We start from the raw sequence: 141315 nt of genomic DNA on the forward strand, positions 1-141315 counted from the left end.
ATCATCGAAAAAATTTCATATATCACGTAAAGATATGTTAAATAGGTTTTTTTTTTTTTTTTTTGCTTTTAGCACAGATCTTTTTTTGGAACATCCATGAAAAGTATTACTTTTTATGCTAAGAGTATTATTTTTTTTATTGTGAATATCGTTAAGATTGACCTTTCTCACAGATAAAGATTCATGATACCGTCTCACAAGAGACCTACTCATTATTTTAAGATGAAACCCACGATCATTATCATTAGAAAATTTACAAATCATGATAGATAGTTAGGTAAATTGTACACAAATCATGTGCCATGATATATTGATACCAAGAGATCAAAATTACAACTAGCAGTGCTCTATCGAACCATGGTTCAGAGTAATGGATTGGTATTATGCTTTAAAGGGGAAAAAAATTATTTTGAGTCGAATTTTGTTTCGACTGTGGTGGTATTAAAGTGGATGTGGTGAGGGCCAGGAAAGCAAATGGAATGCTTTGATTAAATTGGAAAGGGAGAATCTCCTAATGATTGACTCCCAAATCAACTGCAGCCGTTTGTTTATCAAAATGGCGATTTTGATTCATGCACCCAAATTTATGGTCCATCTTCAATAGAACAAATTTAGAAGTATTCCATGAGTATTACGAGAATTTTAGTAAAAAAAAACATTGCTCGTGTTGTGTTGTGGTATTATGAAACAATCCGATACCCCACATCGAGATTTTTCAATGTTATCCAAAATTAAATATGTTCCGACACTAAAAAGAAGATAATTACAAGCACAAATCTATTCGACTTTGATTACTTAAGTGGGGTTCCCGCCACATGTGTACCCAAATTGTACACGGATTCAACTGAAGTTTGTATCATTTATTAATGATGATTATCAGTCATTGGGTCCCTTACTCTTAAGTTAGATAATGTCGTGCAGATTTCGACTGGCCAGGAAAATGAATGTGAGCCGACCCCCATTTTTATTCTGTTTAGCATTTATATTCTGGGCAATAATTGGATATGGGATTAATGTGCTGAAATCGTGGAAACTGGAGAGCCATATGTGCTCTATAATGGAAGTTTTCTCGGAAGGGGGAATCGAATGTGAAACGACAAGTTTTTGAGTTGAGAGAAATTGGCTTCGATCTTTTCAAGCAATATAGTAAAACGATTAAATATTCTTGATTAATATTTTTGATGACCAAATGAATGGCACGTTTTCGAGCTAGGGCAGTGTATCACCTTTTTGTATTTCATTTCAATAATGAGTCAAAGAGAATTTTGCGTATTTCATATCATTGTTTGGCCCACAACCCATGATTAGATCGGCCGCTTTTTAATTATTCTAATGTTTGATTTGGAAATTTGAGCACATCATGTGCGCATGTAATTTCTGTAGGTTTGTGGACAAGTGACGTCGTGTCCATGATTTTGACATAGGCTTGTCGGCTCTTCTGTGTGGCAATAACTAATTTTTCTGAAATGATATATATTTCATCTACAACAGTAGCACTCATAACCAGCAACTCAACCCAGAAACTGAATTCGTTCCGGCTTTCACTTTCGGAACCGAGTTGAATTGGGATCTCGACCACGTCTAAATATAAATCGAAATGTTCATGACAAATCAAATTTGAACTTAATTCAAGGTTGTGTTACAAGGCATTTTCTTGCTTAAAGTAGGTCTACATAACTTTGTAACATTTCATATTAGTGTAATAATAATCTAATCTTTTTATGCACATTGGTTAGATATCCGTACGAATTTCTCAATTTCAATTAGACATATCAATAATATCCAACACTACATCGTCAAGTGCCAAGATCATAAGAACGAGATTTTATTATAAACTTTTTTCTTTTAAAAAAAAAAATAATTATTTGAACAATTATGCGGTAATTTATTTCGTAAAGTTAAAAAATAATTGGACATAGAAAATTATTTTAAATTATTACTAATATTAAAATAACGAGTGCCAGTGAGAAGGGGAACAACTTTTGGAGTGCCCTTAATTTCTCGTCGAGCAAAGCACATGATGGCTTTAAATTATCGTCCTCCACATAATTTGTTTTTCTGAATTAAATTGACGAGGACTCGAGATTAGGCATGTGATGGGGACTCTACATTTCAATTCTTTTTTTTTCTTCTTCTTCTTCTTCTTCTTTCTTTAACATATATAAAGTAAATAAATAAATAAATATATATATATATATATATATATATATATATATATATATATATATATATATATTGGGGAATGCCGACATGTAATAGTTAGCAATAGAGTGTGTGCCGTTAATACAGTTGGGTCCGAGAGTATTTAATAACGTGCACTGTTCCTAGATTCATTGGAGAGATGGTAAAAGCATAGACTTGGAAGAAGGACAGCCAAATGAAATGAGAGCTCAAGATTTGGTCATTTTACACCAATTCGTCCAAAAGGTTAATTGAATCCCCAACCTCAATCCAGACACCCCAAGTCAGATGAGAGAAGGTAAATTACGGTACTGAGCAATGCACTAAATCATAGGGACTTTGCATTCTACATTATTTGAACTCTGGTCATTGATTCAATTTCAACCATCATCACTAATAATTGTTCAACCTTATTGAAGATTTTGTTGAAATATAACAATAATCTGATCGGATAATTCCATTAATTATTTGAATTACGATATAAATTTCTAAATAATTGAATTTGTTGGAACCATCCTGAAGGATAACTAATTCCGATCCTCACACATTTTATATTTTTATTATATATTATGACATATTTGTGGGAAACTTTTCACCTAAAGGCAAACATTAATTTCCAGCACCAACCAAAAGCTCATTCTGTCACCTCTGTATTTTCGTATATATTAAAAAATCGTTACAAATCAATACATGCTAAATTTTTTATTTTATAAAAAAATAGACCTTGATGGATTAAGGCTCTCGGTGACAATTAATTAATAAATATTAAAATTCGTACATACATCGGACAGTCTATTATCTATATCAAAGCATCCAACATAATACAAATAGGTATATACGCTTCAGTTCTAACGTATGGTCTAACCTTAATCTACAGAAATTAGTTCTTTTCATAATTACAGTGTCTACGAAAACTTCATTCAATTTTCATGTTATTGTAAAATTAGTTCATAACAGTTATTATATAAATGGATGCCTTAATCATATTAATTAAATTTCATGACATTAAATTCAACCATTTGGATTCAATCAACCTGTTTGGTTAGCTATGTTACAATCGTCAAACGTTTTGATGTAAGGGGTTAATTAGCGGCCGTGAGATCATATATAATTTGTGGTCAATTTTATATGTCTAATCTACGAGAGAACACCTCAAATCATCTGATTGATCTATTAGAACTTATGGGGACCTCGTGTCACAATTGTGTTTTAATAACGTAGGTAAATCATCATATTAAGATAGTAATCTGCAAATCATGCTAGTCAGGTAAATTGTACTTGACAAGTCTTGTGCAACAGACTCGTCCGAAAAAGTGTTGGTAGAAAGAATCGAACACATAATCGTTAGTTAAACGTTCATTTACTCCATCAACTCAGACATTCTCTCAAGAGTATCGTGTCACACGATTTCTTACATACAAGTTAGATGGTGTATGGACTAATACATAGAAAATAAAAAATCTATATCCGGTAGCCACAAGATCTACTCCAACGAGATGGCTCTAGTCTCGTTTCATGGAATCTATGTTTGTTCTAACCACGTGAACGGCTTGACTATTGCACCAAGCTTTATGTCTATATCATTGAAATTGCTTGTCATCGTCTGAGTGTTTTGAACGTCTCTCGTATGTACCCGAACAACGACAACTCAGTGACATAATAATTAATTTCTCGAAGTTTAAAGAATTTGACTTAATTATCGTATTGAGCACTGAAATTTCCGAAACTTTGCAACAATATGTCTTTTACCTAAAGACTTTATGTCGGTTAATGCCTTATCATTATTATTACTATAACATGTGAACATGTAACCGCAAAATGTATCCAGCTTAAAACAATTATTTGCAAATCACGTTAGTTATATAAATCTCTTTGAGCAAGCTCTATGCGACATATTCTCGAGAGAATATTTTTGTTGAAGAAATCAAATTTCTAATCATTGGCCAAAAACTTACATATTTCATCAATTCCAACCTCACTTTAGGGAATGATCAATTAATCATGAAAAATAATATGATTTCCAGTGCTATTTGTTGTGTTATGTTCTGGTTTGTATTAGACATGCATATCTTCTGAATGGCTAATATATATGTACCTTCGTTATTTGTTATGATCAATCGTCCCTATTTGTTGAGTATTCACAAAATATTCACCACTTACTCTCCTTCTTCAGATAAGAATGAAGCGCTGCTAGACGATGAAGAACAAGTTATATTTTGAGACTTGTGGAGATGAGAAATTGGAACTTACTTGATTATTCTATTTATGGCTATTTCATTTTTATTAAGTTGTAAAACGTTTCCGCAATGTTATTTTCAGTTTTGAGATTTTTCGTGGTGAAGACAAGTTATTTATGATATTGTCTAGTTTAATTTATACTATATTACGAGACTCGTCGTTTTTTGAATTTGTATTGTCAATCAATTTCGTTGTCGATACGTTTCGGGCCCAGCACATACCAATATATACACTCGGTTATTGATTTAATTTGCATAATTTTGACTCGAATTACATTCGTAATCTCTTTCTTTGGTTGAATTTAATTAAATGTTGGAGAATCCAATGAATTAATTGATTCGATTTTGGTCGAATTTTTTCCAATATTAATTCCATGTCATACCCCAGTCCCTATGTAAAGATCAACTCTAATCCTCCACTTGAACAAACACCATCTGTGCAATTATCTTTCTATTTTCAGGACAAGCAGGGAATCAAATTTTTATTCGTTAAAAGGTAAAACACATTGTCGGATTAGTGATTAGTGGTGATATTACAAGCTGCGTGTTCCTCTCTTTTAACATAGATTCTCAATCCTACAGTACCATATCTCTAAAAAAAAATTCAATTCAAAATTATTGCATATGGCCCCCATTTCTCTTATAAGTATCTATCTATCCCACTCCAATCTTTTAGGACAACTAATCGACCCTCTCTCTCTCTCTCTCTCTCTCTCTCTCTCTCTCTCTCTCTCCGAAACTCCCCTCCCCAGCCCAAAAAGCCATTCTTTGTACTATTCCCCCCATCTCGATCTTCTTCCAAATTACCCAAGTTTCTTTGTTGTTAAATATCTCGGCAGAGCGAGAGTGATCGGTGGCGGAGATAGATATATAGTCGGCAGCACGTACGCGTCAAGTTTATGTTAGTTATAAGTATTACATTTAAAGTACTTGCAAAATGGGCATTAGCATGTAACTACAGTTCTGGTAGACTGAAATTTAGTCGACTGGATGAAGTAGTACTACACTAAATATGGCACCACGTGAACATTTAAACGTTCTTGGTGAACACAGTTATGTACATGTCGTGTGTGTGTGTGTGTGTGTGTGTACATGGTCGCCATGCAAATATTTAATCACATCCTCGTATGGGTTTTGCTGCAAAATGACAGAGACCGTGCATTGGTTCTTTTCTAATTAGTTGCCATTATTGACTTTATGATTGATATTTGCATGATCAAAGTGCATTTCTGAAGAAGTGGGGAAACCAATCGACATGGTGTTGTCTTTGAACCGATCGAAATATCTCAACAAAGTAAGTACGTCTATCGTTTGCTTTTTCTTTTTAGAAGTTTCCCAAGAACCTTTTTTTAGAATAAAAAACTTAGATCAAAAGATAAGCGAAGAAAGTTTGTATTAATTTCTGAGTTAATTTGGCGCGTATTAAAGGGGAAATGGGTCCTGCTATAAAGGTGAACATTGTCAATTTATTTAGCATCAGTTTGATGTTTGTCACATATATATGAATTAGTTATATATCCATGCGATGCCACCCACCCACCCACGCTTGTTAAATGACAGATTTGACCCTGTCTTCAAATTCATCAAAGGCGTGCAAATGGAGAGACACAATGCAACTTAACGTTTTCATCGAGGACAAAACAAGAAACATAGTCAAAATATGATTTTTATTGTCTTTCCCTTGTCTTGTAGAACCATCCACCACATGACCTCAACTTTCTATGGAACAATGCTCTCGCCCGAGGCTCGCTTTGTTTCTACTCCAATTCTATACCCGATCGTAATACTCGAACCTTGCACTCAAAACTAATTGAACCGAGTAGCGCCTATACGTACAAATCCTTATTTTCTAGTTCTCTGATGTTTCTCTAAATCCTGCTCATCAGGTTATCTATTACAGCACACACACACACAGATATATATTATATATATGTTGCTGATCATTATTGGGTGTTTCAGCTTGTGAGAATGGAAGAATCTCCTGATCCACCTTTTGAGCAAACTTACAGGAATCTCTTCAATAGCATCTTGAATGAGAAAAATATTCCTACCGATCCTCCAGTCATGGAAGAATGCCAGCTGCCGTTAATCGACCTCAACCGCTTAAACCTTGGAGATTTTGAGAAGCAGGCATGCAAGAAGGACATATCTCGAGCGTCGAAAGAGTGGGGTTTCTTTCAAGTAATAAACCACGGAATTTCTGCAGAGATACTCGAAAGAATGAGACATGAACAAATCAAGCTTTTCAAGAAGCCATTCCATGAGAAAACAAACAGCCAAGATTTGAATTTCTCGACCGGAAGTTATCGATGGGGGACGCCTTCCGCTACCTGCTTGAAGCAGCTATCTTGGTCCGAGGCTTTTCATGTGTTATTGAGTGATATATTGGGCTCAGGTGGCTACAACAATCTCAGGTAAAATATACTGAACCAGTCCCCTCTCATTTACAATATGATATTTCGTTGAAAAAGTCTAATATACTCCATACGTACATGTCGTTTTGGGCACGCCATTTAATTTATATTTATGTATATATATATATATATAATTTATCTTATTTTTTAATCAAAATTTTTGGCGTATATTCCAAATGAAAAAAAAACTACGACTCCCTGATCCGGCTATCTACCAATTTTATATCTTCATTCTTTTCTTTCCATCTAGATGCAAATCCTTGTGGCCTCACAAATTAAATTTACAAGTGAGATATATGTGTATGATTCTTTCGACGTGGCAATACAATACAGTACTCATTCATGTGTGGACAGTTGTTTATGTACATTGTATTTCGAAATTGTCTCAAAGAATGAGACATGGCGGAAAGGGCATTGTCTTCTCCATGTGCCTAATCCTCAGACACAGACCGAAGCAGTACTAAATACTGCTGCCACTGCGTACCTTCCCCTGCATGCATGTTACCCACCCCCATTCAATTAGTTAAGCCACCATTAAGCAAATCAAGTTTCATTATTAACTAATTGAACTGTATATACTTATTTTACTTTCTGGGATGAAATCTTTAGCTCAACAATGGAGCAATTCGCGGCAATGGTGTCTGAACTAGCACAAAAGTTGGTAGACTTACTAGCCGAGGAATTGGGCTGCAAATCTGATTATTTCAAAGAAACTTGTCTTCCCAGCACTTGCTACCTTCGATTGAACCGGTACCCGAGGTGCCCGAGTTACTCTGATATGTTCGGAATAATGCCACACACGGACAGCGATTTCCTCACCGTGCTGCACCAAGATCACATCGGAGGTCTTCAGTTAGTAAAAGACGGAAAATGGATCGCTGTTAGACCCAATCCCGAGGCCCTAATTATTAACATCGGTGATTTGTTCCAAGTAAATAGTTGGCAATTATATTTTATCCGCTGTGCCGATTGACGAAAAAGATGGATCTTATAATACTGAGTAATAATTTGCAGGCTTGGAGCAACAATGTATACAAAAGCGTCGAGCACAGAGTGGTGACGAATGCGGAGAAGGAGAGGTTTTCGACTGCCTACTTCTTCTGTCCGTCCTACTACACCATCATAGAAAGTAACATGGAGCCTCGTGTTTACAGAAGTTTTAGTTTCGGGGAATATAGAGAACAGGTGCAAGAAGATGTTAAGCGTTTCGGGTATAAAGTCGGACTTCCTAATTTTCTATTAAACTCAAGTTTAGACGGTAGTTAATTTGTAGGCACATATATATACATCGATCACGAGGTACATTATTTTATAGATATTATATATAAAGAGCATGATACAGGTTTCACCCCCCACAAATACTAGGAGTAAGTAAGCATCATGTTTCTTTTATTTTTTGGGATGTGGAAAATGTGTAATGTAACTTTTATTTAATTTGGTTTGTGACTTTGTTGGTCAAAATCTTTGTTCTTGGCTCGTAGAAATATATTATGAACATTTATAATTATTTTAGTACATTTAATCGAGCCAACACAAATAAATGTTGTTAGATATCAGAAAATATATATGAGTAGGTCTTTTGTGAGACGGTCTAATGAATTTTTATCTGTGAGACGGGTCAAATCTACCGATATTTACAATAAAAAGTAATACTTTTTCATAAATGACCCAAATAAAATATGCGTCTCGCTAAAAAATATTGGGCCATCCATGGAAAGACATAAAGTGTGAATCTACCGGAATTCCATATTTTACCATGGTTTCGTGAGTTGATTTAATAGTATAATCCAATATCTTCGTAACATTCCCTCAATTATTTGGATTCTTATATATCCTGTTAGTTGTTCTATATCGGTTGAGTAAAATCACGGAAAATTATATATACTAAGCTATCAAGGCCATAAAAAACATAAATGTACAATGTTAAACTTCAATGTCAACTCCCTCGGTCTTAACTCTAACGTGTTGGGCTCGAAAATGTGATGCTAACTGGTAAAGTAAACTCGAGGATTCAGATTATGTTTGAAAGAATGAGCTTATATGTTGGACTTGATGCCGATAACTGGTAAGCTGACCAAAGTCGAGAATTCGTATTAAATATATCGATTTCAATTTTGTGATTTTCTTGAACGAATGAATTTTTCAAATGCAATTCATCAATCCAAGCTTAATCTGAGTTGATCCTAAGGCAACTAAAATCATATATTGATGAATTGTTTTTGGAGTCTTGGTAATTTAATTTATTATTAGAGATATCAAATATAAATATATTATTTGAGTTATTGAAATATCTTATTTTAATGTTTTTGGAGTTAGTTGAACCGCTGGTCCAGGGCCCAGGGCAAATTGGACCGTCTCGTCCTATTCAGCAATTATCAGCTGACGTTAGGAATTCTGAATTCTGATAATTCGGCTTTGGGTTATAGATGACAATATTGATGGAACTGAATTCCAAACATCTCCTCCTCGTAAGGAATGCGGGAGTAGTGGAAGGTTTGTCATGGATGTGGCGGCTGGAGGGAACCCGATTTATATGGTATCTGATGGGACTGGACGGACGGCGGAGCACTTAGTTCACTCGGCGTTGGGGCAGTTCGATTATTGCTTGGTGGACCGGGTTTGCCCAGTTAATACCCACTTATTCTCCGGGGTACGTTGGTTATTTCTCGTTCAAGTTCGTTCATTTACTAAATTCACAATAGATATATTTTTTCATCTTTTGCCGGTCGGAGTATTCGTTTGAATTAATCATAGTCATGTGCGATGCATTTTAGAGGCAGGTATTTCAGCAATCTCCGTCTGAACCGACTGTGTTTATTATAATTTACGTACATGTCCCGATTAATGTAGAAAATATTTGTTTCAGATTTTGTGCTGTTTGCCCTCCCTGAGGATATTATATTAATATATGGTTGAACTTATTCTTTGAATTTATATATGTGATTTTTTGAGATTAATGATGTGGAACCCTTGGTTGAAATCATCAAGCAAGCATCCAAGGATGTAGCGATGCTTGTATACACTCTATCTGAAACAACTAGTTAGGCATGTGAACTTTGGGGTGTAACGTGTAACGGAGACAATCTCATCCCATCTTTATGTCTCGCCTTCGGCTCCAGCACGCAAGAACCCACTCAGTGAAGAGATTTTCGAAACGTTACGAACTCTGTGTTCTTAAACAAGAGTGGGTATGATCCTCATTTGGATAAAAAAAAAATCAGTCTTTCACGTGCCAAGATTTCCTAATCTTACATATTCAATATTATATCCCCGCCATTATGCAATGAACATTTTAATTTTTATTTATTATCAGTACATAATAATGGAGCATTAAGACAAAATTATTGGAGGAACTAGTACTTGAGAAAAGGTTGGGGTATTTTACTTGAGAAACTATGACTCCTCTGGTGCAGTAGCTGGGCGGAGAGAAAACATTGATTTTTTTACCTCTGTTTGAAAAAGGGTGTGTTAGTGGCAGACATCAGCGACTCGAACCGTATTTAGTGGCAGACATCAGAATGACAAGTCCCAGCCACACAGAATGACAAGTTTCCTTCAGTTTTTTTTTTAAAAAAAGTCAGTTTCGGAGTTTCCTTTGTTGTGTTGCAGAAGGAGCAAACTTATATGAATTAAAGGGTATAAACTGAAAAGTGGCAAAATGACACCCACTTTCTCTCCCCATTGCACTTTATACAAAGAGTGGCTAGAGAAATATTAAAGTAGTGTTACGTAGAAGATGAGAAACACTTAAAATAAACTCTTGCAAACACTACTAAAAACGGTATCCACCTCATGTTTGTTTTTCTCTGCTTCTTTTTGTATTGCATCTTGTCCCGTCCCTCTTAGCAGATAAAGCCAGCTTTCTGGGACAAAAGAATCCGGAACATAGCTAATTTGAGTATGAAATCCTAAAATACACTCGGTTCAGCTGTGCCTAATTTGGAAATAATTGTTATTAATTAACAACATTGTCATCCCCGTTGATCTTTGTCATGGATAAGGTGAAATAGATCAATATTATAGTCCCGATGCTCGACCTGTAACAGATATAAGATAGCTACATAATGTGCCCAAAAATCTTATGCATACACTCGATCAAAAATAATGTTGATACGTTTACACTTACAGAGTTGCGAAGAGGAAAAGTATCCTCCGGGGATCAATGGTTAAGGAAGGTGGAGAACGTCGGAAACTAAACCTTTTGTTGCCACATTTACTTTCCTCAGGGCCGTTGTTCATGCTGCCATTGATGGTAATCTGATGATGAGGTTGGTGGGTGGTGGCGTGGTCGGTGGCCCCCAACGCCACTACCACAGTTGGCTTTTCAGGCTTGCTGCTTCCGTGTAAAGTTGCTGCATAGAAAAGTTATGCTCTGCTAAATTGTAGAATGTAGTACTAATGTTGGGTTGCTGATTGGTATACTTAAAATTATATGCAGGGACCGAATGGAATGGAAGGGTGCAAAGAATAGGCACGGAGAAAGAATGACAGTGTAGCATCGATGCGTTCGATTTCAGAATAAAAACTTACTCAAAAGGTGTCTCGTTCTTTCAAAAGTGTAGCTTGAACTTGAAACTCGTGATCTAACGTCGTGTTATTAAATTGTATACTAGTTTAAGAAAATTCAATTATGTAGAATTAACCATTGGATCGATTACGTCCAATGATTCTGACTACACTAGGAGTTTCACTCCCCAAGTTGTATTGAATTTTTGGCTTTTGAAATGGACTATCTAAGCCCTGCATAAGTTAGGTTCATACTACTTCTTCTCAATATAACATGTACAACCAAATAATTTATTATAAGGTATTCAAATAATTAATTATAAGTAACCCGAATATTTATATTAGCTAGCACTAGCACGATGGGAGTATTATTAAATATATATGACTTCAATCCATATAAAAATCGCACCAACTTTCTTTTAAATCAATGCATATTAGTTGATATATGAAATCTTCGCATGTGAAAAAAGGTTGACCAGAAGACAAGTTTTGAAATGGCGTCTAGCTGTGACCAAACGTGAGTTAAGAATAATGGCATTTGGCCTCTAGCAATTCATTATACCCTCTCGAAACAAAAGGCGTGCATGCGTACAAAATGAACTCAAAGACAACCGGAGCAAATGCAGAAAAAATGCTGCCCCTTTTCGAGTCTTTTTCTCTATTAAATTCATTTGCTATTTACTTAAAAGAATTATCTTATGGTGGTACGTACGTTTATTACCAATTTTCGGTTACCACCTTCGCCTTGTTGTTGACCAAACTTGAAGCGTAATTTAAAAAAAATATAGGAAAACCCATATCATTCTTCCGTATTTTGGTCGAAAATTACGCGAGAGAGAGAAAAAAATTTCAAACTTGAAAGGTAAAAAAAATGATAGATTTTCTTTTCTTAAAAAAAGAAGTTTGCGGGGATAACTAATCATACCTCTAGGTGAAGTTGACAGCATGCAAGCGTCACTCTCGTTAGGTCCAAGAATCGAACTAATTTTCTTCTCTCCACATTTTCCGGATCCTTTTCTTGAAAGGTTTCTCTGCAACTTTAATTGCATCCACCAAGGATATATATAAATGACACAAATTATATAATTATGGCATGTATATATATAAAAGCTAGAAGATCATCCTTTCTTTTAAAACAAGAAGATAAAGTAAAGTAATTAATTAAACTTTTTACCCTATTAATCCATATTATTAATTAAGAGCTTTTGAAAAGCTGGAACAATTATTGATAATTATTTAATCCAGATGTAGAACGCTTTCTTGAGATCGGAGCAGATAATAATAATAAATATAAAACTGAAGAACTTACTGTAATTCTTGAATATCCACTGATGTCTTTCTCGACGGGAAGGGAGAACCTGTCCATCTCCACCACAAAGCTATCGGACTTGATATTGCTGGAGTTACCAGAGACACAAGATTTTCGACCTCCATCAATTCCTAATTCCAATTCTCCATGCCTAACTGAGCTCTGGTTTTCTGAGCCCATCTCCACCTGAAAAAAAATAACGTACGAGGAGCGATGAATTTTATGCAGCTTTTACGTATATTTAATTTAATCTGTACTGAAAAGAAAAACTAAACAAAAATGACATTTACGGTAAGAACAATGAAAACAGTAATGTATGTAATCAATACTTAAACCAAACAGGAATAAATAAATAAATAAATAAAGCTAACCAGCATCAGGTTTTCTTGGTTTCTTCAAGATTAAGAAAATTAAATCAGCAAATTAAATAATTCGACTGATCTAATTATAACATTGAACCTCAGAAACAAACGCCAAATTAATCTTGCCGGGTCAACTTTGGTTTGCCCAAATATGTGAAAGGAAATCACGAGTTTAGTTTATCGTATGTAGTAAGTCTCTCGTGAATGATAATTAAGGTAGACAGAAGCTTACAAATTTATTTGCACAAGAAAACCAACTGCTACCAAATTTAATTACAAAGAAATATCTAATCTAAATCGACAAAAAACCCAGTAAGAATCACTTCATCTTCTCAGACATTTACAACAAGAAAAACTCAAATCCTGTAAATTAATAACCGGCCAGAGAAGAGAGAGTTGGCAGAGAGTGAATTTCAAGGATGATTGGGAATGATATATATATATATATATATATATATATATATATATATATATCTCATAGATAATCATTATTATATATTTATATATCCATCAATATCATTATTATAAAGCTTAATGATTAACAAAACTCGGCTACTAATTATTGGGACATCTTGAATTTTCTTTATCGAATGACATGTCGTGATATATATTGAGTGTAGCTAAGGATATATCTAGCGTGTTGAATTGAAAATGTTACCTATTCCAGTTCATGTTGCCATTTCTAACCTATATTATATATTCATTACATTTTCATATTAATATAATTTTATATGAAGTAAATGTTTTATGTGGAGAACATTTATACAAATTAAATTAATTTTCCATGCAAAATTTTATATATTTGAGTTTTTATTTTTCTTTTGTTTTATTATAACAAATGTTTTTGCTTGTACGTATTTTGGATACTTTAGCAAGACCGTGATATATCCAACCGTCTCAAGTCAATTTTCTAGCTCTAAAAAACAAATTAAGAACTAGAAATCAAAGGAAGAATATATTTACTATTTAAGATTTCTCTGACCAAAACTTATTGATATGTAATATTAATTCTAATTTTTTCTTCGTCTGACAATAACATATTTTTTCCACAAGTTTAAGGTGATATTTAGCAAAAAAAAAAAAAAAAAAAAAAAAAAGTAACATCACTCGTCAAATAATTATTACTTATGACAATAATAACTATGTATGCTTTCTTGAAATTAAACACCTTTCTAATCAACCAACAAGTAAAAATACAGAATTTATATAAAAAACTCACGAAAAATAGATTAGGATTATGTATATTTTTTTAAAAAAAAATCATATTATTTTTAAATTATTATTATTAGTTTTTGATGTGGGGGCACCGGACAGCCACGATCCACCCCTGAACTGTAGTTGGCCGTAGCCCGTAGGGCAAACGAAAAAAACAAGCAAAAACAGTTCTAGAAAGGAAGGAACGACCAAATTATAAATTTCTTCTTTATAATAGTTTTTTTCTGGCAGAAAAACAACCTAGGAAAAATGGAATGATATGTGGTGTTGAGTTGTAATAATCGATCGAAGAATTTGTATATAAGAAAACTTGGCAATGGGGAAAGATATGAAGGAGTTAATTTCCTTGGCATATGCCACGTTTTTTATTTCTTTAGGGAAATAATAATGTTAAGAGTAAATTTGGTTTAAATTTCTATACGCAAACTTAAGTTTGTATTTAGTTTCTTTCAGAAAAATTATATATTTATACTCTCTAATTTATAAAAAAATATTTTTGAACGATCTGAATCCACATATTTTTTCTCGGTCGAAAATCGATACAAAACAGTAAAAATGTGATACTAATATCTGATATTTGAATATCAGTTTTTTTAGATCTGATACTAATATATGATTTTTGAGTATTCAAACATACATATCAAATACAGATATTAATGACATATTTGACTTTTCGAATGAAAATAAGTATAAAATATTGAAAATAAGATACTAATATATGTTATTTGATTGTTAAACTATTTCAGATCTGATACTAATATATGATTTTTGAATACTCAAAAATATGTAACAAATGTTGATATTAATAAAGTTGTTCTAATATTATACTCAAATTCTTATATTTTGTATTAAATCTAAAACAATTGATACTAAAATATTATATATTTGTACTATACTTTCAATGTTATATCCATTTTAATCATTGAAAAAATATGTGGGGTTCAACATTTCTTTGTGGATCAAGAATTACAAACACATATTTTTTCTGAACTAATTGCAAAATTAAGTTTGATTTTGGGGATTTAAATAAAGCAAATCCATCCATAATGTGAAAAAATACAAAATTTGAGCATGTCTCGGATATGGACTACGGGTCCGGATCACTTCTCTTCACGCCTACGGTAGCCCGGGTATCTTGCTGAATCGCCACAGAATAATTATATTTACTATATATGTAGTTTCTTTATTTATTTTTGCTTTATTCTTATAATTTAACTTATTCTACTGTTAAATGATTTCGCTTTCAAGTCACAGAAATTTATAAATACAATAAAACTTACCTCAGATTTTTATTTGTTTCTACTCATTTTTTCAATATTTAATCAAAATTATAAAAATACTTCATATTCATTTATTTAATAAAAAATCATAAACACCAATTTTAATAGGTATTTATTTATCCATAATTATCATATCTTAATAAAATATACATTTATCTTTATCAATACTTTTAAATTTAAAAATTATCATATAATCTCTAACATAAAAAAAATTTAAAAGTTTTTATTTGGATATGTAAGTTTAACAAAAACAATATTTAATTTCAAATTTTTTTAGGCAAAAACTTGTGTGAGACGGTCTCACGGGTCATATTGTGAGACAGATCTCTTATTTGGGTCACCCATGAAAAAGTATTACTTTTTATGCTAAGAGTATTACTTTTTATTTTGAATATGAGTAGAGTTGACTCGTCTCACGGATTATGATTCGTGAGACGGTCTCACATGAGACTCACTCATTTTTTTAATACACAAGCAATCATCGAGTGCCAGTGGATGATAGTAATACATAAGAACTAGATGCATATAATAAATATTTTGTGCCATGTAAATTTTGATAAACAAGAACTACTCGATAAGATTCCAAAAATATTTCATCTTCTTTTAATTTAAAAATATTAAAAAAAACTATTTTTGTAAATTTGTAGTTTATCTGTGTAACTAATATATATAACAAAATATTTACTTATATGTACGTACTTTTGAGCTTTTAAATTATCTTATCAACCTAACATAAAATCATAGTCATAACACATTCATGTGAGTAACGAGATGGGCTATATGAATATTAGTTCTTCAAGCCAAGCGACCTTCTCATATGAAATATCTTAAATCAATATCTAAGATAACCTCGTTAACCACTTTTATTCAAGTTTTGAACGACATATCAATCCTTTTACGCATTTCATTAACCTGACAATATAAGATATGTCATATTAGAGCAGTATTTGGTTTTATCTTCACATATACTGAGGTATCTCATCCTGAATATATTCAGTCAGCTCATCCATAACAAAGCAAAGATCAGGTAAGGGCATAAAGCGGATCCTTGATGAAGTGCTACTGCCAATGAGGTGATCTTAACCTATTAGACATGATGAAGCATATCAAAATTGTATATCAAATAGGTAAGTATCACTTCATTGGTGGGCAGTAGAAGTTGACACACATAGGTGAGTGAACATTATAAAAAATATGTGTATATATGTGTCTGTGTTTTTTTTTTTTGCTTCCCCATGGAAATGCTTTTCTAGGAGAACAAATTACCGTAAGAAGAGAAGCTGATCAAAAATCCTCGGCTTTTGCGAAAGGCAAAAAATTGTGTGAGGCGGTCTCACGGATCATATTTGTGAGACGGATCTCTTATTTGGGTTATCCATGAAAAAGTATAATTTTTTATGCTAAGAGTACTACTTTTTATTGTAAATATGGGTATAGTTGACCCGTCTCACAGATTAAGATCCGTGAGACGGTCTCACATGAGACTCACTCTTTGCGAAATCTACATCATAAATATTCAGAATTTTCAGAAGGCATATGTGACTATATGTCTTCCTAACTTCTTTCTGCGTGCCTCTTCAAATTCACACGTATTTCCCTAGCCTTATCTCTCAATCAAATTCCCTCATATTTCGTTCCATCAGAAAATTTATGGACACTATTGTATGTAACAATAATTTAATGTTTCATTTTTGTGAAAAAATGAAGAAGAAATAAATAATATAGACTTGGGTTTCAATTTATAAATCTACGCGACTGGCTGCATCCCGCTCAAAGATACAAGCGTAGACCTATTATTAATGAAGAGCAATTTTTTCCCAGGAGGCGCCGATGCTTTATATTTGACGCTTGCAGATTTAATACTGTAGAATATCACGTGTTCTGCTTTTACTATAAAAAGCAATATATCATCTGTGATTGCACGAATGTAAAGATCCTCCCCCGGATACGGAAAATCTTTCAAGAAAGTTAATGGTATATCAATTTTGTTCCTACCCCATCTCTTCTTCCTGTAGTCTTCCAATATCCAGACATGAAGTCTTTGTTTCACGATGTTAACAAACGATAACGTCGCGCTGTTCCAACACAGAGGCCAGATAGTGTCCCTATCCGAGAACAAGTTGCTTGGGATGCTGACTAGCACAATTTGTTCCTTCTCCATTTCTATGCAAATTAACTTGGAGTCACCGTTTTCGGAACCCTTAATTATGTAGAAGACATCATTGATGAGTATGTAGTCTTTCAGTTTGTCAAAATTTGGGTCATACGATATCTCAGGGATGTCAATGGATCGCCATGAAGTATCGATCCCAATCATTAGGACTTCGCAGCCTAACCGGTCATGGGCGAGTTCATCAAGATACAGATACACCAACTTGTATTCGTGGCTGGTTGATATGAAACACATTGTCATGATCAAGACAAAAATTTTCGTACAAGGCAGAGTAAGAACCTGTTTCGTTGATGGGTTCTTTATTCTGTATGTGTGAGTTGAGTTGCATTTCTCCAACTCTAATCCATGGAGGAAACATAAAATGGTGACTGATTCTGCAGTAGCATCCGTATCTGGATTAGGAGTTTTACCACTGTCACCATTACACGCGATTGCAAGGCTAGCCTGCATCTTCATGTGTTTCTCTACAAATCCTTGATCTTGAATTGTGTCGCGCCACAATCTGCACACCGTTTTGAATCTCAGCAACGATAAAACAGGTAAATAACTCAATATTTCGTAGATTAATTCATATGGTAGGCATAGTTTTTCCATGTCTTCAGCTGAGTTGGCCGTTCTTTGCCTTTTCGATTTCGCTGAGTTCGGCGCCTTTCTTTGCCTCTTCGATTTCATTCCTCTGCAAAAATTATCAAGCATAAAACGAGAGAACCAGCTAAAATAAAGTAGAAGTTGCATTATAACATAACCCAGTCCAAATACACTAGATAATATGAAATAAAAAGCATCTATTCAAAAAAATATAACTTTTTAGCTAGAACGAAAAAATAAACAATTCATGATTTATATATGCTATGACTATCTTTCTTCTTATTTTTTCAATAATTTATGGGCAAAAAATTGTTTGAGACGGTCTCACAGGTCATATTTGATGAGACAGATCTCTTATTTGGGTCATCCTACGAAAAAATATTACTTTTTATTCTAAGAGTATTTGTAACGCCCCAGATTTGACGACTGTCCTCACTGTACCAAGATGAGTCTTTCCAGCGTGCATTATGTCCCCACTCACATGCACCCTGGGAAATTTCCCAGGAAGTCACTCATCCCAAAATTGCTCCAAGTCAAGCACGCTTAACTTTAGAGTTCTTATGTGATGAGCTACTGAAAAAAAGATGCAACTTCGTGATATGAGTAGTACCAATCAAATGTTTTAAGCTCTCGTCAACTGTACAGTCCATTACATTGAACAGTCTTGGAATCTCTCTCATTCTCGTGTGGGTCGGTTCATTCATGTTCTCTTCACCTAGAAGACTGCCAGGAGCCGCTCATTGTCCGTGCAACTGATGGCACCGGCGATCACCCCCGCCTTCTTCGGCCCCGGGCCTCACAGTATTACTTTTATTGTGAATATCGATAGGGTTGACATGTTTCCCAGATAAAGATTCGTGAGACCATATCAGAATAGAACTACTCTAATTCATGATATGATAATATTTTTCCTCGTCTTCACTGTATAATTTAGCAAAGAGTATCATAGAATAAAAAACAAAAGCGTCACTCTCCAGAGTACCCTTATTTTTATCAGAATAAAAATATAATGAAACTCAAACTCAAAAACTCAACTTGGTTGATCAATACTAATGCGGTATAAATATATAATGATACTAGCTCAGAAAAACTTAGTATATTTAAACATATACTTTCTATCAAATTTGATATATATATATACACGCACCAAGTGGTAAAAGATAAACATAATTAAATTAGTTATAACCATCATCAAGAAGATACAAATCAAACACTAATATCGGAATTCCGAACCGTCGTCTCTGGCTCGCGTCTGCATATAGATGTGTTTTATGCATGGTTCGCGGTCGCGGTCGCGGAGATCGGAACGGATGCTACCGTTCCAATTACAATGAAATTTCGCAGAACGGTCGCGGAACGTGTATTTTAAAAAAAAATTATAAATTATAAAAATTAAAATTTTGGAAAATATTTATAATATGAAAATTAAAATAAATATCATTTAAATAGATTTTTGATGTAAATAAGAAATTAAAATATTTTTAAAATTTTATTAACAATTTATTGAATACAATTTATATCGTCATTATATTTAAAATATTTTCAATCATATCAAAAATTAAATATATTATTTTTGTTCTTGTTGCAGCTGTACAAATCCCTTCCGTTCCGTTCCGTGCCGTTCTGCGTGTCCTGTTCCGTTCCGCCGTTAAATCCTCATTTTCGGTGTATGAAACGCCGATACAAGCCATCAACCTACACACCCCGGAACCTCGTCAAGGTTGCTTGCGTTCCGGCCGTTCTGTTCCCGTTTCGTCCCACCATGACTTCAATCATCTTCTTCTCCATCGACAAAAACAAAATTCATGTCCATGTGAAAGTTGAAAATTCGGATTTCACGTTCCGCAAGACCGTTCCGTTCCGCATCGCCGTTAAATCGCCACTAACGACCGTTCCAGCCGCGTCGCGGCCGTTCCGGCGAACCATATGTATACAATTTCAAGAAAATTTAACGACAGTTCAAACCTGTTAAAACTTCGAGATGATGGATGAATACGATCGGAGTTGCTTGAAAGCAGGGTCAATAATCCTCTTCACCGCCACCCGATTTGGACGTCTCCTTATTCTTATATAGAGTGCTGTACTGTACGTTATTTCAGAGGAACATATTATTAGATTAATATAGTATCTGATAAATAAAGAAAAAATCTTACAGATAAAACTTCTCCGAGAAAACGTGAGATTATCAATTACAATAAATATGATCATATATTATAAATTTTTTGGAATTTTTCGTATATAAATAAATCCACAGTCAATTCTTAATTGTTCTCATAAATACATATGTTCTCCCTCGTATACAAATTTCTACCTTTTAAAAGTCGTATCGGTCACGCTGGGAACTTTCTATCGCCCCCCTAATTAATGAGTTTAATTGTAAAAAAACTAGATTTATGTATATACGTAAGTAGATATTTTGAGAGACGATTTTGTTTATCTTTATTCATAGGTGAACCAAATAAAAAATATGTCTCACAAAATTGATATATGACACCGTCGCACAATAGTTTTTGTGTTAAAGTAAAGAATTTTGTTCTATTATTAAAAAATTATTACTCTAAAATATTTTGCATGTAAAAAATGCTAAGTCTATAACTTGAAAACTAAAAGGTACATATATTTATAATATATTTTGTTAAATTAATTTACAAAACATATTCAATTCCTTTTATTTATAACAATGTCTCACAACATATTTAGGAATTTCTGTTCCATGGGTTTTTCATCTCGCCTTCTTCCACTACAAGCTATTAAGGAAATTTGTAAAATAGTCCTTTAATTTTCTTGTTTTGTTTTAGTCCCTTAAATAACAAATTTTTTTGTTTTAGTCAAATAAGTTGGGCAGATGAGATTATATTTTAACATATTTATTTGGATTGAATGTTTATTGGGATTAGGATAATTTTAACTGTTTAAATTGATTTTATAGTTCATAATCATGATCTTTGAGCGCATTTAGATGAATGTGATGAAATCGAGTCACGGATTTCATATCAGCGTCACACCGAAAAGAAGAAAGAAGATAATTCAATTAAATTGGAGGAGAATTAAGGAAACTTTGAAGAAAGATTTTCAGCCGATTTTTTTATATAACTTTAGAGGATTTTCGAAGATTCAAGAATGAATGAAATGCTGAAAATCAAGGAAATAATTGGGAAGAGGATTTTAAATTTTTAACTAACTTGGACGTGATTTTGGTGACTTGAGAGACTAGACTTTTTGCATTATATATATCTCGCTAGATGGCTAAGTTTTTATTCTAATTGTTCACTTTGATATTTTTTCCTTTACATTTAAGGTCTTACGTTACCAAACTTTTAATCGTTGGTTGAAGCAGACAAAACTTTGGAATTATATTGATATGAGGTAGAGTAGGTCTTTTGTGAGACGGAGTCACGAATCTTTATTGAGACATGTCAATCCTACCGATATTCACAATAAAAAGTAATACTTTAGCATCAAAAATAATATTTTTTCATTGATGACTCAAATAAAAAATCAGTCTCACAAAATACGACCCATTAAACGTATCACACAAGTTTTTTCCTTTGAGGCGTGCTTGTATTTTTGTTGATTTATATTTGAGTACTATTTTTTTATTTATTATTGATTATCGTTTAATTGCTAGACTGATGAATAATTTTTATTTCTATATTACATTGTTGAATTAGATATCAAATCCGTAACTATTTGATTATTCTAATTTATGAAGCAATTTAGATTAATATTTTTTTTAATTTATTATATAGAAAATAATTTACTAAATTAAAATGCGGCTGCTCGCTAGCTGGTTTTTAATGCCATTATTAAATTAAATTTTATTGTTTGCAGAAATTGTTTAATTTATAATACGACAATATATTAATTAAATTTCAATAGTGAATATTTAAATACAAGAATAATTTCAATTTTCAATCATTTTGTCTCAAAATATTCATAAATAAGTAACATCTCATACCACCATCCAAGTACTCAATGTCAGTTCATCGTTCCGCTGCAAATGGATTAATTTTTTTTTAAAAAAAAATATGTGTTAATTGGGCTAATATCAGACTCTGATTATAAATTTATATAACTAAAATTACAAAACAAGAATCATTGTATTATTAGATAATACAACGTTTCACAACATATTTCAAATTTTGTTACTAACTTAATTTTTATTATAATTATAAAGCTTGATATAAATATAACATGTGAAGCTGGCACAAGCTCTAGCCGAGTACAGAAGAAAGATTTGATGTATATATTACCAATTATGAGACGTCACGCTTGGGTAGATTGTTGATTTGGTCTGTTTGCTTGGCCTCCGTGTTGATGCAGTTCCCTTTCTTCTCTCATGACAGCTGCAGCAGAAACGTAATAGGCAACCGCAAATAGTCCATGTATGAAACACAGAACCCCTCCGATGGACAATACCCGATGGTGCACTATTCCACAATCTTTTCTTGATTTTGAGTTTGCTGATGTTCCGGAGATGAGGAGTATGAATGCAATGCCTAACATAATCCTGGAACACCGGTACAATTGTTGTTACATGTCACCAATGATGTGAAAATTCAAAGAATAATTAAACCATAAGTACCATGCTAGAACGTGGGAAGCAAAGGCGAGTTGCTTGTTAGGAGAAGCTCCTTCCATTTCTTCTTTGGATCTGATGAGGACGCAACCTGCCAGCAAATTGGTTATAATCTGAGCAAGGGACAAGAGCACAATTGCAGCCAAACCAAGTTTGAAAGCCTGATAACTGGGGTCTCGGCATTCAAATATCCACACTCTCGAATGTTTAACCTGCAGTGCGAGAAACACACGCACAAAAATAAATATTCGATTTCGGAAAAAAGAACATGAAAGTCTCCAAGTCTTTTTTTTCAAAGAAAAAAATCGTGTTCTATCATAATCAGATAAACCTTGCTCTGGGCAATCTCAGCCTGGATTCCAAGAATTCCTGCTGCTATATCCATAACCATGATAAGAATACAAACGAGAAAGTCCATGTTTCTTGCCATGATTTTAACAGATGCAGATGGCTGTTCACTCTACGAATAGAACGGGAGTCTTCCAATCCTTGTTGCTCCTCTTCTTATTCACAGGTACGTTAATTACCAATTACCAAGCAATCAATCCTTCAAGCTGCGCTATCGAGAATCTGAATAAAGTGGATTAAACCCATATGGACGGGCTAGCTTCGGGAAAAAAGGTTCTTTTATCTCCAGATATCTCTTTGCCCTGCATTTTTAGGTGTACACACAACCAGATTCGTTTCATGGGCGACAAGAAAAGGCAGCGTGGTGTTCATTCATATATTCACCTGCATGCCATGTTACTGCATTTTTGAGATCCACCTCGAATTTCAGATAAGGGGAGAACGCATCGCATGTTTAGAATTTAATTTCCAAAGTTGAAAATCAATGAAATTAAAGTATATGAACACATTTTGATGAGAAGGTTTTACGTGATCGGTTGATCACTTTGTTGTGTTGTCGATCTGTGTTGAAGACACTCGAAAGACAACACTCGTCAGAGCCGTAACTGTAATTTACAGGGCCTGAGACTATATGTTAAAAAAAATCTTATTGTGATAAATAACTGTAAAGCTCAGTTTGTAAATTAAAAATAACAAAACAATATATATAAGGAAAATATAATTTACGAGTTATATATTTATCTCTTTGCGATTTTTTTCTTCGTGCGCCACAACATCAACATAGCTCTAACGTAATACAGTGTCATATGAACAATTATATTGGAAAAGGATTGAAATGAGCAAAAATTGTAAGATATGTTGCTAAAATTGAAATTTATTAATATAAACTATCAAAATAATAAAATGATAAATATCAATATTGAAAATATATGATTTTTTCTAAAAAATAACTATAATTTTTTATTCAAGAAAATAGAAAATAAAGATATGTAAAATAGGTAAGAATCACAATTTTTTGTGTTTATTTTTTGAAATGGGTTCAACTACATAAATTTAAGAAAAGATGCCACATAATCGACAAGTAAAATATAACAGTTTAACACATGAATTGACACAAGATAAAATAATAAATATATTAGACAAATATTACTATTTTGTGCATACAAATTTTTAAAAAATTAATTAATGAGCCATGTAGCTTAATTGTTTGGGCTCTACATAATTTTATTCAATCCCAATGAGCACAATCATCATATTAATCATGTTTTCAATAGGTCAATGTCTCAATTTTTTTTTTAAATGCCAATGTACATATTATTTAGGTGTAGGCCTCAACAACATGCACGAAACCAATGATTTTTTTTGAGCCCTTGTGAGTGCTAGGCCCTGAGGCGATGGCCTCTCTCGCCTCACAGGAGGTACGGCCCTGACACTCGTGTGGAGTGTTTCTTGAAGAGTTCTCGACGGTTTTTGTTTTATGCAACATAATATTTGCATTTATGATTTTATTGGTTGATTTTAGATGAAATTTATTTCTTTGGGTTGTCAAGGTTTTATAGTTTTTATGCTTGTCACTAGTATTGATTTTGGTAAACAATTTACAAGTTTTATAATGATAACTTTTGTCATGAGGAATTTTACAAATATTTATACTTGTACATAATTTAATCAGTCTTATCTTAGTTATTAAAAGTTTATCTGTGTGATAAACAATACGTTCCGCTACATGTTGTGAACAATATTAACAATGCCAACACACAACACTATAATCTAATATACACAATTTATTGTTTATGCACTCTTATTAAACAATCCCCTTTCAGTAATTGTATCTCTATCTCATCTGCTTAAATGTTTGAATTCGGTTAATGTAGGACCAACGATAACTCCAATTATTCTACCCAAAACTATGGCCCTTGAACTGAGTTAGAACTAAGGATGGTAACTTTTAGTATAAAAATAGACATACATTCTGGTTCAGTCCAAGTCTGCCAGCCTAAACTTTAAAGCTGTTTCCTTCCAAAACAGCATGTGGTGTTGTTTAACCTAATATCAGCTTATGATTCTGCCACCCATCTTATCCACATTTTTGTCATATTCTCTGCTTTAATGCAAAAGGAATGTTCAATTTTTCTTCAAATTTCAAGATTCTCTGGTGGTCAAAAGATATTTTTTTTTTTTACATTTTCATTTGTGCTAGAAGTTGGTATTTAACAGGTAATTTGAGAGGGTGAATGGACCCTTCAACCTCAACAAACATTTTTTAAAGTTGAGATACTTATTTGAATGATTTCTTATATTTAAAGAAAAAAAGATAAAATTAGTTATCATAAATGGATAGAGTCAGTCACGCGTATTTTTAAGTAAACTGATGAATTTTATCGAAATAAATTAACTTCTTCAATTTTAGTGTACGACTCATATATCGTTTACATTACTAAAATTAGGCATGATAGCTCTTTGCTAATATAAATTATAGTTTTAAATTGGACTTCCTTGAAAATTTTCCCAACGCCAACAACTCGTATTCAAGATTGACTTCGACCAACGACTCCACATCGTTTGAAAATCATAGTTCATCGATCCCCGTTACAGAAAAGCTGAAAATCATAAGAGAAAAACACAACAAAATATAAGAACAAATTCTTTGTTCTTCCCGAATTTTGTAGTTAGTCTCCTACAAGCTTCTACATTAGATTAAGAGAATGAAACAACATTAAATAAATGAGCCATGTCGCATTAGAAATTAAGAAAACAGGATTTTCATTTCTGCACTTGAAACCCGAAGTCCTTCCTCGGAATCATCTCCATTAACTCACCTGCATTTCCAAAAAAAATAATAAATCAAGTTCAGAATTCTTGGCCCTATCATTAACAGAAAAAATTCTGACATACCTTGAGGATCGCAGACTGGAGGATCTTCAAATAGAGAAAGAGACATCTGTTTATGTGCAACTCCGATGTCGAACAAAATAATCCCAGATGAAGGATCATAAACAATGATATCCTTCACGGGCAACCACAGAAACAGCTCTTCTTGAGAGAGACCCTCCACCCCGATGAGCCCGCCGTAGCTGAGATTAGCTCTGACAACACTTCCGAAGGAAACCCTGGTCTCAAACTTGGCGACGCACGGGCTGTCAAAATACACTTGCAGAAGCCCGTCTTCACCGAGGTCGTAAGATTTCACGCCGTTCTTGGGGAAAAGCCCGGCGGGCAAGCCTTTGCTTTTGAGCAAGTCGTGGATTGTGCTGGAAGCTGACGCTATAAAAGAAAACAGCAAGAAATGAACGAGAATAGCACTGCAGGAGACAGCCATTGATAGTCGTGCTTGCTTGGGTTGAGGAAGAAGAATGGATTAAAAAGGAGGGTGGTACTGGAGAAAATTGTTGGGGCCCTACGTCTTTATTATTTTATGCGAATTCACCTCATTTGCTTAGTAAATAAAATAAAATCCTTGAAGGTCATTAGTTGGCTGACATCTTGCCAAATGCCAGAAGGGATCTATTTACTTAAGATTCATTCAGTATTTTTTTAAAAAAAATAATAAATATTTATTAATTAATTAATGTCACCTAAAATTTGAATAGTACCATCCATAAATAAATAATATTTGTATCATTTTTTACTCTAGTGTCATCATCCAATCATCATATAATGAATCATTACAGCATATTTATAAATCATGATGGAATGAATGATTATGATTTATTCATTCATCACACGTATCATATGTTGAGTGGACGAGTGCATTACCCACGTGGATAGTATATATGAACAATTTTTTCCTCTTATAATATCTGTGAGACCGATTGGTCGATCTATAATTAAAGTGAAAAATAATAATTTTGACATAAAACTAAAAAAATCTTATGAATCGGATAGGATAATATAGATCCGTTTAACAAAATTTACTCGTAAGACCAAAGTTTTTTGTGTTTCTCCAAAGCTATTTTGCATCCATTTCTTCGTACCCAAATCAACTTATTGCATATATATATGTACCATGTACAGAAAAACGAAATAAAAATTATAATTTCTTAGATAAACATCATCAATAAGTAAAGGGTAATAATGTTGGTAAGATATTTTAAGTGAACTAAACGACAGACAATTGGCTTAAGGCTACAAGGTTTGGTTAAAAAGAATCATTAATGTGAACAAACTTCACCTCTTTCCATCCAATACGACGACGGAAAAATACGAGGCCAACCATACATAAGTCCATACAAAACTTAATTTAAAATTATAATTTGTCGCTTCTCTAAAAAAATAAATATTCTAATGATAGTGAAATAAAATAAACTCATTTGTTTATGTTTAAATAATTTCATAAAATAGCAAAGTAATTGCTTGTTAGTCAGGATGCGGTATACATAAAAAATCATATATCAGAGACTTCTTGGAGCTATGCACGAGATTTTTAATGTCAAATATTTCATATCAACATTTCAGACAGAGTGGCATACGTTAGTTGTAAATTGTAAGCGTCCTGACAAAATATGCATGCGAGTGGCTTTACGTTAATGATTTTTTAACAGCTTTACATAATAATTAATAACATATGGCAATCAATCATGTATATTAATTTCCAAACTACGTGTTTTTCCTTAAACTTGGTTTATTCAATAAATTTCAGTACCATGCTAAGTAGTGAGGAAAGTAAGTAGCGCTGATTCTTGTTCCTCGTATACAACAGCAGACCAGGCCACACTAATAACTCAAAACATTTTCCATCTCTAGACCTTGCTTGAGATATACAAACAACAATTTCTAACCTGATATGCCTTCTGACTTGAAAATTGTCACAAGTCAATCCATAAGGTACGTCAATAATATCGCAACCTGGACGAACAAAGTGTGCAACAAAATCAGATGACAGCTTGTGATAAAATAGGAGAGTGTAGAACAATTTAACATCTAGCAGTCGTTTTTGAAAAGCTGAATTCAGGAGTTGGATTCCTGTCTTGGTTTTCTTCGTTCCGTTGGAGGGCCATCTCTCTGTCTTACATATGCTTTGCTCTTGTACTTTGATGTTCTAGATTGCTTCGGTTGATAAGTCGGATACTGACATGGAATTATTTCTCCGTTGATATACTTATCTCCTACAAAAAAAAAAATTGAGAGAGAAGAAATGAATTTTACAACTGAAATCCACTTTCCAATACAAGATCACAACTTATTTTATGATCAACCACCTCCGTAATCCTTGTTCTTAACATCTATGTATGAATCTGGCAGGACCCACAAAACGCCCGGGAGACCTGCAAGCAAGAGGAAAAAAATTATCAAGCCTTGATACACGGCAAGTAATCCAGGGAACCATATGAAATATACCAGTGACTGGTAAAAGAATGGTTTAAGCTTTTGAGGGAGAGCACATACCCTTAAATTTTTCTGAAGTTTCTTCTGATACGGTGCACTGAAACCCAGTGTACGTAGTGGTACTAAATGCATACATGTTCTTCTTTGCTTCTTCCATGCTGGTCCATATATTTGAGAGCAAATGAGATGTAAGATATCGAACTCTTATATAACGCCCTTTCAAAATAAGTTCACTATACTGTACACAGATATCAAGCATTACTAGAACTCGACTTTCCAAGAATATTATTCTATTTAATTCCCATAATGTTGCTACAATAATAAGCACATAGACAACATTCACCAGCATCATGATTGCAGCCACCAATCTACATGAGCGTCTTATGAGACTCTTTTCGCTTATGCATGTCTATGTTTTTTTCCCAAAGCTCATCGCTTCTATAAAACACAGTAATCAGCACTTAACGCACAAACTATATTTTGAATTAAAAAAGGAACAATTACCAGCAAATATGCATTAACATACAGGTCGCTTAGAAACCATTACGGTATATTCGTATGCAGTCAGTGCTTGAAAAAAAAAATGATCTTGTAATCTATTCGTAATGCATGTAAGAAAATAAAAATGAACTACTATGCATTGCAACAGAGGAAAGATAAACTGAAGCAGCATATATAATCTAGCAAGATTTCAATTTTCAGCCCCAGTGAAAATTTAAAGCCAGCGGCCAAACAGAGGATACACAGAAAAAATGAAAGACAAAAACCTAATAATCTTAAAATAAACAAAACAAAGTTACAAAGAAGCGGAAAAACCTGCCAAGGACGGTGGCAAGAGTGTCGAGATACGTGTCAATCATCTGCTCTCTGGTGGGGGCGGGGTCTTTTGGGAACTCCATGACAATAAGCCAGTGATTGTAGTCACAGCCCGGTAACATTATCGGCTCCCTTTCCTCGTCGCTACTGCTTCTTCTAGTAGAGTATTCCCCATCCTTCAAGCCTCTCACCGCCGGAAAAGCGGCACTTCTCGATTGAATCGGGGCCGAGTGTGGGGAATAGCGCGGAATAAAAGACAGGTTGGAAGTAGAGGGACTAGAAAGACAAGGGACACGGGTTCTCGAATTTGGAACTAGGGTTCTGGGAGGGAGGCAAAGGTTTAGACTCGCCATTTCTGAGGTGACTGGTGAATTTAGTTTGCAGTGAAGCTGATAAAGCGGAAAAATCTGCCTACAAATCGGATTGGATAAACTTGTTGGGCTTACTGATAAGGGGCATGAGTTGGCCCAGTTTAATTTGAGATTAAAGGCCCATCACTTCGGTTTGAAAAGAGCCAAAGTTTAAGACCATTCTTTTAGATTTCTATAAAATTGTCTATTACCATCATATTTTTCAAAAAATGTGTTCATTCTAAGATGATGCAATTATTTGTTGGGAGATTTTTACAAAAAAAACAATTGTTCTTGCAGATTAATGATGGAAACAATAAAAAAAATTACGAATATTTAGTTATGGATTGCTATAATAATTCATGAGAATTTAACAATTAGAACAAAGACTCCTATAAAACCGTCTCACAGGCCAATTTTATAGACGAATTTTGTATCCGACCCAATACATAAAAACTATTATTTTGATGCCAAAAATATTAAATTTCATTTCAAGTATAGACCGCATTAATTCGTTTTGTGAATAAATATCTATAAAACCATCGTATAACAAAATATCAATTACTTAACAATATAGATCGGTTTTCTTTTATAGAATTTTTAGCTCCAATCTTTCCAAAATAAACAAAGCTCGTATATTACATACGTCGTAGGCATTGACAGATCTCATTTAATAATTAAAAAAACTTGAGGCCTTTTTAATTAACTAACTAAAAAATTTGAGGCTTAATCACGATATTAGGTGAAAATAAAAACATTTGAGATATTATTATTATTATTATTATTATTATTATTATTATTATTATTATTATTATTATTATTATTTGACTTGCACCAACCGCGTAAACTACTCTTCCTAAAAGTCATGCATAATTTTCCTTTATTCATATGTCAACTTGGATAGAAGATCAGTAGTTCAACTGAACTTTTTCTATATAAAATAATGGTTAACCCAAAAAAAAAGTGCCAATTCTACGTACGGGTTTCATAAATACACTTAAAATATTGATTAATACAAGAATTTTCCTTGTAAGAAAACAAAAGAAAAATATCAAAGGGCGTGTATCGTATCTTTCGTTAGAGAATAAATTAAATCATGATATTATGCTAGGAAAAAGGCAGAAAAATGAGTAAAGTGTCTTGTATTGAGTAGGATGTTTTTTTTTCTTCAAATTTTAATAATAAAATGTGATTAATATATAGTAAATTTCAAAAGTAAATGTAGGGAATATAATAAATTTGATCGGAGAAATTGTGAGTGAAGACAATATTTCCGTTAACAAAAAAGAGTAGGTCCAACTCATCTCTCAACTCCATCGTGAGTCCACACAATGTATATTTTTATATGTAAAATTTTAATCATTTTTAGACAAATATTGAATGAGAAAAAGATACATGAATCGATTCAGGTCGTTGATTCGTATTAATAAATATCTTAATAGGTATTTTGTGAGATGGTCTCACGAATCTTTATTTGTGAGATGAGTCAACCCTACCGATATTCACAATAAAAAGTAATACTCTAAGTATAAAAAATAATATTTTTTCATGGATGATCCAAATAAAAGATCCGTCTGACAAATAAGACCCGTGAAATCGTCTCACACAGGTTTTTGCCTAAATAATTTATATTTCTTTTAAAAATTCAATTTTCGATGAATCATAAATAGTTGATTATCGATGGAATGGGAGATAGATAAATAGAGAATCACTTTTTTATTTAATTTGTCAACAACCCGACCAGGGTTTGACTGTGGGGGCCCAATCCTGCTTATGCACTTGTGTGGGGCCAGCCGCCCTTTGACCCTTCCGAACGGACCCCCCACCAACTTCGATACGCCGTCGTTCATGAAGTAAAGTGATACAAAGAAATTCTTTCTAGTAGTGTCTTGAGTTAATTAGTGTACTCTTTCATTTCATTTGTCTAATCTCCTCCAAATGTTAGCAATTTGTTGCGGTCTCCGTACCCGAATCATGTACGCCACCAGTATAAATAAAACCTCTGCCAAATGAATCCATCTCACCAGATGTCAGATTACTAGCTAAATTCATTGAGAAATTAAGTAGACACAAGTTTTCTAGAGATATGGCAGAAGAATTTGATCACGGCGGAGTTTGTGGAGGATCAAACTGGTGGAGTTCGCCTAGAAATCTCTTCAGTTCCTCTCCTTGTTCATCCGCAACCAACGGAACAGGAAGCTTCGGCTGGCGGAGCAGCCATGAACTGAATATGGACATGAAAACAACAAGGTCAAGCGACAACTCGGCCGGTTCAGTTTCTGCTTGCAGTCCTACGATACTTCGTGCTGTACAAAAATTTCAGCAGCGGCCCACTGCTGATGGTAATTGGAATCAGGATTTGCTGTAAGTTTCTTGTAATACGATATCTGTGTATTCAGTTCTTTGAGAATTTCTTTATTTTTTTTGGTTGAGATCAACCGGCTCGAGTTCCTTGTGATTATTGAACTTCTTTTGTCCCATTGACCAGCCTACTTCTTGTCCAAAACCAAAGTAATACATACCCCAAAAAAAGCTGAGTTTTTTTAGTCTTGTTTTCGTTTTAATAATACGAAAAGGTATGTCAATTATCTAATTAAGATGCTTGTTTTTTATTTTTTTTGTCATCTTGCAGCCATGGTGCTGGAAGATCGGATGAAAATTATTCTCAAATCGAACAAGCATCTGGAGCCCTGAATTCAAGCATGAATTATCGGCACCAAACAAGGGGGGTCGACGACTGCAATGAAATCGACAAATGGAATTCCCAGATTAATTTTTGTGGAGACTTTTCTGCCAACGCATTCAAACGAGAGAGTCAGATCGGTTTTTCTTTACAGCCGCAGCCATTAGCTTCCATTACCGAATGCACTGAAACTTGTCAAGGGCTATCGACCAATTTTCCACTAAATTCAACTTCATATGGCTACACTTCAACCTTGTTGCGAACTTTGTTTCACTCCGATTCTTATCATTCCCGACAAACTATGTTTGCTAATCAAGAAATGAATTATTTATCGGCTACAAATTTTTCCGATGAATTCATGTCTGGTTTTCCTAAAGCTTCTTCCTTGCAAATTAAGCACTATGTAGCAAAGCAACAGTCTGCTAATCGTTTGCATTTCAGCAATAACACACCCTTTTGGAAAGCCGCCACAGCTCCGCCAGATTTTATCCCATCAACACCCTCCAAGTACCTTACATCAGGTCTTGATAATTCCCCCAGTACAAGTCATGATGATCAGAAGGTAATATAAAGATTCATACTTCATGTTTGCTTATTATGCATGTAGGTAATTTCTTGAGATTTTTCTTAACTTAGAGAAAATTTTGAAAAATTTCAGCTGGGTAAGGAAGAATCCAAGAACTTGGCCTCAGTGGCGAAGAAATCAAGCAGAAACGAACCAGCATTCAAGCATCCCAGATTAGAAACTCCATTACCATTACCAACCTTTAAGGTACAATAAATAGAGTATTTGATTTTAACTGAATTCAGCTTTTTGACAAAGTTTTAAAGTGAACATTGGCCCGTTCTCTTTTGGAAGTAAAGATCATGTTTTTTCAAGTAAGTGGAATCTTATAGCTTTCACTTCCTATTTTTTTCCCCAGGTCCGAAAAGAGAAACTGGGGGACCGAATAACTGCACTCCAACAGTTGGTTTCACCTTTCGGAAAGGTAATAATTTGGATCTTTGATCGGTTTTTAGGAAATCAGTACTCTTAATCTGTATTGACTGAGAATTTTATTGTTCTTTCAGACTGATACTGCATCTGTTCTGCATGAAGCAATTGAATATATCAAGTTACTCCACGATCAAGTCAATGTATGTCCTTAATTAATTGCAATATTATATATAATATGATTGCAACTGACGATTCTTGTAACGATTCATTATGTGTTTTTTTTTTTTTGTATCAGGTATTCAGCACTCCATATTTGAAAAATGGGTCTCCGCCATTGCAACACCAACAGGTAGATGTTTCCTCCTATGGCTATATCCACTCAGCTTCTCAGCATCATGTACAAAAATAAAAATATGTTCGAAATCGTGCACTTCTCCGACTTGTGAATATCCACCCTCCTTTAAAGTCTTAAAATTAGTCGATACGTTTAAAAAATATCACACGAAAGTTCCGTATGCAATGAGGAGGAACATGGAGTTGTGCCCACTGCCCAGTGGTGAGACTACCTTTTTTCATTGTAGGAGGTTTTAACTTAGTATCAGGGCTGGAGATCACTCAAACGTTCGAGGTTCCATAGTTAAATGCAAAACCCCAAATTTTTCAGGAAGTTTGTAAGGAAAACCTTTAATTTGATTCCTAATATATTATACATATATATACCCAAAGAATTTAAATTTTGCAACATAAATGAATCTTGGATACTGATTCAATGCTAAATATTTAATTTATAACGTCATTGATATATCTCATAACTTGTAGTTATAATATTTTATGAAGGACCAAGAAGGCCTAAAACAAGATTTAAGCAGCAGAGGTCTTTGTCTCGTGCCGATTTCAAGCACCTTTCCTGTTGCTGCTGAGAATACTTCAGTTTTCTGGACCCCTACTTTTGGAAGAAGCTCAGGTAGCTAATTACAATTAGGCTTAAGAATTAATAAAAAACACAACTGACTACCACTAGCTAAATTTTATCTATCCGAAAGAAAGCTGGATAAAGATAAGATAATGCGAAAATGGAAGCCAAGTTGTTGGGTATGCAAAAATTCAGGAAAGGTAGACAGAGAAAAAGAAAAGGGAACTAAAGAGGCCACCCTTCAAGAAAGACAGCCAATCCTGGCCCATATAACAAATTATCAAGTATAACAGATTATAAAACCAATGATTCTCATAAATCTGTTGCAAACTATGATTTAAATTGATGGAGGGAAAAGGAACAAGTGCTAAATTCAGCTTTAGTTTGATTACTACTCTTGATGATGCGGTGTGCATTATCAGTTTGGTCTGAATTTAGCAGATCATATAGATTTCAGAATTGTTCCTGTTTCTATATTTAATGTAATGGATTGTAGTTTGCAACTTAGAAATCGTTTCTTTAATGCATGCTTAGTTTTAGGGTTTCTTATTCTTGAGATAGGTACGTACAAGTTGTGTATGTGCATGCGTCCATTTACCCCCATTAACAAGACACACACACACACACACACACACACACACACACACACACACACACACATATATATATATATATATATATATATATATATATTCGTCTAAACTACTTATAGGACAAAATAAAATTCCATCCAATTGGCAAATATTTTTTATAATATTGACAATACCAAACATGTAAATATTATAGAAAACAAAAAATTCCTAATGCAAAATTGTGTAAATCAAATATAGGGATGTTTCAGTACATACAAGAATATAGCTAGCTAGCAAATAAAATGATAGGAAATTAGTATATATTATTATTATTATTATTATTTAATGTTCACTTTTTTTAGCATTAATTCCCCAGCCTCTGGATGAATCTTATCCAGTTATCCCTAAAGAACATTTCGTATTCTACTCATCTGTCGTTTTATTTACTTTTTGATTCTATTTTCATGAAAATAAATCCGTTACGGACTCTGAGATTATTCTAATAACTTCATTTAAAAAAAAAGTAGAGTTTGGGCAACGAATTAATTGTATGATATAATAGATTAATATTCTCATATGCAATTTAATTATAATTAGAAAGCTTAAATTGGCAGACACAAATGCAAACGAACACGATCCTGAATTCTTTTGTAAAGTAACTGGCGAAGCCTGAGAATCATAATATTAAAATATTTGACAGAAGTCGCTACTTTTAATTGCACTTCTCGTCAATTGATGTAATCATATATAGCAACAATTTTCCAATATTAAATGTTTCAAATTTATGAACTCCAAATTATTTATAATTTTCTCTATCAAGAAGTTGTTTCGTAGTTGCAGACAGCTTTTTGGTTTTGAATTTGACTTGACGTTTACGTGCTCATCGGAAGTGTGGGTTGTTTGAGCTCATGAGTTGGGCGCATGTAAATCCATAGATCTCAACCCATGGATTTCTATAAACGTAATCTCTTTAACAAAAATAAAGCATTTAAAATTCTTAATTAATAGTAAAAAAAATTAGAATTTATTATTTAAATCAATTCCTCAAAGTACCAAAAAACCTAAATGATTTTTGTTGAAGCTTGAACGCGATCGAGGAATTGTTGGGACAATTCATTCGATGAAAAGAAAGGAGCAGTACTTTTGACTATTTTTCCAACTTTGTAGCTGATGGCATCTCCAGCCATATTCTCATTTCTAATGAGTGAAGCTTATTTTATAATCATTAGGATGCTAAATTTTAATTTGTACTTCCTAAGGAGGAAAGAAAACAAGAGCAATATTTATTGCAAATAATTCCTGTTATTATTCGAAAGGTCCATTCAGACAGGCCATCTCTTTGGGTTCGATGGGTTCACCATATCTATGTATCTCGGGTGGATTTGTGATCTTGGACAGTGATAAATGCGATGTTAGCACATTGAACTCAAATTTACGTTAGTTCTCAGCGTTGTGTCTAGTCCAGAATTTGGGCAATAATTAGCGATGTCAAAATCAGACACGATCTACAACCCGACAAAACTCAGCATAAAAAAAATCAGGTTAGATTTTGAAGTTTCGGGTTCGGATCAGATGGGGTTTGATCCAATAGTTGACCCAAAAAAACGATCGGCTTTGGGTCAACCAGTTTTAAATTTTTTAAAAAATATATAATTAATAAATATTCCCTATATTTTTATATATTGTATTTTTGAAAAAAATATTTGTTATATATTTATATCATAAATTTTCATATTTTAATATTTATTTTTTGCATTTTTTTTATTTTTTAAACATTTTTTTATTTAATTTAGTAAGTATATTTTATTTTTTTACAGTTACACTTTTAAATTTAAATTATGTATATAAAAGAGATTTTGTTATTTTGTTTTTAAATTGAAATATTATTATTATTTTTTTGAATTTTTATTTAATTTTTTTTAAAAAAAATCAGGTTAGTCGGATTGATCCGGTTCGTGTTCGAGTTGGGAGTTTTTGGGTTGGATCAAATTCGAGTTGAGCAATTTTTAAATAGAACTATGCACCAACTTGATTCGACCCACCCGAATTGATAACTCTAGTGATATAAATTTTTGTGTGTAAAAACACTTGGAATGAGATAAAGACGAAAAAAACATAAAAGAAGAGTGAAAAAAGGAAATTTCAAAAGAGATATAGTGCACCTGTGCTATCCATACCACCGATGTTACTTTTAACTGTTTTTGTAACGTCCAAATTTGACGATTGTCTCCGCTATGTCAATATAATATTTCAAGCGTGTTTGTATGATTTTCGGGAGTTCATCATATAAGAACTTTGAAGTTAAGCGTACTTAACTTAAGGCAATTATGAGATAGGTGACCCCCTGAAAAGTTTCATAAGGTGTGTATGAGTGTGGACATAAGCATGTTGGAAAGACTAATCTTCATACATTGGAGATAATCGTCGAAGGACATTATAGCCTTGATTTATGATGATATTTTTTAGTATGTCTGTGTTTTAAATTCTTCTAACATAAACTTAATGATTGTTTCTAGAGACTGATGTAGCTTGATTTGAATACCATGTTTTGGACATTATTTTGTCTATTATATTTGTTCTTACAATTTATTTGTATATTAATGTTTTATTTGCATTTCAATTTACTGATAATAAATTGGATGTTAAATTTATTCGAAAACGAAGGAAAGAAATTTTTGAATAGGTTAATAGAGAGACATAAATTAAGATTTTTGTGGAGTTTGTGGAAATATTTCATTTGAGGTTGTTGAAAAAGATCAGTAGAAGTTTAGTAAATTATTTTGATGTTTTATTTATCTTGAACCTTACTAACGAATGTGAAGATCACTAAAGCTAAGAGACATCCCTTGACGACCCTTCACAGTGCTCTCAAAGGCAAAACTTTGTGTAAAACGGTTTCACGGGTCGTATTTTGTGAGACGGATCTCTTATTTGGGTCATCCATGAAAAAATATTATTTTTTATGCTAAGAGTATTATTTTTTATTGTGAATATCGATATGGTTGATCCGTCTCACAGATAAAGATTCGTTAAATCGTCTCGCAAGACAACTATTCGTTGTCAAATGGTTCAAGAAAAATTATCGAGTTGGAATATCACTAAAGCTAAGACTCTGTCTTTCTCTGCTACCATCTATCACATTTGACCTGCCAAGAATGTGAAGATGTTCTTATTGTGATTTTTTTTAATATTATTATCATTATTTGTATCGTTGACAAAAGTTGTGAAAAAGTAAAAGGCCTTTTGCCTTTAAAGAGCACAGTATAATCCATTCAAGGGTTTAAGCTTTTAACGTAGGCTTTCTCTGTAAAATCTCTCGCCTTCTCTAGCAACACTGAAAGGTTATTTAACATCGTCCAGTCCCATGCGGTCAAGACATGAACCTTGTTTAGACCCAGAATCAATTTTTGGGTCCCAAAAAATCCAACCAGGTCCAATTCATTCGGCGGATACTTAAATGTAAAACCATATAAATTAGACCTCAAATTCTCGTTCTTTAAAACACAAATTCTAACAATTACTCGCGTTAATCATGTACAAAGCATTTGAAAGAACAAAAAGTCGTTACTCCCATTAGGAGTACATAATATAGTCAAACAAACCACCAATTAAATAAATAACAAACTTTATTCAGGTTATTTCCACGAAGCTACCCGATGGGTAAATTTTCCACACACGAAAAAGACCATAATCTTTGATGGGTATTAGTCTGGAGAGGGGTTTATTTTTATCAAATGGGTTATTAGTGCTCTAGAGATTGGATTGGCTCATTACTTAGTGAATAGGCCCAATAGTGAGCCCGAGATAGTTAGAGCCCATGGCCCATCAAGGAAGCTTATAAATAGGAGTTATCTCTCCATTTTGAGGGGGATTCATTTTGTTATCTCATTATATGCTCCAAAAGGCTTTTAGCTTTTGAGAGTACATATCTTGGGGTGTTTGCTAACTCGAGTGCTGGAGGATCTTTTACTGGGAATCTCGCGATACCTCTAGTCTCATTTCGTGACACCGGTGGCGACCCTGATATTTACCGCTGCGGACACTGGAGTGGGGGTTATTCTCTTATAACAACGTGTCCACCCGGATAGACTGATCACTTGAATTTTGTACCGCATCAGTTTGGCGCCGTCTGTGGGAACTGCCACCTGATCACTGAGAATGCAAACACGATCGCGTACGACCCATGATGCTCAGGAAGAGCATGGACGCCCTCCTCCAGCTCGACCGCAGCAGGAGGAGTTCCTGATCACGTCCGAGGTTCTGAAGGCATTGATGGAGGAAGCAGCTTCTAAGGCTGCCGCCGAAGCCGTGGAGCGGTACCTCGCAGCTCGGCAGCAGCACAGCGAGAACAGGGGAGCACACGGCGAAGGAGCCCGTTCACATCATTCAGAAAGAGTCTTACCAGAGAGAGAGGTAGTCGGGACCAACAACGTGCCACCGACAAACCTGAAGAAGGGGACTGCACTACAAGATGACGAGGCTCATAGCCAGGCACCTCCATCCTGTCAGAAACTCCACGCCAAGAGAGGAGAAGAGGGTGCAATGGCATTTTCACCTGCGCGACGCAGCCCTTTCACCACAACTGTACTAGCGGAAATGCTGCCGCTTGGACTAAAGATAGCAAACCTACCTGAGTATAAAGGAGAAGCGGATCCACAAGATCATCTCGACAAATTTTATGCAAAGGCAGACCTTTATGACATCAGCGACGCTGCTTACTGTAAAATCTTTCGAACTACCCTATCAGGACAGGCCCTTACTTGGTTCAACAAGCTACCCCCGGGAACAATAGGCAGCCTGGATGAACTCATCAGACGTTTTCTTCAACAATTCTCCATTAATAGGAAGTATCCCAAGACAGCGTCTTATTTGTTCACCATAGTCCAAAGGGAGGGAGAAAGCCTGAGAGAGTTCGTACAACGATTCACTCAGGCTGTTCATGAGGTCCCGTACGTCAATCACGATTTACTGGCAGGAATCATGCAGCAAAACCTTCGTCACCGGAGATTCAAAGAATCAATAGCGGGAAAACCCCCTAGCACTTTGGAAGAATTACTTGAAAGAGCAGAAAAGTACATACGCATCGAAGAAGCAGTAGAACCTCGTTATCTTGTAAAAAGAAAGAGAGAAGATGAGAAATTCGGGGTCAAGAAGGAAGAAAGGCAGGTAACTCAGAGCCCTCATCTCCAGCACATCCCGCTGAACTCACGCTTGACAGACATACTAGTTGTAGCCGAAAAGCAAGGTCTTTTGCAGCCCCCTCGCCCTATGAAAGAGAACTCGAAAAGACAACAATCTGACAAGTATTGTCGTTTTCACAAAGACAAAGGTCATACCACAGAAGATTGTTTTGTCCTGCGAGCAGAAATAGAGAAACTCATCAAGCGAGGATACTTGGGCGGTTTCGTGGATAAGTCACGAAATCAGCAGGACAGTAAGCGCCCGGAATTCCAGCGCAAGCCCAGCCCTCTGAGAGGGAACAATGACCAAGGGAAACGGCCCGAGAGGATAGAGGAGAACCTCCCTACTGGAGGAATCATCGCAGTAATTTCTGGAGGCCCAGCATGTGGGGATTCGAATAGGGCGAGAAAAACTTTGATTCGCGCAGCATTGCAAGAACTTCCATCTACAACTAGTAACAAATCACACACCGTACTCGAGATAGTCCAGTCGAAGGGAGGTATGGTGTTCGGTGACAGCGACCTGGAGTTCCCTCGTGGGGAACACAATGACGCCCTAGTCATCTCCGCCACCATCTCCAATTTCTGGGTGAAAAAGATACTAGTAGATTCAGGAAGTTCTGCAGATATCATTTTTTATAGCGCTTTTGTGAAACTAGGAATCGACAATGCCCTAATAGCCCCAGTAAACACGCCTCTGGTTGGATTTGCGGGGGAGGTGGTTGAGGCATTAGGGGAGGTTGTGCTTCCCATTTCCTTGGGATCTTACCCGCTAAGGACCACTAAGATGGTGAAATTTCTCGTAGTGAAGTCTCCGTCAGCATACAACATTATTTTGGGGCGTCCTAGCTTAAATTTGTTTCAGGCGATAGGCTCTACGTACCACATGAAACTTAAGTTCCCCACACCCGAAGGAATAGGGGAGGCCACCGGTGATAGTCGATTGGCAAGAGAATGTCATGCCATCACCTTGCAGGGGACAGCAAGTCATCGAAAGAGGCAAGCTGCCCCAAAGGACTCATCACCCAGAAGTAAGCAGAAGTTGGAGCATCATCCAGGGAACAACGAGATTCATATTGTAGAAAATGAATCAGGAAGAGACGAGAGACTTAGAGCCGCAGAAGTACTGAAAAGTATAGAAGTAATACCAGGAAAGTCCGAGAGCAAAGTCAAGGTTGGCACAGGTTTACCAACTAATTTGGAAGAAGCCCTGACAGCCTTTCTGAGAAATAATGCAGACGTATTTGCCTGGAAGGATGAAGCATTGCCAGGAATACCCCAGGAGTATGCGCTCCACAATCTCAGAGCAGATCCAAAGATAAAACCAATCAAGCAAAAGAAAAGGACGTTCGGTCTCGAGAAGAGCAGACGTATCAGTGAAGAAGTAGAGAAGCTATTAACAGCCAAGTACATCCACCCCGTCATGTACCCAGAGTGGTTGTCAAATGTCGTACTCGTACCGAAGCCGGGCAACAAGTGGCGGTTGTGCATAGATTTCACTGATCTGAATAAAGCATGCCCTAAGGATCCTTTCCCGCTGCCAAGGATTGATTCATTGGTAGACTCCACCGCCGGGTGCGAAATGCTTAGCTTCTTGGATGCATATCAAGGCTACAATCAAATTCGGCTAGCACCTGAAGATCAGGAAAAGACAAGCTTTGTAACTGATCGAGGAATTTACTGTTTCGAGGTGATGCCGTTTGGATTAAAGAACGCCGGGGCAACTTACCAGCGTTTGGTAAACAAGATGTTTGAAAAAACAATCGGGCGCAACATGGAAGTGTATATAGACGACATGCTTGTCAAGAGCATGCTGGCTTCAACACACGCTGAAGATCTCAGAGAATGCTTTGACATTCTGAGAAAGTATAAAATGAAGTTAAACCCTGAAAAGTGCACATTCGGGGTCGGAGGAGGGAAATTCCTAGGTTATATGGTCTCAGTGAGAGGGATAGAAGCTAATCCTGAGAAGATCAGTGCTGTTTTGAACATGTCTCCTCCGAAGACATTAAAGGGAATACAAGAGTTGACAGGACGAATCGCCGCCCTTAACAGATTCATCTCTCGGTCGGCAGATAAAGGCCTGCCATTCTTTAAAGTGCTTAGACAAGGAAGTAGATTCAAATGGACGGACGAGTGTCAACAAGCCTTCAGCAGCTTGAAGAAATACTTGACCACATCACCCTTACTTGTGAAACCGTGCGAAGGAGATACGTTGTTCCTTTATCTAGCAGTCTCGGCCGAAGCAATCAGCGCAGTGCTAACCTTAGAGGAGGGGCGCGAGCATAAGCCAGTATATTACGTGAGCAAAACATTGCAGGGTGCAGAATTTCGATACACCAATATCGAAAAACTAGCCCTGGCGCTGGTCACTGCTGGAAGGAAACTACGTCCTTACCTCCAGTCACATCAGGTGGTAGTATTGACCAACCATCCCTTGAAAAAGGTACTCTCCAGCCCCGAGGCATCTGGTCGGATGGTCAAATGGGCGGTGGAGTTGAGCGAGTACGGCTTGGAGTATCAACCGCGCCCAGCGGTCAAAGCCCAGGTTCTGGCAGATTTCATAGTAGAGATGGAGATAGTGGAGGCAGAATGTTCCAGCCCCACTTGGACACTGTTTGTTGATGGATCTTCCACTGCATCAGGAAGTGGAGCCGGGATATTGTTAGAAAATCCTCAAGGAGACAAGTTTCAGTATTCCATAAGGCTTCAGTTTTCGGCATCAAATAACGAAGCAGAGTACGAGGCTATTATATTAGGATTAAAGCTAGCCTTAGCCGCAGGATCAAAGAGGTTGGTGGCGCACAGTGACTCCCAGCTTGTGGTTAACCAACTTCAAGGGACTTATGAGGCTAAGGAGGAGAAGATGGCCAGGTATGTGCTCCGGGTTAATGAGCTGCTCTCGCGTCTAGAGAACTATGAGATAAAGCGTATACCCAGGGCTCAGAATGAACTAGCAGATAGGTTAGCCAAGATGGCAAGTTCAATGACAAATATTGACAGTAGAAGGGTCACTTTTCTAGCCGTTACTAAGGAAGAAGCGGAGGGATCAACTCTTGACATTCTGTGCGCGGGAGAGGGTGAACCAAGCTGGAAAGATGAAATCATCAATTTCCTGGTACAAGGAAACCTACCACAAGATCCGTCCACAGCCCGAAAGCTTCGGATTAGAGCCGCCCGATTTACAATGATAGATAATGAGTTGTACAAAAGGGGCTACTCCTTACCGTACTTAAAGTGTCTTGCTCCCAGTAATGCTAACTACGTACTTCGAGAGATTCACGAAGGAATTTGTGGGAATCATTTAGGAGGAAGGGCATTGGCCTGTAAAGTTCTGCGACAAGGGTATTTTTGGCCCACAATGAGGCGCGACGCAGAAAAGTTGGTAAGATACTGTCGTGCATGCCAAGAGCACGCGAATATCAATCATCAGCCAGCTACGCTCTTGCAACCCTTAGAAAGCCCTTTGCCTTTTGCACAATGGGGAATGGATATCGTGGGACCATTTCCCATAGCTTCAGGGCAGAGAAAGTTCCTTCTTGTGGCCGTCGATTACTTCACGAAGTGGGTAGAAGCTGAGCCTTTAGCTAAGATAGCTGAGAAAGACATAATAAACTTTGTGTGGAAGAATATAGTATGTAGATTTGGAATACCACGAGCCTTCGTCTCAGATAACGGAGCACAGTTCTCAGGTTCCAAATTAAGAAAGTGGTGTGAGGGGTTTTCCATCAAGCAATTCTTCACTTCCGTAGGAAACCCCCAGGCAAATGGACAGACAGAAGTTACAAATCGTACTATCTTGCAGCACCTCAAGACCCGATTAGGAGCAGCCAAAGGCAAATGGGTGGATGAACTGCCGAGTGCCCTCTGGGCTTATCGGACTACGTCACGCACCTCTACCGGAGAATCACCCTTCAACTTGGTTTATGGGGCAGAAGCAGTGGCTCCCGCAGAAATAGGAGAACCTTCCATGAGGGTCCAGAAGTATACTCTAGCGGATAATGAGAAAGCGATGATGTTATCTTTGGACCTCATAGACGAACTTAGGGAAGAGGCATCACTCCGTGCAGAAAGGTACAGAGCGCAAATGGCCAGAGCATACAATAACAAGGTTAAGCATAGATCATTTCAAGTAGGGGACTTAGTCTTGAGGAGGGCAGAAATCTTGCGGCAGGTAGGTAAACTCGATCCAAAATGGGAAGGCCCGTACAAAGTAATCGAGATAATCAAAGGAGGAACATATCGTCTTCAGCAACCAGATGGGAAGACCTTACCAAGAACATGGAACATTGCGAACTTAAAGAAATTTTACGTATAGACTACGTGTTTCTGTTTGTTTTTACTTAAAGAGCAGTCTGTGGCAAAATGTTATTACCTGAGTTACGTTTATCAATAAATTTAAAAGTTTTTCTTGCATTTATCGTCTTTTCAGTTTACTTAATTGAAAAAAAAAAAAAAAAAGAAAAAAAAAAGTGTAACGCACACAGAAGACATCACGAGACCCAAAGTGTCACAGAGAGCCACCCAAGCATAAGAGGCTTGGCCAGCCCAGCGGGAAAGTGCTCTGACACTGTAAGAGGTCACCAAAATAGAGTCCCGGGATACCTACGTTAGGGTAATAATGTCCCGTCGAGACCACAGAGGCTTAAAAGGGCCCAAATTCATATTTAATTAAGCAGCAAGCATGAAGTATTACTGAAAGAAAACGAAAATTAATGTCCAGATGACATAGCAATCAAAATAAACTTCGACTAAGCAAAATAGTTGTGCAAAAGTACGATCTTAGAATAAAGCTCCGGCAGGTCTAGTGGCAAAGACAAAAATCACCCATCCTCGATAGCTTCGTCAGCAGGGAGCAAGTGCAGCGCGCCGATGACCTCGCAGTCAACATCCCCCGCTGGAGGAAACTCTGGCAGAGGGTCAACCTGAGCGGTCTCATCCAACTCTGCCACATGAGGTGAAATCCTCATAATCACTTCCTCAGGAACCAAGCCTGTCAAGCGAAGCTGGAGACGACAGTCTCGCACCACCTCATCACGGAGACCAAAAGCGTGACTGTAAACCTCATCAGCATAGGCCGGAGAAGCACGAAAGGCTGCTAGTGCCTTCTCCTCAACACCCGTCACAAAGGACTGCCCCGTCTTAGAAGCCAAGAACATCCCGCCAGTCTTCACCTCGGTATGATGTTTGTCATAAAGGGAACCAAGCTCTTTACGCAATTCCTCATCATCTCTGGTCTTCTCTTCACACTTCTTTGTCAAGCAAGAAAGATCGTCTTGGAACTTCATGTTCTCCGATCGAAGGCGTTCATTTTCTTCCTTTAGTTGGGAAAGCTCTCGGCGAACTCGAGCCTCCTCAGATCGACCTCTCTCCTCTCGCGCCTGGTAAGCACAGGCCAGAGACACAGCCTGCAAAACAAGAAACAATTGGTTACATCACGTAAGCACCCCTGCAGAAAAGGCACTGAGGGGCGAGGAAAGCACCTGGCAACCTATCAAAGCCAAGCAGTGGGATAGAGCAGCAGGAGGTTGAGGAACCAAATGGGCCATGTCATGATCACTTATCATCTCCCTCCCCTTTCTCCATCCCATATCAGGGTCGTCGGTATCCCAAAATGACCCCACTCTCTCCTTAGCATTAACTCCCTCCAAGAATAGAGAGTTCTTCCGAGGGCCTCGAGAAGACGAAATCAAATCTCCGCGACCTTTCTTAAAGTTCGGCGGGGTGGCCGCTTCGCCCTTCCTCTTGCCATCGTCGGGTCCTCTAGTACATTGGTTCTTTCTTTTATCCACAGCAGCTCCAGGAGCAAGGCTGTCAGTGAACGTAGGATGAGGCCCCTGACGACCCTGAGAACTAGACCCTCCTCCGCGACCAGAGTGGGGTTGCGAACCCGTAGTAGGGATAGAAGATCGAGGAGCGGGAGGGTAGCGCCGGTCATCAGTTCTTTTCTTCTCTCCGGTAGAGAGAGACCTCCCCATAGTATCTTCGCGAGCTTGAAGGGTGGCCAAGTTCACGCGCAACCCTACAAAAAAAATTATTAATAATAAAAATAAATAAATAAATAAAAAATGAATAATAGCGACAATGAAGCATCAAAGTTCCATAAATCAAACGTTACAGCTAGAAAATAAGGACATCAACGATGTGCAAAGAAACCATTAGAGAAAAAAAAAAGGGATACCGCTGGGCAACAAACTCTTAGGATCGAATAAATCGTCAAAGAACCCCAGGGATTGACACTGAACTTGCAAGTGTCGATGAATCATTCTCATTTTCACAACACTACAACTAGAACTCCAAGTCGAAGGTACGCCCCACCCACTATCCTTTACAAAAAGAAAATGGGACCGCCAGTCCCCTCGAGTCGAGCGTAGTCTGACCATAAACTTACAACCAGCACGAGGTTGAAAGTAGACAGAGTAGTCAGGCTTAAGGCATCGTACTGAGAAAAGAGAATGGAACAGAGAAGTAGTAGCCGGAATTTGAAACTCGTTTGCTCGGTGACAGAATCCCAGGAAATAAGTAAGTGAGTTTGGCGACAGTTGACTGAAGCTTACACCTAAGGTACGAATCACCTCGACTAGTAAGGAGTGAGGAGGAATGGAAAACCCGCTATTAAAATGGGCCAGGGTCACGGTAAAATACCCTGCAGGTGGGTTGTGATAAGAATCCCCCAAGCCAGGAGCCTTAAACTCATAGTCAGAGGAGATTTCCAGTTTACCACCCAAGCACTTCACATCCTGAGGAGTCAGAAGGCTCCGATCTAGATCCCCGGGAATAACTTCTTGGTCAGGATTATCACCAAACGAGAAACCACGAAGGTAAGGTAATGGCACTTGAGGGATGGGAGGGGAAGAACTCTCGAGATCATCCATTAAAACATCATCACCCAAAGAGCCCAGGTCACCAAGGAGGGTCAAGTCACCCAGAGAACCCAAATCGCTCAAAAGGGACGGAGTGTCAGAGTGATGCGAGTAAGTATCTGAAGCTTCACCCCTACTAGAATCACTCGAAAGGGGAGATTTGTTCATACGACTAGCCATTAGTAAAGAGTACTCCTTACCGCGTGGCGCGCACCCTGCAAGAAGTGTCAAAATTTATCAGCTACCCCAAAAGAAAAAAAAATAAAAAAAAATAAAAAATAACGTCAAATCCAACCCAAATCCATCCCCAAATAATACTAGCCCAATCCCTAGCCCAAAACGCCCCAACCCAAACCCACCCCACAAATAAAACCAACCCAATCCCTAGCCCAACCCAGTCCCATAGCCCAAATCACCCCAACCCAAATCCACCCCACGATTAATACCAGCCCAATCCCTAGCCCAAAACGCCCCAACCCAAATCCACCCCACAAATAAAACCAACCCAATCCCTAGCCCAACCCAATCCCTAGCCCAAATCACCACAATCCATCCCACAATTTATCCTAACCCAAATCCAACTCGCAAGTCAACCCAATCCATAGCCCAATTTAATCCCAACCATGGAATCACGCGGCGATCGGTAATCTGGTGTCTCATTTATTCTTTCGGCTATGGACTCGTATGCTTTGAAGAGGGGCGGGCACCTATAAGTTTCTCGTTACAATTTGAAGCTGTAAATTTTGTGCCAGCCTCGCATTTTCCTTTCCGACGAGCGGGCATAGGTGTCGTGCCGAGCCACTAACACTGACATGTTCAAGCCACAATTCCCGAATCAACCACACCGATTATCGCATCAGAAGCGAGATTTTGCTCACTACAGAGGCCTTTGCCCTCTCGTAGACCAAAGAACCGTGGCAAATAAGTTATATAAAGGTCGTGTAATTCATCTTTAGTCATTGAGAGAAAGCCATCGATCTTTCTTGAAGACTCGAGATGATGCTGTGAAAGCTTGGCAGAAAAACCAGAAACGGCAGTCTGGTAGAGGAGTCGAGGAAGTGGCACCATCGCCGGGCTTTGCTGATCTTCATCATTCGGAGGCTTTTCAACTTTGATGGAGCCGGTAACCCCATACGCGCCGGAGATCCCAGCCCCGGCGACCATTTTCGGCGAAAATGTGGACTGTCGGCGAAACCCAGAAATCTTTACTTCTGTAATCATCAGTTTTCACGCATACCCAGCCCTCAGAAGTTTACTCTTTCTCCCATGGCTGTTGGATCGAATGTTAGTGAAGATACCGATGGTATGTTTGATGACTTGCTCAAAAAGTATGGCAAGATGGTCTCCCAAAGCAATGACCAAAAACCTCCGCAACCTCTCTCCGAAGAGCTTAGAGGCGCCGATGGTATATATATGTATATATTAGAGGAGGAGCATTTGATATATATTATATAGTAATATAGTACAAGAGCAACAGTGATAATTCGTAGAGGAAAAGAAGAGAACAGATGGCGTACCTGACATGACGGCGGAAGGATGGGAGAAAGGTGAGGCATGTGGGCCCTTTTTATAAAGGGGTGGGGTTTAAACCTACTTGCAGGATTTAAAAAATAAAAAATAAAAATAATAATAATAAATAGGTTGAGTAAGTTTTGTGTTCGAATGTTGTATTTTATTTTATTAAGGGCCTAGGAGAACTTCTTTTTTTTTTCTGGTAGATTGTTACTCTCGATCACCTTCAATAGAATGTAGGTGTTCGAGAGTGGGGGGCTTATGATGGGTATTAGTCTGGAGAGGGGTTTATTTTTATCAAATGGGTTATTAGTGCTCTAGAGATTGGATTGGCTCATTACTTAGTGAATAGGCCCAATAGTGAGCCCGAGATAGTTAGAGCCCATGGCCCATCAAGGAAGCTTATAAATAGGAGTTATCTCTCCATTTTGAGGGGGATTCATTTTGTTATCTCATTATATGCTCCAAAAGGCTTTTAGCTTTTGAGAGTACATATCTTGGGGTGTTTGCTAACTCGAGTGCTGGAGGATCTTTTACTGGGAATCTCGCGATACCTCTAGTCTCATTTCGTGACACCGGTGGCGACCCTGATATTTACCGCTGCGGACACTGGAGTGGGGGTTATTCTCTTATAACAACGTGTCCACCCGGATAGACTGATCACTTGAATTTTGTACCGCATCAATCTTAATTAATGAAACTACAAGTCGAGTATCTATATATATATATATATATATAAAAGTAGAGTTTTTGCCAAAATAGGAAAGTTCCCATCAAAATTACTTACTAAAAAAGGAAATAAAACATTTAATACGTCTATTGTAATAAATAACCACTTCAATTATTGTTTACATTGATTATATCAATTCATTTAATTCAATTTTGAATTTAATTAATTTTTATATTAATTCAAATATAATTTATATATTATATGTTTTTTTTATTTTTTTTACTCAAATTGAAACTAAACTCTGTTTAAAGCGTAAACTATTTTGAAATTTTTGCATTGATTATATCAATCAATTTAATTAGAAATTGTATAATTAAATTTAAAATACAAATTATTGTAATATTCAGTATCACTCAATAAGTAAATCATTCAAAAATATTATATATATATATATATATATATATATATATATATATATATATATATATATATAGACACACACACATATAAAAACAGAGTTGTTGCTAAATTTAGTAAGTTCCCGCCTAAATGACATTCTAAAAAAGGAAATAAACGAAAAATATGGTAATATATATTATAATAAATGTCTAAATATATTTAATTAATTATTAAAACTGCATATTAATGTCTGTGTATAACTTGCTTGAAAATTGAATGTCTCATATGAATTACAAACCAAATTAAATTACATTTCAAGTTTCAAATCCAGAAATTAAATTTCCTTCTGGGAATTATAAACTAAATTCAAATTGTTATTCAAAATTTAAATATGAATTCTGAAAATTTGAAACATGTTTCAAAAATTGTGATCCATTGAAATCATTTTATTAATTTAAAATTAATTACACACACACACACATATATATATATGTAAGGTTATTATAACTAAAAAAATTCATTTATATTTTAGATGAACTAATTTGATTTTATTTTTGAGATCTATTTAATGATAGTGTAAAATCATTTTTCTTTTCAATATATTAACTGTAATCTTAAACCAACAATTCTCGAATTATTATAGATGATTAAAAAATAATCGTATCAATTTAATATAAACAGTCATTTTTATTATATATATTTTTATTCATGCAAAATAATATAAACAAGAAAAAAATTTTAATTAACATATTTAGAATTAAAATATATGTGTGAAATTTGACATATATACTCAACACATAAATTTTGTTTGGTAAATTACTTCAAGGCCAAAATTGATTATGGAGTTGTATAGTAGGCTATTGTTAATATCACTGTTAAATAAATTTATATTAAATACCAATTTTTTTAATACTTGAATACATTTATCTTGTGAGTTATCATTATAAATGTTTCTTTTAGAATTAATTTCATTTATTTTAATTATTTTTGTTGTAAATATTTAAACAAAAAATATTGATTGAGAGCCAAAGTATCTCAACAATTTAGTTTTCATGGTTCAGTCAAGATGCTGATTGCAACATCAATATACACGTTAAGTGATATTACAAATATAATGATTTCTTTTAATTAAATAAAATAATTTTTTTCCAACATAGATCAATCTCTTAGATTATGCAATGACACTAGATTGATCGTGACAATGCTCGAAAACCATGTTTTGGAAGGAAAAATTCTTACTGGAAGTAATGTAGGTCATAAAGTGCTTATTTCAAGAATGTCATTGACGCCTTCTGATCTAAGACTTCCTTTTAAATTTCAACGAAGACAGTTCAGTATTTTTTGATTGTATCATATGCAATGAAAATTAACAAAAGTCATGGGCAATCATTGTCATATGTAGGACTTTTATTTAAGAACCCTGTTTTTAGTCATGATCAATTGTACGTTGCTGTATCTAGAGTTACGAATCATAAGAGTGTAAAAATTTTGATATGTCATAATGATAACAACCCAAAAAATTTAACGACAAATGTTGTATTTAAAGAAGTTTTTCAAAATTTGTAATTTGTTTTTGTTTTCGAATTGTATGATCTATAATCCATTTAGTTTATTTATATTTTAATTTAAATTATTTATTGAAATTAAAACCACATTAAAAGTTTGTATCATGTTTATCATTTTATTTTGTTACAAGTATTGTTTTCTACATCGTACATAAATTTATATGTGAAAACAATATAATTGATAGACACATTATGTCATTCATTATTTAATACAAGCGTGATATTAATTTTCAGCCGAAATACAAAAATGACTCTTTTATTCAGTGGTTCATTGTTAAGATCTATATACATATAAAAATAATAAACATTTCACTTTGATAAAAAGTCACGTTAAAGAGAAAATAAACAAATTATCATACATATTAATTTTAATAATCAATTAAATAAAATAATTGTCCGTGCGATCGCACGGGTGAAAAACTAGTTTGATAAATAACAAAGTATCACAAGTCGTCCTTGAAAGGCACACCAGAATCAAACAGCCGGCAACTTAATGAAATTTAAAAGACAGCACAGGAATCAAAACCGGGGGAAATATTCCTTTGTTTCCCAAACATATATATCAACTCACCTTGCATTCTTCATCATCACCTACTCTCGAAAACGCTCCAATATTTGCTACAATCATAACAAGAACCAGTCACTCCATTAAATTGTGTGGCGGGCTAACTAAGTATTACGTAATTGGGCGCCCCCGGAGATGAACTTAGATGAGAGAAAACATACTACAGTTTTTTCAATGTGATATGAGCCTCGTATCGATATCACAAGAAATTGTGTGACCGATGCAGTGGGATGTGCAACCTTAAAAAGAAGAAAAAACAAAGAACAAAACATTACTGGTGCTGGTTCTGTATAATAGAATGGTTTCTTAACTTTCCAAGACTTAAATTCTAAGATCAACAATACGTCATGATAAGTAGTAAGCGCTCTCTTTATTAATTAAAACGATTTTTTGGTAAAGGATTTTGAATTCCACCATTCGTAGAGATCTCAGTTAGTGTACATGGCCAGGCGGGGATTATTTAAAATGCTCAAGATTAGCAATGGCAAGCATATAAATAATATTCATAAACTCAACAAACGTACAGAGACCACAAATATCTCATCAATTCTATTCAGTTATATGTACAACCCAAGTATCAAAAAAATTTATGCAGCTTCATATGTCCATTGAACAACAATATTTGCTTTCTATTTCGATATCATTCACTCCAATGGCATATCTAAGTTCTCAGCGCTTAACATTATGAGAAATATCAACCCAATCAAGAACACTGATAAACAAGGCTTTTCTGTCATCACAGATTCAATTACCAAGAACCTTACTCTAATCATTCCATGTAGAACAACAAGGGGAAGCAATTTGTGAGAATCTAAGGCGTAAATAAAATGGACTCCACTTGTAGAATAGAAACAGACAGCGATTTAGGAGTTAGATAAAGAGTTACAGGACAAATAACATCTCCACAGGGGGAGACAATGCATATAGGGAATAGGAAAGGAACTCGTATGTACAGAATGAATGTATGTACAATGAAAGAAATAAGAATTCAAGAATGTTTACATTATTTTGTACAAAAAAGATATGTAACAACATAAATTACAAAAACTACGATTTTTTGTCAAATAAACTTACACACCTCAAAAACAGACAGAATTTTCTTCAAAGCTCTAATATCTCTTTCGAGCTCCATCAAAATCAGCTTTGATCATGGACAAAATCAAACATTTTTCCTCTTCCCTTGCAAAACCTGCATTAAAGTCTTTGCGTTTCGTCTCACTTTTTCATTGTCATCCTCCAATAATCCAACACAAATATCGGGAAGCCCTTCTTTCGAAGCCTCCAAACCCATCTTCTCACTATAAGAACACAGACAACTAAGAGTTAAGAGTGCATACTGCACGCCTCTTGAGCTCCCGTTTTTCAACACTGCAATCAAAATATACAACAACTCAGTACACCTCATCATTTCATCCCGGGCGACCCTGCATTTTGCCAGAAGGCCCAAAACCTCAATGGCCCGTTCCAGGCCTGAATTAGCATTTTGGATTAGTATGGGAACAGCCCCATTTTGGATTATCCGCACCCGGTTATCGGGGAAAGAACAGAGGGTGAATAAAGCGGTGGCTGCTTCTTTCCTCTCCCTCGAATTCCCAAACTGAAGCAGGTCGACCATACCCGGAATTGCATCCGGGTAAGACCCGATCGTGACCTTGTTGACTTCAAGCATGGCGAGGCTGGTCAACACCGTCGCCGCAACCGCGCGCGAGTCCCCAGCTCCATCGCGAAGCGCATGCACGACCTTACCCACAATCCCCTCCGCTACCAGGCCCACCTTACTGTCGTCATCCAAACTTAAGTTCAGCAACACATGAAGAGCCTTCCCCTGGAGCCTCGACTCCCCGGAATCGACGCAGCTTAAGACCGCCGACACCAAACCCGACTCGGCAAATCTTCGGCGAATCAACGACTCAGTTTTGGAAACCCGGCTAAGCTGTTCGAGGGAATCGAGCTTATCCTCCCACGTTGACGAAGGAGAAAGCAAAACCTGAGAAAGAGTTTTCGGATTCGGAGGGTGGGATTGTAGTTTAGGAAAGGTGACGCTGGAATAGCTGGAAATGAGGCTGCGGAGAGCGTGGTTGGGGATAAGGGAAGGCGGTTCAGGCAACGGCAGCTTGGAAATGGGACAGGTTCGGTGGCCGGCGTCCAACCACTGTTGAATAGAAGCACGATCGAATGTGTGACCGGACGAGAGTATAACCGGGTCGGACATAATCTCTAGAGAAATAGGACACTTGAAATCGTCAGGAAAATGGGTGGCCATAATTTCTATGATTAACTTACACCTGGGTTAGCAGAAGTAGTTTCAGGGTAATGGAGTTTCGAGTGTGGTTTACTCGTGAGGAAGACGATGATATGATTAATGTGTGCGGTGGAAGAACATCTGCTCACGATGAAATGACAATCTTATACCTTTATTCATTTCTATTCAAAGCTGTGTGTATATATGTTTATTTATTATATTTACATATTTTTTTAAAGGAATTATATTTACATAATTATTAGTTATGACAAAGTTATTATTATTATAAAAATGCATGTACGTACAATAATAATGCAATAAATATGTACAACGTATTTTTTTAAGCGGACAAACGGGTTGTATTTTCTGAATTAATTAATGGGACGGGAATTGTAAATTCTAATAAATGACCATTAATAATCGAATCGAAAATTCCATGGATTATGTTAAAGGACAAATTATCAATAATTCTCTAGACTCAAAATTACTTTATCATTATTCTATCTTTTACAAATTTGTTTGAGCTCTATAATTATTTAAAATTTTCAAAAATATCTTTGAGTTTTTGGTACGTGACATTGTTATATCTATCAAACATATTCTTTAAAATAGAGCTTAAAAATATATATCTATATAAGATTTCCAGCATATATACTATTTTTTATCAGCCTATCGTGCTTCCATAAAAAAAATTTAAATATTTTATCTTTTTTGACGGGAACATCGTCGTGAATCATTTTACAGACTGCTTCTCATAGCCTAATCACACAGCTGCAACAGACGGTTCCTCATGTTGATCTCTTCAACGATACGTAGCATGATCATGTATCGTTTCACACCTCATGATGCATAGTAATAAGTTTAATTTTGAAAATAATACATAAGATAAGCAATAATCCTTAGTTTTTTTTATTCAAACATACAACATGCTAGTACGTAGTAGAGAAACTTGTTTAACTTCTTGTCGTAACTATTTATTTTGAAAGAAAATAAAAAATTTGAATAATATCTTCATCTTTCTTATGTCGTATTATATATAAAAGCCACATTCAGATTTGAAACTCAAACGTCATTCTTGTGAAGTTCTTTGTCAGTTGTGGCTGACAACATCTTTTGGTTAGTGCACCACTAATTAGTGGCATGCTATGTTATGGTGGTGAGTGATCGATCTTCCACTAATAGATGGTTGAATCATACGTTTTCTTTAGTTTTGTTAAGAAACTTTTGTTTTTGTATGGACTCCTAGGAAAATGTAACTTGAGTAGATCTTCCTCAATTGAATTATTTCCCCATTATGTTTCTGCCAGATCTACGCCGAAACTTTTTTGTCAAATTCTAGCTCTATCTGCTTCGGAATTCTGGGTAAATTCCTTATGACCATCTTCCCACATGATGAGTCATGTTGCAGAATTTTCCACGAGTTTTTATACTCATTGACAGCTTGCTATTCCACAAAAAAAAAAAGTATTTTCTTTTCATATATTTCTTATATAAGATATTTCAGAATTCAGATATTCCAAAAAGATGATTGATAAATGATGAACGATGAATGATGAACGATGATTAATGATGAACTGTTTTGACACGTCACGATTTCATATGACACGTTTACATTAAGATTTTAAAGTTTATGAAGATATGTTGAGTATGATATTTTTCACTGCGATGCCATGTATATGTACTTGTTATTCATGGTACATGTGTGTTGAGTCTTTAAACTCACTAGGCATGCGTGATACATGTGAGCTTAATTATGACGAGGCTGGAGGTGTCGAACTTTGAGTAGGCAGACCTGGTTCGGTGACATGACCCGTGGACCGCATATTTTCCGCATTATAATTTATGAGATTGAGTGGTGATGAATATTTTCCTACGTTGATGATTTTTAAAATTTTGATTGGTTCATGTTTACGTATTATTTTGGGATGAGTTTGGTTATTTTAAATTGTACTATTTTACTGTCAAATATTTAAGATCATTTTTAAATGTTATATTTTTCTATACAGCGTGTTAGGACTAATGGAATCCGGATATCTCCACACTGGTATAATATTGTCAACTTTGGGTTTTAACCCTCATGGTTTTGCTTTTGAACCACCCAAAAGGCCTCATACCAATGGAGATATCATTCCATCTTTATAAACACATGATCTTTCTCTAGATCTTCTAATGTGGGACTTTGGTTGCATTCCAACAATCCTCCCCTCAAACAAAGTTCCACTGTTATTCTCACAGTCCGAGCCTCCCCTCAAGCCTTATTCGTCCTCCAATCGAGGATACTCCACTTCATTGCGTTGGAGCGCACGCCTTACATGAATACCGGGAGCATTAACCACCCCGAGAGTTTAATCAAGGATTTTTACCGGGAGCCCTCACCTCCTTCGTTTAGGTATCGAGGATTCCACCCACACGGCTCGATCTAGACCATGACTCTGATACCACTTGTTAGGACCAATGGAATCCGGATATCTCCACACCGGTATAATATTGTCAACTTTGGGTTTTAACCCTCATGGTTTTGCTTTTGGAACCACCCAAAAGGCCTCATACCAATGGAGATATCATTCCATCTTTATAAACACATGATCTTTCTCTAGATCTTCTAATGTGGGACTTTGGTTGCATCCCAACAATCCTCCCCTCAAACAAAGTTCCACTGTTATTCTCACAGTTCGAGCCTCCCCTCAAGCCTTATTCGTCCTCCAATCGAGGTTACTCCACTTCATTGCGTTGGAGCGCACGCCTTACATGAATACCGGGAGCATTAACCACCCCGAGAGTTTAATCAAGGATTTTTACCGGGAGCCCTCACCTCCTTCGTTTAGGTATCGAGGATTCCACACACACGGCTCGATCTAGACCATGACTCTGATACCACTTGTTAGGACCAATAGAATCCGGATATCTCCACACTGGTATGATATTGTCCACTTTGGGTTTTAACCCTCATGGTTTTGCTTTTGGAACCACCCAAAAGGCCTCATACCAATGGAGATATCATTCCATCTTTATAAACCCACGATCTTTCTCTAGATCTTCCAATGTGGGACTTTGGTTGCATCCCAACAATCCTCCCCTCAAACGAAGTTCCACTGTTATTCTCACAGTCCGAGCCTCCCCTCAAGCCTTATTCGTCCTCCAATCGAGGTTACTCCACTTCACTGCGTTGGAGCGCATGCCTTACATGAATACTGGGAGCATTAACCACCCCGAGAATTTAATCAGGGATTTTTACCGGGATCCCTCACCTCCTTCGTTTAGGTATCGAGGATTCTACCCACACGGCTCGATCTAGACCATGGCTCTGATACCACTTGTTATGACCAATGGAATACGGATATCTCCACACTGCTATGATATTGTCCACTTTGGGTTTTAACCTTCATGGTTTTGCTTTTGGAACCACCCAAAAGGCCTCATATCAATGGAGATATCATTCCATCTTTATAAACCCATGATCTTTCTCTAGATCTTCCAATGTGGGACATTGGTTGGATCCCAACACAGCACATATATACGAAACGTTTGAATGTTATTTAAAAAATATGAGCTTTAAAAAAAAATTCTGCATTTTTAAAACGGTCCATGTTACAAAAATAAATATCATGCCAATTTTAAAATTGATAAATAAATATGATTTGATTTATAAAAAAATTAAATGCATAGTGTTTGGGGTGTTACCGTCTGGAGTAATAATCTCGAGTCAGACAAACAGATTATTTTTATCGATTTAAAAGCAGTGTTGCACGGATGTGCGTGCATGTTTCGAAGAGACACATTTCACGTACTCCAAATTTTATGAACCTCAACAAATACAAAAACAAACCTACGCTAATTTTAATTCAATCCTAGGTAACATCGATAAAAATTTCAGAATTTGAGACGCATGATAACACTTGCGTTGCTTTCTTCACCTTCCGATCTTTTCCTCTCTCCACCATTTTCCCCGCCGCTGTCGGCCTTCCAGCTGCCGCTCTCGGACTTTCCATCCTCTATGCTCTCGGATTGGTCTCCGGCGCCACCTTGGACCTCTGAATCTGGGGAGTTGTTTCCTGGAGGCTTGTTGTAGACGTGTAACTGGTGGTGGTGGATGTGGTGGTTAGGCGGCTGAGAGGGTGCTGCTATCGCAGGGTAGATTTCATGCGCTACTTGTGGTGGGGCGGAACAGAAAACAGGAGACACGTGATGAGCAGTGTTCGTGTGTGCCCCATACAGGGCGCTAGCTTGTGCGCCGCCGTGTGCTGCCGCGGCTGCAGCATATTCAGGTGGGACCCATATGCCGCCTAGGACAACCACTTGTGGTGTCGCCTGGGTGGTTTGCGAGTTTGGACTTGGTCTTCTTGTGTGGAGTCTATATTTCTGATTTCAAACATATCAATAAAAGGTTAAATATATTATGTTACTTTCCATGGCATGATTAAGTGACATCGTGACACTGTGCTAGGGTGATTCAGAAATTCTTAATTGAGTTTGTGCATGTTTTTGTGTGCGTGAGATAGAGAGAAAGGAGACAAAGATTTGCCTGCAAATGGCTTTTAACTTCATCATTGGTCAAACCATCAACCTTCATCAGCTCTCTTATTTGTTTAGGAGTAGCCACTGCTAACAAAAGAGAAGATACAATATTAGAAAGGTGAATAATGACAATATAAGAGATTTAAAGCTGATGTACATGAGGTGTACTGATTGCTGTATAATATTTGACCGTGAAATTTTGCTCGACGTATTTCAAGACACGCATTCATTTTCGTTGCTATTCATCTGAAATTTTGAGCAAGCTAGTTTCATTTGAAGTAGATGAAAGCGTGGAAAATAATTGAACAGTACATTGTGAACCACCCAACATCTGAAGAGCATTAACAAAACGCCTGTGCAAGTCTGGTGACCAGCATCTCCTAGCCTTTCTCTGAGCTTGGCTCGTTGTATTTGCTGCCCCATGAACTTGATCTTTCTCCGCACCTGAATTATTTACGTTTTCTCTCCTGGAATTCGATTCTGATGAATTCTTTGCAGCATCTAACTCCATCTCTTCTTTCTGTGATACGGAAGAAGCAAGGGCTAATTCTGGAAATGTCATGAAGTTTCTATCTTTCGATGAAAATGGAACAAAAGCTCCTCCATTAATTACCCTTTGCTTCCCATTCAAAGCTATTTTCATATGATCGTTATTTTCTTTGGGAGACGGAGTCCTGGTTTCACTTTCTTGATTCCAAAGCTGTGCAGATGTCATCCAGTTTGCCTTATCCGATGAACTATTATTCTGATCAGTTGTAATTTCCGAACTTGTATTCTTCAGTGGAATGAATTCTTCCAACACTGGTCTTCCCCCTTCGTTCATCGATCTTTGCGACTGTAACTGTTGCCTTGACGTCTCCATAGCTAAATCATATACAAATTCATTTTACACAAAAAAAAAACAAATAAATTCAAAATACACAACTTGAATTATATATAAAAACCACAGATTCTTAATTTAAAAAAAAAACATTTATATACCATTATTGAGTAACTGCATGCAAAGAGGAAGCTCTCGCTTAAAAGCGTCGATCTTGAGTCTTTCTTCTTCAAGACGAGCCAAAAACTCCTCAAGTTTTTGAGTTGGCTGCATGAATGATTTGTAGTCAAAGCTTAGTTCTGAAGATGGTATCATCATTTCTGGTGCTGCATGTAACATGCAAATCTTTGGATTGTGAAAAAAATTCAACAGAAACGGATATGGGATAGAAAGGAAGTGATATTGAAGGAGAAGGATATTAGAGCAAATGGGAATGGTGCTTTTAAAACTACATGGTTTGAGTTGGAGGGAGAATAAAGCAGAGTTTTGGAAACAACAGATTGAAATTAGAAAAAAAAAAAAAGGAAAAAAACATAAAAGAGAAAACACTACAAGAAAAACGACTTTCCGCAGCACGTCATCAACAGCGTACATTAAAAGCACGCTGCGAATACTACTTTTCACGGCGTGCACCCACCTGTGCGCCGTTAATAGTGTTGCACTTGATACTATTAACGGCGTGCATTAAAAGCACGCTGCGGATAGTACTATCGACGGCGTACATATAAAGCACGCTGCGGATAGTAACTTGATACTATTAACAGCGTGCATTAAAAGCACGCTGCAGATATTACTATGGACAGCGTGCATTAAACGCACGCTGCGGATAGTAATATTTGCAGCATGCATTTTTGTCCGCTGTTAATAAATTATATAAACAACAGCGCACAATAAACGCACGCCGTTAATAGTATTATTAACGACGTGCAAGTTTATGCGTGCTGCTAAAAATAAATCTTTTTTGAAAAAAAAAATCGTTTTCAGACATTAACAGCGTACATTAATCGCACGTCGTTAATAGTATTATTCACGACATGCATATTATTAGCACGCTGCGGAAAATAAGTTCGAATTTCGATTTCAGGCCACATTTAGCGACGGTTTATCTAAAACCGTCGCCGATGTAAGTCGAAAGGCATAAACATTTAGCGACGGTGTGTTAAAAACCGTCGCCGATGTAAATCGGCGACGGTTAATAAAAAACCGTCGCTAAAAGATATACATCGGCGACGGTTTAGTAACAAACCGTCGCAAAGAAGCGCAAATTATCTATTTAAATCCTATCTCCGTTCCACAGTCCTTCACACTATTTAACAACACTTAAAATTTTTCTCTACTGATATGATTTTAGTTTCGATTTAGATACTTGTTTTGTTTTAATTTTTTGTTAATTTTTTAATTGTATTTTTTATTAAAATTTATTAAATTATAAAAGTTAATTTTTTTTTATATTTAATCAAAATTTAGCGACGGCTTTTAGAACTGTCGCAAACTTATAAACCGTCGCTCTAATTAAAGACCGTCGCTATATTAGCGACAGAATTTCAATTCTGAACCGTCGTTGATATGCGACGGTTTTATATAAAACCGTCGCTAATATTTTTTTTTTTTAATGACTTTTAATGGCGTACGCATGCACGCTGTGGAAAGTTGTATTAACAGCGTACATAAGCACGCTGTTGATAGTAGTATGAACAGCGTGCAATGCACGCCGCGGATAATCTTGAACTTTTAACCGCTTGCAACTTTGCAGCGTGCAATGCGCGCTGCGGAAAGCCCATATGCGCGCTGCGGAAAGCCATTTTTGTTGTAGTGAAACCTGTTGCAAAGAGCAAAGGCAAAAGACTAAGGGAATCTCAGGGGTCCGGAAAAACCTTAACTCTCTTGTTCTTTGCCCCTCAATTTTAACACTACACCTCATTATTCTTCTCCTTAGACTACTTTTTTTTCCTTCCTTCTTCTTCTTCTTCTTCTTCTTCATTTTTTTGACTCTTTACATTTCACTGCTACTTTATTGATTAAGCCTTTTGATATGGTGGTTTTTGTGAATTTTTTTTTGTACGTAAAGAAATATATATTATGTAAGAAAAATAATAATATCATTCAGGAATACTGAACTTTTCCAAAAGAAGTTATTTAGGATTACTGAAATTTATTAGTTAGGAGTTCATCTGTATATGTATGGTGCGTGCATTCTTTAATTAATTGATTAGAAATGAAAAAAAAGTAAGTATATAATTCATTATTATATATAATTTTCATCGGAGAAAAATAAATAGGTGTAATGCCATAATTGAGCAAGGAGTTATTCAAAGATGGAGTTAAGCATCAATCCAAACCTTCTTTTTAAATTGTGCAACTTTAAAAAGTTGCATAATTCCTCTACACTAAAGTGGATTAAGAGAGAAAAAGGGAATATTTGTTCAAGTGCGAAAGAATAAAATATATAAAAGGGAATATCTTATCGCAAATTCCACGATTCTAATTAAATTAATAGCGCACAAATCCAAGAATGACGAACCTAGTTTAAAGGACCAAAACATGTTCTCGTAAAAAAAATACCAAATTAAAGGAGAGCGGATCAAGTTATGGGAATCTTCTTTTCCTACCAGCTTTACTCAAGTGGGCAGGAAGGAACCGAAGATTAATTAGTACGTACAGCCACAAGGGCTGAACCGTTGTGTAGCCAACCAGCTAACTAGCTGGTGATCGACTCCGTCGATCATAGCTCGACGCCGATACGGGTTAGTATCTATATTGCAAACGAAATTATGTACTGGGAGATCTGTCAGCAGCTATTTCCTATATATTCAAAATTTGATTAATACGAATTGCTCCTAACATCTATCACATGCATGCTTGAGCTTCAAATAATTTAATTGGGTATAACTTGTTTTTACACTTTATATATCTTAAAAGACAATTCAAACATTTTTTTTTAGAGTTCCAGTGGTGAAATATTCCATAACCTCTTATGATCAGTCGAGATTTCCGATGTTCATCAGTCTGTGAAAAGTATCCAACACCAAACTTTTTTTTGTCTGTAATATATATTTTACCCCAAAAAAAATTATAAGTCAAAATATATTGCATGAGATACTAAACTTGCATGATTTGAAAACTTTCCATGAAAGTGAGACAACTATATCGGGCACGCCTCTGTAAATTAAATCAATTTAGTTCGAGCAAATGAAGGGCCGGTTCTAAACCCGGTCGGATGGAGCGAGAAGAAAAGGGGTTTAATTTACATGAAAAGTTAAAGGAATCGAATTCTTAGGGTGTGTGATAATGAAAGATAGAAGGTTGGTCGTTTTCTAAATTAAGCCTTCTCGTACAAGACTCCAATCCACACCTTTTCTTCATATTCTCTCTTTAATTATCTTTTTCTTCTTCTCCTTCATCCCTTTTTTTTTAAAAAAATATTAAATTAATTAATTACTTGATTGATTCCCCCCTATCTCTCTCTCTTTTTCTTTCTTTGAGCATAATTTTTATAATTTCTTTTTCTTTCCAATGGATGCCAAAGATACCCTTTTAAATTTGACACGTATATTAAACAAAAATCACAAAAATACATGTAAAACAGTCTTACAAATCAATTTTTTTAGACATGTATTCTATTTGAATCATATATGAAAAAGTATTACATTTTATGTCGAAAATATTACTTTTTATTGTAAATATGAACATAGTTGACTCGTGTCACAAATAAAGATCGTGTATGAACAGCTATCTCTCGATCACAGGTTCGGCCTCAATGAGAAAATAAAATGGAGCACCTAACAACACATCTTCACAGACCAAGAACTACGAGATCACCTCTTTCATTCTGGGGTGACGGAGGGATCGTCCATCTCCCATCTCTATCATATATATATATATATATATATATATATATATATATATATATAAAAGATATCAATTATCTATATACTCTGGCCCATCTGAAAGGAGGCCCAACTTCCATTCAGATCCTAACTTTAGAGTAGACTTAAATCATGACTAGTCTACTGTATTCGCCTTAACAATACAACGAACTCGTGAGTCATGCCTAAAAAAGTCTATATCAAAAGGCCCACAAACTCATGCAAAGAACCAGAATTGAATATCATCACCACCTTTCACCTTTGTTTCATCCGTGCTCTCCAAATTAAAGCCTTAATTCTAATATTCATACGGATCACGAATCAAGAAAAAAATCTTGGCCATTTAATTTGCACCAATGTTTCTCTATCATTAAAATATTCAATCCCTGGTCTGAAGATCAGGAATCGAAAACACCCCTATAAAACATTGACGGGAACATGTATTTACTATTTATCAATAATAAAACAAACAGGACAATGAAGAAATGTGAGTTATGCGAGTCTGCCGCGAGAGTGTATTGCGGTTCCGATCAAGCTAGCTTGTGTTGGGACTGTGATTCCATGGTTCACTCTGCAAATTTTATCGTATCCAAACACACAAGAACTCTCCTTTGTCATTCCTGCCAGTCTCCAACTCCATGGACTGGCTCCGGCTCCAAGCTGGACCCAACTGTTTCTGTCTGCGAGTCATGTTTTACACACGATCTTGCAAATACGAGTACCAGTGATGATAGTGATGGAAGCCATGTACACCATGATGATGATGATCATACAGAAAATGATCAAGTTGTGCCGCTGTCTCTGTCTCCATCTTTGGCCTGCAGTTCTTCAAACAGTGCCGATACTTTCAGTGACAGAGACGGCTACTGTACAACAAACGAAAAATTCAGGTCGCCTAAGAATGTATGTACATTGAAACTCAGTTTCGTTGTTCATTCATTCTGCAAAAAATCCCAGTACTGCCTGCATGAATTCAGTTATATTATTAAGTCTAGCTAATAATGTGTTACAAAGATTAAGATTCTCAAGTCTCTTATTCCAAATTCAATAAAATTCAAGTTCCCTTTAGTAATTATTCATGTGGTTTTCTCAATTTCTTAGGACATGGACAATAAGAACGTTCAAAAGATCAGACCATGGACATGGCGATAGTAAGAATTCGTTGAAGGGCATGTGCACGAGCCAAGGAGGTCGAATCATTTCTTTGTCAGTAAAATTTTCTTGTTTTCATCTAAATGATCAGCGCAATCATCATCATTTTTATTGCATGTCAAGTTATACATCCAGGACATGAATCAGTACTGTTCTTGATACAATATCTTTTTCTTCATGTTTTGTTCAATATTGCTTTTACAAGACCGTAAATGCAAGTCACCTACTAATTTTGGGATAATCAAGAATTTGATACATTATTATAGTTGATGAAAAGAAATGAAGGGTTGACTTATGGATCGAATATAATATGTTAAACTCGTTAAATTGGAGATTAATTAATTTTAATTATTCTGATGGGGCCAATAATAATAAGCTTAATCACGCGGCCCTATGAAAAAGATTAATTATATATTGTCATTGACCTTATTAAATTAATTATTAGAAAATTATCACACACTTTGATCTTCCTTTAGTCATCAACTTGGGGAGGCTTTACTCTAGCTATTTGAATATATATACATATACGTATATAGCAGTCTGTAAAATACGGTGGATATAACCCGGTGGTACTCCGGTCAAAGAGGTATAAGATTTAATTTATTTTACGGAAGCATGATGGACCATTATTTTAAAAAGAAAAATCAATTATTTAAATTAAAGCATAAAGGGTAGTTTTGGAAGTTGGGTACTAGAACCAAAATTGAAAGATTTTGGGTACTGAAACCTAAGTTACCCAAAATGCGCCATGGACTTATAAGCGATCATTATACTTCATTCGAACATATTTAAAATGTTTTCCAAACAAAAAATAAATAAATTATCACATTTTTTGGGTTTGTTAATTTGTCCATATAGTCTACAAATTAATTAAAATCCAGATTACATACATACATATATATATATAAAATATGTATAGTATAAAATAAAATTTTGAAAATAATACATGAGAGGGGCTAAGAGCAAAGATCTCTTTTATTCAAACACAATCATTTATTAATACATAGTAACCTCCTGTAGAGGAGGAGAAACTTGTTTAGCTACTCACAGTAGCTGAACTTACTACACACATGAACTTTAAAGAAATATTACAAATGAGTTGAAGAAAAATGAAGAGGTTGATCGATGCCTTCATCTTCCTTCTGCTTCTTTATTTATAGAAGGCTTTTTTCGGATTTGAAACTCGAACTTCAAATCTTGATAAGCCTTTACAGCTTGCATATGGACCATATAGTGGTTGAGTGGTCCTTTTAAGATGGTCCCTCCATCTTTCTTGATTTGTCTCCTTCTAGATTATTAATCTAGAAACAGTCATTTCTTGCAATTTTATCTGTCTGCATAAATAGTTTATATGCACCTGGATCAGATTAGCTTGTATTTCTTTTCCTGTTTCTTCGAGCTTCTTTTGAAATTCTTTGAAATTTTTCAGCTCTTTTCTTGTTCCCTTAATCCTTTTCCTGGAAACTCTGAGATATGCAAAATACATTTTGTTTCCAAGTTTGGTTTAAGTCTGGTGTGAGTTACTGGTTCCCATTTGGTCTTATTTATAGATTTATTTGGGTCCAGTTTTTCGTCTTTCTTTATTGGATTCCTTTTTTAAATAAAGTATCCAATGTTTTTTTTCGTCTTTTACCACTCATTAGTGGTTTTCTGTGTCATCTACCACCTATTATTGGTGGTCCTTGTTCTTCCACTCACATGATTTTTCACATGGTGGTCTTTTTTTTGGTGGGATGCTCACATGTTCCTTTTAACTTTGTCGAGGAATCTTTGGCTTTCGGTTTCCTCGAGGAAAACGTGAATGTGGTCCATCCCCACTTGTACTTGTATCGGTAAAGTGTTTCCGATCAGATCTCGGTTTGAATCCTTTACCGAATTCCGGTTCCTTCTGATTTTGGTATTCTGGACAGATGTTTTCAGACCATCTTCCCACATGTGCCATGTTACAGAATTTCCGACGAGTTTCTTTACTGGCCGGCAGCTTGCTGTTCCACAAAAGATTTCTCTTTTTCTCGAATAGGTCTTCTGCAAAACTTGTTGTTTTTCCTGTCATGGTATTTAACAAGAATGATCCGTTCACTGAATGATTATAAAATTTGAACGAAAACTTGACTTTGTCCATCTCAGTGAGACAGACCCAAAAACCCCAAGCTCTTCTGGTAGAAATATCATCTTCGGTAATTGAAGCGACCAGGGGTGTTTCCTCTGTTGGAGGATCCTTGATAAATTTTTGGATATTTGTATCCGGCCTCCTTAGCTTGATGAAATGAAAGGCTTCATGAGAACCCTTTCCTGCTGGTTCTGGTGCTGCACTGAAAAAGTATAGCTCCAAAGCATCTCCTCTGGACAAATAATCATTATTCGCCCAAGTTTCGTGAACAGCTTCCTGGATCCATTTTGGTAGACCTGAGATTTCCGGAAAGCTGGGTGACGTAGTATAAGCTGAGGCAAGAGCCCCGAATTCATACCATGCTTTAACCTCCTTTGGATATGAATTTTGTTTCATCCATACCCTTGGATATTTTCCTGAAACATCAACCCTATTGGTAGCTGGGTTAATGCCAATTCTTGTTTTTAATTTCTCTCAATTCTGCTGATAGCCCTGAAATGGAGAAATTGTTGATTCGTTAATACCAACCTTAGATTTGCCTTTGTCAATACGAGGCCTAAGGTTGATCTCTCCCTCTTCAATCCCCGAGGTGAAGGGTTGACTAGATGACTCAAGATAAGGATCATGAGTCTCAATTTTTGTTTCATCCGACTCATCTGGTGATGATCCCGACTTAACACTTGTGCAAGAGGTATTTGAATCCCCCGCTACAGGTATAGAGTCCTGTACTCGAAAACTCTCCATTTGGGAAACCAATGGCTTCTCAATGCCCTGGAGGATAGGCCTTTGTGTTACAGACCATAACTGAGTATATGCCTGTAAGCATCCTGTAATGCGATCAGAGACAACTCTCTTATCTGCTTGTTGTAGTCTTCCCGCAACTTCTGCGTTTAAGACTAACCTGTTGAACTCGTTTTGAAGCATTTCAAGGTGTTCCCTCAAATGCCTCTGCATCTTGATAATAGCATCAATGTCAATGATGTCCATCTCTTGTTAAAAAATCTGCAAGAATATTTTCATGAGATTTAATTATCACAATATCAAAAATATAATTCTGACATAGTGCTTGCCATCGTAATAACCTAGCCTTCTCAGGTTTAGACTCAATTTTATTCCTTAAAAAAGCTTTAACTTGAGTGTTATCAACTTTCAAAGTGAATTTCTTTGCAAGTAGAAATAATGACCATTTTTCAAAAGCCCTCTTTACTGCATAAAATTCCTTTTCGTTGATATGCCATCATATGGCTTCTGCATCTGAGAATAACCCACTACAATATCTGCAAGGTTCTTCTCCATCTGAGGTGAGCTTAGTAAGAACTGCTGCCCTACTAATGATCACTGGCATCAGTATATAATACCAGATCATCTTCATCTTGAGGAATATCCATTTTCGGAAGATTCTTGCAAACTTCCTTTAAATGGATAAGTCCTTTTGTGTGTTCGTCTGTCTATATAAATCTAGCATCTTTTTTCAACAATGGACTGAACACCTTCCTGTGTTTTGCTAGGTTTTTGATAAACATCCCAGCAAAATTAACAACTCCTAAGAAACTTTGAAGTTGTTTCTTGTCTTTGAGACTTTCTGGAAAATTCTGCACCTTTTCTACTATGTGGTCTTGCAGAATTATTCCTGACTCATCGATTTCAATTCCAAGGAATTCAATCTTCCTTGTAGCAATGACTGCTTTCTTTTCAGATAAAACCAGTCCTTCTTTCCTGCAAATATTAGAGAAAATCTCCAAATGTTTAACATGTTCATTCATATCTCTAGATGCTATCAAAACATCATCAATGTAAACAAACATAAACTTAAAATAATCTTTAAAAAGATTATCCATTTTTCTTTGAAATATCTGCGGTGAATTAGCCAATCCCATTGGTAATACCTCCCAGATATAATGTCCTTGCGGTGTGGAGAAAGCTGTGAATCTCTTGCTTTCTTCCTGCATCCGAATCTGATAGAATCCAGACTTGCAATCAAATTTAGAGAATATCTTGGCATTGCGTATGCAACTAATTAGATGTTCTCTGCTTGGTATAAAATACCCATCAAACTCCAGAATCTTATTAATTTCTTGATAATTAATAACCAATCTGGGTTTACCTCGTTTTATTTCACCATGATTTCTTACCAAAAAACCTGGACTGCTATATGGTGACATACCTGCTTTGATCAAACCAAGGTCCAAATGTTCCTTGATTATTATCTGCATATCTCTTTGATCAATGATGTTCATTAGGATGGGTTTGCAACGGACAAATTCATACTCTTTGCCTTCCTTGATCTTAAGGCAAGCTCTGAGTTGATTTCTGTCCCACCATGCCAAGGAATCTTCATTATAATTTTCTTTGATCCTTTTCTTGACATCTTCCAATGATACCTTAGCTTCAAACTCTACTTCATTTGTCTGTAGAGTTATCTTAAGGCATTCTATATCATCTGGTTGGAGTTCTTTATCTGCTCTCAACTGGAGCATTGTTTCTCCAAACCGTCTTGAATCCTTCATTTTTGGGTTCAGAAGTTTTCCTGAATCACCACGCTTGCTGCGAAACTGGATCGACAATTTTCTGTAAAATGACTCTCGTAGTCTCTGGACTATGATTTTGTGAGCATATAGTGTTGTGAACACTAATCTTCTAGTCTCATTTTCTTGTGTATATGACTTAAACATTTGTAGGAAATTATTTCCTAACAATATGTCAGCTCCTGTATCATGAAAATAAATTGGTGGTGTCTTTACCTTGTACCAAGGTGTTTGTCCAGCGCCGCCAATCATAATTTCAGTCATCTTAATCCCTTTACATAAGATTAAGATTCTTCTGGAAAAATCTCTTCCAGCAATCTTTGGTAATTCTTCCTCCAAATTATTTGGAAAAACTCCTCGTTTTGCTGTGCAGATTCCAGCCCCTGAATCAATATAAGCAGCAAAATATTCTGCCTTATATTGTTCATATAACATTCCTACTGGAATGTATATAGAGAATGGACTTGTGGTCATTGGACTTTCCACATCTTATCCTTTGCCATAAACTCCATTCCATACTCTAGACGTTTCCAAGGTTTGTGTTCCTCGAAAAACTCTAGTCCAAGAATCAGTCGATCTGATTCTTTACCTGGAATCCCTTGGATATGGACTTCAATTCTCCGATATTAATCAGTCATTGGTAAGTTCCTATCATAGGTTGTTCCAAATAGTATATTGAATTACAAGGAAATTGATTCCTTTGTTTTGTAATATCAAATAATATTTCTACTTCCTTCCAACCTTCTGGGCATCTAAGTTTCTCCTATTGTAGAAAAAATTTTTGGCTCTTGTTGGGTTTCTATGACAGGCTTTTTTCCCCACCTGTAACTTGTTATTCTATCTCTCTGAAAAAATAGTCTTCTTGATTCCAATCTAAGACTTTGATTCCTTTGTAGAATCGGTTTATCTTGTATTTGGATATCTGTTTCCTGTATTAAAGGAAACTCTATCCGTTCTGGATAAACTGCCTGAGCAACTTTTCCGAATATTTCAGGGATTTCAATAAACTCATTTCTAATAAACAGTTCAGAATGATGTGTATTAGATAGAGCATATGAAATTTGATAGGTAATAGAATATGGACCTATTACCTTCTTTCATCAGCCTTTTTTCCTTGAAGTTCTGATGCAATGTCAAGACTCGGCTGAAATCTCGATCTGCCAGGTTGTAGGCTATCCTTGGATAGATTACTCCTACAATTTTTCCTGCACAGAGGTTTCCTGAGATTGTTCCCAGTACTGAATCTTGTAGACTCCCCATTCTTTTATCGCATATAGCAATATCAATTGGTGAATCTATCCTTTCTTTGAAAGTAGCCTTTATCATAATCTGGATTGCTCCGATATGAATCCAGGACATAGTCCTTGCTACTTTTATCTTGAGTTTTTGTAATTCCTCCTTAATTTCTTCGGAAAGAATTAACTGCATCTCCATTCTATTTCCTGTAAGTTCCATCGGGATCGCCATTTCCCTTCTAGAAACTTTATAGATTAGATGATGCTTTCTGTTTCTTAGGCCAAGACTTCCTAAGAATTTTTCTACTTGTCCTGCAGAGAAACCTTGATATCTCTGTAGACTCGGATTTTCTCTCATGATTCTTTGAACCATGTTATGAGATATTGTAGTCTGACTGAAAAATCCAGACAGATCTTCGTGTGTTTCGTGTCGAAACACCTCGTCTTCAGTCAGATTCCGATTCTGTTCCATCAGATTCTTCCTGACTTAAAACTTCTTCTTTTTCATATATACTTTCATCTGAGGCAATATCCTCAAATCGGTATACTTGAATAAGATCTTGGTAATAAACTGCTTCTTCAATATCCGGGGTAGGATCAAAGCGTTTAATACCTCTTTTTTCATTTTCTGGACAGTTGGTCGAGATATGTCCTCTTGCTCCACATGTCCAGCAATTGCAATCCTTGAAACTTTCATTGGCTCGAGTATGAGCTCTTCTGAAAGTATTCTTCGTAGGTGTTCTTCCTGTGCTTCGAGATGTACTCGATGCTTGGGATGATATCCTACTTCTTGATGGTCCGCTTCTTTGTCCAGATTTATAAGATCTGGCTTTCTGTCTAGACCATACAGTTCTTGGTTTCCAAGAACTCCTTCCACTTCGTGCATAAGGATGAGTTCTAAAACTTTTCCTTTTATGCTTCTGTGGTTTACTTCCAATAATAGTTGGAAGATCATTTTCTTTACAACACAAAGGAGTTCTTTTGTTGATACCCCTTAGGCGTTTGTAATTCTTTTGTAATGCTGCCATATGGCACCATTCTGCCAATTTTCCTTTAAGGAAAGAGGCTCTTCTTGCCAACGTATCTTGATTACCAGGTACGTATTCCCTTATGAGCATTTCTCTCTAAGGGCTTGGCATTTTTGCGAAGAAAAGCTGCATGACTATATCTTCTTCGACTCCTGAATTCCATCTATATTTGGTGAATAACATAATGTATTCATCTACCAAACATATATCATGTAATTCAAGACTATACAGAGCTTGAGTATATTTCTTCTTCTTCTCTGTATCTTGACTGTTAAAATAGTATACCCCTATAAAATGTGCTTTAAATAGGGTAGCCATTTTTCCAGCGATCTCACTAAGAGATTCACCAACTAGGACTGACTCTTTCATTTCTGAGGAAGTCATGTCCCAAGCAATTTTCACTGATCCCATAAGACTCGTTTCCAAAAGTTTAATGAATTCTTCTTTGTTGAGATCTAGTGTTCCTGCTGCAATTCTCATAGCAGATGTCCAATCATCTATGAGATCTTCCCTGTTTTTGAAGTCTAATACATCTAGGTTAAGCATAACCCCGTAAGGATATATAGGATCCAAAACAGTTTTCCCATAGGGTGTTTGGTGCAAGGGAATTTGAGTTCTCCTTGCCCTTGTCCCTGCTGGATGTGATCCTTCACCAGTCTGGAAATCAGATTGAGCTTCTCTCATGTTCACATTCTGAGATCCCACACTTTCCCTGGGTGGTTCTTGAGAAGATGACCAGGTTATAGCAGGTGGTGTTTCACCTACTGCTGTGTTCATCTTTAGATCTACTACTTTGAGATTTGCGAAAGATTCCGCAAGCTCTTGTAGATCCTCTAAACCAATCCTTTCTAAAGTTGTCATCAGATAAATTTCTTTTCTGAGACAGACTTGATTAGATTGATCATTTTTTCTTCTTCAGTCAAAGGTTTTGACACCACTCTGGCTTTTCCTTGTTGATGTAACAAAGGTTCAGTACCAAAAGATGGTGGTAACCAACCTCCTGAAGTTCTTCTACTAGAACTTGGTTGTTGTTCTAGTTTCTGAATTCTTGTTTGTATATCCTTTAATATTCCAATAATTTCTTCTTGGGTTTCAAGGATTTTCTCAACTCGTTGGGGTATAAAATATAGCATATTGCCATAATTTTGGACTGTCTTCTGAATTTCTCTAAGATCTAAAGAGAGCTTAGAGGAATCTGGAACTATCTCCAGAAACTTATTATTTTGAATCATAAGTTTACCTGGGATTTTACCTGAGGGTGCAGTAGCTTCCCTTTCTGTTTCTGATATCTAACAATAGTTAGATGTACTTGTTTATATTCCAAAATATTGGAATATTCCTTGTAAATTATTTTCCTTGAACCGAAGTTCAGATCCATAATTTTTTCGATATTCTCCTTCTCATACAATTAGTTACTAGTAATAATAAAATTTGTGTTTGAAATAAATTAACCTTAAGCTCTGATACCAATTTCGGGAGCGCGGGATCAATTAAAATCAATTAAAAACTAAGGGTATTTTTGGCATTTTTAAAGAAGTTTTCTCTCTCCATGTACTAAAACCAAAACTCTTTTTCAAAATGTACTGATACAAAATTTAGCCGCACATTTTTTAAGATTATGTCGGTGATGTGCCTAACACTTGCATGATCCATCGACAATTAATTATGTTATGATATTAGCAAGTTTATTTATATACGTTAATAAGTTAATTAATTTAAATTACAATTATGATTGATGGGATCGAGTGGTTTATGGAATATGGAAGCACGCCAATAATAATTGTTCCTAAAATAGATAGATATAATATGGTAGTGGGCGACGGTGGACCATGAATCAAGCGGAAGGAGGGTGGGAGCTGGAACTGATTTTTCATATGTGGCTAATAATTTTGTCTTGTTAGATTAATTAATATTTTACACATGTGATACACTTAATTTTATTTATGTAATTATTTATTAAAATTTGTGATTATTAAGTGTTTGAATAATTTTTAAAATCATTGCTATAGTATAATGAATATGTCTAAATTTTAAAATATTATTATAAATTGATATCATTTGATATAACAATATAGTTATATTATTTTTTATTGTGGCCGAGTGGAACTATTGTTAATTAAAAAAATATCTAAAAATTATATATTATTTTGTTTATCAAAATTTTAAACAATAAATAAATATTTTTAAAAAATTTAATTTTTTGTCATTTAGTACGTAGATGATAAATTTTTAATAAAATTTTTAATGACTTCTAAAAAATCTACAAAAATATTTATATTGAAGTTCTGATTAAGATACAATGATTAGTAATAATAATTTACGCACAATCAATATAGTTGAAAAATGTAATATTATATATATATATATATATATATATATATACTAAATAATATTTTGTTAATATGGTAGAATAAAAAAACTCAAAATCACGATCAAAATTGAATTAAATAATATAATCATTGTAGACAACTATATATAGTTTATATTTATATTTTCAAGAGGCAATAAATTCAAATTTGATTCAATACAGGTATCCTATCCGACCGACCTACGCTAATGTATTAATTTTTATATTAAAAATATTATTATTTTTTAATCGATTTGATTGGTATCACAATAGACTTTCTCTTAAATTTTTAATTTTCAGTCCTCTTATTTAGAAATCTTGACTACCCCGTTGCGTAAGTACGACCTAAATATATATCATATACATACATATAAACTGTAATAGGATCGAGTGAATCAATAGATGTGATTGTGATGGCAAGGAGCCTGGTTCAAATTGGCATCCGACCCGTTTTTGTGGGTGTGAATGCGAGCAAAATTTAAATATCTAACATTTATCCCTTTCTCATGCTTGAGTTTAATTATGTTGAACTACTTTGATTCAATTTGTAGCGTAAAATTTGAAAGTTAAAAAATGTCAAAAAAATCAAAATTGTTTGACGTGTTTAACCAGTATAGTACATTAATTTTGGAGATGAATGGTCAATCGATCCCCCACTCATTATCATCTCTGATTGTAATTATCTTGGACAATGGATACAAATTTTCAATATGGTATTCCTTTTTCTGTGGTTTTTTTTTTCTCTCTTTTAATTTTATTATTATTATTATTTTAAAGCCAAAGTTACAAAATACCACAACAGTAATACATGTAAGTAGTAGTTTTTCAGTCATATATCAAGAAATCAAGATCCTTGAGCGGCTCGACCTGGCATGACATCTTTTCCGGGTCCCTGCATTTCTCCTCCACCGGGAACAACCATACCCGGAACGATTCCAGGGTTTCTCGCCGCATAATACATTGTTTGAGTTGAACTATCGGATATAATTCTGACCGGCATTTCATAATGTGTCATGCCAGCACCGTATACAGGAAACCCGGAAGGTACTTGATTTGAAGCTACTTGAAAGGGCTGTAAGAACTGACCTGGAATCGGAACGGGTTGAACTGGGATGTTCCCGGTTGAAATATGACTACCGGGCACGTAATACACAGCGGGTACAGGCTGCACTACTGGACTTGGATAATGCCATATAGGTGTGCCCGAATACTCTGTAAGCTGAGGATCCGTTTTCTCATTCATGACCATCTCTTGGATAACTTGAGTTTCCTTGGTGGGTTCCACTACTCGAACCGGGTTAACGGGTTTGGTTCTGACATGAGGAAGATCGGGAATCACTTGGGCGCTGGATGGGGCTTCGGCCGGTGGTGGTGACGTGGAGCTGAACGGCGAGGAAACTACCGGGGCGGGTGAACCAGGGTCGGATATAGGTATACTTCCTTTGAAAAGAATTTTATTTTTCATCTTGTTAACGTCTTTCATGGCATCGTCGGAATTATCCAATCCGAATAAGTAATTAGGTACCTCGGACACAACAGAAGACACCTCCGACCGGCCGCCATCAAGGACTACAGGCCCACCATTAAGAGTGTCAATGAACCAGCTCTCCCGCCTAGCCGAGCCGTCAAGAATGGAGTTGATGCTGGTGGCGATATCAATCGGGAAAAGAAATAATCTGAGCCTAGCCAATTTATGGCTATGGGTGAGCCGATTATACTCTTCCATCATGTTTTCGACGTCTTCATCAGACGTGACCGTGATTAGCGCGTCTAGGTCTTCGTTGGGGAGCTGGTACTTTATGCTCATGTTTATTGTGCCTGATAGCTTGGAGAGTTTGGAGAGGAGGGAGGAGAAATTCGTGTGGCGGTGAACACAAACGATGCGGGTGTCTCCGCCGACGTAACGGAGCAGGTTGTCGTGGGGGCGGGGCACGATTTTCCCGCCGAAGCTGCACATGAAACGGATTCTTGGCTGCTGGGCGGTGGCGCAGTCATTGTGGTGGTGGTCGGAGCGTGGCGTAGACGCTCCGGAGCCTGATTCTAGCTCGTTCACTGGGTGGTGCAACGCCATTAAATTCTGCAACTCTTATCTGGCAATAAAGAAATTAGAAGCATTTAATCTAGATTCATATATTGGACATGGACAAAGTCAGAAAGATCACGCAGAATATGAGTAGTGGAGCATAAACTGTTGGCGGAATGTCTTGTGTGGTGTGGATTTCCGAGTTTTAAGCGGATTGGCGGTGATGAAGTATTTTATGATAAATCGCGAACTTGATCCTTCTACAGTGGATTTTATTTTACTTTTACTTTATTCTTTTTCTTGTCCGTTGACAAAAAAGGTAAGAACTTTGTATTTTTCTGCAACTGATACTTTTGGGACCAATATTAGAACCAATAGCTTATAGCTCCATCTCGCCGTGATTCGATCAATCAACATGTTAATCATTATCATTTCATGGTGGTGATGTGGCACTTAATCGTTTGACGTTGACTGTATGTAGATGTAACACCAGCAACTATTGGGTCGCTCCAAGAAATTGATGGCAGCTTCATGAAGATTATTTCCTTTCGAAAGGTTGGGAACGATGCCATAGTAAGGCCTTGGTCGGTGGCATATATGTCCAAATTTGGGCTGGCTTGTCCCCCATGTTACTAACCCCCTCAAGATAATGAAAAAAATAATAACAAAGTTCAGAATGATTACAGTTTATGTGAAAAGAGAACACCATGCATCACAATTTGTACTGGAACCAATTTTAATCCAGGAGCATCATATCTTCCTTGCTACATCAAATAGGAACACAAATTGATACACTATGGACGTATATTATGTTCTGTTATCTGTATTTATTTATATACTGCAGGTTCTATAAACAAAGCGATGGAACAAAAAACGAAGATATTGAAGAGAGCTGACATACCAAGTACCGATTAAGCGGACAAAAATTTGGTCTAATTATTCTCCACATGACCAAGTTTAGGGTGTCAATGTGCTTCTTTTTCTCTTCAAAATGTCGTAGGTCATCCAATATTCTTGCCATTGCTCGAAGCGAGAGAGTCAATATGAGGTTCACGTATATATGCAGCATATCCCCACAGGCCACACCACACAAATTAGGGTCTCCAAATCTCCTGCACGGAATGATATCCCGCTAAAGAGACAGATTACTGCTATAATAACTACACAAAATAAAAAAAGAAAAAGATTTATAGGATGGATGATAATTTAAATAATTTTTCGTAAAAAAAAAAAAACTATTGTATCCCCGAAGAAATTACGAGTATATATATGGTGCTGTCAATCGAGAGGACATAGTAAATTTATCCATTATAAAGCAAGTCACCCATTATTAAATCGCCATTAAATAAAATAAATGGATTAAATGATAATCCCGTTACTTATGCAGTGTATGCAATATAAAAAATAAACAAATCCAAATTAAACAACCCACGTATCAGAAGCCAAGAAACTAAAAACTGTCTCAATTTCCATTTTATTATTTTTAAGAAAACTAGTAACCAACAGGGTTCGTGGTGCCAAAGCAAGAAGACGGTTATTGACAGTTAAAAAAAACAAAGGTAAAAAACTGCTGTAAAATCAAGCCCACTTACACCCTTGCATCCATCATCATCCTTTTGTAATAATTTCCTTAGAAAGAAAACAAGGAATCCGAGTATCAAGTCTTACCTTGTATCCATGAAATTCTCATGCTACCTTGCTTATCCTGTACTCCAGTTCCTGCACAAATTGCTTGAAAGCATTGCGTGTTTTCTTACAAAATCTAGTTTTAATATTTCAAACTTAACACCCTCCTTTCTTTGTCACATTTTGTACACGTTATCTTTGAAATGGTGCTAATGATTTCAAGATTGTTTAGCTGTAAGACAGCAATTTATAGGCCGTTTCATGTTTTATCCAGGAAACTGCACGAGGAAGCCAAAAGTGTAAGATGGCAAAAGCCAGAAATAGGCTGGACAAAACTAAATTTCGATGGATCATGCAGATACAAGACAGGGGAAGCCAGCATTGGAGGGATATTTAGAAACCATAATGCTGAATTTCTGCTTGGGTATGCAGAATTCATTGGACAATCCAACAGCACAATTGCCGAATTGGTTGCCATGCGGAGAGGCCTTGATCATGTGCTTCAAAATCGCTGGGATTATGTACTGATAGAAGGAGATTCCAAGGGTATAATTGATGTAATATCTCGAAAGAGAGAAGCTAAATGCAAAGAAATGCAGATGCATGTCTGTTATATCCGATTGATGCTACGAGAAATCAAGAATTATGGTCTCGCTCATGTTTTCAGAGAGGGAAACAAGGCCGCTGACAGATTTGCGCAAATGGGACATCGATTATTGAAGCCTCAGATTTGGCTCAAAACTCCAAACGACGCTCTAGACGTTGTTAAGGATGATGCCGATGGAAAAATATATTATAGACAAAAATAAACCTATTAACATATAGCTTTCATGTATTTTGTACAAATTTTCCAATCTTTTGGAACTTGTAGTTAGTTAATGTTGTGATACGATGTACTAAATGTTCTGATAACATAAGAACAAGAATCAGAACATTTGTGTAGAACCTGCTATGTTGTTTCTAATGATATAGTTCACATTTTCTCTCTGCCAAAATAAACAGGACAGGAGACCATAAAACATAGAAAAAACCTTCTAGTTCTACGAACCAGGCTTTGATGAAATTTTACATGATGTAGAAGCAGAACATACTATTAAATGAGTTATTTTACATTAACCAAAAAAAATGATAGGCAGTTGTTCAAAGCCATTCAAGGGGCCATGAGTCCTTCAATTGTGTAAGAAAGTGATTTCGCCCAGTCGGATTTAAGAAGCAGTGTTTGTAATGTATGCATCATATCATAATCTGGATCGAGCTTCCGCTGCCAGCCCTGTAAATAAAAATGATAGTTACCAATTATGATAGAACAAACTGACCAAAAGAAACCAAGAATTCTCGATGAAATTAATAAACATCAAAGGTTGCATCTTCCTGGAGACTGAATAATTTTCCTTCGTTTAACTCTAATTATGAAAAATAAAAATTAGCAAGAGTACCTCAAGGACCAGAATAGTGACCATCACAGCGCAAACATTGCCATCAACGTTGACTTTATGACGCCGGACTTGCTCAAGAACTTGTAGCATGCATTCAGCAGGATGAACCAGATCTCCTTCTCGGGTACCCCAAAAATCAAACGATTCCTTCACTTCCTGTCATGTAACGTAATTGAAGAGCTTTACAAGATGAGAAAAATTAATTAAAATAGAGAAGATGCTCTTTTATGTGGCTTGTTAGCAAGGTAAAACTGCCCCAGAAGGATCACATCTTCCACATTTTCTCACCCAATTGTGAATTGTAATTACTCTAATGACCAAGCATTATTTCTTTAGCTCCTTTTGTCCAGTGTCTACCAAGCTGGAACTAGCGTACCAAAAAGGCAAGGCACAGAATTGCAAGGGTGGTGCCCAAAATGTAAAGGCCGTGTCTAAGTTTCCGCATCTAACATCATTCAGTGTTCAAGATTTACCTGAATGAAGGCCTCAGGGTTTGGGCAGTTCTGTTTCTTTGATAATCTCAGAGTGCACTGTGCTGCAGTTCTGCCATCTCTACGAGCTACAGCTTTAAAGAACTCAAGTAAATTTGAGCGATCATAATTAGAAAGTTCCGCAGTCATTCCCACGTCAATGAATATGACATGAGGCTTGGTTTTGAACAGCTTTTTCCGGGAAGATTTCTTTCTAGCTACACGAACTAGGATGTTTCCAGGATGCATGTCGGCATGAACAAAGTTGTCTACCTGACAAGCAAAGGGAAAAAAATATCATAAAGTAGAAGTATACGTAGCTAACCATAAATTGCGAACAATAAGAACATAATTAGTTTTCAAAGCCAAGGGAGGAGAGTTGGAAACAAAAGGAATAGTTGTTCAATTTGAATTACCAATATACAGTGCATGAGGACGATATTGGAAAGAAGGAAAAGGCGACATATTTTTACCAGAAGCATCTTAAGCAGAGCATGTGTTCCAATATGGGCAAGAGAACTTTTTAGTCGCTCATTCCCTTCAAGCTCATCGACAAAGTAAGAAACACTTTCTCCATCCTCAAAAGTTTCCACCAAAACAGCTGGATGTACTAAAGGATATACAGGTTTTGGGAAGGAAACATCCTTCCATCTACGAAAATTATAAATGAAGCGGCTCAAGTGAGAAGCTTCTCGAGAAAGATCAACCTGAGACATCATAAAAACTGCGAACTGCTGTATGCTTTCATCCAATCTCAACCAAGTCAGAGCAGGAATGAAGTTTGAGATTTTTGCCACTATATTCATTATTTCAAAATCCCGTTTTATAGATTCGCCGACTCCTGGATGTCTCACCTTTACTGCAACTAGCAATGGTTTCATCTGACGACCAGGATATCGAGACCGCAGAGAAGCTCTATGTACTTGAGCGATACTTCCAGAGGCCACAGGTTCTACCTCAAAATCATCGAAAATTTCAGAAATCTTACGGCCAAAAGCTTTCTCAATAGCCTTCTTTGTGTAGGAAAAACTATGTTCCGGGGCTTTTGTGTGAAGCTTTGACAATTCGCTGCACAAGTCTCTAGGAAAGAGATCTGGTCGTGTGGCAGCCCACTGGCCCCATTTTATGAATGCAGGTCCAGCCCTTTCTAGAGTTTGATGAACAACCTGAAGCCACAATTTCCTGAATTGAGGTCCAAAACTATCCGCAAATGGAGCCATGGCAATGCTTGGTGTAAACAGAACAACCAAAAATATAGCTCTTAATAACAACAAAAAGGCATGGAATATGGATAGGATCAATGTAGTCAAGAAGAGACGGCTGTCTTCTGTACGTATGTATAAAGTATTTCTTGGCCGAAAGACATTTTTGTCTTGAAGCGCTTGTGCCCATGCCACCTGTGTTCCACAGACTAGAGCAAATATACCAGGAACAGCCATGTAAGAATTGCTCAAGGCCAAGCTGACAGCCTGAGCCATCCTGTGTAAGGGGAGAAAATTCCAGCCACTAAGCGCACACACTTGTGCCAACCGCTTCCAAGCAACTCCGGCATGATGAGCTATAGTGTTACTCAATGGAAGAACTGAATGATGCCGTATATAACCATTACAGAAACCTTTTCCAATATCAAATGCCGCGTTCCAAGCATGTCTTCTGCTGGGAAAAGAATACTGCAGGTAGAGTCTATATTGGAGAGAACAGTTGAAACCGGCTCTGTCAAAGGAACCATGTTTTGATTTTTCCCAATAGATGCTAACTCGGTTTATTGGTGAAGTTTGTGACACTCTCCAGATGTTTCTACCAGTCAAGAATCTGCAACAGCTTTGAAGGTCAAAACCACACCGCTACTAAGACTGTTTGATTAAAAAAAAAAAAAAACCAACATTTGTACAAACAAAACTGCCTGACTTTCATGTATTCAAAAAGTATCAACTCGTTACACATACTCAAAGCGACCAAATCCCATGTATTTTTTGCACTCAATAAAAGAATGCAAGAGCTAGATCATGCCATGCGTTGGTTAATTGAATAAAATACCTCAACATTAATTGCCTCAAACACATGATTTCCATCCAATTCTAAATACAAAAGAGAAAAAAAATGAAAATGAAAAAGGCAAACCCTTTTTTAATTAGGTAAACCTCAGGAATATGAAGGAAAACAGAGAAAGCAGACCTTGACATGATGAAACTGGGCGTGAGACAACAGGGCAGAGTCTAACGTGGGTAGATTGAGTACTATGTCGCCGACAAACATTTTGTAAAGAATAAAGAAGATTCAACCATAAGCACCTATCACTTTTCACAGATTCAACATAATGAAATAACACCGTCTAAACTCAACTTCTTCTGCAGCAAGAGATGAGGAGAAACACGGAGAAGGGAGGGTTCGGATCCAAAATGCGAATAGCTGATTCAATTTCATTTTGGGCTTTTCATCTTTAATTGCACTTGTTTACCCTTTTCGTCTTTGATAATCAAGAATCTTGCCTCAAAAGAAACTATCTTGTATTATATGCAAAAACTTGTGTAAGATAGTTTTATGAGTCGTATTTGTGAGACAGGTGTCTTATTCGGTCACTTATGAAAAATATTATTTTTATGTTAAAAGTATTATTTTTTATTGTGAATATGGTAGAGTTGACCCGTCTCACGGATTATGACCCGTAAGACGATCTCACAGGAGATTCACTCTCTGTTATATTTCAAATCACAATTTATACATATTACAAATAAGTTTAAATTAAAAGTAAATCAAATAATAATTATTATACTGCTCAAATTATATAATATATAAATTTTGATATTATCATGTTCTACTACCAATAACAATTATCTCATACTCTAACCAAGTTCTTTTAAAAAGGAGTAGGTCTCATATGAGACCGTCTCACGGATCTTAATATGTGAGACAGGTTAATCCTATCCATATTCACAATAAAAAGTAATATTCTTAGCATAAAAAGTAATATTTTTTCATGGATGACCCAAATAAGATATCCGTCTCACAAATACGACCCGTGAGACTGTCTCATACAAGTTTTTGCCTTTAAAAAAATGACATATACACAACCAATGTCGTTCCAACCAATGTCGGAACGACATGTATGTCCACATGGGCTTTAGTTCGGTCGAGTTCTTCCATCTTTAATTTTTTTACATTGAAATTTTAGTTCAACTTGTACTGAGCTCACATAACGCAAGTAAAGAAAAAAAGACGAAACCTAGAAAAATTAAATCTTTTGTATATTTATCAGATAACCCAAGTATTAAAAAAAAGAAAAAAGAAAGAAAGGCGAAGACTTTTATAAATAAATATATAAATAATTAAATGCATTTTTCATATGCGTAATATACCCTCTATTTCTAACTTCAGGTTCTTTTTTTATAAACTAAATATGTTCTTTTGTTTTGAACTAGTCACTTTGTGCAAAAATATACTAAATATCAAAATTAATATATGGATGTTTTGTTTTTATGATGAAGATTTTTAATTTTTTAAAAACACGTCAGCAATTAATTAGTATTTAATATGAATTAAGTAAGATAAGTGTTCTAAAAAGCGGGAGGTTTTTTTTTCCCACCGTATTAAACAATTTATAACGTCACTTCAGTACTATGGTGAGAAATGATTAAAAATGACAAGAATATTTATCATTTTATCGGACTAATATTGCCACTTGAGAAAATATATGATTAGACATGGAATATGATCAAGTTATAGCATCAAAATTGTAATTTTCCATACGTGCGTGCTGGTTAGCTAGCTAGACTTCTTGTTACTTTCCATCCATGATGTCACATCTTCTGTGGGCAATCCCTCTTGAAATTACCCTCGTTGTGACAAATGAAACATCTCAATTTTCCTTTAATTCTTGGCCGTGTTCTGCTCCTATTGTTTTTGAACTCCCTTTTCATTGTTCTTCCTCTGGACATCGGTCCTTCACCATTTGTTTCTTCCTTAACCTCATGTACATTTGTTCTTTGTAATTCTTTGGAAATAATGTTGACTTTGCCTCAGATATTGTGAGAGTTTCTTTTCAATACAGTGTTGTATCAAGAAAATGTTCATACGATCTCGGCATAGAGCTTAGTAATAGACTGTCATAGACTCATAATCCTCATCTTGGATCTTTATATCGATGTTCTTCAGATCAAGAATGATCTTGTCAACTCATCCACATGTTTCCTGATATCTTTTCTCTCTTCCTCGTGATTTGTATACAAGGATTTCTTCGGATACAATAATCTGTTAGCCAATGATTTCTTGAGATATAAATTCTCATTTTTCTTCCATAAGCCGACTGTCGATCCTTCCTATGTCACTTCCCGAAGAACTTCATCGCCAAGGCTAAACATGATTGCACTCTGATCCTGATCAAAATCCTTCTTCTTGTCTGTATTTGGGGCTTCTGCCTCGGCGTCAATTGCAACTGCGAGTCCATGTTGTACCAAGAGTGCTTTCATCTTTATCCTCCACAAGTTGAAATCATTGGCACCTGTGAATTTATCAAGATCGAATTTTCCATTTTCCATTGTGTACAAAATGGAGCTCTAATACCACTTGTTGTGAAATTCAATCTGTATCAATTGGATGATGGATCCACCTTCAAGAATTGATATCAACCCACAGTCTGTCAACCTTGTTTCTTTGTGGACTTTGATTGGATTAATGTATTCCAATTACAGAGCCAAACAAGAATCATATGCATGCACAACAATCAAGCAAGAACATATTAAAACAAGGGATTTACGTTGTTCGATATTTCAACCTACATCCACGGCAGCCAACAGGAGCAATAATTCCACTATGCAATGAATTTAAGAGTTTAACCACCAATAAGCTGTAGCCAGTCAAGTTGGGAAGTCTTCAATTTAAATTTTCATTCTGCCACTTCTCCTCTTCTACCTCATAACATGCATCTATCAGAAAAATATAACACGTTACATATACCAAATAGCAACAATACTCATCTTGATCTGGTGGGCCACTGACATCGGCTCTGTAATCAATTGTGGAGCTTGCTGGCTGATTTCGCGATAACTTCTCACGTCTTATTGTTCTCTGCTTGTTCGTTTAGTTTGTAACATGGACTTGGATGTGTCCAGCAGAGGACTTGGATGTGTCCAGCAGAGTATCAAGCTAGTTAAAATATTTGTTTATATATGGTTCTCACTGTATATAGATCTTGAGGTGTGTAACCTACATAGCACAGATTCTAATAAAAAAAATCGTAAAAGTTCTTTGAAAAATCTTAGTTGAGAGAAACTCCTAATTCAAAATCTTATGCAGCCCCCCATCCATATAATGTAGTGTAAATTAAATCACAATGAAAATTTAAATCACTTTCCAATGCAGCCAATCTTTGACAAGTTGGTTCACTTGGATCTGGAGCATCAGTATCAACCATGACTTAAAAAAAACAAAACACGTGATATTAATTCAAAAATCGTTTCAAATTGATTTGTGTGATCATCACTAACAAATGAGTAGTAATTGGAGGATCCCAGCCTGATGATATGAACTGTAGGCCTTTCAGCCGCCATGGATGGCTTGATTTTGCACTCATTGCTTATCTGTGTTGTGTCATGTTGTACCACCAGTTCTGCCGGTGGGACGAACATGTCTACGGATAAGTGAAAATCGTGCACTTAAATTATGCTATAAATGGACAAGAATTATGTTATTGTTGGGCAGAATTACACGATTTTGGGTTTTTTTTTTTTTTGTGTCACTGCAGAATCTAGGTAATACATGCATATTTGAGTGGAGCAATATTTACACCGGAGCAATATGCTGAAATTCTGAAGCTTTTGAACAAGATGGTGCACAAAGTTCGAACACTGTTTCGGTTGTCAACAAGGCAGGTTATCGATTATCTCCCTCTCAAAATTTGAGTCCAAATTGAATTATTGACAATGGAGCAAATGATCATATGGTTGGCAAACACATGATTATGCATAATTGTGGTTCTATTGCTACTTCCCCTAATGGTTTAGTGAAATTTCCAAATGGTAATACCACTCATACCACAAAATAAGGATATGTTAGATTAACCAATACATTCAATCTTCATATCGCACTTCATGTTCCAACCTTTGATTCTAATATACTCTTTGTGTCTAAATTCGCCAGAGATCACATTTGTTTAGTTGCCTTCTACCCTCATTTTTGTTTTTTTCAGGACCTGTGGAGTGGGCAGATAATGGGGATTTGTGAGGAGATAAATGGCTTGTTCTGCTTAGATCCTACAAAATTTTGTTTTCAATTCTCATTACTCAAACAGGTTGTTGAAAGCTTGTAATTCATCATCTTGTAAGTCTTTACTTCTGATATAAATAAGGAAAGACAGAATAATACAAAGGCCTTGATTTGGTATAAAAGGATTGGTCATCCTTCACTGTCTCGAATGCACATGTTACCTTTTAATTTCTAAAACATTTGAAATGCATCATAGCACAATATACTCATAGTCCAAACAAACAAACAAGGCTTTATTTTCCTTCAAAAACTACTTCTGCTTCTAATTTACCTTCCCAAATAGTGCACATGGACATATGGGGTTCGTTTAGTGTTGCAACTCGAAATGGTGATAAATATTTCTTAACCATTGTTAATGACTATACTAGAACTACTTGGGTCTACCTAATGCATTTTAAATTGGATGTGCTTCAAATGATCAGAAACTTTGTTGAACTGATCCACAATTAATTTTCTTCCAGCATAAAATAGTGCACACAGACAACGCAACTGACTTTTTAAATTCGGAATGCACATATTTCTTTCATTTTTTGGGCGATATCCTTTGAAGCTCTTGTCCATACAATCCCCAACAAAATGTGACTGTGGAACGCAAACATAGACACATTCTTAATGTTGTCAGGTCCTTAATGTTTCAGGCTAGTGTTCTTAAAAAATATTGGGGTGTTGTGTTCTTACAGCTTGTTATTTGATCAATAGGATCCCCAAACCCTTGTTACGCTCCAAAACTTCTTATGAAATGTTACTCGAGAAATCTCCAGATTATTCCATCTCAGATTTGGATGTCTTTGTTATGCATTTGTATTACCTAGAGAAAATAAGTTTTCCCCAAGGACGAATTCTTGTGTGCTTCTTGGCTATTCCAACACCCAAAAAGGATACAAGCTACTCAATCTTACTACAAATAAACGAATCATTTCTCGAGATGTTCTATTGTTTGAATATATAGTTCTTTTTCGTGAATACGTTGTCCATACTACCTGTTTTTTTTTCAATAGCCCACTATATCTCATGATACATCGCCCCCTCATATGTCAGCAATCCTTCTTGACTTCCACCTCTTCCTTATAAGAACCTATGACATACCATGAGGCAATTACTAATCCTAATTGAAACACAAAAATGGATCAGGAATGGTAGCCCTTGAAGCCAACAAGACATGTGAGATTGTGCATTTACCTCCAAGAAAGTAGATGATATGAAATAAATGGGTTAATAAAACTAAATATCATGCTTATGGTAATGTTGAGAGATTCAAGGTGAGGTTGGTGGCCAAGGGTTACACACAACAATATGGTGTTGATTTCTATCACGCTTTTTCACCAGTTGCAAATATAGTCATGGTGAGATTTTTTTAAAAGTATTGCAGCTAAACAAAATTGGTCGTTATATCAAATGGATGTCACCAATGTATTCTTGCAAGGTGATTTGGAATAGGAGATTTATATGGTGGTTCATCAAGGTTATGAGATTCAGGGGGAGTATAAGGTGTGCATACTGCTCAAGCTTTTGTATGGGTTGCGAAAAGCATCAAGACGATGGAATCACAAGTTTGCTTCTATCATGATAAAGGGAGGTTTTCAACAAGCAAAACATGATTACTCCATGTTTGAGAAGAAGGATGACACCTATATAACAATTTTAGTTGTATATGTGGATGATATTGTTATCACATGCAATCATGTTGCATCCATTACAGCTCTTAAAGATCATTTGCATGATGAGATTCATATTAAGGACCTCGGTTCCTTGAGATATTTTTTGGGGATTGAAGTGGCATGGTCCAAGAAGGGAATTTGCTTGAACCAAAGAAAATATGCACTTGAATTAATAGCAGAAACTGGGTTGTCATGGTCTAATGCTTACGATACAGCAATGGCACTGAATTGGAGACTTGCGACGAATGAATACGATGCAACATTCAATCTGCATAATTGCAATGATGCAGTTTTACCAGACGCTAGTCAATATAAAACATTGGTGGGCCGGCTTATGTATCTTACAATTACAAGACCGGATTTTTGTTATGTTGTACAAGTGTTAAATCAGTTTACGCATGAGCCAAAGGTGTCTCATATAGAGGCAGCCATGAGGGTAGTTCAATATTTGAAACGATCACCAGGTCTAGGGATCTTATTGTCATCACAGAGCACATTTGACTTGAATGCTTTCAATGAGTCGGATTTGGAGACTTGTCATATGTCTCGATGATCTGTTACTGTTTACTTCATAAGATTGGGTGATTCCTTGCTTTCTTGGAAGACAGAGAAACAAAACATGGTGCCTCGTTCATCGGCGGAGGCGCAGGCGGAATATTGAGCAATGGCATTAACAGCATGTGAAATAACCTGTATAGTTGGAGTGTTGAAGGATATTGAAATTGAGTTAAGTTCACCAGTGCATTCTGTTTTGTGACAGTAAGGCTGCATTAGATATTGCTGCAAATCCCCTATACCATGAGAGAACCAAACATATAGTAATGTATTGCCAATTGATTCTAGAAAAAATCCAACAAAAGGTGATAACTACATCATACATTGCATCCAACTAACAGCTCGCTGACATATTCACGAAACCTTGGCATACTTATTTATTATCCAACCTTGGTGTTCTAAATCTGTATCAAGCTTGAGTGGGAGTATTAGAAGTCGTATTTTTACATAATAGAGTCGTGTATTAGAATGGTAGGACCTTGTGTATAAATAGGTTCAAGTCTTGTAGTTGTACAGTTTTGGATTCTCATTTTTTCAGTTGAATGAAATCTTTTCCTTCCTTCCGGATGCACTTTAACAGATATGATAGTAAGAAAAAAAAAGAGATAAATAATAAAATATATTATTTTTTATTACCTTCTTATTATTATATTAAATTTTCCCTGCACCTTTATTTTATTTCGTCAAATGGTCTCACAATAGCACGCTTATCATCTTTACCAAACTATACGGCTATGCCTAAGGATATTCATATTTCAATTGCACTTGACAAATTTTCAATTGAAAAAGTCAAATGTGAGAAATCTCGATTAATCCTCGGTTATGCTTGCAAAGACCAATATGTATTATCTCATGCTTTGAATTGACGTGTTTCATTTCTATTTTACTAATTAATCATGTACAGCAATCAAAGTCCAAAATAGAGTCGATAGTGTATTTTTGACGCGACATATTTGGTTGGTATTTTTTAGTTTAAATTTGCCAAATATTAATGACCATTAATTATGGGGGGAAATAAAAGAGGAATACCTATATGCATCATTGTATCTAGCAAGTGAAAAAGGTTTAATTTCAAAACAAACGCAAGATTTACGTTAAATCTTGCAAAAACTATAAACTTGATTTATACACCATTGTCTCATCAAACAATCCACTGCCTTGTGAGAGCTAAACTCTATCTTTAGTAAAATAATTAATTAATTAAACAAATATATATGTGTGTTTGGAAATCAACGTCTTAACGTGTGATATTGTTAAAGTACAAATTATCAAAGTGATTAGACCGAAAAAAATAGAAATCAATAAATATTTGTTGGGCCCCACTCATCCAAAATCACATCAGCAAATATCATTAGTGTGAACCATCGTGTAATTAATTAATTAAAAAATTATATATAATTTATCTATTTTATATCAATCAATCTTGTCTCAAATTTAAACAATCAAATCAAACAAATTAATGTTTATCAATCAAATCAAATATTATATTAACTATTATTTTTATTTATTTTTATTATATTATATTAGTAATCTATATATTATTATCTTATATTTAACTTCAAACGGAGGCCTTATAGTCCAAAAGTTCCAAATAGTTTCAAGCTTCTTTTTTCTTCAATGACAACAAAAGATGCATATGAGTATTTCTTTTTCTGTGCATTGAATTTTTTTTAAAGATCGTCGACTGATTTTAGCGGAAAAATAATTCTTTTGAATTTTAGTGTTTTTTTAACGCACCGGGTAACTCTTAAAATAACATATGTAAATTATATTAATCAACTAAACTACACTAGAGACACACCATATGTAAAAAGGAGAACATGATATTAACATGGGAATCGAATTTTAATGATTTTCATATTAGTATTGTTAATTAAAGAGCAAATTATTGTCGGCAAACAGGAAATGTATTTAATCCTGTGGTGATTAATTTTGAGGAAATGACTATTTTGCAGGATGTGTTAAAAAGTTGCATAAGGAAGGAAATTTCATACGTAATTCTTTAAATGCACACGGTTTCACACCTCAAAATTCGATTATAAATAAAAACGCAATTCGATCATTTCATTTATCGCTTCTTCGAGTTTTTTTCTATAGCGTTTAAGTGCTTAGTTTTATAATATTTGTGAGGTGTTTGTTCTCTTATATCAAGAGAGTATATGTTCTCTTTAGGAAACACAGTGAGTGATTGTATACCATAAAATATTATAGTGTAATTCTTTTCATCTTGTACGTGATTTTTACCCTAATAATTTTTAGGAGTTTTCCACGTAAATTTCGGTGTTCAATTTATTCTTCTATTTTCATATTTATTATCTCAAATTACCACGTTTGAGACTAACCATTATAGCACAACACACGGTAAGTAAATAAAAAATTATATTTACTATTCAGAACGTTTTTCTTTGGGGGCGGTCGCGCTTGAAAGGGATTTGAATGAAAGAGACACTTAATTGCTGTTGTCAAATATGTACACAGGCGTTTCTGGAGAGTTAGTAAATTCGACGGACATCCAACCTGAAAGACATACATATATATATAATATATATATATATATATATATATATATATTATATATATAGAAAGTAACATACATAATAATATGTATATGAGGATGCGGATATTAATGAAATTGAATATCTTATAAAAATGAAGATATTGATGAATATAATAAATAGGGACGAAGACGAATGATATGAAATTCTACTCAAATTCCTACACGTTAGTCTATACTTCTATTAATCTATTTTTTTTTACTTTATTAATGATATGAAATTCTACTCAAATTTCTACACGTTAGTCTATACTTCTATTAATCCAATTTTTTTTGTTTTTACTTTATTACCATTGGGTGTATGTGTTTCTCCGTCCTACGTTTTAATTTGTTAGAGCTATATTTACCTTTTTCGTCCATAATTCGTCATATTTTCTTTTTTGGACGTAATTGTTACGTATGCTATTTAACTATATTATATTATTTTCATGAGGCATCTATGTCAGCAAGCTACATATAGAAATTTGACTTCGACATTATTATCATAATAATAATATATAAAAATATAGTTAAATTAATTGAAATTAATTATGAGGCTTCGAACAATTAAGTGTAGAAGACGAGTATGCCCTTGTACTCTTCAGCATACTAATAATTAAAGCGACCCAATCATGTGCATTATTAGTTTGAAAAGTCTTTGTTACGTACGTAGCTCCGTATTGTCCCTTAAATAAAAAATTATGCCGCTTGTGGTTTGGATAGGATTTATTGCTTTTAGTATCAATTAATTGATCGATCGTACTAATTTATTATATAAGATGTAAATGGTGATGATTTGATAGTCAAGACTACATATAATCACATAATTGTTTCGTATCAAATTCCTAATTAAATTTTGCTGTTAATTTTTTTTTCTATTTCTTCCAAATTTTATCGTTAATAATCCATAATCATCAAAAAAATAACTAATTCAAATACATGGAATCTTAAATTTTGGTTATTATGATTTATTTATTTTTTTTTTTTAAAAAAGGGGAGATTCGAAGTTCGAACCATTAAATCACTATGCGGCGGCTTAGAGAAAATATTCAACAAACCATGGCATTGGGAAACGAGGGTGATGTAACATGATGCTTGATTTGATATGAAAATTAAATTTTGCATATGTCAACACATTTGAAAGCTAAAAATCGTTTTTATTTATTTATTTTAATCAAATTTAAATCTTTGATTATTCACCGCACGTTTAGGAAAAGGGTATAGATCCCGTGTTTCACAACTCAAAGTGGGACCATTGGGTATACGTGTCTCCTTGTTTGACGGACGCCTCATTAAAACCAACATGAACAACACAAGACGCATGCCATTATTTCCCCTTTATTATTAATAAAAAACAAAGACCTTTTGAAAGTGGTCCCCACCTATTTCTTCGACTTCTAATACTTCGACGCGTCCCCATACAAAGTCAAAACCCTTACATAGTTTTTCGGAAAATATAATCATTAAGTTAATCGACACCAACTATGCAACGTCCCGTCCCGTGGCGGCGATTCTGCTAACTTCACGTCAACGGCCACGATCCGATTACTTCTCCCTCCCCGGAGAGCACTGTTGGGATCCAGGAAACCAAGTTTAGTTAATTACAGTGTGATTTATATTATGTTGTATCACATTCTTTAATGAAGAGCTTGTTTAAAGGAGACAGGAAGCTATGTATATATATATATATATATATATATATATATATAATATATTATGATTAAATAAATTGAAAAGAAGTGGAAACGACTGGATTCTCCTTTCGAGCTCGTGCACATATGTACGTTTTCATCTCGTGTTTTTTTAATGGTAGTCACTGTTTTTGTCAGCGATAAAAAAATCCATAAATAATCGGACAAGAAATCGAGAGAAGAATCAAATCAAAATGATGATAACGTATTCTTAATCATCAACAGCATATCTTTGAATGAACAAATTAAAACAAATATAATGTGATGTCTCACAATGTATAGGAAATGCTAGAAAATTGTATTGAGTTCAATAATCTATAGGAAAAAGATTTATTTAAAAGAATGAACTTATAATAACATATCTATTAATACGTGCTCAACCAATTTATAAACTACATGAAATCATTAAAAATATCTGAAATTTCAAACTGAAAAATGTCGCTGCAGCTTTCCCTTATGTCGTCTTGATCGGTGCTGCTAGTAGTACCGTAGATATAGTTCGAATTAGAATGCAACGCGGCTGGACTCGATGAAGGGGTCGATATATTTGACTAGAACGGACTGGAAACCAAAATCATTGCTGCTGTTATTGGAGTGAAAAGTAGGAGTCTCTGAAGATGAATTTATAGGATCCATGACATGTTGGCCTGACGCGTTACAGCCGTAGTTCATTAATGGTACACAATCTTCTGTCAAATCTCTGGTCATTCCATTGTTATGCTGCCATTCATTAAACTCTTGGATTTCTTGGGTTGGCCTGAACCCTGAAAGAGTATGTGAGAACTGTTCGACATCTCCGTATTGAGTGAACTGGTTATAAGCTTGATTTTGCTCGAACAGAGCAGCAGAAGGTGTAGAATCCAAACAAGGATTAGGGTTTTGCAAATCTTGATTAATCGGGGTTTGCATTTGAGAAGAATAATTGATTGGTGAAGCCGTGGGTGTTATAAACTCATGGTTTTGGCGCTGGCTGGATAAAAGGGAAGTTGCTAATCTTATCAACTGAGGATTAATCCAAGGTTGCAAACCTAGTAACCTCGAAAAATTCATTTGTGGCGTCGAATTGTCGTAGAAAGATGACTGCAGGACCTGTGGAAAGATCCAGAAGATCAAGTCGAGGACTGTGAGTCACGGGGTCGACTCCCATTCGTAGAAGCCTTTTTCGAATATGCGTGTTCCAGTAATTCTTGATTTCATTATCGGTTCGTCCGGGTAGCCGAGCAGCTATTGCGGACCACCTATTAAGTCAAAGGAAGAACACTAAGAACTTTTGAACCACCCACCAAAAAATCTTTGGAAAAGTGAGGAAATCTGAAAATGTTTACATACTTGTTTCCTAGGATGCTGTGAAGTTGAATAATCGTCTCTTCTTCTTCAAATGAAAATCGCCCCCTTTTGATATCGGGTCGGAGATAGTTCGTCCATCGCAGCCGGCAACTCTTTCCACATCTATGCAATCCTATACATGTATTAAACAAAAAATAAGTTGATGTTGGCTAATACATCAAGAAACAAATAAAAAAAAAACAGCAAGAAACAAACCAGCATTCTTCGGAAGAGTTCTCCAGTTTCCACAGCCATTTATATTGATATAATCAATGAGCTTCTGATCTTCTTCCGGCGTCCACGGCCCTTTCTTGAGTCCATTTTTTTCACAGCAAGGACTTCTTCCCATTTCAATAGATGTCTCTAATCTATCTTGAAACTCGATCGTCACTGAATTTAGAGCTGTACGTAATAATTAAGATTAATGGGCACCAACGATTGTGGAGGAATAATAAAGTACTTGAACGTAGGATCCGTATTTTATTAATATAGTAACTCATTGGGGATGTATATATAGTGGGGAGAAATTGAGGTGTGTAGGATTATAAAAATCTTAGTCCAAATGAATCGTTACCGTCCTTGTTACAAACTTGTGCAACGTGTCCCTTCTCTTCTATTTGTAGCGATCTGTATAAATGGTCACTTCACCGTATCTTTTTTCCTCGTTCACTCGAATCTCTGCAGTACCAAAAATAACTCATTAATCGTGCCTCACTAAGTTACTACTTTCGTGTACCATTAACTAATATCTTACAATTATTTACCTTCACTTTTTAGGTAAATATGGGATGAGTTAATTGGACGAGAAATAGTCTATGTGATATGTCAAATAAATAAATGCCGACACCCTAAAGGTGCAATGAGACAAACCTATGGTTAAATATGAGTTTGGTTCCATCTGAAAACAAAATCCCCATCCAATTGTAATCGGTATATATACATATGGGTGTTCAGATCGAGAATTAAACATAACTAAACCCCAAAATGTAACGAAAATTATTCAAATCCATATATACAACTTTCAAAAGACTAATGTATAACATTTGATAATATGTTTCATAAGTCATTTCTTCATGAAAAAATTCGTTTAGGAGACATACGTCTACTTTGAATTTTTGGGGCGAGCACAAAGTAAACTTCGTAAAAGAAATGTACGTGCTTCTGGTTCATTTCTAAAAATTGGGTTAAAATGGTGGGGACGAAAAGGGTGACGACCGTACCACATTTTTCTCATTTTGTAAATTTACTAATCATAATTGTAACATAATTTCTAAAAAAACATTTATAATTATTATAACTTGTACTATTAAATATGAGTAGGTCTTTTGTGAGACAGTCTCACGAATCGTTATCTGTGAGACGGGTCAACCCTACCGATATTCACAATAAAAAGTAATATTCTTAGCATAAAAAAGTGATATTTTTTCATGGATGACCCAAATAAGAGACACGTCTCACAAATTACGACATGTGAGACTCTTTCAGATAAGTTTTTACAATTAAATATTAAGCATCGACCCATTGAACTAATTAGCTTTGGTGTTTTAAAATAAAGGAACAAAAAGTATATATATCCATTTTTTATTTTAATAAAAAGTGCAGTAATAATAAATATATTTTATTAAGTTCATGATCCACACCTATAATTATCGCATCTTGTGTTTTCTCTTTCCAAGATTCTCAAAAATCGCTAAAAAAATTTATTTCTATATCTTTATCGTTATTTTCGAATTTATAACTATAAGATATATTTATTTCACTTTACAATTTAAAGCACGAGTGAGATGTATATATATACTCATCATATTATATTATGTAACGTGACCAATCTATTTTTGACAATGCCTCAAATATCATTGTCAAGCGCTCGGCTCTGATTAAAATAGAGAAAAAAAACAAAAAAGGCCATTAAATCATTAAATGTACAGATTTACAATATAAATGATTTGGTCAAATATTTAATTAAAAAAGACAATGACTGAAGATGAGCACTGTCCATTATCTTTCTGACAATATATAACTCTACATGCCTATTTCAGTGGGTAAATAGATTGGGCAAGACGATTACTCATTTACATTATATTTTTTTGATTTCCTTAATTAATTTATAATTATAATAGTTACTTAATGTTTTTTATTAATATATATATATATATAACTCTAATGTGTGTTTTGGCCAATTTACTCCAAAAAACTGAAAAAGTAATATATATATATATATATATATATATATATATATATATATATATATATATATATATATATATATATATTACTTAAAATGCATGCCCTTAACCTCAATTTATGAGAAAAATATATATTATATATAAAGTATATATTGGGAATCAACCTCATTTCAAATTCATCATTAAGTTATTCCACAATATAAATTAAACAACCAGCAATCACTTTTATTTTTAAAAACAATACTGATTTTGCTTTTATCAAATTCAGTGATTGGGAAACAAAAAATCTATAAATGTAAACAGATTAAATTTGCAAAAATATTTAATTAACATATAAACATTAAAAATCATATTATATATAATGTATAATTTCTATCCGTATACTTTGACCCTAGCTAGCTAGTTTGTATATTATTGGTGCATGTGAAAGTATATGAACATATTCATATTGGAGGTTGACAAGATAATGTGTAAATTAAAAGAGCCTCTCTTTTCCACCGACTTAGGGTGTTAAGATTTAGGTCAAACATTTTTTTTTCTGTTGTTTTGAATACAGACTAACAATGGCTATATATCCATATATCACATAAAAACGATTCTCACAAATGTTATCAGATGATTTGTGATTTAGACAAAACTTAAATTCTTCTAGACCTAATGAATTAGCTAGGTTCATTATCATGCCTGAGCGGAAACACGGAAACGAATCAGTTGTATCGATCGATCAAACAGGCTTATTATAGACCACATATGTCCGTCGGATGCAACTCGCAAAATAAAATTACCGGCCCCTTAAAATATAGAAAGAAATTCAGTTGTTTCGATCGGTTAGTTATCGATATTAACTATCAGTTCACATTGATTCTTAGCCAAATTAATGTAGCTTGGTTAATTCTTCTTTTCACACTCGATGGCGTGCATGCATAGCATGTACGTAGTGTATTTGTGATGAAGTAGGTTAACCATTGATTTAATGTATTATATGGATACATCTAACTCTCGAATAGGTAACAATATTACTTGTCCAAAATCAGAAGTTTGCTTTCGTTACAAAAAAAACAGTTTGACCCAGAGATCTAGAAAGCATATAATTTAGGTAGATATTTGTTAAATTATTGTTAGTTCTGCTGTATTACATTCGTATTCTCCAACCAACCTTGAATATTAGAGACTGCAATTTTTCTTAATTTCAAGAATAATCATAACCCATCACAGGACTTTTATTTATCCATTTTTTAGAGACTCGAGCTCTAGCTAGCTAGTAACATGACCAATATATATACAGTAAGAACTTTAATGAGCCAAACTTTATTAAGAATTACAAGAACTACTATCGGAATCGTCTCTATCCGGACGGCCCTTAGCTAAAAGGAACAGATGATTTATTTAGAAAAAGTGCCTGGTGGATATTTAGCAGATAATCAATATTTAATTTGATAACAGAGATTTGCTGAAAAAAATATTAGACACTTGCACGTTGACGAAAATTCAAGTTCCTTCCAGGAAAATATAGTTCCTCCAACCTCAGCAATTCAATTATAAAAGGAAATAAATAGGAGGGAAACCGATGGAATTAACGTAAGCAATGATGTTAAACTGCAATAAATCTCGATCTTCCTTCAAGAAATAACCCTCTCGTGTTTGAACTAATCTAATCAAAATTTCAGACCTAATACTGATTTGACACCTTTGGTCTGAGATTATTGTGCGTAGCAGAATCTGTCAAGGGCAAGTATACAATCGTACTCAAAACGAAAATTTCATGAAACTTCCTTTGTATTTTCAGAAGAAAAAAAAAGCGCACTTTGTCTCTGTTGCCTGATTCGTTAATCTGCTGATTGGTCCAAAGAGAAAAACGGTCTCGATCGATAGTGATAATTAAAATGCTCTCGAGACTAATATATACTCTTATCTTATTTAAGATAAGCTAGCATTCCACTACAAGTCTAAGCAAAAGAAAGATGAATCTGGTTCTCCACAAACATTGAATCGAGGAGCTGTATATATTGATGGATGAAATGAAATATATCCATAATCCATCAGTGCTATATGAATCAAGAACTTCCCATTATACGTGCACTTCACTAAATGGGACAAAGTGAACGATCTGAAAATTTTTGTCAAAGTATAATGGCTTTATTTATTACGTAAATTATATTTCTAAACTATTATATGAGTATTTTTCTCCACGTTGGCATGATTTGGCTGCAATAACGATTGAGATAAGCGAGAAGTTTCCTATCTAGATAATTATAGTTGACTTCAAAATCGTAGTACAAATATCCAATTTGAACTCTAACAGAAAATACCCCGTCTTTTACAATCTTTCTCTCTCCCCATAAAAAGGCTTCCAAATTCGTGAACTAACATTTTGCACGTCTTGAGTTGTGGTATACATTCTTGCAAAGGTTGTACTTTTATACTACTTTTTACAAAGAGCTCATTGAGGCTCATGAGTAGGACGTTGGCGGCGCAGCAAGCTGGGATTCGAGCGATGCAGGGGATAAAAGAGCAGGTCTCAAAGTGCGATTCCACCTGTGAAGTCTTTCAAGGATACATATGGTTCACCTTCGGGGCAGGTGAACAAGTTTTCAGGTTCAGTCGATTCCACGGTGTCGAAGGCTGCGAACCGGTTAAAACCCACAGAAGACTCGCTTCGCAGGATCATGTATTTTAGCTCTTGGGGTCCCAATTAACACGATCCTTCTTCATCTAGCTGTTTTTTATACAACAACACACACACAACACAATATATGATCAATTCAAATATATTGGTTTATCTGGTCTTGTAAATGAATTATCGTTCTGTTTTCAAGTTAGTACTTTTGCGGGCAATCATGTGCGATTGATAATATTTTGTTGTATAATATGTTTTGAAATGTAAAGACATTTTATAAATAATATACGACGATAAAACCTCTATATAAAGTGATATATCTTTATTTAAGAACAAAAATATTATATAAATATATATACACAAAATATTTGGATAGCATAAAATATAATAGAATCAATAGCATATATTCAGTAATATTATACATCGAATCTGTAAAGGCTATTTTATCATTATATGAATATCATGTTATACCCTTTCAGTTTTTCCCTTGAATTTTTTTGACATAAATGATTAGGAAAGTAGGCACGTACACTTCTTTTTCTTTTGCTTTTGTTATTTTCATATTGATTCTCTTTTTAGCCACCTCGATTCATATTGTTAAGTATAAGAATTTTAGATTATCTGCTTTAGAAGATACCAAAATATTTAATTCTATTAAAATTAAAATATTTAATTCCATAATTATCTTTCTTATTTTACTAAAAACCTCCTCAAGTCATCTCATATTTTACTAAAAAAAAATACATACAAAACTTATCTTTTAAATTAAATAACTCTTCTAAATTGATAAAAATTTCGTATTAATTGTTTAGTATTATTTGATAAATTAAGAACAATAATAATACATATAATATATGTGCATATTTTAGTAATATAAATAAAGAGAGAACAACGTAATGAAATTCCTACGATTTCGAACTACACGTGGATGCCACTCTCGTGGGAGCGAGCTCTATATTTTATCGATTTTAGTATACATGTTTTGCATGTCTGCAATAATCTAATAGATATTAAATTACACAATAAATTATAATTTTAAATGTTAAACAAAATTTCAAAGCCAAGACAATCATAATATTAATAGATTTCATTATTTTTTTTCAAATGATAACAAGACAAGAAAGAAGATGGAAGAGGTTGCATAGAAAATGCTGTTTATAATAATTAAAAAATAGAAAACAATAAGTCCACAAATGAGGAGTAGTTCTAGTTTTGTTAAATCTGCTTCGTATTATAGAAATGTTACATGTATAATATCGGTTATCCATACGATTATATATTATTTTTGAGAACTATATCACATATATTTTTGAAATTAAAGATATTTGAGATAATTTTATAATATAAAAGTAACTTTTTTGTTTTTTGAGACAAAATACTTTCATTCAAATAGAAGAATTAGCAAAATACAGGTTCATGAGATCGCCAAGGCATGTTGGTGTCTCTACCCACACAAAAGGACTATCATAAAAACGAGATTGCTTAGCTAACACATGTGCAACCTCATTTGCTTGTCTACGAACAAATATAAAAGTAACTTATAACCCTCGTTATACATATTATAACTCCAATAATATCCTTTGGTATAGTTTGGTACATGAGATAAGAGATATTGATAAAATAATCATCTTTTATCTCATGTTTGGTACCTTTTTAGAAAGCCATGATAATATCGTGAGCCCCTGATAAATAATTTTATACAGAGATAAAGTATCCATTTTATGAGATGTGATAACTTTAATCTAATGATAAAAACACCACAAATTACTTAATTGTCCTCAATATATAAAAATCCTAAATCCTATTGTTATCTCATTTTACTTGTAGGTAGAAACTAAAATTAAATAAATATTTTTATTTATTTTTATATATTATATAATATGATAAATATATAAATGAACTCGAGATAATTATATAAATGATTTGTATAAATCTCAATAAAATTATTAGTATCACTCGATTAACCTTAAAAATTTATATTTGACTTGGCTTACAAAATTAAGGACTCAATTATCATATTATATAATATATAAAATTAGGTAAAAAAAATCATGCAAACACTGTCGGCGCATGAACAAATAAAAAATATGAGGTCAGACAACAACTTTGAAATTATAAAATTTATTATAATAAGATTAATTTTGTCATTACAATCTAATATATAAATTTAATCACTCTTATTAAAATCATACCAAACATTAAATATAATATCATACATCTTATTTATTTTTATATTATATATCACATGCTTATCCTATAATGTGTACCAAACTATACATTTGTGAATTAATTTAGAGATGGAGCAAGTAGTTACTATAATGATGTCAATCTCAATAAAATAGAAAGAGATAAAGATAGATTAAAGTTAAGCTTGATCAACGAATTAAAAAAAAAATTGCAAATGGCATTAAAATTAAATTCATACTGAATTTTTTGTTTTATTATAATTAATTTTAATATCATAAATAAATCGGCCGTTATAAACTTTCCGAAACCAGCGATTAGCCCACAAGGCACCAACAAATTTTTTTGGCAAAGTTTCCAACTCCAAAAGCAGAAACCCAACCTCCTCCTCCGTCCAACTGCAACATGGCAATCGCGGTCGACAAATCGCCATCGACGGACGGAAAAGTATGGGGGCTGTTCAAGCTTCCATTCCGAAATTCGCCGTCGACTACGACGTCATCTTCGTCCAATTTCGCTCAGTATCAGCAGAATTACGGTAATGGAAACAGTGCTACTCAATCTCAGGTGGAAGCATCTGGTTCTCACGGAAGCTCGGTTTCTTCTGTGGCCAGATCTGTGCTCCTCACACGACGTCGTTTGAAGCTCGATCCCTCGAATAAGCTCTATTTTCCTTGTACGGTCGTTTCTCATTTTTCTCTTCCTCTCTCTATCTATGTACTCCTGTGATACACACACACACACACACACACACACACACACATATATATATATATATATATATATATATATATATTGAGTATGTTATAGTGTTTTAGTTACTAGCTGATTGATGGCAATTTATTGTGCTCCACCAAATTCTACTAAGCTTGATCTGTGTTTTCTTTCGGTGAGTATTCTGATTTGATGTTGCCTTAGTACTTTCATAAATGGTTGATCTGATTATATGGGTTATGTTGGAAGATATTTGATTTTTTTGATGCGTAGAGGTTACCAAAGAAATTATACTGAAATCTTATTCTCATATCTGCTTCTTTTCTGATTTTGATTATATTGAAAAGTGAAAGTGATTGGGAATAAAATAAGTGAAAATTGATTAAATTTGCTTCCTTGCCTGAGATGTTAGCTGGATATTGGTTCTCTTATGTATGGGAAACGATATCCATTGATGTTAGTTGGAGATTGGTGGTCTAGGGATTAAGATCTGTTCTGCCCACCTTTATCACACTCAGGGTGATGCAATTGCCGGTGTTTTTCCAATGCTCTGCACTCCAAGACCAGATGATCTTAGTTTTGTTTCTTTAACTCTTGTAGATGAACCTGGTAAGCAAGTCCGAAGTGCAATCAAAATAAAAAATACAAGCAAGTCTCATGTAGCTTTTAAGGTATGCCAAGCATTTGTTAATTTTGGTCTATTCTCCATGTTATTTAAGGTTGATATAGAATTTTTATTCGTCTATGGTTTCCGATTGGCCTTTTCGGAGATTTGATATCATATGCTGATATGCCAACTTAGATGTAATCAAAATTCATCTTCTGACTGTTGTTTATTGTTGGTTGCTTGGTTTTGTCGTAGTTCCAAACAACTGCACCAAAAAGCTGTTTCATGCGTCCTCCTGGGGCCATTCTTGCTCCCGGTGAGAGTATCATAGCAACTGGTGAGTTTTAATCATAGGATTTTGCACTTATTCTGTGTCAAAATTTAAATCTGCATAACTTCTTGTGGCAAAGATGAGGATACTTTGTTTCAATCCCTTGAGGAAAATATTGACTGGTGTATTTATGTTTTTCTTTGGCCTCCATGTTTTTATTAGTGTTCAAGTTTGTCGAGCACCCAGAAAACAATGAAAAGCTGATGGACCAGAAAAGCAAAGTGAAGTTTAAAATAATGAGCCTAAAAGTGAAAGAACCAATGGACTATGTACCCGAACTGGTTTGTCCAATTCCTTTCTTATATGTATGTTTGCTTTGTTATAGCATCAGATTTGGTTTGTAACTGACTAACTTCGGACATGAATTGGCCTCATTGTATTCCTAAGTGGATTTGGACCAACAGATGGAAATTTTTGGTTTTATTAAAAGCTATTGAAAGAAAGAGTTAAGTTTTTCTTTAAGAATCTCAATTATTTCATCCTTGAAAATGCATAGACGCTGGTGGTAAAGTCTAATTGGTTATGGAGGCTTATATCATGGCTGTATGTCTATTTGAAGTTTATTTTTTGGTGTTATGATACCTTTTAATTTTGTTTTGATTTAGTTCGATGAGCACAAGGATCAAGTGTCTGTGGAACAAATACTTAGGGTTGTGTTTCTAGATGTGGAACGCCCCAGCCCTGTGAGTGAAGATTTTATTTTGGCTCCTCAGTGCTATGCAACTATGCACATATCGTTCGTTTCAGTGTAGACTGAATTATGTTAGCTCACATTTCTTCTAATCTAGTGCTTCGTTCTGGAAATACTGATCGATATTTGTTTTGTGTTCAAAGGCTTTAGAGAAACTAAATCGCCAGTTGGCTGAAGCTGAGGCTGAACTCGAGGCTCGCAAGAAGCCTTCTGAAGACACAGGTCCAAAGTTTATCGGAGAAGGGCTCGTCATTGATGAATGGGTTAGTCTTCTTATTTTGCCGTTTCTTTTTGTAATATGTATTCGTTTTGGTTTCTATCTTATTACTCTTCTTCCTGGATTCTGATATGTAGAAAGAAAGAAGAGAAAGATACCTAGCTCGACAACAAGTGGAAGGGATAGATTCTTGAAAAGCATTTTATTTTGGCTGGATATTAATGTGCTGTGCTTTTGATGGATGTCCTTAGTTATTTAACATCTGGTATGTTGCCAAAGGGGTAAATATTAGACATCTGACTCATCTGCCATTATCACTGATGGCGTTAAACATGTAGCTTGAGGTAATATGTTTGAGGCTTATTGCTTATAAATATATGTAGATATGTGGTTTTGTTTCTTTGAATGAGAGAAATATTTCACTATCCTTCCGCTTTTTATATATCATGAATTTGTTTTGTAGTCCAGATTTTCTTTTGCGGTATTGTTTGATCTCATATTTCATGTACAATGAATGGCATTTCTGTTTAAAATAAACCTAATATAGACATTCGAGATGAAATACAGATAAGATCCGGATTGTTGGGTTTGAACCGCGACGCATCTGATGAACCCACAAAGTGTTCCATGGAACTTCCAGTCTGGCATGGCCTGGACTTGATCAGATGTGGGTCATATATGTAAGATTATTTATTTGCCATTGGTTTTTTATTGACTCATTTTGGAGATGACACTTAACTTGCGCATACAGATTGATAAATCCAACACTGAGCGAGCTGCTAACATGTTGTGTTGGAGTTTGTATCGGAAATTTACTTGCTAGAAGTTTGGGTTACATTATGATGTTTGAAGCTGAAAAATAATGCTGCACGAACTTTCGTTAAGTTAAGACAAACACATGGGCTAGTCTTGTGACAAGATAAAGAAGATGTTAAAGAAAATCGAATTTCTGACAATTCCTCAACACTCACATATTCTACAACATCTCAGCTTTACATGCATAAAGTTAAAGGTCAAAGTTGATGAGGCACAATTAATATATACATTATCATCATCTCTGGATATTGGGGCTGCCTACCACTACGAGGAATATGTATTAAACGGTAAAACAAAAATATATTACTATAACATGAGCGGAGAATACTTTATTATTGCAATGATCAGTTGTCATTGTTTTTTGACAAAAAACAGGATAATGAGTTGTCTGAATATACAATTCAGTCGCCCCCAGAGGGGCTTTTATTGCGATACCATTTTAATTTTCCATGGTTTTGAAAATGAACTTAGTCAATATTTTTTAATTGCGACATTTTCCAAAGAAGGGAGTGAGCACTTTTTGTACTTGACAATCTCTGCGTGAAAGTCGTTATATAAATATCAGAAAACGATGCTCGTCTGCAAATATGGCAATTAAAATTGATAGGTGACCTGAGTTTCAATTTGTGTCAATTCTGGTAAACTAGAACCCAATCCTGTTTTTTGGGTCAGATTTCGGGTCCAACTCAAATCCGAAAACCCCAACTTTAGCCCGTTAGTTTACATGTCTGTTCCTATTGAATTGAATGATCGAATTCATTTTCACACCCGGCAATTAATAGTATTTTTTTCTTTTCTCGACTCTTATTAGCTTCCCTACCTTTCTTTATTCGAAGGTGGAATATTCTTATGAGATTCGTCATCTTGTCTATAAATTTAGTGCTCCTGCACCATCTTACAAAAAATATGCGGTTAGTTGTGTGTATATGTACTCTCTCATAAAACCACTGTTTTTCATAGGAGTTATCATGGTATGGTTTTGCCGGTTTTTTAAAATAATTCAAACTAAATTGTGATGTGCAGTTAGTTAGATATTTTTTAAAAAAATCTCGATTTTATATATAGAATTAGTTTTATGATTTTGAATGGTTGCGACGTTTTTTAGTGATCAAGTAGAATGCAAAATATTAGAACTTATATTTAATAATTCAAAAAAATAACAATAAAGTGTCTTGCAAATATAAAATATAGTTCAAATCATATAAAATAAAACTAGATAAAACACTAATCAATATCAAAATATTTGTAATATAAGAAATAAATATTTTAACAAATACTTGACCGATTTGAAAAATATTTAAAAAGATGTGGGTTTTTTTTTCTTTTTTGTAAAAAGAAGAATTTTTTGTCCATAGTTGAGACAAACTGAATGTCATTAACTTCTTTAATTGAGTATGTTATTTACATATTAGAATAGGTTCTTGTGAGACGATCTCATGACTTTTTATCTGTGAGATGAGTCAACCTACCGATATTCACAATAAAAAGTAATATTCTTAGCATAAAAAGTAATATTTTTTTTATGGATGACACAAATAAGATATCAGTCTCACAAAATACGACTTATGAGACCGTCTCACACAAGTTTTTTCCTACATATTATTATAACATTAAGACAAATACTATGGCAAGGTGTTTAGGCATGACAGTTTGGTACTGTTCTTGACAAAAGAAAATAATCGCAGTGTATAATTAGTTTTTTTAATAGTGATTTTTAAAATAAAAACAAAAAAAACAGGTGTAGTGTAATTCGACAGAGGGTTCATATGGTTAATAAAAAAAATTGATCACCCCACTTTAAGATAACACAAAAATTTAAAGTTAATTATTTCTCGATATAAATAAAATAGTAAAATCTAATGTTACAGTTTAATCATAAACAAAAACTTGTGTGAGACGTCATATTCTGTGAGACAAATATTTTATTTGGATCATCAATGAAAATGTATTACTTTTTATATTAAGAGTATTACTTTTTATTGTAAATATCGATAGAGTTGACTCGTCTTACAGATAAAGATTCGTGAGACCGTCTCATAAAAAACCTACTCTAGATCATACTCATATAATATGTATAGGTATTTATTATATAGACGCTATTTGTTATTCTTACAATTTCACAAAAGAAAGAAGATGACAGCTTAACGAAAATTCGAAACTAGGTATGGATTCCATGACAATTCATCATCTCTATTCTCTGCCCGGAATTTATTTCCTTTATACATTGTTTTGTTTTGTTTGTTTTGTTTTGCCTTATGTAAAATTTGGTTTCTGTAGACATGCTGATGTAATAAATGTATACATTCTTTGAACTGTTGCAATCGCATCATAAAGGCTGTGCAGTCATGATTCATGAAACTGACTGTACTCTCCTAAATGAACCACATTTAGACAATACAATCATGCAATAATTTGGGAGGTGGAATATATTTTTTTTAAAAAGACTACACATTTATGTTCGGAAGAGAACATTTAATCCACCTGCAGGAAGCTACATCGCGTATTTTATTATCTAATGTGAGTTTTCTTCTTAGACATTCCCCTACCTGTTTGATTGATTGTGCTGTCACTGAACCAAAGAGATGGGAACCCGTGGTCCATATTGCATTATTCCCATCATTTAATTCGAAGTCTTACCGATTATCTACTCACTTTTCTCCACAAATCTAGCAAGATGAATTAACCAAGAATACTCCTCTCCTTCCTCACATTTTTTATTTCTTTCAAGATTTATATTCTATTTTCCAAATGTTAATAGCAATATACACATAATTATCTCTACAAAAGTTCTCATTCTTCAACAATCCTTTATCTCATTTCCCATTTCAGCCCAAGAAAATATATTTTGCATCTTCAATTCCATTCTATGAACAGAATAAATATTTAATTTTGAGTGAGCAAGTAGCAGATGAGGCCAAAAAGGGGCAGGAAAACACTAAATTGCATGACAGAGAGAAAAGACGAGCAAATTAAGGATAGACGTTAGAGCAGAGCTATCAGACACTTCTTTTGTATGCACGTAAACCCGTCCAAATATTGATGTCTACGTCTCACATGCCCATCTCTATTTCACGCCATCCATCCCCATGTGCAAATGGGCTCCAAACAGCATCCCAAAATAAATAGATTTTACCCAAGTTCTGTAAAAATCTTGGTGATACGTACATCGACCATCTGCTGTGATTTTATTGACTACTAATGGTTACAAGGTCAAAAATTGTAGAAGATAATCGATGGTCCTTTGGTAATGTTCTAAATGCTGACATTATTAGACAAAGTCGATTGCTGTAAAAGAAGTTGCGCAGATTTACAGAACAAAAATCCATCGAAACATGATGAAACATTGGGGTTGGGGAGGATAAGATTCAAGAATGCCAGATTCCACTTAAGATTCTGCGGAATCTATTACTAGTCAATTTTCTTACAATCTTTTTGGCATCTGATACTTCAGCTTCAGCAAGCTTTTCAATGTTCTTCAAGTAACCTGAATCGAGAATCTTTTTTCTTGCAGTATTGCTACTTGTTAACAGCATCAATATTGAAAGCAGCAGCTCCTTGTTACCTGAATTTTCCTCCCCAGGATCAAGCATTTGCAGCAGTTTCCCAACGCTCTGATCATTCTGTACGAATTTCTTCCGGTTTTGAGGCAGGGTTACTATGTTAGACAGTGTCTCGGCTGCCATTTCACGAATTTCGTATGATTTTGAATCTAGAAATTTAACAAGAACTGGCATGAACCCTGCATCTCCCATTACTTTCCCTGGCTTCCTCTGATGTCCCGCACAGCCAAAATGCTGCCTTTAAGGCAAATTCTTTCACTGAAATCTCCCCATATCGAAGAAAGTAAAGAATATGATCCACAAAACCATAATTTATTAACAAACTCAATGAATTCTCAGATGAAAAATATATGTTCACAACCCCTCTAAATGCCACCTCTCTTGTTTTTGTTAAATACGATGATTTGGGATCCAATATGCACACGAATGTACGAATTCCGCCTTCTTGAATAATCAACTTCCGAGTAGATTCATCTCCATTGACCATAGTCTGCAATAAATCAAGAGAACGCACCTGTATCACCTCATCTTTACACTTTGCTAACCTGACAAAAACAGAAACCGCCCCTTCCTCAATCATAAACCTCTTCATTTCTTCAACCCCGACGAGATTTTTCAACACCCCACATGCCAAACCAACCAATTCGTTTCCACCTCCTGCATTATTACCGCAGATCTTCAACAGAGCAGTTACTCCACCATGCGCAGAAACAGACCATGCATTATCCGAATTCTCTGTCGCCTTCATCAAACACCTTGCTGCCAGTTCTTTACTCAATTCACTCCCGGAGACAAGAACTCTGATTAATGGAGCAACTATCCCTGCGACAATTAACACACCTTTATGACACTCAAACCCTGATATCAAGGACACAGCTTTAGCAGCCTCTTCTTGGATTTCCCAGTCTTGGAAATCAAGAAGATTCACAAGAAAACTTGTAAAACCATCAAGCTCCAACGCTATCTTTACATATCTCTCATCTTCTAGAATAATTTCATTGAACTCAACGAGGGCTTGTTTCTTCATTTCCCTGCTCCCAATTTTGAGCCGTGAGAGTAAATCGGTGATATAAAACTTTATATCATCCCTTGAAGCCGAGACACTAATTGGCCTCGACACAACCAACGCATAGCTCTGCCTAAGCAATCCCACAGCATGAATGTCAGATAGACTCTTCACATGAGCATCCAATCTCGAGGAAAGAATATCAAGATCGCTTTGCATGAGAAGCTTCCCGCTGTAAGAAAGCTCCAAACACCGCTTTAAAAGCTCGTCACAGCCCTCGAGGGTTGCTAGAATTGACTCAACAGTAACACGGAGCGACAAGTTCTCGCTGGATTCACAATTTCCAATGGCGGTAAGGTTGGACAAAAGCTCTTCGAGTTTATTTCTTACAGACTGCCATTTCACAGCAAAGACTTTGATTGAATGCGAGAGGGAAATCAGCGAAGAGATGAGTAGAATTGCCTGCTGTAATCTTGGCTTTCGTGCGGTTGGTTGAGCGAGTGTGCTGTTACTTCCGCCACCCATCTTTTCTGAATCTCACGGGTTTCGTAGATAACTCATTTACTGGGAGCGTTCCAGATTCACCGGCGACCAAGATTCCAGATTCCGGCTAGTTGGAACTTGAGGCAACATGGAGAGAGAGAGAGTGATCTTCTAATCATGATTCTGAGAACTCTGTCCAATTAACAGGTCTTAATTTACCGAAATATCCTTACAGAGATGGTGGATGGCAGGGCTATTATGGTCATTACACCAGATAATGGTTTTCTGTCAGATCGTGACGAACGGGAACCGCTTTGAGTCAATTGCTACCTCTCCTTATTTTTTATTTTATTTTATTTTTTAAAAGAATACTATTGAGTTGCTATTGTTTCACGGATTACTTGAATTCCCCAATTTTATTCCCGTGAACAACCTAAGTACAGTGTCGGAATCTAGGCTAGGCTTCGTGACATGTTGCATCTCTAAGCATTACAAAATCTATTGGTAAGGGAAAAATATGGATCTTCCAATTTTTTTTAATTTATTTTTTCTCTCTTATAAACCACATCTTTTTTATACATGTTTCTACCACAAAGAAAGAAAATAGAGACGTGTTGTTATTATTATGCCTAAATTCCCTGTTTATTTCGAAGTAATTTTACTCACATATAATTCGATAACCATGTCACGAGAAAAGGGGGAAAAATCACTTAGATGATCCAACATATAGTAAGAGGAGCGAATCCTATCAAAATCAAAGGTTAAAAATTTACGTGTAATTTTCGTTAAATTTCAAATTTAATCATCCTAATTTCATGGATTCACCCCTCTAAAAATTCTGAGTTAACCCTCGAAAGGAGTAGCTAGCTAGCTCAGGCATATACATTGGCATGATCCTTCCAACATAAATTTCTTTTGGAGTTTTCTACTTTCTGAGTTAACCTCCGAAAGGAAGAGCATCGTTACGAGGTAGATATATGTCCTGTAAATCTTGGATTCCAAAGCTAATAGTGAGCTCCTCTTTTCTTTTGGAGTTTTCTACTCCCAAAATTTCTCTTCGGCTCCAAGCTTCCTCTCCCTGTTAGAGCTCATGTCTGTAAATCCTCCTGAAATCATTTTTATCACTCCCAATGTAGGGGATTTCCTCCGATCTTTATCCTCCCGGACCCTTCCTGATGTAGGAAGCATGTCTCTAGTATCTGAGACCGGTCTGGAACTTGGAGCCTGGGCTAGAAAGGTAGGCCCCTGAGCTCCGGGGCGCCAAGGGATGTCCCTCGACTTTTTTAGGTGCTGGTTTGGTTTCTCAAGGATTCGTCCGAGGGTATTCCCTCTTTAGTTGTCTGCACTCGTTGGTGTCATGATGACACTCTTTATGGAAGTGAAAAAAATTTCTTTCCAACTTCCTGAATAGGGGGAGGCAGATGCATTGGAATATCGGCCTCCTTCTCATCACAAAGATGAACATCCTGACTCTTTGGATTCTTCATGGGGACATAATGAGAAAAACGTCCCAGAGAACTTCCGTTAGGGACTCGTTCCTCTGAAAGAACATTAAAGGAGAAAGAATGTTAATGGACACCGAAAGATACTCCGACGTAACCACGCCGACGCTCAAGTCAGTCAACGGTTATAAAGAGAATTTTGTAATAAATATGGTAGACAACATGTAAGTGAATGAATTCTTTAAGTTAGAACAAACCTGTTATTTATAGAAAGAAAGTTAACGGTGTCCTTATTTTCATTGCACACTTACTAATTATGACAATATGGTTGATCATACCCTGCTTTTCTGACACGCTAAACCGTCCCTTTCACTTTGTCAAATCTATGCGATTTTGACATTAATGATTACCAAGATAATGTATATCATACTTGTGCATTTAAGTACTGATGTGCTATTACCGAGGTAAACCGGGTAGAAAGTCATCACTCGGGAACTCGTATGGAAGCCCGAGCTTCTGGTAGCTCAGGGAGATGATGTCTTCGGCATTCACTTGCTCGACTATTATCGGATTAGCCCAAAACTTCTCATAACCTGATCCATGATCCGAGATCATCCAATACCCATGACCCAAACATATACGAGGGGTATCAGTAATTTATAAATATCTCTCTATAAATATATTGTAGTAACTAATACTCACTATCACGTATTATTTAACATTTATAACTATCCCTTTTTATTTTACTAGGATAAGATAAGACATGGTATTTATTTTGCGATAGATTAGGTTAGGTTATGTATGTATATATAGATACCCATTCCAAATCTCAATAACTTTGATAATTTTTTAGTCCACTTGTTTACAAGAAAATCAAAACAATGCAAAAAACAAAGTATACATGAAATATACAAACAATTAACTCACGTGAACAAAAAAAAAAAGAGGGAAAAATCAAAACGTAGCCGACCAAGTCAAAGGATTACTTCAACCAAACAAAAGTCAAACTAAGCTTATGAACTCACAAAGATTTCATATAAGAATACAGATTTCAATAGTTCAACACATAATCAACCAAGTCAAAGATTCAATCAACCAAGTCAAAGATTCAATCGACATACGAAGAGAAATGGAGAAAACAACACACACCTTAACAAGAATTACATCTACGTAATGAAATTGTCATATAAACTTCAGACACTTGGGAATATGCTACTTTTATCCTTCATATACTCGTGTATCTCGATTTTAGCATTTGTACATATCCCCCTTGCAATCCATCCCGGCGTAACTCTTACTGTATCCATATCATTTCTTGCTCCAACAATTTCTAGGCTTCGTAAATATGTGGCATTTTTTAAGAATAGCCTGGCCATTGATACATGCATCCCCTTGAGAGTAAAGCCCTTTATTTTGACAGATCCGAGGAATGGAAATGTCGAGCCAAATGACATAAAAAAATTCTTCCCATGATGCTCCCAAAATACACTCTCCGCAAAAGCATATTTTCCAAGCTGCAAAATAGAAAATAAATTAGAAAAAATGATTTTGGAAATGGTCAAAAATTATTATTTTCGTAAATTACATCAATTAAAACCCTCTCAACAAATGGGCATTTCTTGAGAAAAATGGCAATATCAAGAGGGTTAATGTGGCTATCTCCTCCAACAAACAACTGAAACTCTTTCAATTTCCAAAGCAAAAAGTCCATTCCCTTATATCCATGCTCCCCAAACCTCGCACAAAGTGCCTGAATATCGATTTGCCACACAGCAATTATCTTTAGTATTTAATATAAGAAATATATGAAAAGAGATTAAGAAATTTAAAACACCATAATAAATTTATACCTCAAGAAAAGTATGGTTGACAGCGAGCGTTGTGACATTAGCAAGAGCATTGATCACATTGTTTCTATGAGGAAGCAACTGGAAAGCTCGGGGAGAAGTAATATTAAGGACTACATCACTCAGCTCCGGCAGATCACTCTCAAATTTGAACTCGCACATTTTGCCTTCATAATGAATTGAATGAAGACTGGGTGCATTAATCCTCATTAACAGAAGACCAGGTACAGTTTTTCACAACCAACACCGTAAACCCTTTTAAATCTTGAGCCAAAATCTTCAAATTGTAGAGAAATTCGCAATTTGTCAATTCTAAGGTCCTTAGCTTTAGACAGTTTGAAAATATTGCTTCCAATGTAAAGGAGGGGACTCTAACATTTTGCAACGTTATTTGCAGCAAAGGGCACGAACCATCTGGCGTAGGTATGAAATCTAGCTCACATTTATTGAGTTTCAAAAGTTTCAAATTCTCAATATTTGTAAGGAAAAAACTTAGCATGTAGGTTTGCTCCGCTACGGTGAAATCTAATTCTAACTCAGTTATTCCACATTGAATTGCCTTGTGTACCCAATTCTGCACCAGATCGATTTGATCCGTTGGATCAAAATATAAAGAAAATCGACTGCATGTTTTTGTCGGAAAAATTGAGCACAAAATTATTAATAAATTTTACGAATTCTTCTTTTGAAAATTTCCTTGAAATCTCTTTTGTGAAGGAGAGGTCGCGGCATAATTTCCAAGAATTCACAAATCTTTTTGATAAGATAGATAGACAAGCCGCATCCTTGATCGGCAAATAAGCCAAGATTTCTTCGATGACTTCTTCAGGGACATAAAAATATTTGGTTCTCTCTTGGCTTGATGGCGAATTTTTACGACTTCTTACTTCTTTAGAAGCCATTTATTTTAAATGGTGAAAGGAAGAACTACTATATGATTTGATTTTGGGTGGGTTGATCTGCTGAAAAGAACTGTAATGAAATGCAATACGTCTTTGGTGTGCATTTATAGGCGGTGAGACGGCAAGATCATTAGGTTTTTGAAATTGCAAGAGTCATTCAGATTTCGTAGAATTTGATTTAATCTTATTCTCCTCATAGGATTTCACTTTGTTTTTTAGGCAAATTGGATTATATGTTATACATCTAACATAGAAAACCATAATTTCAATTTTTTGTTTAATAATCTCAATTTATAATTTTAAAATATAGTTTACAATTTTGAATAGAGCAGTCAAAAGAACTTTATTAGAAAAAATGAAAAAGATAAAACGGAACTTAAAAAATCTTGCAACAAAAAATTACTACGATAATGTAAACGAAACATGTAATATCGTATTCTAAATAGTTCGCATAAAGGTACACACGTTGCGTGTTCGTTATACATGTTAACTACTAAAGTTATATATATCCTTTCTAACAAATTTTTAGTAAAGCTATAAAAAAAATTAATGGCAATAATTACCACTTAATTGGTAAAGTGGGATGGAGATTATGAGTAGAATAGGACATTGTGTGTAGTTTAAAAATAGGTACAAAATTACAATATAACCAGTTTTATTTACATCTTTATTATTAAGGTATAATTTTGTAATACCACTTAAATATATAAAATTGCTTTCTATATGACACTCTTGATTTAGTAAATAATTATAAGAAATAATATATAAAATAATCTTATTTTGGTGCAGTAAATTGTCCAATTTATTTTATTTTGGTCCATTAACTAGTCCAATTTTTTATTTAGTAGATTAACTTGTCAAACATTGGTTTGGGTACATTTTGATTAATTCATATTCCAGCTATTTTTGGTCCAATTACGTCAACACTTTCCGACTTTGGTTAAGCAAATTTTCAATGTCATGCCGATATTTTCTAGCGTTATATTAATAATCTCTGGTGCTATATCAGCTTTTCGACAAAATAAGATTAAAAACAAATAGAAATTCGAATTTAAGTTACATCACCAACTTTAGATTAAAACTCAAAATATAACATGGTAGTGGAAAAAAAAAATAGATATGTAGCAATACTTACCATGTGTATCGTATGTACTGTAAACAAGTGTTCTTACAATTCGAAGAATCTATGTTGATAATCCCAACTACCACTGCCATATATTGTTAATTCAAGTAAATGTTATAATCTGAAGAATAGTTGTGATAATCCGACTACCATCTCTGTAAGTACAGTAAAACTATATAAAAAAAAAAAAAGAAATAAATGAGGAGGATGAAAAAAAAAATCAGACGTCTTGAGAACTAAAATTCCATCTATAAATGAAAAAAAATCCCACGAAAAAACAAAGTAATTTTCACAAGAAAAAAAAATTTGTATTTTAATTACCTAAATGTTATAATGAGTCGAATATATGAAAAATTACAATTTTAGTTCATAAGTTTGTCTGTTTTTTGTTTTTGAACTGTAATATTTCAAAATTACTTGGATTTTTTTTGCTTGAAACCGCTAAATCCAATTAATATTATTTACTTTACAATGATACTCTTTTATGTGACTCATGCGATAAGAATAAAAAAATATTATACAGATTAAAATCTACCAAAATAAAAAATAAAGAAAAATGACAATTTTTCCTTTTCATTTTGAAATATTTGGGGTTGTTCTGATTTATTTGCTCCTTACATTAATTTGCTTATAATTTTAACAAGTGAATATTGATTTTATTCTCACGACATGAGCCAAGCAGAGAGTATCACTAATAGATAAATCATATTCGATGTATTTAATGACTTTTAAAAAAAAAAATGATCAAAACAATAAAAATCTAAGTTACTGAATGAAAACGAACCAGATTCACATTTAACACTATTACCTCAAATGATACACGACCAAAAAAAGGACATCATTAATGGGTTGTACATATGATACTGGAGCAAACGTAAAATTAAATCTTGTAAAAATGCACGGAAAAGGTTTGAATTTATATCTGCGAAAAATAGCTTGAGTTCTTGAATACTATATAACCCGAAACTAACGACTGTGGGAGTTAAGACACATGCAAACTTGATAAATAAATTTCATACAAAGCCAATTGTCGTTGTTTGTTTCCAAGAATAGTTGAATGTTGATCAGAGTCTCGACCAGACGATCGATCAATGAACCTCAAATATTCTGATAGATTTATTGAATTTCGCACATATACATAGAGACAGAGTCAAAGGAGGCTGGTGGATGCGAGCGCCCCCTAAAATTTTAAAAATTGTTTTTGGCCGCCCAACCTCTATGTTTTGGCTCTGTCCCTGTGTATACATATATTTTATATATCCTTAAATTTGGGAAAATTATTCACTACAATAGTGAAACATATATAAGTACTTCTTGTATCGGAAAACATAACAATTAATTAATGAAAAACAGGAGTGAATTCCTACGCAAACTTTTAATTCAAACAAAGATGGCATTCCAAAATGCCAAGTACCAGAAACATAAAGTTCACAAACTCCAAGGAACCTCAAAAAATTTAAAAACCAAAGAGAAACTTGGTTTATTCGAGATTCTTGAGAAGGCAACGGACTATCATTAAAAAACTAGTGGAAATTAAGCTTTTTCTATATGATTTTTTAATAGTTATATTGAAATAAAAACTTTATAAATAAATATATATATATATGATTTTTTACTAGTTAATTAGATGATTATCTAAGTAAGATAATTTGTATTATTTTTAAATTCTGTTTTTTAATAATTATTTTTATAGTAGGAATGATACGATTATATCAAAGTTAATTTTTTTAAAAAAAGTTATTTTAAGACTAATTTGATTATTTAATAAATTTACGAAAAAACGATAAATAATTGAATCTTAATAAATAAATAAAATATTTATATTTTTATTATTTATAAAAATATAGAGATAAATTTTTATTTTATAAATAATATTATTTTTATATTTGATGTAAAATAAATGCTTTATTTAAATTAATTACATAAATATTGTAAATATAATAGAAAGGATTATTCTTTTATAGTTGAATTTAAATTTGATGAGTTAGAGATAAATTTTGTTTTTATGCAAAAAAATTATAAAGTTTGTATTTGATGCTCAAATTATTCTTGTTAAAGTCATTAGTTAGTCGAATACTATTAAGCTCGAGTTCAACTCGATAAAATTTGTTGAGCTCGATTCGATAAGTTCAACGAACGATATCGAACAAATTTTTTATTGAGTTGAGTTCTGAACAGCACGCGAATGATTTAGTTTGTTCACATCCATATCAATTATGCGAAATAAAATAAAATGATGAGTTGGAACACAACGGTAAATATTTTTGGAAAAATTATGTTGAAATTTCCATTTTCTTTCCACAAGTTATATTTGGTAACTGCCTAACTGCTTTTATATATATATATATATATATATATATATATATATATAAGAAAATAGCGAGAATAAGCAATTGCCCTAAATCCCTAATGACTATCATCTGGTGTCTCGTCTGTGGCCTTTTCCTCTCCCGTCACCCTCCCACTGTGGCGCTCCGTCTTTTCGCCGTACTGACATCAATTATTCTATCAAGGTTTCTAAATTGATTTCTTATAATTCGATCAGTAAATTATCTGAAGAAATCAAGATCAGTTCATCCTCAAAGGTTAGACCTTCGTTTCAAGAAACAGCAATTAATGAGAAGTGAAGTGATTATTACTCCTTTTCGTTTATGTTTCTTTGACTTTTGAGTTTAAACGTGGGTTTCTCTCTTTTATTTTATTTTTTATTGTAATTGTGGGTTTTGGTGAGGATTTGCTCGTACAATTGTAATCGATTGATATATAATTATGAACTCAGGGCTTCTTCTGATTTACTGAAATGGCTAATTTTACAGTTATTTCCCTTTTTAACGGAAGGACTTATCGATATCTGAAGTCATCCAGCGGGTGTAGAACAATCAGAACTTGATGGATGACTGGGGTAATTTAAGTCGATCTTATCCTCATTAGTTTTCTTCAAATGAATATGATAGAAGTTTATTGACGATTTTTTGTGTTTCAGAAGATGAAAATGTTCCAGATCTTATAAAAAAGGAGCAGCCGAAGAATAATTGGGATGATGAAGATTTGGAAGATGATGACGTGAAGGACTCTTGGGAAGATGATGATGATAAGCCTGCTGTGGTATGTATAACTTTGTTGTGTGACACATTTTTAAACAATTTTAAATGTTGATGAAAAGTGATCATATTATTTTGTTTTTCACTCAATTCATGATGTGCTATCTGACACTTGTATATCTATTATTTTATTAGTGATGTATGGATTGTGGAATTATACTTCTGCCATCATCATTGATGGGTAAGGTTGTGCGTTTGGTATTCTGTATGATTTTTGTTCATGTAAAAGATGCAAAACGTTGATTAAAAAATAGTTATATCATGACACTTGCTTTAGTAAAAAGTTGAATTTACAGGGTATCTTTTGAATAAATGCAATGGAACAATGTAGAAGGGCACTTTGTTACTTTCTGTCGTTGTGGAATGTTTTGATTAAATGCAATGGAGCAATGTTAAATGTGCACTTTGTTGCTTCCTGTCATTTCATAAGTTCTGATTGTGTTTCAAAGATAATATCTCTCGATGCAAACCAGTGACTTCAGATGCTGCATGTTGGTATACGTTTTTATTGCATTTTGCTATGACTTAAGATTATCAAATAGATTGGTGTCTCAACTTGTTTTTGTCAAATGTCAAGATGTGATCTTTACCTCCTTTTGTATTTGCTTGATTAGAAAGTTATTTATGTTGGATATAACATTTGTGGGGACATTTTTTTAGTATAAAATGTCATGTCAATTCATACTTTGTTGTGAATCATTTGAGAGGATACATTACGAATATAAAGTTCTCATGGTATTCTATGATGTTGGACTATTTTTAGTGCATGTTTGATGTATTGGCCCATTGAATTGGATTCCCTTTCACTGAATGATTTTGTCAGGCACCTAAAGCTGAGCCAACTCCTGGAAAGGTCCCTAAGAAAGCGCCATCTAAATTTGATGAAAAGAAAGGGAAAGTCATTGAGAAAGTTGTTGAAACTGCAAAGGAATCTTTAGATCCTATAGATGAAAAATTTCGCCAACAGAGGTATGGTTTTTCATATTTCAGTGTTGCAAGATGCTATGCTTTATAAAATCACCATTTGTAAGTTTTTTGGGGTCTAATGTTGACATTTGGGTGCAGCAAATTAGGCTGAACGGTTATCTGATCATTTCTGTTTCATTACATGTTACTAGTTAAATTGCCTGTCAGGCTGTTAGTCAGAGCCATTTATTTTCATGTCTACACGGTTGGAGCTTGGGTTGTTAACATGCCTGACCTTCAGTTGATTTGTCCACTTTGGATCAGTTCACCCTTGAAGACTTTCATCATCTGCTGCATATATTATTTTGTCACAGTTCTAAGCCATTCATTAATGCTTATTTCCTTTACTATTGGAACGGAAGGCACGGGTGTTGATATAGTTGACAGGACCTTTTTAAAAGTTCTATGAGTAAAAATGGGATATGATGGTTTTTACAGACTTGTTGAAGAAGCTGATTACAAGTCCACTGCAGAGTTGTTTGCCAAAAAGGATGATGAAAAAACACTCGATAATTTTATCCCCAAAAGTGAGAGTGATTTCTCAGATTATGCAGAACTTATCTCTCATACGCTTCGTCCATACGAGGTTTGTGATATTTGCTTCATTCCTTTTCATTGATTTGCTACTTAAGAATTATAACCGTGTATTTTCTCATACGTCAGAAAAGTTATCATTATATTGGATTGCTGAAAGCTGTGATGAGGTTGTCGATGACATCTTTGAAAGGCGCTGATGCCAAGGAAGTTGCGTCTTCGGTTACAGCAATTGCAAATGAAAAAATTAAAGCAGAAAAAGAAGCTAATGCCGGCAAAAAGAAGACAAGTATACCAATTTTCAGTTGTTTGATTCTAATATTATTGTGATAGATAATGTGATCGTTTCTTTTAACCAAGTATTCTCTTGTTTATAGCTGGGAAGAAGAAACAGCTTCATATTGGCAAAACAGATGATGAGGTGGTTGTCGATGATTATGATGGTTACGATGACTACGATTTTATGTGAGCAGGCTGTCATTCCCATATAGGAATCCGGGTAAAAAATTTCCATTACTAAAGGAGTCAGGCGAACACGAAAATGATTCCGCGGCTTGTTGTGTCCCTAATTCAGGAATGTTTTTTGAGTGTGCACTATTTTATTTTCTTGATGAACGAATAAGCATGTTTAGATCTTCAAATATGTTTAAAACTTCTGTTATTGGAGATTAATATTCATTTTTCTTTTTTGGGTTTTTGGCTTATCGAATACCAGAGGTTTTTACTTGATCTTGGATTTTTGTAATACCAAAGAGTGTCAGTGTTGGCCAGATCCCTGTTTATCCTTGCAACCATAGAAATGTTGAAGTCCTTTCTCCAACAATATCGGTAATGTTTTTTTTCTGACTGCCTTATTTGCAACCACAGAAATGTTCGAGTCCTTTCTCCAACACTATCGGTAATGTATTTTTTTTACTAATTGCCTTATTTTGGAGCACGGATAACCTACTGCATTTGATGATACAATTATTGCTTGTTTTACCCAAAATAATACATGGAATAATTGTATCTATTACCTTATGAAATCTCAGAATCACTGAAAATTTTCATGAAAAATTATCTTTGAACTCTCGTGTTTGCAAACACGTATGGATAAGAGGGTGTGTTCTCAAGATTTAAAAACTTTAGAAATTCATAAATCATTTTTGTAATGGGGTTTTTTTTTTTTTTTTTTTTGCAATTAACCCAAAAATATAACACAAAAGACCCCACATTCCACAAGCATAAACATGTTTTGGGTATGCGTTGGTTTAATTATATTTTCAGTGAAATATATTTTTTAAAGTTCCTCAGAAGTAATTTTTTCCCATATTTTCTGTGTAAATAATATTTAGAAACAGAAGTTCTAAGAAGTAATATTTACACTCACACTTCATTTTACTTTTTGATTTTACAAATCGACAATGTTATATTATCTTTACATGTTGTTTATTAAGGTTTAAATCATTTTAAAATTTAAACACTTTGCTATATACTTAAATATTTTGACAATATCATACCTAATATAAAGCATCCATATATAATAAATAGAAAAAGAATTTTATGATAGATAAAATCATATTCAAACTAGATTTTTTAATCATAAAAAGTCTTCAAATACCATCTTGGAGAATTTTAAATTTTTTTATGCAATTGCAAACGGATCGAAATTTAAATGAATTTTATAAATATTGACGTAGGACAAAATTTTAAATATTTACCTCAATTTACATAATTAGGTATTTTAATTATCAAAGTAATAATATTATTTCGTAACAATATTATAGCATAACAAAAAAAAATATCGTCATATTATATTAGGTAGAATCATAATATTTTTATTAAATATGCCGTAAATTCTTCAAATTGGCTTCGAGTATAAATTAAATATGCCGTGAAGTTTGTCATAATTTGTGTTTTGGGTAATTAAGCTGATTAAGATAGCTGAATGGAATTCAGAAAAGGATTTGCAAGCATTGGTCACGGAAGACTCGAAGCTTCTTCTTCATCGCTTCATCCTAATTGCACTGGCATTTCTTGCGTCATAGAAACAACAGGTTCCGAAACATGGCGTGCTCAATCCTGATCAAGGCCGCATTTGTTGCATTATGTGCAACAATGTTGAAGAGTGATCGCGTATGAGCTATCATGAGCATAGCATTTACGAACTTTTCTTCCTCTTTCGCAGGAGCTTTCACATGTGGTACTTATGAATCATGCATCGACCTGTTGATCAAAGTCTTACTGATTATTCATCTTTTATTATGAAACATTACACATATGTAGAGGGCTCATGCGTGATTTAGACAATTTAAAAGATCACCATACTTCGCTTTAAGCTGCATTGTTACGAGCTCCTGATGGATATAGATGGCCGTGCAGATATTTCTCTGTAGTAAGTAAGTACAAGAATGTTCTTGTCATCTACTCTAAATGGACTTCTCATTTCTCACTTATTCTATATAATCAGGATGCACAACTTGTTCCACTTCTGAGAGCTCAACGAATGCTCGGATGATGATCATACAAGCAGCCGGCCTTCCGTTTGTGCGTATTTCAAGACCCTATTCTCTCAAATCTTGGAATTTTTATGAACTTCAGGTATACTTTTCTTGTAACGTCATGGTATTTTTGTGATCGTTATAGTGAGCTATTTGATGAATTAGTAACTACAATTCTAGTTCATATCATGAAATCTACTAATAGTAGTTGAAGGATGTTCCTAGTGTTGATACTTGGTGCAATTTAACGTTTCAGCATCAAGAGGCGTGGGCCGCGTGACTTGTGTTTTTGCTGCGAAAAAACGTGCATTGGTCTATATTCTAGAGGAAGACGAAGATGAAATTACAGATACAGAGTAACTGTCGAATCCGTTTATGTTTTAAGTTCAACCGGTGACGTGGGGTATGAGCTACCTGTGCCTTCTATTAGTGTGTGTTTGTTCTTAGTTTTTTTTTTTGCATCATTCTGTGTTTTATTTTTGGTGGTTAGTTCCAGGGCTTCTGCAAGTATAACCTGCTAACAAGAGAATGAACTCATGAATGAGCGACGGAGGAGTGTCTGGCGCGACCACTCCGACGCTTAAGTCAGCAGGTGAAGAAGAAAAGTGAAATGAATGTATATGTGAGTTAATATACGTGAGTGCCTGAGAGTTAAAAATTCCAGAATCTTTTAATAATGAGATGCATATCTGCTATTTATACGAGGAAATCTCATGATTATCTTGTTTTCAGTGTCCACCTGCTAAGTATGGTAAGACGGCTGTCCATACCCTGTTTCTAATGACTTGTCTGACACGCTAAACTTATGTAGTTCTGACAATAATGATTGACAAGCATGAGGTAACTCATACTGATACACTCGAGTGCGGTGCGCTTTTCGAAATAGCTTGGGTAAAAGTTATCGGGAGCCTGCACGAGAGGCCGAGCTCCTGATTCTCCGGAGAAAAAAATATCTCGGGCATCCCCATGTCCAGCTGCTGAAGAAAGTAGTTTGCATATTGACTCTGATTTTGACTATCCATTTAGTTTGTCGGGTTATTCATAGTCCAATGACCAAAGTTCTTATGGGAGAGTATCATATCATTTTAAAAAAAAATTCAAATCGATTTTTATGGATATAAATAGATCATACCTTCCAAAACAAGACCACCCCAGGTAGCACAAAGAAGCTGGTCTCACTCTCTTTGAGTATATACCCAAAAATAATAATATTTAGAATGCAAAGCTGTATTATTATATTTTTACACTCTTCGCTTGGTTTCTGCCTAAAATCTCAGTCCCCGGCTCTCTTCCCTGAGATTAATTTCCTATCTTTCATGTTGTCATTGAACTCTCCGTGTTCGGTTGAATCTAGGGTTTTGCATTTCAATTTGTTTTTTTTACGCCTCAGCATGAATATTTAACGATGGCTTTGTCTCAGAGTGCAAAAAAATTCCTTCTTGTGGCTATTTTCTGGAGAAAATCCTTGAATCTCATAGTTTCTGGTTAGGGCCCTGTTTCGTGATGTCTTCTTCTTCGTCGAAGAATATTTGCTTCAACTCAAACTGCAAAGAGGCATCTGAGAAGTGGAGAAATGGTTGGCGTCGCCGCACTGGCGAGTACGCCCCCCTATGCGATCGTTGCGCGTATGATAATTGACTTTCTTTCTTTCTTTTTTTTTTTTTTTCAATTCTTAATTTCCTAGCACCAGTTTAAATTTGATGTTTTTTTGTTTAATTTCGTCGACCATTTCTTTTGGTGGTGGGGTGGTGTTTGACTAGTTAGCTTTACTCTACGCAAATTTTTTCACTCTTATCTTTTCAGCGTGATTGTGGTTTTGGATTGGTGGTTGTAATGCAGTTAATATTTTCTGGATTTTTTGGTTTATGGTACCCAACTGTATTCATGGTGTCTTGGATTTGGATTGTTATACTTCCGCGTCCATCCTTCGATTACATTTATATTCACGTGAAGCATTTTAGAATTGGAAAACGAGGATTGAGCTCGAGAAGGAGAAAAATTTTGAACTTTGGAACGGACATCGTGGTTAATTTGGATTGTTTGTTAAGTTTACATGGCTGTAAGATGGTCCAGAGTCGAAGCTTCGAGTTTGGAAATCTGCATTGAAAATTTATCCATGTAGATTGCAAATTTCAGTAATTGAAAATCGAAGTTTGGTGTCAGCATAGTTTATTTGGCATCATAACTTATAGAATTAATTTACTTTCGTTCTTGTTAACTGCATTGTGTACCCGATTCTTATTGTTTGAAAGATTTTATTTGTTTCTATTGCTAACGTCGGGTCCAGTTTTGGCGTCCAGAATAAATTAATTGAAAACGCAAGATTTACAGGTTTTGTCTAAATTTTGACTATTCACCATCTGTGTGTAAATCTGTCGCTTAGTTGTTGATTTGATTTTCCCAATTAATGGAACATCTGCTAGGAATTTAAATTTAAGCTAGGTTTTGACTTTTGAGTCGTACTTCCTTCTCTCATTGTACTTGTGGAAGCTGCTTCTTCTTAACTCATTTTATTTAGTTTCTTTGAAAATTGATGTAGTTTAATTGAAATTCAGTTCTGCTTATGAGGAAGGAAAATTTTGTGAGGCTTTTCACTCGAGTACTTCTGGTTGGAGATGCTGTGAATCTTGTGGAAAGGTAAGGTAGTTTTAGGCTTTACCAAGAGTTTCGTAGAAAATTTTCATTTTTTGGTGTGTACAAATTGAATTTCTAGTTTCCTTTTTTTTATATAAATTTCTGAGAATGTGTACATGTTGATTGTCAAATCCTCATTGCAGCAAATACATTGTGGTTGTATAGTGTCGTTCCATATGTTCGTACTCTTGGATGCTGGAGGGATAGAGTGCCTGACATGTGCAAGAAAAAGTTTCGTTTTGGTAAGAGTGATTTGGTTCTTTATTTAATGGTTTTATTTCTCAAGATAGGATTATGTACACTGTCGTGGATGAATTTTTATTATTTCTATGAATCTTGCATAAAACTTTTGATAAAATTGAAAAACCCTGAACAATCTTTAGTTGTAACGACCTTTATGAAAAGCTAAGTTTAATACAACCACTGAGGAATAAATCATGCTTCACCAAACTAGGTTGTTCTCTTTCATATCTTTTAGCTATCACGTTCAGGAACATAACTTTTCCTTTTCCATTCTTCCAGACTCCAAATCCAGCGTGGCCTCCACCTTCACAATCCCTTACTTCACCATTTGAAAGAAGGAAGGGTTTCTCGGTGAAAACATTAGGTTCCATAGTTGGCTCGGGCCCAGTTCCATGGAGAATCGCACCTAGTTTGTTCAAGGAGTCTAATATCCAATCTGAAGCACAGACAAGAATGCCCTTCGAAATTGATGTATTAGGTGGCATTAATTTATTTGGCACTTCTGAGAGATTACCTACTGCTTCACCAGAGAAAAAGAGAGAATTGCCTGATGAAAGATGTTTTAATGGAAAGTTGATAGTTGGCCCATTTGACACATTTCAGAATGGGCATAATGGTAATTATAGTGGACTATTGAGAATTTATCATTTCCTGTCACTTCCTGAATTTGCATGCAAATTTTCTGCCACTCAGTTATGTTTTTTGTCTTGCTGCAGCACTTAATCCAAAAGAGCATCCATTTCTCTCCATAAACAATATCCAGCCGATAATATTTCCCATAGATGATTCTTCAAATTTCAGTTTAACCACCGCATCTTCGTCCAAAACTGAACAAGATGATACTGGACAGCTTTCTGCAACTTTTTCAACACAAAATACCATTTCAATTCCAGTGGACAAGAAGGTTGGCAGTCACTATCGAATGGATTCATGTGGTGAAACTCAGGTTCGTAATGGTAAGGTCCAAGGAGATGGTCGGAGCAGAAATCAGTTGCTTCCTCGGTATCGGCCCCAAATAACTGAGGAACTTCTACAAATTTCAAGCTAGTATCCTATTGCGTCGAAGGGTTCATGTTACAGTTTTGTTTCCCAAGAATTAATCATCACTAAATTCTTGAAGTCTAGTTTCTCTTTGTTATGCAGCTAATGTATTGTGGCATACCCTGTGATACTTGCTTAAAATCCAGTTGAATATTATTAGGCAATTGTACTTGGTATTTCACCTATCTTTCCCTTGATTTTGCCTTAATTTATCATTAGCTCAAAGTCAGTTATTACCCCATTGTTTGAGAAAACTTTAAGTGCTAGTGACGCTGGACGTATCGGTCGCCTAGTGCTGCCAAAAAAATGTGCAGAGGTGAGCCCTTATGTCTTACATAAGAACCGTTCCGATTAACTTACTTATTGCTTTTTACTCTTTTGCTATTTATACTGTATACACGTGTAAATGTTTGAATTTGCTTTGTGGTTTGGTTTCTGAGTCAAGATTAAGCATGTGCTAGGGTGTCACAAAAACCCAGTGGACTGGATTCCTCTGAAGAGGGCTATCAAGCTAAAATGTTGGAGTATAGGGACTTAGATATTAGAAATTAGACATATATTGTGGATACGAGGAGTGTGTTTTCTTTTATATTGTTAAATTCGTGTTGTGGGTTTCTGTTGACTGTCTGGGTTGGTATCATGGCAGTAATGTCATTGCATAAACAAGGAAGACACTTGTCACGTGAGAGAAGAAATCCATCTTTCAATGAAGCTATTGGCTATCGTTTGTAATTTTTCCTGAAATTGTTACCCTGTAAACGGAAGCAAAGGACCGGAGACAATAATAATTTTTCATCTTTTATGATTGTATGATAGCCTGTGGTATTTTTAGCTTGATCTGATGTGAGGTCAGTGTGTTGCATCTCTCTTCACCTGGTATATCTTTCATTTCGATAGTGAACAATATTTCCTAGTTTTCAAATTTAAAGAACTGAAAGAAGGCGCTTCATTTGTGGTGAGACAGGCCTATTTTCCACCAATCGCTCAGCCAGAAGGTTTACCTTTGAAAGTATTGGATGTGAAGGGGAAGGAATGGGTATTTCAGTTTCGATTCTGGCCAAACAATAATAGCCGAATGTATGTCCTGGAAGGAATCACTCCTTGTATACAATCTTTAAGACTGCAGGCTGGTGATGTTGGTAATTAATTAGCACCACTGTGTCTTGCATTTTGATAGAGCATATTCTTTCATCTTTCCGTTGCTCATTTGCAAAATCATTCATGACAATTCTTGGCAGTAACATTTAGTAGGCTGGAACCTGAAGGAAATCTGGTCATGGGGGGCAGAAAGTCTTCAAGCGTTCCATCCCCAGATCAGGTTTATTTTTCAATCAAACAGTATAATGTCTTAATTAAATATTCATGCCAAAATGTATTTCATGAAATTTTTTAATCTTGTCACTAATAAAATAAACATAATTTAAGATAGATACATAAGTATTACTATTTTATTTATTTATTATCTTTTTATAAGATACTTGGCTTGGAATTTGGGGTGATACATAATATGACATTCCAATAATTTGAAACAACTCCAGGGTATCTTGTTGTATAAGTATGCTTTCTGCGTTGCGAGCTGATTTATATTTATTTATTATGAGCGCTTGGATGGAGAAAGATCCATCTGTAATTACGTCCCATTGAATTTTAGTATGCATTTATACTAATGACATTGATTAAATATATAAATATTTCTTATTTATTTTTAATTGGACATTCATCATTATTGAGTTCAGTTTTGCTGTTCTGTTCAAAGGGAGACGGAGCTGTTATAAAAGGAAATAATGTTTTGATCCCAGCGAACTGTCAAGCTAAAAATAAATGTGTGGAAGGGATAACAGTAAACGGCCACATGAAAGGTAAATCACCTAGTAGCTTCCAGCCGATCAGCCATGTTTCCAAGGCAGATATAGGAAGCACCACTTCTGAAATACATGAAACTAAGCCTATTTATAGCAGCAAGGGGAAGGGGAGCATTTTGGTCTCAAAGTGTAAGCGCCTTAGAATTGAGAATGACATAGAGCTCAAGCTCAGTACGGATGAAGCTCAAGGATTGATGCGTCCGCCTGCGAAAATTGTTCCCTCAGTTTTTGTTGTAGATGGATGTGAATTTGAAGAATTCGAGGTACCAAGATTCTTGTTTGTAAAAGTATCATTGCTGCTCAGTATATAGCTACCAGTTTGTTTGGTATAGACGTATAGTGTATCTCTTGGTTTACTTCTAGGTACATGTTGCACCTTCAGACTTGAGATTCTGACGAGCTGCATTTCTTGTGGAGCATACGCAACCTCTTATATGAAATTAATTATCTTTTCAAACCCCGTGTGTTTAAAATCAAGCGTAAAGTCCCTGCAAATGGTATATATGTGTGATTTTTAAAAGCACATGGTTGTAAAATACTTTTTATTTATCATATGGGGTTTAATGCTTTTTGATATTTTGCCTTTCCTTGTGAGTTGGCATTGTAGGATACAAGGAGGGTTAATGCAATAAGCCACATCCTAGTTCTTTTTTTTTAGATATGGCATGTGCATGCAAACCTAATGGGGAGCGAGCTCCACATGGGAAGTTTTGATTTAATCTGCAGTATCTCTACCATAGTCTCCAGCTCTTTAGTTTGCTTTCCTGTAAATTTGTGCCTTGTCACGGGGGTGCGTGTTTGAGATTTGGCATGTGCATGCAAACCTAATGGGGAGTGGGCTCCACATGGGAAGTTTTGATTTAACCTGCAGTATCTCTACCATAGCCTCCAGTTCTTAAGTTTACTTTCCTGTAAATTTGTGCCTTTTCATGGGGACAAGTTTTAGATGTCTGATGATCAACTGTGATCATCATGCTTCGCCAGATTAGCAAGACTGATAATCGCACACAAAAGTTTTTCTTTCGTTTCATTTATTTTCTTCTCCAGCATCCTCATAGGATTCTCTCTTTAGGGAACTGCGCCAATTATTGGAAGGCCAACTATACTGGCAACAGATCATTTCGGGTGCGTTCCTTTTTATTGGCGTAAATCTCTCTCTCACACTCGTGCATTCACACGCGTGTGCACATTCATATCCAGAGGAATGCTGAAATTGAGTCCTTTGATTTCTCAGAGAAAAGATAAAGTGGGTTCAATGTGAGGACTGTTTTAAGTGGCGTAAAGTTCCCAAAGATGTTCTTCTTCCTTCTGGATGGATCTGTTCAGAGAATGAATGGGACCTTGACAGGTATAGTGGATTTCCATTTTGATTGTAAACCTTGAATTTTCTGTTCATATACTACAATGCTAAGTCAATAATTGCTCATCTGTTCCTTTTTCGTTGTAGACTGTTTTAAGCTTTTTCTAGTTTTTGTGTTTGTTTACGTTATTTCAATTTTTATATGGGTTATTCTACACCAGTACTGCAGTTTCTAAAATGCCAGAGCCCTAGTTTTTACTAACCCCAGCTCTCATTGGCAAACAAATACATCAAACTACGCTCAAGGAAGAAGTTTGCTTTGGACTTTTAAGTACTTTAGAACATGCAAATCCACCTGGTTTAGTTCAAGGAAGTTTGTCTTGGAGCTTTTCAACTAATGTTTACCTGTCTTAGCCAGTTTACTGATTCCTTTATATCTTCCCATCTTTTATCCATCAGATCTCGATGTTCGGATGCTGAGGAATTAGCTGTAGAAAAGCTGGAAGATATTTTACCTGCCATCAACAAAGGTGCAACTTTTGTCTCTGAAATTGCCATAGTTGTATATTCTTCTCCTATATTTCTTACACTAGGAATGATCACGTGCGATGCACGTAGATAACTAATAATGAAAAATAAAGATTTAGATAATTTTTTAAATCGTTTGAATAACATCTTGTTTATAACTATTTATTAATCTAAATATATCAAAACACAATAAATAAAAATACATGATGACGGTAAATCAAATATATTCATTTATTTATATAACATTTTTCAATTCGTGTGATTATAACATAATGATAGCTTTATAAAATTAATACAGATATTTTTCATCCAAATATTATTCACAATGGAAAACAAAAAAAAATAAAATTAATAGAATAATGAATATTAATAAAGCCAAAATCACAATATTTTTAAATGAAGTGCATATAGCGATTGTCAAATAAAATTCTCTTAATTAACTAAATTATCATAATGATATTAAAATAAACCCCTAAACTTGTTATTAAGTTAAATATCAATTTTGTTTTTGCTAACTTTTAACTCCTAGCGAATTTTGTTTAACTTTATCGTTTTTTAAAATATTTATTATACATACTGGAGAGGGCGGATCTGTTTTAAGGAAACTGTATACGCTACATGCCTCGGTTTGGTTTTGCTTTCTTTTACACAATAGTCATACTGTAAACATCACACTTGTTTCGGTTATTGCTTTATTTCTACAAGTTTGTTTCTACACTACTGCTGTTAGCATTTATAATAACAAACGTAAAATCTGCTAATTTTTAACTCCTTGCCGATTTTGTTTAACTTTCTCTGTTTTTTTAGAATACATATTATATTATAGATAGTTAATTTTATATCATAATGGATCATTTGTAAATTAATATTGATGATTAATATTTCATGGTAAATACATTTTTAAATAATATCAATCAAATAAATATGTATAGTAAAACACATATATAAATAAAATAATAAGTAATACAAAGTTAAAAAATATCATATTTAAAAAATTAATTTCTAATGAATGAAAATAAATTATCACTATAATTCATATTTATTAAAAGAATTATTTTCCTTAAAAAATTATAAAGATTATCTAATAAATTTAATACAAAAGTAGAAAGTAATTTTTTCTCTTTTTAATTTATCATTGATTTATCTTTCTAGTTGAAATAAATCAAATTAATCAAATTAGATGAAAAATAAAATATAAGAAAATTTGCAAAAAAACATATAGAATCTACATGATTTCGATGTCCATTTTCATTGAAAAAGTACGGTAAAGAATTACATTTTCTGAAGTTTGATATGTGTATTAAGACATTAATTAAATATCACTATTTATGAAATTAAAAATAAAATAAAATATCATATTAATGTATTTGTAATATTTGTCGTCCATTCCACTAAAATAATGAAATAAAGTTATTTTTATTTTCAATATCAATCTTTAGATCAAAAAATTCTACAAGTTTGTTTCTACACTACTGCTGTTAGCATTTAAAATAAACAAACGTAAAATCTGCTAATTTTTAACTCCTTGCCGATTTTGTTTAACTTTCTCTGTTTTTTTAGAATACATATTATATTATAGATAGTTAATTTTATATCATAATGGATCATTTGTAAATTAATATTGATGATTAATATTTCATGGTAAATACATTTTTAAATAATATCAATCAAATAAATATGTATAGTAAAACACATATATAAATAAAATAATAAGTAATACAAAGTTAAAAAATATCATATTTAAAAAATTAATTTCTAATGAATGAAAATAAATTATCACTATAATTCATATTTATTAAAAGAATTATTTTCCTTAAAAAATTATAAAGATTATCTAATAAATTTAATACAAAAGTAGAAAGTAATTTTTTCTCTTTTTAATTTATCATTGATTTATCTTTCTAGTTGAAATAAATCAAATTAATCAAATTAGATGAAAAATAAAATATAAGAAAATTTGCAAAAAAACATATAGAATCTACATGATTTCGATGTCCATTTTCATTGAAAAAGTACGGTAAAGAATTACATTTTCTGAAGTTTGATATGTGTATTAAGACATTAATTAAATATCACTATTTATGAAATTAAAAATAAAATAAAATATCATATTAATGTATTTGTAATATTTGTCGTCCATTCCACTAAAATAATGAAATAAAGTTATTTTTATTTTCAATATCAATCTTTAGATCAAAAAATTCTACAAGTTTGTTTCTACACTACTGTTGTTAGCATTTAAAATAAACAAACGTAAAATCTGCTAATTTTTAACTCCTTGCCGATTTTGTTTAACTTTCTCTGTTTTTTTAGAATACATATTATATTATAGATAGTTAATTTTATATCATAATGGATCATTTGTAAATTAATATTGATGATTAATATTTCATGGTAAATACATTTTAAATAATATCAATCAAATAAATATGTATAGTAAAACACATATATAAATAAAATAATAAGTATACAAAGTTAAAAAATATCATATTTAAAAAATTAATTTCTAATGAATGAAAATAAATTATCACTATAATTCATATTTATTAAAGAATTATTTTCCTTAAAAAATTATAAAGATTATCTAATAAATTTAATACAAAAGTAGAAAGTAATTTTTTCTCTTTTTAATTTATCATTGATTTATCTTTCTAGTTGAAATAAATCAAATTAATCAAATTAGATGAAAAATAAAATATAAGAAAATTTGCAAAAAAACATATAGAATCTACATGATTTCGATGTCCATTTTCATTGAAAAAGTACGGTAAAGAATTACATTTTCTGAAGTTTGATATGTGTATTAAGACATTAATTAAATATCACTATTTATGAAATTAAAAATAAAATAAAATATCATATTAATGTATTTGTAATATTTGTCGTCCATTCCACTAAAATAATGAAATAAAGTTATTTTTATTTTCAATATCAATCTTTAGATCAAAAAATTAAACATTCAACTAAAATAATGAAATAAAGTTATTTTTATTTTCAATATCAATCTTTAGATCAAAAAATTGAAAAGTCACATAAATAAATAAATAAAACATGAATGAAGTAATGGTGAGTGAAATGTTAACTAAGTAAATTAACAATTCAAACTCATATCTCACCTAAATAAATAAATAAAATATTAATGAAGTAATAATGAATGAAAGGGTAACTAAGTAAATTCACAATTCAAACTCACATATTTATAGATAGTATAGATAGATAGTATAGATTAACATATTGTTTTCTTGATGTCATCTAGTTTCTTCAAAGATAGGGGAGATAACCACAAAGGATGCAGATATGTTTGTCACTCAGGAAAGACTAGATACTCTTGCTAATTTGGCCACTCTAGGAGATGATGGGGACATTTCAGCTTCATCGCACTCCAGGTCAAAGCGCCCATGGTTTGCCACTGAGGAAAGCTCTAAGCACAAACAATCATGTGATTGTGCGATCTGCAGTTCATCTAAACATCGTTTTCGAACTTTGATGGAGAGGTACGTGAAGCATCAATTGGAAGAAATTGGTGAATCTGCCTCCCAGAAGTCGCAGCAGCAACAATTCCCTGAACAAGTGCACAATGTTGACACACACAGAGTCACTGACGCCGGAAATATTACCCCGACTTGGGGAGAGGTAAGCAAGATGGTCTGTCTTGACTATCATAACGGGCGAAAGTCTTCACCCTCGCTGTTGAAAGGTCAAATAGACCTTAATATTCATCCAGAGCGAGAGGAAGACTTTTCGCCTGTTTCAGAGTCTGGAACAACGAAACAGTTGCACCCACACGTCACAGAGAAATTTTTCATGCAGCAGATGCCATCAGGCTCAGGCATTGGAAATTTAGTCAGGACACGGATGCAACAAGATGGTATTGGTGGTGCAAATCTGATTAGTTGTTTAGCTGCGGATGGAGGTAATCAAGAAAACTGACTAGCTTTGGTTTGGAGCTTCCTCCAAACTATGTATATAAAAAGGTAGGATGGATACTTGGCATTTTGCATGGCCATTAGTGTCAGTTTCGCTAGATAGCAATGCACATTATGCGGTTAACTTATTTTTCAAGTCCTGAGTAATGATTTAATGCGCTTCACTACATCTTGGAGAAAACAAAAAATTGAAGCCAGATGTGATTGATTCATAAAATCCCCTTCTGATTTGATACGGTAGTTGCATTTATTTGGGAGTAAAAATTTGACAAAATTTATTCTCAATTAAAAATCAGATGCCAACATTTGTCTGGTATGCTAAGTCCAGGGATGAGTCCTATGGTAATAACTAGTAAATGTGTCAAATTTCTTGTACCATTTTCTCGGGCTCTGCTTCAGACCATAAAGTGATTTCTTTAGCGAACACACCTTATTCTGTTGCTTGAGGATGAGCACCCTTCAGGTTATTCCATGGAAACGGTTTCCTCAAGATCACCGTGCAAGAAGGTTGTCTTCACATCTAGCTATTTCAGTTCAAAATCCAATTGAGTGACTGTTGTCAGTACTAGCCTTTTTGAACAATGTTTAACTATAGGATAATATATCTCATTAATGTCTATTCCCTCAATTTGGGAATGCTCTTTGGCTACTAGTCTTTGCTTTGTATCTGAATTTGTCATCTCCTATGGAGGCCTCTTTTATTTTATAAACCCATTAGTAGCCTAAAATCCTCTGCCCCTTTGCTTTTTCAACTAACTGCCAAGTGTTGTTTTTGAGGAGGGAGTGTATTTCTTCATTCATGGCTTCCTCCCAATTCCTTTTGTGCTTGACATTGCTTCCTTGAATGAGGCTGGTTCAAATAGCTCCACCTGCTCTGGTACATTCAGAGCATACATTATCAAGTTTTGTTGGCAAAACCTTTGAGGTCTTATTTCCCTCCTCTGTTTATCCCTGTCCAGTGTCTAGGAGTTTGTGGTTTCTGCTGGTGGCGCATCCATATCTTTCTCAGTTTGGCCTTGTGCTGGCCCCACTTGATCAAACATTTCATGAACTGAATCATGTTCCAGTAGCTGCGCCTCAACTTGAGAATCTATCTCGTTATCTATATGACTGCCAAGATTGGTATTCTTAAGAGTGTCATTCTTGATTCATCAAAGGTTATATCTTGATCAAACATTTCATGAACTGAATCATGTTCCAGTAGCTCCACCTCAATTTGAGAATCTATCTCGTTATCTATATGACTGCCAAGATTAGTATTCTTAAGAGTGTATCTCATTCTTGATTCATCAAAGGTTATATCTTTTCGTGTTAAAGAACCTAGGTCCTGTGTTTCCAAGTTCTACGTTTTGTGACCCTTGAACACCCTCTGGATATCCAATGAAGATGCATTTCATGGCTCCAGGATCTAGCTTGACGATCGAACACTTTTAAATGTGAATAATCTACACGTGCACCATTCCAGACTTCCATTGGGTCTTGAAGTTTACCAACAAAGAACAATCCGTTTAACGATTCTTCAAGATTTACGTGGAACAGAGCAACCAAAATGGAAATCTAAACGACGTTGAGTAGGGCAGTGGGAACGACATGTATACACTCGAGAGGTTCACATATGACGTGGATAACGAGGAGGAGGACATCAAGAACGTGGAGAAGATCTACAAAAACCTAAAGAATCCCACGAAAATATCAAAACAACTAAAACTGCCAAAATTATCAAGGATCTGCGGAGCCGAATGAACATGGATCTGGATTACCTTCTCAAGCTAACCAAACAAATTAATCAACAAGAAGTGCGACGCACTTGTTCGGCCCGATTCTGCTGATCCCCGAAGCGGGCCAACTTCCAAGGACGATATCTCTCGGGCCTCCATGATCACTGGGGCTGGGTGAGAGCTGAAGCTCATGATGAGAAACTTCCAGCCGCTCGTATCTCAAATGGAAATCAAACATAAACAAGTGATTGAGGGAAGATACCTGCAATTACTGGAGAGAACAACGGAAGATACAATCTATCGAAAAAAAATCGAACCAATAATGTTTGCTCTGATACCAATTATAGAACCGAAGCTTGTCGTTTTACAAAAAGTTATAGTTGATGTTAATGGTGGTAACTCAAATCTTTTAAATCGCACAGCTCAAACATCACGGTTCGATCGTTCTACTTAGTAGAGTCACTTATTGCCCCCAACATATGTTAATTGGGGAATATGCGGAGATCCAGATTTTTTCTAGTTAAAATCTTGACAGTAAAATCCCATAGGAAAAATCTAAACGACCATGCTAAAACTTAAATTGGAAAAATTCAATGGGATAAAAACTAGTTTAAGTAAAAGAGTATGACATCCTCCCTAATAGTTGATTGATCCCTTTGTTGCGTTAACCAGCAGTATCCACCACCATTGTTGAGGGACTTCTTTCCTGAATCGGAAATCATGTGGGTTCTGTATTGGAATGGCTAGATCGTAGGTGCCTTCAAGTATGTAATCTATAGCCTCCAGCAAGCTGAAAGTTCAGAAACAGTTCGTAACGGTACAACTCAGAGCACTATAGTCAAGTAAAATGCTATTCTTGTTTTGGTGATTGACAGCAGTAAAACGATTTGAATGGAATTTTTTCCACATAAAATTATTGTATATTTTAATGATAAACCAATTGAAAATAGAAAAGTCAACTCATCTATAGCTAGCTTCAAGAACTTATAATGGACCCGTTGCTTCAATGATTTTTAAAAAAAATCAGAAAAGGTTCTTCTTGAATCAAGCTATCGTATAACTCCTTAGAAATGGCATCCTGATCATATCAAAGAAGGAAATCAGTCACTTGTGTACCACAAATTAACCTGGAATTTGAATCCAAATGCTGATTGAGGAAACTCCATTGTATAAAATTTGAGAAACAGGTGCCTCAAAGGTGCCTCAAAAGCCTAGAATGGATTTCCTCTCTACAAAGAAAGAGAATTACATCCTTCATGCAAATTTTCCCTACGCACGTACAGGAACGAATGGCACACTCGTCGCTGCTTTTCCACACGCTGACGTATGTATCTTCGGACCTCTTTAACACCTCAATGCATCGTAAACGATGGCGTCACCGAACAGCTCCGGCTTTAATTCCTAAACAAAATTCCGATACAAGATGCATGAAAATCTCACTTCCATGCAATGACCTGAAATCCAAATGAATAAAGAGGGAGATCAGATATGCTAGTTTTCCTGGAAGAGAAAATAGATGGACCCGGTTGGGGCCCTCTCAAGGCCCAAGAGGCCAGTGATCAACAGACTGGATTCTTGTTGGGCTTGTTAATGGGTTTATCCTGTTGTTTCCTTGTCAAATGAGAATCTCAATAATTTATATAATGTTTTTTTTTACATTAAACAAGATTCAATAACGTACGACCTATTTATTACACATAATTTAATAATACCACCAAATACAACTCATTACAACCAAAAACTAATAAAGTAGACATAAATCACATGCATGAAACTCGAACTCAATATATATCTATTCTAAAAGCATCATCTTCACTAAAGGTATAAGTGAGTCAAGTTACTTGTGAATAGCTCGTGAGCAACTCAATCAAATTTCGACTAATTGAACTCAAGTCGATTTCCAATTCTTTGTTCTTGAGTAGCTACTTGAATACAGGACAAAAACATGAAAAATATTTGATAATTTTGTCAATATAAATCCAAATCTGAGCACGAGCTCGAGATTTAAATGATAGAATTTAGACTTTAGAACTTGTCGAATTCGAGATCAAGTAACTCAATATATACATGGGTGGAACTCGAGTTTATGAGTAAACAGAAAATAAATCGAGTTGACTTCGAGAAGTATGATACTCGAGTTCAACTCAACTCGACTCGACACCCCGCCTACTCTTACCATCTAACCATAAAATTCTTGTGTACTATTGTTGCTTACTTGTTTTTAGATGTATATAAATGATATAAATATGATACTCATTTAAATAGTGAAATGAAATATAACATTTAAGTGACATTCATAAAAATTTATTTCATAAAATAATAATGTATTATCCTCATTCCCATGTATATTATTTATCGCTAGAACAAATATGATTAATTTTCTAAATAGATGAACCTAGCTCATATAAATAATCCCCCATCACAAGCTAAAAAAATTATTAGAAAATAAAGTTTCACAAAAAAAATTCCCATTTACCCCATATTTAATGAATATTTTAGTAATTAAATGAATAAATTAGTAACTAAAAAAATTAAACTAAATAATAATACATTGGTAAAAGAAAATACCGATGTAACACATATATTTGTTATATAATTGATAATTAGCAGATCGTTCACCCACGTGTATCCATGGTGTTGTTATATATCTATATTAAATAAGGAATAGAGGGTTGATTCTATCTTATATGTAGAGGTATTACCTCATGATAGAATCATGAGTTCAAACTTAACCACACATATATGAGGTCTACTAAATTTTTTAAAATCATATATGTGCATGAATCTTGTCCATCCAAAATATGTAGGAGTAGTGTCTCCCACATTAAGCATCGAAGCAACCGAAGAGAGGTGACTAAAGGGATTTGCTGACTCAGCTAAGTGTCAACGGACGCCTGAATTTAAGGTTTGTGGATAAGAAGCGTCCAAATTTGGACCAATTCCCATTTGTATTAATTTTTCCCAACAAATTGCTTTCTGAATCTTCTAATCTCAAAATCTTTTAATCTAATGGTTATTAGGTGTATATGGATAAGATTGCCACCTAATTTTACTCTGCTACTTGTACCTATAAATACTCGACCTCCCAAGTCCCATCCAAAGTTTCCATAACCATTCCTACATTTCGCATAAGACCCTTCGTTTTCTACGTTAATCCGTTTAGATCTATACTGTTATCATTAATTTTTTTTTTTTTTTGTCGAAAGAGAGTAAAGAAAGGAGAAGGGCAGTGAAAGTGAGGGGAGAAAAAAGCAAGGAAAAATGTTGTGTGCATTCAAGAATGGCGTGGTAGATCCACCAAAGGAGTTGCATAGCCAAGCCTCGTCACAGGCTTCTCGTAAACCCAATACTCCGGAAGAGACTTTGAAGGATTTCTTGGCTTCAAATCCCAATAATGGCTTCTCTCTTGCATTTGCTGACAAGGCCATTTTGGCCTACGCACCACCTCGAAGTTCAGTCATGTCACACAAAAGGTAAAATGCATGAAATTTTCGTCGTGAGAAATGGAGATTATATTGATATTCATTGAATCTGATTAGAGTCATTAATCGATTTACATCATGGACGAAGCTTATCTTTTGAATGCTGAAGATTTTTACGTGTTTTGGGATAGGATATCTGATCCAAGATTGTATTTTGCAGGATGTTCTGTTCAACAGACGATATATACTGTATTTTCCTGGGGAATTTAAATAACTTGTGCACACTCAACAAACAGTATGGGCTATCAAAGGGTGGCAATGAGGCCATGTTTGTGATTGAAGCTTATCGGACCCTCCGTGACCGGGGACCTCTCCCAGCCCATCGAGTCATTAAAGATCTCGAGGGCAGTTTTGGGTTTGTGATCTATGACAACAAAGCTGGATCTGTGTTTGCTGCGCTTGTACGTACAAACACGTCGTGAAAAATTTTCTTTTTCTTTTTTGTAATTTAGTGATAAAAATATGATGGATTTGGGTCAAAATTGTTTGCAGGGCGCTGATAAAACTGTGAGCCTGTATTGGGGCATAGCTGTTGATGGCTCTGTTATGATCTCAGACAATGTGGATCTCATAAAAGCAAGCTGCGGAAAATCATTTGCACCATTTCCTGCTGGTATGTCAATTTATTTCATGCTACTACATAGGATCACGAAAATTGTAGGAATATAAGAATTGTCGAGCCGTTCGTTCTAAAACAAATACAATTTTCTTGAATGTTTTCTAAGCAAAATGTCCAAGAATTAAGCGAAATACGATTCTTGGCATTTGAGATAGCATTTGATCTTGATATTGATTGGAATTTTCGGGTGAAATGCACAGGGTGCATGTACCACAGTGAAGGAGGACTAATTAGCTTTGAGCATCCAACGTATAAGATGAAAGCAATGCCAAGAATCGATAGTGAGGGGGCGATGTGTGGATCATATTTTGCAGTTGATGCTTATTCGAAAGCTAACAGCATGCCAAGGGTTGGTAGTGCAGCTAACTGGGCAACCTGGGGCTGACAGCAGCCTTCACGTGTTGCTTAACATTACTGACACGACAAGATTGCTGCTGTTTTTCCTCTGTTTATTGGTTTCTGTTAGTTTGATGTTATGTTCTGTTATTTTCTTGGTTTTATCTTTGGCTCTTTTCCCACTCGGCATGTAAATATTGATTGCTGGGGGGTTTGGAGTCTGTAACTAAACAAGTGGTTTCGCAATTATGGTTGTAGTTTGATTGCATTGTTGACATTATCTTTTACCGGTTGCGTTTGGGCTTATACTTAAAAATTATATAGGATTTACAATTACTCGGTTCTAAGAGGATTTTAATTCATGAATAAAGGCTAAAGCTCGAACTACATCACCACCGTGTATATGATTCATTGTGTTAAATATTCAGAAAAATCTTCTGATAAATATAATGTTGGTCGCTGCATTATCGGCTCGTAACCACTTTGTGACTCACTCAATGCATAAATATCGTGTTGACAGAAATTATGGAATTCATATATCAGATACATGGAATATGCATATTTATCAACTCAGAGAATAATTTATAAAGGATAGATAGATACCTTTACGAAAAATTAGCGCACACGTTCAAACCACACTCGTTACGTTATAAACTCATTGGTGTTACTGTCTCAAAAGGATTGTCTATTAGGAGATATAATATCATGAGTTTTTAAACTACTCTTTATTATTTTAATATTCAATATGAGAAATTTGTAACATTGCCGATTTTTTTTAGAAGCTTATGTTTGTGGCGGCCTAATCTAGATGATTTTCATATCATCCTTCGGTATTCAGTGCATGCAACATGCACCTTAATTTAGCATATAATATGTTTTTTGTTTTTGTTGCAATTATCGATACTGATACGATAACAGCCTTTATAAACACATTAGGGAGTACCATATCAAAAAGATTTAGTACTGGGTGGCATAATTTCATGAATTTATAAGTTATTCTAAATTTGTTTTAATATTCAACATGAGACATTTGTAAAACCTAAATCATTAAATAAAAAATATCATATTGTAATATGTGGATAGACATAACAAAAGACCAAATATTAATGATGACACATATTTAAGCCATTAGTAAAAAGTTCAAAGATATAACACGGAAATGTTGTCAAATAGACCGCCAACACGGAAATGTCTGTTGAAAGGGCTTTATAGTCAATGCCCGACAGTCAAATAAATACATAAGCACGTGGATAAATAATAAGAGTATATAATTATACCAAAGTATTGAAGGAAGCTAGCTAGAATTTTAGCTCATGTATCTTCCTCACACAGTCTCCCTATATATATATATATATATATATATATATATATATATATATATATATATATATATTATCACCAAACATCATAGCCAAGAAATGCCGCGGGTGTGATAGATCATATGCATAAATGCCTCAACTCTCTAAATTTTGCGTTCATTCTTGAATACACAGCGTGTGATTAGTGATGAGGATTGGTTTCGATTTCTTGAGCTAGTTCTCTTGTGAGCTTATCAGCACGGTCATCATGCCCACCGGCAAACGAATAAACTCGGAAAGCGAATTGGAAAGCTCTCCAAAGCATTTTCGCGGATGCTTTACTTTTCGCTTCATTTTCATTTCCTCTATCATTGATATTTCTCTTCTCCTGCATTTGAATCCGATATAAATTTAATCATTGTTTTAGGATAAAAAAACATGTGGCACAATCTGAATGATTAAATGATGAGCTACCTTAATAGCCAGTTCCATGCAGCTTGAAGAGACATCGACCATAAGTTCTTTGATATGTACAATGATGTTGAAATCAAAGTTGATCTTGTGAGCCTTGAATTTCTTGGATTCTTCATCTTTAGTACGCTCCAGGGCATCCATTTCTCCCTTCATCTGGGTGCCATTGAGATAAGTACTCAATCAGCGAAATGAACAGGGATTATTCCGAATATAGTAAGAAGATGGATACATTCGGTTAACAAACGTTGAGGCTCACCTTGTTGAAGTATCTCTCTGCCTTGTCCAGGAGTTGGGAAACAGGTGACAGTATTGGCCAGTTTTTTAAAGTAATGGCAACAGAATCTAACTTTGAGTAGAGAGCTGCTGCCATTCTCAAAGCTTCCAATTTCTTTGAAGGGAAATCTTCAAATCTTGCTAGAACCTACAAGATTTTGCAACTTTATGGGATATGACTGTCGAATGAACAATCGTGTTTCTGTGAAAATAATGAGTATGGGTAAACCTGAGTTTCATCGGTGAGCTTTTCAAGATGAGATTCTACATATTTGTGGAATTTCAGGAGCTCGGTCATGTCTGATGTTTGGAAAGAATTTATTGCTAATTTTACCCCCTTAATTGTTTTCTCAAAGCTCTTGACATCTTCTTCAATTTGTTGGAAGTATGCTGACCTGATCATACATTTACACAAGAGTTGGGAAAAAATTTAAAAAAAAATTCATGTCTTTGAACCACAAAAGCTTGTCATGAATTCAAAAAATGATTTTGTGTCGTAAATGGATGAGAATAGAGGATTATACCTCTTCGTTATTTCTGCCAAAGCATCAGCCATTCCTTGCTTTCCTCCAGAGGCTGCTCCAACTTTAGCTTTTTTCGCTGATGATTTACCATCTAAACTTGATCCTTCTACTTTTCCTTTGAGAAGCCGGTAAAGATTGCCCATCTGGGACGATCTCTTCAGTTTTGTCACAGCTTTCTTGGGACGGAGGTTTTTTGCACAAGCAAGGCCTGGAGGGGGTGGGGGAGCAGCCACATTTGCCAAGTGCATTCCAGGTGGTGGTGGTGGAATTGGCCCCTTTGATCCACCCA

The 141315-nt window shown here is 34.9% G+C and overlaps 18 protein-coding genes and 1 pseudogene across 28 annotated transcripts in view; 6 read left to right on the forward strand and 13 right to left on the reverse strand.

Annotated features, from left to right (window-relative positions):
• The first annotated feature begins 5143 nt into the window (after nt 1–5143).
• LOC140815197 (gibberellin 2-beta-dioxygenase 8) lies at nt 5144–8315 on the forward strand. Of its 2 annotated transcripts, none has more exons than XM_073174318.1 (5): nt 5144–5319; nt 5641–5712; nt 6378–6832; nt 7442–7763; nt 7847–8315. In XM_073174318.1, exons 2-5 carry the CDS (start codon nt 5674–5676, stop codon nt 8096–8098), a joined length of 1068 nt encoding a protein of 355 aa, XP_073030419.1. In that variant the 5' UTR covers nt 5144–5319; nt 5641–5673; the 3' UTR covers nt 8099–8315. The 2 variants fall into 2 exon arrangements, with proteins under 2 accessions (XP_073030419.1, XP_073030418.1); XM_073174317.1 differs by having other exon boundaries at nt 5144–5302.
• Nucleotides 8316–10469: 2154 nt separating this feature from the next.
• LOC140814931 (uncharacterized) lies at nt 10470–13446 on the reverse strand. Of its 3 annotated transcripts, none has more exons than XM_073174029.1 (5): nt 13242–13446; nt 12648–12833; nt 12264–12375; nt 10959–11184; nt 10470–10869 (listed from the first exon to the last, which is right to left on the reverse strand). In XM_073174029.1, exons 2-5 carry the CDS (start codon nt 12825–12827, stop codon nt 10788–10790), a joined length of 600 nt encoding a protein of 199 aa, XP_073030130.1. In that variant the 5' UTR covers nt 12828–12833; nt 13242–13446; the 3' UTR covers nt 10470–10787. The 3 variants fall into 3 exon arrangements, with proteins under 3 accessions (XP_073030130.1, XP_073030129.1, XP_073030128.1); XM_073174028.1 differs by having other exon boundaries at nt 13107–13446; XM_073174027.1 differs by having other exon boundaries at nt 13019–13446.
• Nucleotides 13447–17236: 3790 nt separating this feature from the next.
• LOC140814952 (F-box protein At1g30790-like) lies at nt 17237–20392 on the reverse strand. Its single transcript, XM_073174049.1, has 2 exons — nt 20231–20392; nt 17237–18353 (listed from the first exon to the last, which is right to left on the reverse strand). Exon 2 carries the CDS (start codon nt 18347–18349, stop codon nt 17252–17254), a length of 1098 nt encoding a protein of 365 aa, XP_073030150.1. The 5' UTR covers nt 18350–18353; nt 20231–20392; the 3' UTR covers nt 17237–17251.
• Nucleotides 20393–22425: 2033 nt separating this feature from the next.
• LOC140814839 (protein DESIGUAL 2-like) lies at nt 22426–23475 on the reverse strand. The gene is made up of 3 exons (XM_073173931.1): nt 23176–23475; nt 22851–23056; nt 22426–22775 (listed from the first exon to the last, which is right to left on the reverse strand). The coding sequence occupies exons 1-3, from the start codon at nt 23272–23274 to the stop codon at nt 22532–22534; spliced, it is 549 nt and encodes a 182-aa protein (XP_073030032.1). The 5' UTR covers nt 23275–23475; the 3' UTR covers nt 22426–22531.
• A 2240-nt stretch (nt 23476–25715) lies between these two features.
• On the reverse strand, nt 25716–26671 carry LOC140814829 (uncharacterized). Its single transcript, XM_073173919.1, has 2 exons — nt 26088–26671; nt 25716–26011 (listed from the first exon to the last, which is right to left on the reverse strand). The coding sequence occupies exons 1-2, from the start codon at nt 26509–26511 to the stop codon at nt 25956–25958; spliced, it is 480 nt and encodes a 159-aa protein (XP_073030020.1). The 5' UTR covers nt 26512–26671; the 3' UTR covers nt 25716–25955.
• Nucleotides 26672–28122: 1451 nt separating this feature from the next.
• LOC140815091 (DAG protein, chloroplastic-like) lies at nt 28123–29713 on the reverse strand. The gene is made up of 4 exons (XM_073174201.1): nt 29334–29713; nt 28578–28675; nt 28391–28456; nt 28123–28297 (listed from the first exon to the last, which is right to left on the reverse strand). Exons 1-4 carry the CDS (start codon nt 29684–29686, stop codon nt 28140–28142), a joined length of 675 nt encoding a protein of 224 aa, XP_073030302.1. The 5' UTR covers nt 29687–29713; the 3' UTR covers nt 28123–28139.
• Nucleotides 29714–31589: 1876 nt separating this feature from the next.
• Nucleotides 31590–34755, forward strand: LOC140815064 (uncharacterized). 2 transcript variants are annotated; one of them, XM_073174170.1, is made up of 8 exons: nt 31590–32047; nt 32316–32928; nt 33025–33138; nt 33290–33355; nt 33438–33503; nt 33599–33652; nt 34141–34267; nt 34347–34755. In XM_073174170.1, the coding sequence occupies exons 1-8, from the start codon at nt 31770–31772 to the stop codon at nt 34367–34369; spliced, it is 1341 nt and encodes a 446-aa protein (XP_073030271.1). In that variant the 5' UTR covers nt 31590–31769; the 3' UTR covers nt 34370–34755. The 2 variants fall into 2 exon arrangements, with proteins under 2 accessions (XP_073030271.1, XP_073030272.1); XM_073174171.1 differs by lacking the exon at nt 34347–34755 and having other exon boundaries at nt 34123–34261.
• Nucleotides 34756–51659: 16904 nt separating this feature from the next.
• On the reverse strand, nt 51660–53948 carry LOC140814044 (U-box domain-containing protein 8-like). The gene is made up of 2 exons (XM_073172899.1): nt 52621–53948; nt 51660–51781 (listed from the first exon to the last, which is right to left on the reverse strand). The coding sequence occupies exon 1, from the start codon at nt 53803–53805 to the stop codon at nt 52702–52704; it is 1104 nt and encodes a 367-aa protein (XP_073029000.1). The 5' UTR covers nt 53806–53948; the 3' UTR covers nt 51660–51781; nt 52621–52701.
• Nucleotides 53949–57485: 3537 nt separating this feature from the next.
• Nucleotides 57486–59638, reverse strand: LOC140814933 (myb family transcription factor EFM-like). 3 transcript variants are annotated; one of them, XM_073174033.1, is made up of 5 exons: nt 59281–59638; nt 58913–59163; nt 58612–58819; nt 58307–58386; nt 57486–58143 (listed from the first exon to the last, which is right to left on the reverse strand). In XM_073174033.1, exons 1-5 carry the CDS (start codon nt 59456–59458, stop codon nt 57655–57657), a joined length of 1206 nt encoding a protein of 401 aa, XP_073030134.1. In that variant the 5' UTR covers nt 59459–59638; the 3' UTR covers nt 57486–57654. The 3 variants fall into 3 exon arrangements, with proteins under 3 accessions (XP_073030134.1, XP_073030132.1, XP_073030133.1); XM_073174031.1 differs by having other exon boundaries at nt 58612–59163; nt 59281–59634; XM_073174032.1 differs by having other exon boundaries at nt 58307–58383; nt 58612–59163; nt 59281–59630.
• A 14498-nt stretch (nt 59639–74136) lies between these two features.
• On the reverse strand, nt 74137–75760 carry LOC140815232 (uncharacterized). The gene has a single exon (XM_073174355.1). The coding sequence runs from the start codon at nt 75451–75453 to the stop codon at nt 74227–74229; it is 1227 nt and encodes a 408-aa protein (XP_073030456.1). The 5' UTR covers nt 75454–75760; the 3' UTR covers nt 74137–74226.
• A 2189-nt stretch (nt 75761–77949) lies between these two features.
• Nucleotides 77950–81432, reverse strand: LOC140814060 (uncharacterized). Its single transcript, XM_073172919.1, has 5 exons — nt 81113–81432; nt 79411–80749; nt 78941–79210; nt 78468–78623; nt 77950–78301 (listed from the first exon to the last, which is right to left on the reverse strand). Exons 1-5 carry the CDS (start codon nt 81118–81120, stop codon nt 78182–78184), a joined length of 1893 nt encoding a protein of 630 aa, XP_073029020.1. The 5' UTR covers nt 81121–81432; the 3' UTR covers nt 77950–78181.
• Nucleotides 81433–91860: 10428 nt separating this feature from the next.
• LOC140815233 (transcription factor MYB41-like) lies at nt 91861–93451 on the reverse strand. Its single transcript, XM_073174356.1, is given in 5 exon segments — nt 91861–92186; nt 92188–92727; nt 92729–92873; nt 92965–93094; nt 93178–93451. Coding segments are annotated over 5 exon segments (1107 nt in total). The 5' UTR covers nt 93311–93451; the 3' UTR covers nt 91861–92027.
• Nucleotides 93452–100263: 6812 nt separating this feature from the next.
• Nucleotides 100264–102975, forward strand: LOC140814882 (vesicle-associated protein 4-2-like). Its single transcript, XM_073173980.1, has 7 exons — nt 100264–100624; nt 101263–101333; nt 101525–101606; nt 101763–101881; nt 102206–102283; nt 102435–102554; nt 102646–102975. Exons 1-7 carry the CDS (start codon nt 100354–100356, stop codon nt 102700–102702), a joined length of 798 nt encoding a protein of 265 aa, XP_073030081.1. The 5' UTR covers nt 100264–100353; the 3' UTR covers nt 102703–102975.
• A 3285-nt stretch (nt 102976–106260) lies between these two features.
• Nucleotides 106261–108782, reverse strand: LOC140814632 (uncharacterized; annotated as a pseudogene).
• Nucleotides 108783–111861: 3079 nt separating this feature from the next.
• LOC140815702 (putative FBD-associated F-box protein At1g61330) lies at nt 111862–112564 on the reverse strand. Its single transcript, XM_073174766.1, has 2 exons — nt 112337–112564; nt 111862–112236 (listed from the first exon to the last, which is right to left on the reverse strand). Exons 1-2 carry the CDS (start codon nt 112562–112564, stop codon nt 111862–111864), a joined length of 603 nt encoding a protein of 200 aa, XP_073030867.1.
• Nucleotides 112565–116070: 3506 nt separating this feature from the next.
• LOC140814838 (uncharacterized) lies at nt 116071–118983 on the forward strand. Its single transcript, XM_073173930.1, has 7 exons — nt 116071–116272; nt 116504–116589; nt 116671–116792; nt 117612–117757; nt 118193–118340; nt 118418–118577; nt 118666–118983. Exons 2-7 carry the CDS (start codon nt 116577–116579, stop codon nt 118755–118757), a joined length of 681 nt encoding a protein of 226 aa, XP_073030031.1. The 5' UTR covers nt 116071–116272; nt 116504–116576; the 3' UTR covers nt 118758–118983.
• A 2970-nt stretch (nt 118984–121953) lies between these two features.
• On the forward strand, nt 121954–132536 carry LOC140813792 (B3 domain-containing protein Os07g0563300-like). 4 transcript variants are annotated; one of them, XM_073172525.1, is made up of 14 exons: nt 121954–122393; nt 123324–123405; nt 123546–123644; nt 123925–124261; nt 124362–124692; nt 124906–125002; nt 125651–125825; nt 125925–126004; nt 126443–126811; nt 127621–127673; nt 127783–127896; nt 128308–128378; nt 131633–132009; nt 132190–132536. In XM_073172525.1, exons 1-14 carry the CDS (start codon nt 122272–122274, stop codon nt 132304–132306), a joined length of 2424 nt encoding a protein of 807 aa, XP_073028626.1. In that variant the 5' UTR covers nt 121954–122271; the 3' UTR covers nt 132307–132536. The 4 variants fall into 4 exon arrangements, with proteins under 4 accessions (XP_073028626.1, XP_073028628.1, XP_073028625.1 ...); XM_073172527.1 differs by having other exon boundaries at nt 121955–122393; nt 123308–123405; nt 123568–123644; nt 131633–132533; XM_073172524.1 differs by having other exon boundaries at nt 121955–122393; nt 131633–132533.
• Nucleotides 132537–137113: 4577 nt separating this feature from the next.
• Nucleotides 137114–138748, forward strand: LOC140815097 (stem-specific protein TSJT1-like). Its single transcript, XM_073174208.1, has 4 exons — nt 137114–137493; nt 137663–137903; nt 137995–138115; nt 138322–138748. The coding sequence occupies exons 1-4, from the start codon at nt 137282–137284 to the stop codon at nt 138504–138506; spliced, it is 759 nt and encodes a 252-aa protein (XP_073030309.1). The 5' UTR covers nt 137114–137281; the 3' UTR covers nt 138507–138748.
• Nucleotides 138749–139833: 1085 nt separating this feature from the next.
• The window catches only part of LOC140815278 (uncharacterized), a 3890-nt gene continuing 2408 nt past the window's right edge, over nt 139834–141315 (reverse strand). For both annotated transcript variants that reach the window (XM_073174403.1, XM_073174402.1), the window contains 5 exons: nt 141027–141315; nt 140732–140897; nt 140486–140650; nt 140230–140382; nt 139834–140143 (listed from right to left, as the gene is read on the reverse strand). The exon at nt 141027–141315 is cut by the window's right edge and continues 1062 nt beyond it. In XM_073174403.1, coding sequence (XP_073030504.1) covers nt 139958–140143; nt 140230–140382; nt 140486–140650; nt 140732–140897; nt 141027–141315 — 959 coding nt within the window. In that variant the 3' untranslated portion in view covers nt 139834–139957. The remainder of the gene's footprint in view (nt 140144–140229; nt 140383–140485; nt 140651–140731; nt 140898–141026) is intronic.

This window comes from Primulina eburnea, chromosome 15, assembly GCF_022965805.1.
Source record: "Primulina eburnea isolate SZY01 chromosome 15, ASM2296580v1, whole genome shotgun sequence".
Classification (NCBI taxonomy): Eukaryota; Viridiplantae; Streptophyta; class Magnoliopsida; order Lamiales; family Gesneriaceae; genus Primulina; species Primulina eburnea.

Excerpts from the sequence above, each read along its gene's own strand:
- LOC140815064 (XM_073174170.1), top strand. The coding sequence starts at position 31,770 with ATGGCAGAAGAATTTGATCACGGCGGAGTTTGTGGAGGATCAAACTGG. Across the intron at positions 32,929-33,024 it reads CAAGTCATGATGATCAGAAG|CTGGGTAAGGAAGAATCCAA; the intron begins GTAATATAAAGA and ends GAAAAATTTCAG. Across the intron at positions 33,139-33,289 it reads TACCATTACCAACCTTTAAG|GTCCGAAAAGAGAAACTGGG; the intron begins GTACAATAAATA and ends TTTTTTCCCCAG.
- LOC140814829 (XM_073173919.1), bottom strand. The coding sequence starts at position 26,511 with ATGGCTGTCTCCTGCAGTGCTATTCTCGTTCATTTCTTGCTGTTTTCT. Across the intron at positions 26,012-26,087 it reads TCCAGTCTGCGATCCTCAAG|GTGAGTTAATGGAGATGATT; the intron begins GTATGTCAGAAT and ends TTGGAAATGCAG.
- LOC140814838 (XM_073173930.1), top strand. Across the intron at positions 116,793-117,611 it reads ATGATGATAAGCCTGCTGTG|GCACCTAAAGCTGAGCCAAC; the intron begins GTATGTATAACT and ends TGATTTTGTCAG. Across the intron at positions 118,578-118,665 it reads TGCCGGCAAAAAGAAGACAA|CTGGGAAGAAGAAACAGCTT; the intron begins GTATACCAATTT and ends TCTTGTTTATAG.
- LOC140815702 (XM_073174766.1), bottom strand. The coding sequence starts at position 112,564 with ATGGCTTCTAAAGAAGTAAGAAGTCGTAAAAATTCGCCATCAAGCCAA. Across the intron at positions 112,237-112,336 it reads AATTTTCAAAAGAAGAATTC|AATTGGGTACACAAGGCAAT; the intron begins GTAAAATTTATT and ends GATCTGGTGCAG.
- LOC140813792 (XM_073172524.1), top strand. The coding sequence starts at position 122,272 with ATGTCTTCTTCTTCGTCGAAGAATATTTGCTTCAACTCAAACTGCAAA. Across the intron at positions 126,005-126,442 it reads GCGTTCCATCCCCAGATCAG|GGAGACGGAGCTGTTATAAA; the intron begins GTTTATTTTTCA and ends TTCTGTTCAAAG. Across the intron at positions 128,379-131,632 it reads TTTACCTGCCATCAACAAAG|TTTCTTCAAAGATAGGGGAG; the intron begins GTGCAACTTTTG and ends GATGTCATCTAG.
- LOC140814044 (XM_073172899.1), bottom strand. The coding sequence starts at position 53,805 with ATGGCCACCCATTTTCCTGACGATTTCAAGTGTCCTATTTCTCTAGAG.
- LOC140815197 (XM_073174318.1), top strand. The coding sequence starts at position 5,674 with ATGGTGTTGTCTTTGAACCGATCGAAATATCTCAACAAA. Across the intron at positions 6,833-7,441 it reads GGTGGCTACAACAATCTCAG|CTCAACAATGGAGCAATTCG; the intron begins GTAAAATATACT and ends TGAAATCTTTAG. Across the intron at positions 7,764-7,846 it reads ACATCGGTGATTTGTTCCAA|GCTTGGAGCAACAATGTATA; the intron begins GTAAATAGTTGG and ends AATAATTTGCAG.
- LOC140814060 (XM_073172919.1), bottom strand. Across the intron at positions 78,624-78,940 it reads ACCCTGAGGCCTTCATTCAG|GAAGTGAAGGAATCGTTTGA; the intron begins GTAAATCTTGAA and ends GTTACATGACAG. Across the intron at positions 78,302-78,467 it reads TCACTATTCTGGTCCTTGAG|GGCTGGCAGCGGAAGCTCGA; the intron begins GTACTCTTGCTA and ends TTTTATTTACAG.
- LOC140814882 (XM_073173980.1), top strand. The coding sequence starts at position 100,354 with ATGGCAATCGCGGTCGACAAATCGCCATCGACGGACGGAAAAGTATGG. Across the intron at positions 100,625-101,262 it reads GAATAAGCTCTATTTTCCTT|ATGAACCTGGTAAGCAAGTC; the intron begins GTACGGTCGTTT and ends TAACTCTTGTAG. Across the intron at positions 101,882-102,205 it reads TGGACTATGTACCCGAACTG|TTCGATGAGCACAAGGATCA; the intron begins GTTTGTCCAATT and ends GTTTTGATTTAG.
- LOC140814952 (XM_073174049.1), bottom strand. The coding sequence starts at position 18,349 with ATGAAATCGAAGAGGCAAAGAAAGGCGCCGAACTCAGCGAAATCGAAA.
- LOC140814933 (XM_073174031.1), bottom strand. The coding sequence starts at position 59,458 with ATGTTACATGCAGCACCAGAAATGATGATACCATCTTCAGAACTAAGC. Across the intron at positions 59,164-59,280 it reads CATGCAGTTACTCAATAATG|CTATGGAGACGTCAAGGCAA; the intron begins GTATATAAATGT and ends TATATGATTTAG. Across the intron at positions 58,144-58,306 it reads AAGTTAAAAGCCATTTGCAG|AAATATAGACTCCACACAAG; the intron begins GCAAATCTTTGT and ends GTTTGAAATCAG.
- LOC140815232 (XM_073174355.1), bottom strand. The coding sequence starts at position 75,453 with ATGGCGTTGCACCACCCAGTGAACGAGCTAGAATCAGGCTCCGGAGCG.
- LOC140815091 (XM_073174201.1), bottom strand. The coding sequence starts at position 29,686 with ATGGCGAGTCTAAACCTTTGCCTCCCTCCCAGAACCCTAGTTCCAAAT. Across the intron at positions 28,676-29,333 it reads CTTGCCACCGTCCTTGGCAG|CATGGAAGAAGCAAAGAAGA; the intron begins GTTTTTCCGCTT and ends TATATGGACCAG. Across the intron at positions 28,298-28,390 it reads TAAGAACAAGGATTACGGAG|GAGATAAGTATATCAACGGA; the intron begins GTGGTTGATCAT and ends TTTTTTTTGTAG.
- LOC140814839 (XM_073173931.1), bottom strand. The coding sequence starts at position 23,274 with ATGGCAAGAAACATGGACTTTCTCGTTTGTATTCTTATCATGGTTATG. Across the intron at positions 23,057-23,175 it reads CTGAGATTGCCCAGAGCAAG|GTTAAACATTCGAGAGTGTG; the intron begins GTTTATCTGATT and ends CTCGCACTGCAG. Across the intron at positions 22,776-22,850 it reads GCTTCCCACGTTCTAGCATG|GATTATGTTAGGCATTGCAT; the intron begins GTACTTATGGTT and ends CCGGTGTTCCAG.
- LOC140815097 (XM_073174208.1), top strand. The coding sequence starts at position 137,282 with ATGTTGTGTGCATTCAAGAATGGCGTGGTAGATCCACCAAAGGAGTTG. Across the intron at positions 137,494-137,662 it reads TCAGTCATGTCACACAAAAG|GATGTTCTGTTCAACAGACG; the intron begins GTAAAATGCATG and ends TGTATTTTGCAG. Across the intron at positions 137,904-137,994 it reads GATCTGTGTTTGCTGCGCTT|GGCGCTGATAAAACTGTGAG; the intron begins GTACGTACAAAC and ends AATTGTTTGCAG.
- LOC140814931 (XM_073174027.1), bottom strand. Across the intron at positions 12,376-12,647 it reads GTGGATATTCAAGAATTACA|TTGCAGAGAAACCTTTCAAG; the intron begins GTAAGTTCTTCA and ends ATGCAATTAAAG. Across the intron at positions 11,185-12,263 it reads GCTGTCAACTTCACCTAGAG|CAACTTTACACGGAAGCAGC; the intron begins GTATGATTAGTT and ends TTTTCTATGCAG.